General features: G+C 31.7%; 1 protein-coding gene across 1 annotated transcript; it reads left to right on the top strand.

Moving 5' to 3' along the window:
- Positions 1–10,461: 10,461 nt before the first annotated feature.
- On the top strand, positions 10,462–12,034 carry LOC129809081 (uncharacterized; the record flags this gene model as incomplete). Its single annotated transcript, XM_055858932.1, has 1 exon — positions 10,462–12,034. A coding segment is annotated over exon 1 (1,573 nt), but the record flags the coding sequence as incomplete, so codon positions are not given.
- Positions 12,035–144,179: the final 132,145 nt, after the last annotated feature.

Raw genomic sequence — 144,179 nt, 5'->3', positions numbered from 1 at the left:
CATGGATTCAATATGAACTTTGAAGTCCCTCGCCAACGATCTTTGATCCTTTTTGCATAATATTACCACTTTAATTTATTTTAAATAATTTCTCTGAATAAAATTGAAATTGTGATCTAGCAGATCCACCAACTTCTAATTAAATTAAATTTTCTGCAAAATTTCTTAAAGGCAAAAGGCATGAAGGGCTTTGCCATGGATTCAATATGAACTTTGAAGTCTCTCGCCAACGATCTTTGATCCTTTTTGCTTAATATTACGACTTTAATTTATTTTAAATAATTTCTCTGAAGGAAATTAAAATATTGATCTAGCAGATCCACCAACTTCTAATTAAATTACATTTTCTGCAAAATTTCTTAAAGGCAAAAGGCATGAAGGGCTTTGCCATGGATTCAATATGAACTTTGAAGTCTCTCGCCAACGATCTTTGATCCTTTTTGCTTAATATTACCACTTTAATTTATTTTAAATAATTTCTCTGAAGGAAATTGAAATTGTGATCTAGCAGATCCATCAACTTCTAATTAAATTACATTTTCTGCAAAATTTCTTAAAGGCAAAAGGCATGAAGGACTTTGCCATGGATTCAATATGAACTTTGAAGTCTCTCGCCAACGATCTTTGATCCTTTTTGCTTAATATTACCACTTTAATTTATTTTAAATAATTTCTCTGAAGGAAATTGAAATTGTGATCTAGCAGATCCATCAACTTCTAATTAAATTACATTTTCTGCAAAATTTCTTAAAGGCAAAAGGCATGAAGGGCTTTGCCATGGATTCAATATGAACTTTGAAGTCTCTCGCCAACGATCTTTGATCCTTTTTGCTTAATATTATGACTTTAATTTATTTTAAATAATTTCTCTGAAGGAAATTGAAATTGTGATTAAGCAGATCCACCAACTTCTAATTAAATTACATTTTCTGCAAAATTTCTTAAAGGCAAAAGGCACGAAGGGCTTTGCCATGGATTCAATATGAACATTGAAGTCTCTCGCCAACGATCTTTGATCCTTTTTGCTTAATATTACCACTTTAATTTATTTTAAATTATTTCTCTGAAGGAAATTGAAATATTGATCTAGCAGATCAACCAACTTCTAATTAAATTACATTTTCTGCAAAATTTCTTAAAGGCAAAAGGCATGAAGGGCTTTGCCATGGATTCAATATGAACTTTGAAGTCTCTCGCCAACGACCTTTGATCCTTTTTGCTTAATATTACCACTTTAATTTATTTTAAATAATTTTTCTGAAGGAAATTGAAATTGTGATCTAGCAGATCCACCAACTTCTAATTAAATTACATTTTCTGCAAAATTTCTTAAAGGCAAAAGGCATGAAGGGCTTTGCCATGGATTCAATATGAACTTTGAAGTCTCTCGCCAACGATCTTTGATCCTTTTTGCTTAATATTACCACTTTAATTTATTTCAATAAATTTGATTTCTCTGAAGGAAATTGAAATATTGATCTAGCAGACCAACCAACTTCTAATTAAATTACATTTTCTGCAAAATTTCTTAAAGGCAAAAGGCATGAAGGGCTTTGCCATGGATTCAATATGAACTTTGAAGTCTCTCGCCAACGATCTTTGATCCTTTTTGCATAATATTACCACTTTAATTTATTTTAAATAATTTCTCTGAAGGAAATTAAAATATTGATCTAGCAGATCCACCAACTTTTAATTAAATTACATTTTCTGCAAAATTTCTTAAAGGCAAAAGGCATGAAGGGCTTTGCCATGGATTCAATATGAACTTTGAAGTCTCTCGCCAACGATCTTTGATCCTTTTTGCATAATATTACCACTTTAATTTATTTTAAATAATTTCTCTGAAGGAAATTGAAATTGTGATCTAGCAGATCCACCAACTTCTAATTAAATTACATTTTCTGCAAAATTTCTTAAAGGCAAAAGGTGTGAAGGGCTTTGCCATGGATTCAATATGAACTTTGAAGTCCCTCGCCAACGATCTTTGATCCTTTTTGCATAATATTACCACTTTAATTTATTTTAAATAATTTCTCTGAAGGAAATTGAAATTGTGATCTAGCAGATCCACCAACTTCTAATTAAATTACATTTTCTGCAAAATTTCTTAAAGGCAAAAGGTGTGAAGGGCTTTGCCATGGATTCAATATGAACTTTGAAGTCCCTCGCCAACGATCTTTGATCCTTTTTGCATAATATTACCACTTTAATTTATTTTAAATAATTTCTCTGAAGGAAATTGAAATTGTGATCTAGCAGATCCATCAACTTCTAATTAAATTACATTTTCTGCAAAATTTCTTAAAGGCAAAAGGCATGAAGGGCTTTGCCATGGATTCAATATGAACTTTGAAGTCCCTCGCCAACGATCTTTGATCCTTTTTGCTTAATATTACGACTTTAATTTATTTTAAATAATTTCTCTGAAGGAAATTAAAATATTGATCTAGCAGATCCACCAACTTCTAATTAAATCACATTTTCTGCAAAATTTCTTAAAGGCAAAAGGTGTGAAGGGCTTTGCCATGGATTCAATATGAACTTTGAAGTCCCTCGCCAACGATCTTTGATCCTTTTTGCATAATATTACCACTTTAATTTATTTTAAATAATTTCTCTGAATAAAATTGAAATTGTGATCTAGCAGATCCACCAACTTCTAATTAAATTAAATTTTCTGCAAAATTTCTTAAAGGCAAAAGGCATGAAGGGCTTTGCCATGGATTCAATATGAACTTTGAAGTCTCTCGCCAACGATCTTTGATCCTTTTTGCTTAATATTACGACTTTAATTTATTTTAAATAATTTCTCTGAAGGAAATTAAAATATTGATCTAGCAGATCCACCAACTTCTAATTAAATTACATTTTCTGCAAAATTTCTTAAAGGCAAAAGGCATGAAGGGCTTTGCCATGGATTCAATATGAACTTTGAAGTCTCTCGCCAACGATCTTTGATCCTTTTTGCTTAATATTACCACTTTAATTTATTTTAAATAATTTCTCTGAAGGAAATTGAAATTGTGATCTAGCAGATCCACCAACTTCTAATTAAATTACATTTTCTGCAAAATTTCTTAAAGGCAAAAGGCATGAAGGGCTTTGCCATGGATTCAATATGAACTTTGAAGTCTCTCGCCAACGATCTTTGATCCTTTTTGCTTAATATTACCACTTTAATTTATTTTAAATAATTTCTCTGAAGGAAATTGAAATTGTGATCTAGCAGATCCACCAACTTCTAATTAAATTACATTTTCTGCAAAATTTCTTAAAGGCAAAAGGCATGAAGGGCTTTGCCATGGATTCAATATGAACTTTGAAGTCTCTCGCCAACGATCTTTGATCCTTTTTGCTTAATATTACCACTTTAATTTATTTTAAATAATTTCTCTGAAGGAAATTAAAATATTGATCTAGCAGATCCACCAACTTCTAATTAAATCACATTTTCTGCAAAATTTCTTAAAGGCAAAAGGTGTGAAGGGCTTTGCCATGGATTCAATATGAACTTTGAAGTCCCTCGCCAACGATCTTTGATCCTTTTTGCATAATATTACCACTTTAATTTATTTTAAATAATTTCTCTGAAGGAAATTGAAATTGTGATCTAGCAGATCCACCAACTTCTAATTAAATTAAATTTTCTGCAAAATTTCTTAAAGGCAAAAGGCATGAAGGGCTTTGCCATGGATTCAATATGAACTTTGAAGTCTCTCGCCAACGATCTTTGATCCTTTTTGCTTAATATTACCACTTTAATTTATTTTAAATAATTTCTCTGAAGGAAATTGAAATTGTGATCTAGCAGATCCATCAACTTCTAATTAAATTACATTTTCTGCAAAATTTCTTAAAGGCAAAAGGCATGAAGGGCTTTGCCATGGATTCAATATGAACTTTGAAGTCTCTCGCCAACGATCTTTGATCCTTTTTGCTTAATATTACGACTTTAATTTATTTTAAATAATTTCTCTGAAGGAAATTGAAATTGTGATCTAGCAGATCCACCAACTTCTAATTAAATTACATTTTCTGCAAAATTTCTTAAAGGCAAAAGGCATGAAGGGCTTTGCCATGGATTCAATATGAACTTTGAAGTCTCTCGCTAACGATCTTTGATCCTTTTTGCTTAATATTACGACTTTAATTTATTTTAAATAATTTCTCTGAAGGAAATTAAAATATTGATCTAGCAGATCCACCAACTTCTAATTAAATCACATTTTCTGCAAAATTTCTTAAAGGCAAAAGGTGTGAAGGGCTTTGCCATGGATTCAATATGAACTTTGAAGTCCCTCGCCAACGATCTTTGATCCTTTTTGCATAATATTACCACTTTAATTTATTTTAAATAATTTCTCTGAAGGAAATTGAAATTGTGATCTAGCAGATCCACCAACTTCTAATTAAATTAAATTTTCTGCAAAATTTCTTAAAGGCAAAAGGCATGAAGGGCTTTGCCATGGATTCAATATGAACTTTGAAGTCTCTCGCCAACGATCTTTGATCCTTTTTGCTTAATATTACGACTTTAATTTATTTTAAATAATTTCTCTGAAGGAAATTAAAATATTGATCTAGCAGATCCACCAACTTCTAATTAAATTACATTTTCTGCAAAATTTCTTAAAGGCAAAAGGCATGAAGGGCTTTGCCATGGATTCAATATGAACTTTGAAGTCTCTCGCCAACGATCTTTGATCCTTTTTGCTTAATATTACCACTTTAATTTATTTTAAATAATTTCTCTGAAGGAAATTGAAATTGTGATCTAGCAGATCCACCAACTTCTAATTAAATTAAATTTTCTGCAAAATTTCTTAAAGGCAAAAGGCATGAAGGGCTTTGCCATGGATTCAATATGAACTTTGAAGTCTCTCGCCAACGATCTTTGATCCTTTTTGCTTAATATTACGACTTTAATTTATTTTAAATAATTTCTCTGAAGGAAATTAAAATATTGATCTAGCAGATCCACCAACTTCTAATTAAATTACATTTTCTGCAAAATTTCTTAAAGGCAAAAGGCATGAAGGGCTTTGCCATGGATTCAATATGAACTTTGAAGTCTCTCGCCAACGATCTTTGATCTTTTTTGCTTAATATTACCACTTTAATTTATTTTAAATAATTTCTCTGAAGGAAATTAAAATATTGATCTAGCAGATCCACCAACTTCTAATTAAATTACATTTTCTGCAAAATTTCTTAAAGGCAAAAGGCATGAAGGGCTTTGCCATGGATTCAATATGAACTTTGAAGTCTCTCGCCAACGATCTTTGATCCTTTTTGCTTAATATTACCACTTTAATTTATTTTAAATAATTTCTCTGAAGGAAATTGAAATTGTGATCTAGCAGATCCATCAACTTCTAATTAAATTACATTTTCTGCAAAATTTCTTAAAGGCAAAAGGCATGAAGGGCTTTGCCATGGATTCAATATGAACTTTGAAGTCTCTCGCCAACGATCTTTGATCCTTTTTGCTTAATATTACCACTTTAATTTATTTTAAATAATTTCTCTGAAGGAAATTGAAATTGTGATCTAGCAGATCCACCAACTTCTAATTAAATTACATTTTCTGCAAAATTTCTTAAAGGCAAAAGGCATGAAGGGCTTTGCCATGGATTCAATATGAACTTTGAAGTCTCTCGCTAACGATCTTTGATCCTTTTTGCTTAATATTACCACTTTAATTTATTTTAAATAATTTCTCTGAAGGAAATTGAAATTGTGATCTAGCAGATCCACCAACTTCTAATTAAATTACATTTTCTGCAAAATTTCTTAAAGGCAAAAGGCATGAAGGGCTTTGCCATGGATTCAATATGAACTTTGAAGTCTCTCGCCAACGATCTTTGATCCTCTTTGCTTAATATTACCACTTTAATTTATTTTAAATAATTTCTCTGAAGGAAATTGAAATTGTGATCTAGCAGATCAACCAACTTCTAATTAAATTACATTTTCTGCAAAATTTCTTAAAGGCAAAAGGCATGAAGGGCTTTGCCATGGATTCAATATGAACTTTGAAGTCCCTCGCCAACGATCTTTTTGCTTAATATTACGACTTTAATTTATTTTAAATAATTTCTCTGAAGGAAATTGAAATATTGAACTAGCAGATCCACCAACTTCTAATTAAATTACATTTTCTGCAAAATTTCTTAAAGGCAAAAGGCATGAAGGGCTTTGCCATGGATTCAATATGAACTTTGAAGTCTCTCGCCAACGATCTTTGATCCTTTTTGCATAATATTACCACTTTAATTTATTTTAAATAATTTCTCTGAAGGAAATTGAAATTGTGATCTAGCAGATCCATCAACTTCTAATTAAATTACATTTTCTGCAAAATTTCTTAAAGGCAAAAGGCATGAAGGGCTTTGCCATGGATTCAATATGAACTTTGAAGTCTCTCGCCAACGATCTTTGATCCTTTTTGCTTAATATTACGACTTTAATTTATTTTAAATAATTTCTCTGAAGGAAATTGAAATTGTGATCTAGCAGATCCACCAACTTCTAATTAAATTACATTTTCTGCAAAATTTCTTAAAGGCAAAAGGCATGAAGGGCTTTGCCATGGATTCAATATGAACTTTGAAGTCCCTCGCTAACGATCTTTGATCCTTTTTGCTTAATATTACGACTTTAATTTATTTTAAATAATTTCTCTGAAGGAAATTAAAATATTGATCTAGCAGATCCACCAACTTCTAATTAAATCACATTTTCTGCAAAATTTCTTAAAGGCAAAAGGTGTGAAGGGCTTTGCCATGGATTCAATATGAACTTTGAAGTCCCTCGCCAACGATCTTTGATCCTTTTTGCATAATATTACCACTTTAATTTATTTTAAATAATTTCTCTGAAGGAAATTGAAATTGTGATCTAGCAGATCCACCAACTTCTAATTAAATTAAATTTTCTGCAAAATTTCTTAAAGGCAAAAGGCATGAAGGGCTTTGCCATGGATTCAATATGAACTTTGAAGTCTCTCGCCAACGATCTTTGATCCTTTTTGCTTAATATTACGACTTTAATTTATTTTAAATAATTTCTCTGAAGGAAATTAAAATATTGATCTAGCAGATCCACCAACTTCTAATTAAATTACATTTTCTGCAAAATTTCTTAAAGGCAAAAGGCATGAAGGGCTTTGCCATGGATTCAATATGAACTTTGAAGTCTCTCGCCAACGATCTTTGATCCTTTTTGCTTAATATTACCACTTTAATTTATTTTAAATAATTTCTCTGAAGGAAATTAAAATATTGATCTAGCAGATCCACCAACTTCTAATTAAATTACATTTTCTGCAAAATTTCTTAAAGGCAAAAGGCATGAAGGGCTTTGCCATGGATTCAATATGAACTTTGAAGTCTCTCGCCAACGATCTTTGATCCTTTTTGCTTAATATTACCACTTTAATTTATTTTAAATAATTTCTCTGAAGGAAATTGAAATTGTGATCTAGCAGATCCACCAACTTCTAATTAAATTAAATTTTCTGCAAAATTTCTTAAAGGCAAAAGGCATGAAGGGCTTTGCCATGGATTCAATATGAACTTTGAAGTCTCTCGCCAACGATCTTTGATCCTTTTTGCTTAATATTACGACTTTAATTTATTTTAAATAATTTCTCTGAAGGAAATTAAAATATTGATCTAGCAGATCCACCAACTTCTAATTAAATCACATTTTCTGCAAAATTTCTTAAAGGCAAAAGGTGTGAAGGGCTTTGCCATGGATTCAATATGAACTTTGAAGTCCCTCGCCAACGATCTTTGATCCTTTTTGCATAATATTACCACTTTAATTTATTTTAAATAATTTCTCTGAAGGAAATTGAAATTGTGATCTAGCAGATCCACCAACTTCTAATTAAATTACATTTTCTGCAAAATTTCTTAAAGGCAAAAGGTGTGAAGGGCTTTGCCATGGATTCAATATGAACTTTGAAGTCCCTCGCCAACGATCTTTGATCCTTTTTGCATAATATTACCACTTTAATTTATTTTAAATAATTTCTCTGAAGGAAATTGAAATTGTGATCTAGCAGATCCATCAACTTCTAATTAAATTACATTTTCTGCAAAATTTCTTAAAGGCAAAAGGCATGAAGGGCTTTGCCATGGATTCAATATGAACTTTGAAGTCTCTCGCCAACGATCTTTGATCCTTTTTGCTTAATATTACGACTTTAATTTATTTTAAATAATTTCTCTGAAGGAAATTGAAATTGTGATCTAGCAGATCCACCAACTTCTAATTAAATTACATTTTCTGCAAAATTTCTTAAAGGCAAAAGGCATGAAGGGCTTTGCCATGGATTCAATATGAACTTTGAAGTCTCTCGCTAACGATCTTTGATCCTTTTTGCTTAATATTACGACTTTAATTTATTTTAAATAATTTCTCTGAAGGAAATTAAAATATTGATCTAGCAGATCCACCAACTTCTAATTAAATCACATTTTCTGCAAAATTTCTTAAAGGCAAAAGGTGTGAAGGGCTTTGCCATGGATTCAATATGAACTTTGAAGTCCCTCGCCAACGATCTTTGATCCTTTTTGCATAATATTACCACTTTAATTTATTTTAAATAATTTCTCTGAAGGAAATTGAAATTGTGATCTAGCAGATCCACCAACTTCTAATTAAATTAAATTTTCTGCAAAATTTCTTAAAGGCAAAAGGCATGAAGGGCTTTGCCATGGATTCAATATGAACTTTGAAGTCTCTCGCCAACGATCTTTGATCCTTTTTGCTTAATATTACCACTTTAATTTATTTTAAATAATTTCTCTGAAGGAAATTAAAATATTGATCTAGCAGATCCACCAACTTCTAATTAAATTACATTTTCTGCAAAATTTCTTAAAGGCAAAAGGCATGAAGGGCTTTGCCATGGATTCAATATGAACTTTGAAGTCTCTCGCCAACGATCTTTGATCCTTTTTGCTTAATATTACCACTTTAATTTATTTTAAATAATTTCTCTGAAGGAAATTGAAATTGTGATCTAGCAGATCCACCAACTTCTAATTAAATTAAATTTTCTGCAAAATTTCTTAAAGGCAAAAGGCATGAAGGGCTTTGCCATGGATTCAATATGAACTTTGAAGTCTCTCGCCAACGATCTTTGATCCTTTTTGCTTAATATTACGACTTTAATTTATTTTAAATAATTTCTCTGAAGGAAATTAAAATATTGATCTAGCAGATCCACCAACTTCTAATTAAATTACATTTTCTGCAAAATTTCTTAAAGGCAAAAGGCATGAAGGGCTTTGCCATGGATTCAATATGAACTTTGAAGTCTCTCGCCAACGATCTTTGATCCTTTTTGCTTAATATTACCACTTTAATTTATTTTAAATAATTTCTCTGAAGGAAATTAAAATATTGATCTAGCAGATCCACCAACTTCTAATTAAATTACATTTTCTGCAAAATTTCTTAAAGGCAAAAGGCATGAAGGGCTTTGCCATGGATTCAATATGAACTTTGAAGTCTCTCGCCAACGATCTTTGATCCTTTTTGCTTAATATTACCACTTTAATTTATTTTAAATAATTTCTCTGAAGGAAATTGAAATTGTGATCTAGCAGATCCATCAACTTCTAATTAAATTACATTTTCTGCAAAATTTCTTAAAGGCAAAAGGCATGAAGGGCTTTGCCATGGATTCAATATGAACTTTGAAGTCTCTCGCCAACGATCTTTGATCCTTTTTGCTTAATATTACGACTTTAATTTATTTTAAATAATTTCTCTGAAGGAAATTGAAATTGTGATCTAGCAGATCCACCAACTTCTAATTAAATTACATTTTCTGCAAAATTTCTTAAAGGCAAAAGGCATGAAGGGCTTTGCCATGGATTCAATATGAACTTTGAAGTCTCTCGCTAACGATCTTTGATCCTTTTTGCTTAATATTACCACTTTAATTTATTTTAAATAATTTCTCTGAAGGAAATTGAAATTGTGATCTAGCAGATCCACCAACTTCTAATTAAATTACATTTTCTGCAAAATTTCTTAAAGGCAAAAGGCATGAAGGGCTTTGCCATGGATTCAATATGAACTTTGAAGTCTCTCGCCAACGATCTTTGATCCTCTTTGCTTAATATTACCACTTTAATTTATTTTAAATAATTTCTCTGAAGGAAATTGAAATTGCCCGTGTGGTTGGGGTACCCATCGGGCGCGTCCCAGGTGGCGGATAGGGAATGGCTGTAGTTGGTTTTAGAACTGGCTATAGTTCGTTTGGAAATAGCTATAGGCACGTATCGGCATCTTTGCGTCTACGAGAAGTCCTTAGTGAATACTAAACCGCGGACCACCCCAAAACCCGTGTCTCCTGGGTAAGGAGGCCTGTGCATCAGGTTTGCACCCTGTTGTCACAGTAACCTGTCAGCAAAAAAACACAACAAAGAGCCTCGGATGTCGGACGGATTGCACCGGAAACGACCTACGCGAGACAATGGACAAGCTGTTGCTTCAACCGCTGGTCCCGGGGTCGGAGGGCACCAGAGTAACGGAAGAGGCTCTGGAGTGACATCAGGTTTGACAAGCCTACCACGACGACAACGGCACTTCAGAATGGCTACATGGAATATCTTCTCACTCACAGGGAAGCACCAGGAGCTTAAGAGCGAAGCAAAAAGATTCCAATTAGATATAATTGGTGTTTCGTCTACTAAGCAAAGAGGTAGTGGAACTGTGGATCTTGAGGAAGGGTGGCAACTTTTCCTGTCCGGAGTGGCACCGGAAATGTCTGCACAGGCGGGTGTGGGGATACTCACAAGCCCTCGGCTGTCAGACAGGGTTTGTGATGTCTGGACACACAGTGGGAGAGTGATGGGTATCAAGATCAAACTTGAGAGATCTTCCCTGGCGGTGTTGCAGGTGTACGCACCGAACGCATCGTCAGAGTACCCAGCTTTCCTAGATGAAGTGGAGGAAGTCCTGAATAAGGCATCTTCTGAAGCGGATTCAGTTGTGTTGTTTGGGGATTTCAATGCCCATGTTGGTGTTGACTCTGAGACATGGAGGGGTGTGATTGGGAAGAACGGGGATAAGAGTGAGAACCCGAACGGTAAAATGTTGCTGGATTTCTGCGCAATCAAAGGTTATTCGATCATGAATACCTTTTTCCAGCACAAGGAGATTCATAAATACACCTGGGAAGACACAAAACGAGGACTTAAGTCAATAATTGACTTTGTCCTGGTTCCCGGTGTTGATAGAAGAATTGTCCAAGACGTTCGAGTTTTTAACAGTGCTGAACTGTCAACTGATCACCACCTGCTCTTTGCAAAAATTAACCTCAACGAAGATCCTCCCGCTCTACCTAAGGGTAAGAGCAAAGTGCTTAAATGCATTAGGTGGGAGAGTCTCAAGAAGAAAGACGTTGAGGAAAAATTTGTGAAGGGCATACAGGAAAGGTTTGAACAAATTCCACAGTCTCCTTCTGACATAGAGGCTGAATGGGCCTGCTTCCAAACAGCCATTTTGGCCTCGGCTACAGAAGCTTGTGGCGTTAAGCGCATTAATGTGACGAACAACGTGAAACGGTCATCTTGGTGGGGAACACCGGGAGTAAAAGAAGCCGTTGGAGAGAAAAAGAAGGCTTACAAGTTGTACATACAACGTAAGGATTCTGATTCTCGTGATCGTTATGTTGAGGCGCGAAAGGCTGCAAAGCTCGCAGTTAAAGCCGCTAGAGAGGAGGCGTGGAAAAAGTTCGGTGAAAAGCTGGAGCTTGACTATAGGTCGGCAAACAAAACTTTCTGGCAAACAGTCCGAAGACTCCGAGGGAAGAACAGCAATTCCATCCAAGGAGTAACATCCAAGGAAGGGAATCTTCTGACCAAAGAGGAAGAGGTTTTAAATCGCTGGAAAGAGTACTTCTCAGAATTGCTCAATCCTCGGCAAGGCACTGATGATGACGTACCCACGAGTAAAGGCAGGGAGGAAAGTAGTCCTTCAGAGAGTGAAGTCCTGTATGCGATTAGTAAATTGAAGGATGGAAAAGCTGCAGGAATTGACGAAATACGTCCCGAAATGCTAAAACTCATGGGTATAGCGGGTGTCAATTGGCTCACGCGTGTCATTAAGGTGGCTTGGCAAAGTGGGAGAGCACCAAAGGACTGGCAAGTTGGGGTCATTGTACCCATATTCAAGAAGGGAAACAAGAAAGATTGCTCCAATTATAGGGGAATTTCCCTTCTGAGTTTGCCCGGCAAAGTGTATGCCAAAATCCTTGAGAGAAGATGCCGAGAAATAGTCGAACCCAGACTGGGTGAGGAACAATGCGGTTTCAGACCTGGTAGAAGCACCACGGATCAGCTTTTTACCCTGAGGATGATTGTCGAAAAGGCTTGGGAGTATGCAATTCCACTCTATGCTTGTTTCATAGATTTGGAAAAAGCATATGACCGAGTACCGAGAGAACAACTTTGGGATGTACTGCACGAGTACGGACTGGATGAAGAATTGGTAGGAGCCATTCAGTCATTGTACAGAGACTGTAGTAGCTGTGTTCGTGTAAACGGATCCAAATCGGAAGGTTTTCAAGTGGGTGTTGGACTGCGTCAAGGGTGTGTTCTATCACCATTGTTGTTCATAATATACATGGACAAGATTATGGAACGCAGTCGGGGGCGGAATGCGATTCGTATCGGGGATTTCAGGGTGAGCCATCTCCTCTATGCTGATGATTTGGTTCTTTTTGGATCTTCCGAAGAAGAGCTTCAGCGCACACTTGACCGATTTGTAAATGTTTGTGCCGAAACAGGTATGAAGGTGAACGTGGGTAAGTCGGAAGTAATGGTGATTTCCCGAGAATCTGTGGGATGCACTCTACATGTTAGTGGAGCCTCATTGACACAGGTGAAGAAGTTCAAGTATCTCGGGGTGTTATTCACGAGTGATGGTAGGATGGAGGCAGAACTCTCGTCGCGAATCGGTCAGGCTTCTGCAGTAATGAGGGAGCTTGGCAGAAGCGTGTTGAGGAAGGTCGAGCTTAGTCGATCGGCTAAATTATCGGTTTTCAAAGCTGTGTTCATTCCTATTCTCACCTATGGTCATGAGATTTGGGTAATGACCGAAAGGGTAAGATCGCGAGTACAAGCTGCCGAGATGAGGTACCTTCGAGCGGTAAAGGGAATCACTCGTAGAGATCGAGTGAGGAATGTGGCCGTTCGTGAGGAACTAAGAGTCGAGGAGCTGCTTCTTCGGGTTGAGAGATCACAACTTCGATGGTATGGACATGTTCAACGCATGAATGAAGAAAGATTCCCCAGAAAAGCTATGCAAGCCATTGTGAGGAGACCTCGGCCTCGAGGCAGACCTAGGACAAGGTGGCTGAATCAAATTCAGAATCTTGCCTTGGAACGCCTCGGGATCGAACTCGAACATCTTCCTGAAGTGGCGGAGGACCGACAGGCGTGGGCTGCTAGATTGGATGTCATGGGCCCGCGACCCCAATAGGGATAAGCGGTTGAAAATGAATGAATGAATGAATGGAAATTGAAATTGTGATCTAGCAGATCAACCAACTTCTAATTAAATTACATTTTCTGCAAAATTTCTTAAAGGCAAAAGGCATGAAGGGCTTTGCCATGGATTCAATATGAACTTTGAAGTCCCTCGCCAACGATCTTTTTGCTTAATATTACGACTTTAATTTATTTTAAATAATTTCTCTGAAGGAAATTGAAATATTGAACTAGCAGATCCACCAACTTCTAATTAAATTACATTTTCTGCAAAATTTCTTAAAGGCAAAAGGCATGAAGGGCTTTGCCATGGATTCAATATGAACTTTGAAGTCTCTCGCCAACGATCTTTGATCCTTTTTGCATAATATTACCACTTTAATTTATTTTAAATAATTTCTCTGAAGGAAATTGAAATTGTGATCTAGCAGATCCATCAACTTCTAATTAAATTACATTTTCTGCAAAATTTCTTAAAGGCAAAAGGCATGAAGGGCTTTGCCATGGATTCAATATGAACTTTGAAGTCTCTCGCCAACGATCTTTGATCCTTTTTGCTTAATATTACGACTTTAATTTATTTTAAATAATTTCTCTGAAGGAAATTGAAATTGTGATCTAGCAGATCCACCAACTTCTAATTAAATTACATTTTCTGCAAAATTTCTTAAAGGCAAAAGGCATGAAGGGCTTTGCCATGGATTCAATATGAACTTTGAAGTCTCTCGCTAACGATCTTTGATCCTTTTTGCTTAATATTACGACTTTAATTTATTTTAAATAATTTCTCTGAAGGAAATTAAAATATTGATCTAGCAGATCCACCAACTTCTAATTAAATCACATTTTCTGCAAAATTTCTTAAAGGCAAAAGGCATGAAGGGCTTTGCCATGGATTCAATATGAACTTTGAAGTCTCTCGCCAACGATCTTTGATCCTTTTTGCATAATATTACCACTTTAATTTATTTTAAATAATTTCTCTGAAGGAAATTAAAATATTGATCTAGCAGATCAACCAACTTCTAATTAAATTACATTTTCTGCAAAATTTCTTAAAGGCAAAAGGCATGAAGGGCTTTGCCATGGATTCAATATGAACTTTGAAGTCTCTCGCCAACGACCTTTGATCCTTTTTGCTTAATATTACCACTTTAATTTATTTTAAATAATTTTTCTGAAGGAAATTGAAATTGTGATCTAGCAGATCCACCAACTTCTAATTAAATTACATTTTCTGCAAAATTTCTTAAAGGCAAAAGGCATGAAGGGCTTTGCCATGGATTCAATATGAACTTTGAAGTCTCTCGCCAACGATCTTTGATCCTTTTTGCTTAATATTACCACTTTAATTTATTTTAAATTATTTCTCTGAAGGAAATTGAAATATTGATCTAGCAGACCAACCAACTTCTAATTAAATTACATTTTCTGCAAAATTTCTTAAAGGCAAAAGGCATGAAGGGCTTTGCCATGGATTCAATATGAACTTTGAAGTCTCTCGCCAACGATCTTTGATCCTTTTTGCATAATATTACCACTTTAATTTATTTTAAATAATTTCTCTGAAGGAAATTAAAATATTGATCTAGCAGATCCACCAACTTTTAATTAAATTACATTTTCTGCAAAATTTCTTAAAGGCAAAAGGCATGAAGGGCTTTGCCATGGATTCAATATGAACTTTGAAGTCTCTCGCCAACGATCTTTGATCCTCTTTGCATAATATTACCACTTTAATTTATTTTAAATAATTTCTCTGAAGGAAATTGAAATTGTGATCTAGCAGATCCACCAACTTCTAATTAAATTACATTTTCTGCAAAATTTCTTAAAGGCAAAAGGTGTGAAGGGCTTTGCCATGGATTCAATATGAACTTTGAAGTCCCTCGCCAACGATCTTTGATCCTTTTTGCATAATATTACCACTTTAATTTATTTTAAATAATTTCTCTGAAGGAAATTGAAATTGTGATCTAGCAGATCCACCAACTTCTAATTAAATTACATTTTCTGCAAAATTTCTTAAAGGCAAAAGGTGTGAAGGGCTTTGCCATGGATTCAATATGAACTTTGAAGTCCCTCGCCAACGATCTTTGATCCTTTTTGCATAATATTACCACTTTAATTTATTTTAAATAATTTCTCTGAAGGAAATTGAAATTGTGATCTAGCAGATCCATCAACTTCTAATTAAATTACATTTTCTGCAAAATTTCTTAAAGGCAAAAGGCATGAAGGGCTTTGCCATGGATTCAATATGAACTTTGAAGTCCCTCGCCAACGATCTTTGATCCTTTTTGCTTAATATTACGACTTTAATTTATTTTAAATAATTTCTCTGAAAGAAATTAAAATATTGATCTAGCAGATCCACCAACTTCTAATTAAATCACATTTTCTGCAAAATTTCTTAAAGGCAAAAGGTGTGAAGGGCTTTGCCATGGATTCAATATGAACTTTGAAGTCCCTCGCCAACGATCTTTGATCCTTTTTGCATAATATTACCACTTTAATTTATTTTAAATAATTTCTCTGAATAAAATTGAAATTCTGATCTAGCAGATCCACCAACTTCTAATTAAATTAAATTTTCTGCAAAATTTCTTAAAGGCAAAAGGCATGAAGGGCTTTGCCATGGATTCAATATGAACTTTGAAGTCTCTCGCCAACGATCTTTGATCCTTTTTGCTTAATATTACGACTTTAATTTATTTTAAATAATTTCTCTGAAGGAAATTAAAATATTGATCTAGCAGATCCACCAACTTCTAATTAAATTACATTTTCTGCAAAATTTCTTAAAGGCAAAAGGCATGAAGGGCTTTGCCATGGATTCAATATGAACTTTGAAGTCTCTCGCCAACGATCTTTGATCCTTTTTGCTTAATATTACCACTTTAATTTATTTTAAATAATTTCTCTGAAGGAAATTGAAATTGTGATCTAGCAGATCCACCAACTTCTAATTAAATTACATTTTCTGCAAAATTTCTTAAAGGCAAAAGGCATGAAGGGCTTTGCCATGGATTCAATATGAACTTTGAAGTCTCTCGCCAACGATCTTTGATCCTTTTTGCTTAATATTACCACTTTAATTTATTTTAAATAATTTCTCTGAAGGAAATTGAAATTGTGATCTAGCAGATCCACCAACTTCTAATTAAATTACATTTTCTGCAAAATTTCTTAAAGGCAAAAGGCATGAAGGGCTTTGCCATGGATTCAATATGAACTTTGAAGTCTCTCGCCAACGATCTTTGATCCTTTTTGCTTAATATTACTCTCTGAAGGAAATTAAAATATTGATCTAGCAGATCCACCAACTTCTAATTAAATCACATTTTCTGCAAAATTTCTTAAAGGCAAAAGGTGTGAAGGGCTTTGCCATGGATTCAATATGAACTTTGAAGTCCCTCGCCAACGATCTTTGATCCTTTTTGCATAATATTACCACTTTAATTTATTTTAAATAATTTCTCTGAAGGAAATTGAAATTGTGATCTAGCAGATCCACCAACTTCTAATTAAATTAAATTTTCTGCAAAATTTCTTAAAGGCAAAAGGCATGAAGGGCTTTGCCATGGATTCAATATGAACTTTGAAGTCTCTCGCCAACGATCTTTGATCCTTTTTGCTTAATATTACCACTTTAATTTATTTTAAATAATTTCTCTGAAGGAAATTGAAATTGTGATCTAGCAGATCCATCAACTTCTAATTAAATTACATTTTCTGCAAAATTTCTTAAAGGCAAAAGGCATGAAGGGCTTTGCCATGGATTCAATATGAACTTTGAAGTCTCTCGCCAACGATCTTTGATCCTTTTTGCTTAATATTACGACTTTAATTTATTTTAAATAATTTCTCTGAAGGAAATTGAAATTGTGATCTAGCAGATCCACCAACTTCTAATTAAATTACATTTTCTGCAAAATTTCTTAAAGGCAAAAGGCATGAAGGGCTTTGCCATGGATTCAATATGAACTTTGAAGTCTCTCGCTAACGATCTTTGATCCTTTTTGCTTAATATTACGACTTTAATTTATTTTAAATAATTTCTCTGAAGGAAATTAAAATATTGATCTAGCAGATCCACCAACTTCTAATTAAATCACATTTTCTGCAAAATTTCTTAAAGGCAAAAGGTGTGAAGGGCTTTGCCATGGATTCAATATGAACTTTGAAGTCCCTTATTTTAAATAATTTCTCTGAAGGAAATTAAAATATTGATCTAGCAGATCCACCAACTTCTAATTAAATCACATTTTCTGCAAAATTTCTTAAAGGCAAAAGGTGTGATCCTTTTTGCATAATATTACCACTTTAATTTATTTTAAATAATTTCTCTGAAGGAAATTGAAATTGTGATCTAGCAGATCCACCAACTTCTAATTAAATTAAATTTTCTGCAAAATTTCTTAAAGGCAAAAGGCATGAAGGGCTTTGCCATGGATTCAATATGAACTTTGAAGTCTCTCGCCAACGATCTTTGATCCTTTTTGCTTAATATTACGACTTTAATTTATTTTAAATAATTTCTCTGAAGGAAATTAAAATATTGATCTAGCAGATCCACCAACTTCTAATTAAATTACATTTTCTGCAAAATTTCTTAAAGGCAAAAGGCATGAAGGGCTTTGCCATGGATTCAATATGAACTTTGAAGTCTCTCGCCAACGATCTTTGATCCTTTTTGCTTAATATTACCACTTTAATTTATTTTAAATAATTTCTCTGAAGGAAATTGAAATTGTGATCTAGCAGATCCACCAACTTCTAATTAAATTAAATTTTCTGCAAAATTTCTTAAAGGCAAAAGGCATGAAGGGCTTTGCCATGGATTCAATATGAACTTTGAAGTCTCTCGCCAACGATCTTTGATCCTTTTTGCTTAATATTACGACTTTAATTTATTTTAAATAATTTCTCTGAAGGAAATTAAAATATTGATCTAGCAGATCCACCAACTTCTAATTAAATTACATTTTCTGCAAAATTTCTTAAAGGCAAAAGGCATGAAGGGCTTTGCCATGGATTCAATATGAACTTTGAAGTCTCTCGCCAACGATCTTTGATCCTTTTTGCTTAATATTACCACTTTAATTTATTTTAAATAATTTCTCTGAAGGAAATTAAAATATTGATCTAGCAGATCCACCAACTTCTAATTAAATTACATTTTCTGCAAAATTTCTTAAAGGCAAAAGGCATAAAGGGCTTTGCCATGGATTCAATATGAACTTTGAAGTCTCTCGCCAACGATCTTTGATCCTTTTTGCTTAATATTACCACTTTAATTTATTTTAAATAATTTCTCTGAAGGAAATTGAAATTGTGATCTAGCAGATCCATCAACTTCTAATTAAATTACATCCATCTTTTCTGCAAAATTTCTTAAAGGCAAAAGGCATGAAGGGCTTTGCCATGGATTCAATATGAACTTTGAAGTCTCTCGCCAACGATCTTTGATCCTTTTTGCTTAATATTACGACTTTAATTTATTTTAAATAATTTCTCTGAAGGAAATTGAAATTGTGATCTAGCAGATCCACCAACTTCTAATTAAATTACATTTTCTGCAAAATTTCTTAAAGGCAAAAGGCATGAAGGGCTTTGCCATGGATTCAATATGAACTTTGAAGTCTCTCGCTAACGATCTTTGATCCTTTTTGCTTAATATTACCACTTTAATTTATTTTAAATAATTTCTCTGAAGGAAATTGAAATTGTGATCTAGCAGATCCACCAACTTCTAATTAAATTACATTTTCTGCAAAATTTCTTAAAGGCAAAAGGCATGAAGGGCTTTGCCATGGATTCAATATGAACTTTGAAGTCTCTCGCCAACGATCTTTGATCCTCTTTGCTTAATATTACTTTAATTTATTTTAAATAATTTCTCTGAAGGAAATTGAAATTGTGATCTAGCAGATCAACCAACTTCTAATTAAATTACATTTTCTGCAAAATTTCTTAAAGGCAAAAGGCATGAAGGGCTTTGCCATGGATTCAATATGAACTTTGAAGTCCCTCGCCAACGATCTTTTTGCTTAATATTACGACTTTAATTTATTTTAAATAATTTCTCTGAAGGAAATTGAAATATTGAACTAGCAGATCCACCAACTTCTAATTAAATTACATTTTCTGCAAAATTTCTTAAAGGCAAAAGGCATGAAGGGCTTTGCCATGGATTCAATATGAACTTTGAAGTCTCTCGCCAACGATCTTTGATCCTTTTTGCATAATATTACCACTTTAATTTATTTTAAATAATTTCTCTGAAGGAAATTGAAATTGTGATCTAGCAGATCCATCAACTTCTAATTAAATTACATTTTCTGCAAAATTTCTTAAAGGCAAAAGGCATGAAGGGCTTTGCCATGGATTCAATATGAACTTTGAAGTCTCTCGCCAACGATCTTTGATCCTTTTTGCTTAATATTACGACTTTAATTTATTTTAAATAATTTCTCTGAAGGAAATTGAAATTGTGATCTAGCAGATCCACCAACTTCTAATTAAATTACATTTTCTGCAAAATTTCTTAAAGGCAAAAGGCATGAAGGGCTTTGCCATGGATTCAATATGAACTTTGAAGTCTCTCGCTAACGATCTTTGATCCTTTTTGCTTAATATTACGACTTTAATTTATTTTAAATAATTTCTCTGAAGGAAATTAAAATATTGATCTAGCAGATCCACCAACTTCTAATTAAATCACATTTTCTGCAAAATTTCTTAAAGGCAAAAGGTGTGAAGGGCTTTGCCATGGATTCAATATGAACTTTGAAGTCCCTCGCCAACGATCTTTGATCCTTTTTGCATAATATTACCACTTTAATTTATTTTAAATAATTTCTCTGAAGGAAATTGAAATTGTGATCTAGCAGATCCACCAACTTCTAATTAAATTAAATTTTCTGCAAAATTTCTTAAAGGCAAAAGGCATGAAGGGCTTTGCCATGGATTCAATATGAACTTTGAAGTCTCTCGCCAACGATCTTTGATCCTTTTTGCTTAATATTACGACTTTAATTTATTTTAAATAATTTCTCTGAAGGAAATTAAAATATTGATCTAGCAGATCCACCAACTTCTAATTAAATTACATTTTCTGCAAAATTTCTTAAAGGCAAAAGGCATGAAGGGCTTTGCCATGGATTCAATATGAACTTTGAAGTCTCTCGCCAACGATCTTTGATCCTTTTTGCTTAATATTACCACTTTAATTTATTTTAAATAATTTCTCTGAAGGAAATTAAAATATTGATCTAGCAGATCCACCAACTTCTAATTAAATTACATTTTCTGCAAAATTTCTTAAAGGCAAAAGGCATGAAGGGCTTTGCCATGGATTCAATATGAACTTTGAAGTCTCTCGCCAACGATCTTTGATCCTTTTTGCTTAATATTACCACTTTAATTTATTTTAAATAATTTCTCTGAAGGAAATTGAAATTGTGATCTAGCAGATCCACCAACTTCTAATTAAATTAAATTTTCTGCAAAATTTCTTAAAGGCAAAAGGCATGAAGGGCTTTGCCATGGATTCAATATGAACTTTGAAGTCTCTCGCCAACGATCTTTGATCCTTTTTGCTTAATATTACGACTTTAATTTATTTTAAATAATTTCTCTGAAGGAAATTAAAATATTGATCTAGCAGATCCACCAACTTCTAATTAAATCACATTTTCTGCAAAATTTCTTAAAGGCAAAAGGTGTGAAGGGCTTTGCCATGGATTCAATATGAACTTTGAAGTCCCTCGCCAACGATCTTTGATCCTTTTTGCATAATATTACCACTTTAATTTATTTTAAATAATTTCTCTGAAGGAAATTGAAATTGTGATCTAGCAGATCCACCAACTTCTAATTAAATTACATTTTCTGCAAAATTTCTTAAAGGCAAAAGGTGTGAAGGGCTTTGCCATGGATTCAATATGAACTTTGAAGTCCCTCGCCAACGATCTTTGATCCTTTTTGCATAATATTACCACTTTAATTTATTTTAAATAATTTCTCTGAAGGAAATTGAAATTGTGATCTAGCAGATCCATCAACTTCTAATTAAATTACATTTTCTGCAAAATTTCTTAAAGGCAAAAGGCATGAAGGGCTTTGCCATGGATTCAATATGAACTTTGAAGTCTCTCGCCAACGATCTTTGATCCTTTTTGCTTAATATTACGACTTTAATTTATTTTAAATAATTTCTCTGAAGGAAATTGAAATTGTGATCTAGCAGATCCACCAACTTCTAATTAAATTACATTTTCTGCAAAATTTCTTAAAGGCAAAAGGCATGAAGGGCTTTGCCATGGATTCAATATGAACTTTGAAGTCTCTCGCTAACGATCTTTGATCCTTTTTGCTTAATATTACGACTTTAATTTATTTTAAATAATTTCTCTGAAGGAAATTAAAATATTGATCTAGCAGATCCACCAACTTCTAATTAAATCACATTTTCTGCAAAATTTCTTAAAGGCAAAAGGTGTGAAGGGCTTTGCCATGGATTCAATATGAACTTTGAAGTCCCTCGCCAACGATCTTTGATCCTTTTTGCATAATATTACCACTTTAATTTATTTTAAATAATTTCTCTGAAGGAAATTGAAATTGTGATCTAGCAGATCCACCAACTTCTAATTAAATTAAATTTTCTGCAAAATTTCTTAAAGGCAAAAGGCATGAAGGGCTTTGCCATGGATTCAATATGAACTTTGAAGTCTCTCGCCAACGATCTTTGATCCTTTTTGCTTAATATTACCACTTTAATTTATTTTAAATAATTTCTCTGAAGGAAATTAAAATATTGATCTAGCAGATCCACCAACTTCTAATTAAATTACATTTTCTGCAAAATTTCTTAAAGGCAAAAGGCATGAAGGGCTTTGCCATGGATTCAATATGAACTTTGAAGTCTCTCGCCAACGATCTTTGATCCTTTTTGCTTAATATTACCACTTTAATTTATTTTAAATAATTTCTCTGAAGGAAATTGAAATTTGATCTAGCAGATCCACCAACTTCTAATTAAATTAAATTTTCTGCAAAATTTCTTAAAGGCAAAAGGCATGAAGGGCTTTGCCATGGATTCAATATGAACTTTGAAGTCTCTCGCCAACGATCTTTGATCCTTTTTGCTTAATATTACGACTTTAATTTATTTTAAATAATTTCTCTGAAGGAAATTAAAATATTGATCTAGCAGATCCACCAACTTCTAATTAAATTACATTTTCTGCAAAATTTCTTAAAGGCAAAAGGCATGAAGGGCTTTGCCATGGATTCAATATGAACTTTGAAGTCTCTCGCCAACGATCTTTGATCCTTTTTGCTTAATATTACCACTTTAATTTATTTTAAATAATTTCTCTGAAGGAAATTAAAATATTGATCTAGCAGATCCACCAACTTCTAATTAAATTACATTTTCTGCAAAATTTCTTAAAGGCAAAAGGCATGAAGGGCTTTGCCATGGATTCAATATGAACTTTGAAGTCTCTCGCCAACGATCTTTGATCCTTTTTGCTTAATATTACCACTTTAATTTATTTTAAATAATTTCTCTGAAGGAAATTGAAATTGTGATCTAGCAGATCCATCAACTTCTAATTAAATTACATTTTCTGCAAAATTTCTTAAAGGCAAAAGGCATGAAGGGCTTTGCCATGGATTCAATATGAACTTTGAAGTCTCTCGCCAACGATCTTTGATCCTTTTTGCTTAATATTACGACTTTAATTTATTTTAAATAATTTCTCTGAAGGAAATTGAAATTGTGATCTAGCAGATCCACCAACTTCTAATTAAATTACATTTTCTGCAAAATTTCTTAAAGGCAAAAGGCATGAAGGGCTTTGCCATGGATTCAATATGAACTTTGAAGTCTCTCGCTAACGATCTTTGATCCTTTTTGCTTAATATTACCACTTTAATTTATTTTAAATAATTTCTCTGAAGGAAATTGAAATTGTGATCTAGCAGATCCACCAACTTCTAATTAAATTACATTTTCTGCAAAATTTCTTAAAGGCAAAAGGCATGAAGGGCTTTGCCATGGATTCAATATGAACTTTGAAGTCTCTCGCCAACGATCTTTGATCCTCTTTGCTTAATATTACCACTTTAATTTATTTTAAATAATTTCTCTGAAGGAAATTGAAATTGTGATCTAGCAGATCAACCAACTTCTAATTAAATTACATTTTCTGCAAAATTTCTTAAAGGCAAAAGGCATGAAGGGCTTTGCCATGGATTCAATATGAACTTTGAAGTCCCTCGCCAACGATCTTTTTGCTTAATATTACGACTTTAATTTATTTTAAATAATTTCTCTGAAGGAAATTGAAATATTGAACTAGCAGATCCACCAACTTCTAATTAAATTACATTTTCTGCAAAATTTCTTAAAGGCAAAAGGCATGAAGGGCTTTGCCATGGATTCAATATGAACTTTGAAGTCTCTCGCCAACGATCTTTGATCCTTTTTGCATAATATTACCACTTTAATTTATTTTAAATAATTTCTCTGAAGGAAATTGAAATTGTGATCTAGCAGATCCATCAACTTCTAATTAAATTACATTTTCTGCAAAATTTCTTAAAGGCAAAAGGCATGAAGGGCTTTGCCATGGATTCAATATGAACTTTGAAGTCTCTCGCCAACGATCTTTGATCCTTTTTGCTTAATATTACGACTTTAATTTATTTTAAATAATTTCTCTGAAGGAAATTGAAATTGTGATCTAGCAGATCCACCAACTTCTAATTAAATTACATTTTCTGCAAAATTTCTTAAAGGCAAAAGGCATGAAGGGCTTTGCCATGGATTCAATATGAACTTTGAAGTCTCTCGCTAACGATCTTTGATCCTTTTTGCTTAATATTACGACTTTAATTTATTTTAAATAATTTCTCTGAAGGAAATTAAAACATTGATCTAGCAGATCCACCAACTTCTAATTAAATCACATTTTCTGCAAAATTTCTTAAAGGCAAAAGGTGTGAAGGGCTTTGCCATGGATTCAATATGAACTTTGAAGTCCCTCGCCAACGATCTTTGATCCTTTTTGCATAATATTACCACTTTAATTTATTTTAAATAATTTCTCTGAAGGAAATTGAAATTGTGATCTAGCAGATCCACCAACTTCTAATTAAATTAAATTTTCTGCAAAATTTCTTAAAGGCAAAAGGCATGAAGGGCTTTGCCATGGATTCAATATGAACTTTGAAGTCTCTCGCCAACGATCTTTGATCCTTTTTGCTTAATATTACGACTTTAATTTATTTTAAATAATTTCTCTGAAGGAAATTAAAATATTGATCTAGCAGATCCACCAACTTCTAATTAAATTAAATTTTCTGCAAAATTTCTTAAAGGCAAAAGGCATGAAGGGCTTTGCCATGGATTCAATATGAACTTTGAAGTCTCTCGCCAACGATCTTTGATCCTTTTTGCTTAATATTACGACTTTAATTTATTTTAAATAATTTCTCTGAAGGAAATTAAAATATTGATCTAGCAGATCCACCAACTTCTAATTAAATTACATTTTCTGCAAAATTTCTTAAAGGCAAAAGGCATGAAGGGCTTTGCCATGGATTCAATATGAACTTTGAAGTCTCTCGCCAACGATCTTTGATCCTTTTTGCTTAATATTACCACTTTAATTTATTTTAAATAATTTCTCTGAAGGAAATTAAAATATTGATCTAGCAGATCCACCAACTTCTAATTAAATTACATTTTCTGCAAAATTTCTTAAAGGCAAAAGGCATGAAGGGCTTTGCCATGGATTCAATATGAACTTTGAAGTCTCTCGCCAACGATCTTTGATCCTTTTTGCTTAATATTACCACTTTAATTTATTTTAAATAATTTCTCTGAAGGAAATTGAAATTGTGATCTAGCAGATCCACCAACTTCTAATTAAATTAAATTTTCTGCAAAATTTCTTAAAGGCAAAAGGCATGAAGGGCTTTGCCATGGATTCAATATGAACTTTGAAGTCTCTCGCCAACGATCTTTGATCCTTTTTGCTTAATATTACGACTTTAATTTATTTTAAATAATTTCTCTGAAGGAAATTAAAATATTGATCTAGCAGATCCACCAACTTCTAATTAAATCACATTTTCTGCAAAATTTCTTAAAGGCAAAAGGTGTGAAGGGCTTTGCCATGGATTCAATATGAACTTTGAAGTCCCTCGCCAACGATCTTTGATCCTTTTTGCATAATATTACCACTTTAATTTATTTTAAATAATTTCTCTGAAGGAAATTGAAATTGTGATCTAGCAGATCCACCAACTTCTAATTAAATTAAATTTTCTGCAAAATTTCTTAAAGGCAAAAGGCATGAAGGGCTTTGCCATGGATTCAATATGAACTTTGAAGTCTCTCGCCAACGATCTTTGATCCTTTTTGCTTAATATTACCACTTTAATTTATTTTAAATAATTTCTCTGAAGGAAATTGAAATTGTGATCTAGCAGATCCATCAACTTCTAATTAAATTACATTTTCTGCAAAATTTCTTAAAGGCAAAAGGCATGAAGGGCTTTGCCATGGATTCAATATGAACTTTGAAGTCTCTCGCCAACGATCTTTGATCCTTTTTGCTTAATATTACGACTTTAATTTATTTTAAATAATTTCTCTGAAGGAAATTGAAATTGTGATCTAGCAGATCCACCAACTTCTAATTAAATTACATTTTCTGCAAAATTTCTTAAAGGCAAAAGGCATGAAGGGCTTTGCCATGGATTCAATATGAACTTTGAAGTCTCTCGCTAACGATCTTTGATCCTTTTTGCTTAATATTACCACTTTAATTTATTTTAAATAATTTCTCTGAAGGAAATTGAAATTGTGATCTAGCAGATCCACCAACTTCTAATTAAATTACATTTTCTGCAAAATTTCTTAAAGGCAAAAGGCATGAAGGGCTTTGCCATGGATTCAATATGAACTTTGAAGTCTCTCGCCAACGATCTTTGATCCTCTTTGCTTAATATTACCACTTTAATTTATTTTAAATAATTTCTCTGAAGGAAATTGAAATTGTGATCTAGCAGATCAACCAACTTCTAATTAAATTACATTTTCTGCAAAATTTCTTAAAGGCAAAAGGCATGAAGGGCTTTGCCATGGATTCAATATGAACTTTGAAGTCCCTCGCCAACGATCTTTTTGCTTAATATTACGACTTTAATTTATTTTAAATAATTTCTCTGAAGGAAATTGAAATATTGAACTAGCAGATCCACCAACTTATAATTAAATTACATTTTCTGCAAAATTTCTTAAAGGCAAAAGGCATGAAGGGCTTTGCCATGGATTCAATATGAACTTTGAAGTCTCTCGCCAACGACCTTTGATCCTTTTTGCTTAATATTACCACTTTAATTTATTTTAAATAATTTCTCTGAAGGAAATTGAAATATTGAACTAGCAGATCCACCAACTTATAATTAAATTACATTTTCTGCAAAATTTCTTAAAGGCAAAAGGCATGAAGGGCTTTGCCATGGATTCAATATGAACTTTGAAGTCTCTCGCCAACGACCTTTGATCCTTTTTGCTTAATATTACCACTTTAATTTATTTTAAATAATTTCTCTGAAGGAAATTGAAATTGTGATCTAGCAGATCCATCAACTTCTAATTAAATTAAATTTTCTGCAAAATTTCTTAAAGGCAAAAGGCATGAAGGGCTTTGCCATGGATTCAATATGAACTTTGAAGTCCTTCGCCAACGATCTTTTTGCTTAATATTACGACTTTAATTTATTTTAAATAATTTCTCTGAAGGAAATTGAAATATTGAACTAGCAGATCCACCAACTTATAATTAAATTACATTTTCTGCAAAATTTCTTAAAGGCAAAAGGCATGAAGGGCTTTGCCATGGATTCAATATGAACTTTCAAGTCTCTCGCCAACGATCTTTGATCCTTTCTGCTTAATATTACCACTTTAATTTATTTTAAATAATTTCTCTGAAGGAAATTGAAATTGTGATCTAGCAGATCCATCAACTTCTAATTAAATTACATTTTCTGCAAAATTTCTTAAAGGCAAAAGGCATGAAGGGCTTTGCCATGGATTCAATATGAACTTTGAAGTCTCTCGCCAACGATCTTTGATCCTTTTTGCTTAATATTACGACTTTAATTTATTTTAAATAATTTCTCTGAAGGAAATTGAAATTGTGATCTAGCAGATCCACCAACTTCTAATTAAATTACATTTTCTGCAAAATTTCTTAAAGGCAAAAGGCATGAAGGGCTTTGCCATGGATTCAATATGAACTTTGAAGTCTCTCGCTAACGATCTTTGATCCTTTTTGCTTAATATTACCACTTTAATTTATTTTAAATAATTTCTCTGAAGGAAATTGAAATTGTGATCTAGCAGATCCACCAACTTCTAATTAAATTACATTTTCTGCAAAATTTCTTAAAGGCAAAAGGCATGAAGGGCTTTGCCATGGATTCAATATGAACTTTGAAGTCTCTCGCCAACGATCTTTGATCCTCTTTGCTTAATATTACCACTTTAATTTATTTTAAATAATTTCTCTGAAGGAAATTGAAATATTGAACTAGCAGATCCACCAACTTCTAATTAAATTACATTTTCTGCAAAATTTCTTAAAGGCAAAAGGCATGAAGGGCTTTGCCATGGATTCAATATGAACTTTGAAGTCTCTCGCCAACGATCTTTGATCCTTTTTGCTTAATATTACCACTTTAATTTATTTTAAATAATTTCTCTGAAGGAAATTGAAATATTGAACTAGCAGATCCACCAACTTCTAATTAAATTACATTTTCTGCAAAATTTCTTAAAGGCAAAAGGTATGAAGGGCTTTGCCATGGATTCAATATGAACTTTGAAGTCCCTCGCCAACGATCTTTGATCATTTTTGCATAATATTACCACTTTAATTTATTTTAAATAATTTCTCTGAAGGAAATTGAAATAGTGATCTAGCAGATCCACCAACTTCTAATTAAATTACATTTTCTGCAAAATTTCTTAAAGGCAAAAGGCATGAAGGGCTTTGCCATGGATTCAATATGAACTTTGAAGTCTCTCGCCAACGATCTTTGATCCTCTTTGCTTAATATTACCACTTTAATTTATTTTAAATAATTTCTCTGAAGGAAATTGAAATTGTGATCTAGCAGATCAACCAACTTCTAATTAAATTACATTTTCTGCAAAATTTCTTAAAGGCAAAAGGCATGAAGGGCTTTGCCATGGATTCAATATGAACTTTGAAGTCCCTCGCCAACGATCTTTTTGCTTAATATTACGACTTTAATTTATTTTAAATAATTTCTCTGAAGGAAATTGAAATATTGAACTAGCAGATCCACCAACTTCTAATTAAATTACATTTTCTGCAAAATTTCTTAAAGGCAAAAGGCATGAAGGGCTTTGCCATGGATTCAATATGAACTTTGAAGTCTCTCGCCAACGATCTTTGATCCTTTTTGCATAATATTACCACTTTAATTTATTTTAAATAATTTCTCTGAAGGAAATTGAAATTGTGATCTAGCAGATCCATCAACTTCTAATTAAATTACATTTTCTGCAAAATTTCTTAAAGGCAAAAGGCATGAAGGGCTTTGCCATGGATTCAATATGAACTTTGAAGTCTCTCGCCAACGATCTTTGATCCTTTTTGCTTAATATTACGACTTTAATTTATTTTAAATAATTTCTCTGAAGGAAATTGAAATTGTGATCTAGCAGATCCACCAACTTCTAATTAAATTACATTTTCTGCAAAATTTCTTAAAGGCAAAAGGCATGAAGGGCTTTGCCATGGATTCAATATGAACTTTGAAGTCTCTCGCTAACGATCTTTGATCCTTTTTGCTTAATATTACGACTTTAATTTATTTTAAATAATTTCTCTGAAGGAAATTAAAACATTGATCTAGCAGATCCACCAACTTCTAATTAAATCACATTTTCTGCAAAATTTCTTAAAGGCAAAAGGTGTGAAGGGCTTTGCCATGGATTCAATATGAACTTTGAAGTCCCTCGCCAACGATCTTTGATCCTTTTTGCATAATATTACCACTTTAATTTATTTTAAATAATTTCTCTGAAGGAAATTGAAATTGTGATCTAGCAGATCCACCAACTTCTAATTAAATTAAATTTTCTGCAAAATTTCTTAAAGGCAAAAGGCATGAAGGGCTTTGCCATGGATTCAATATGAACTTTGAAGTCTCTCGCCAACGATCTTTGATCCTTTTTGCTTAATATTACGACTTTAATTTATTTTAAATAATTTCTCTGAAGGAAATTAAAATATTGATCTAGCAGATCCACCAACTTCTAATTAAATTAAATTTTCTGCAAAATTTCTTAAAGGCAAAAGGCATGAAGGGCTTTGCCATGGATTCAATATGAACTTTGAAGTCTCTCGCCAACGATCTTTGATCCTTTTTGCTTAATATTACGACTTTAATTTATTTTAAATAATTTCTCTGAAGGAAATTAAAATATTGATCTTGCAGATCCACCAACTTCTAATTAAATTACATTTTCTGCAAAATTTCTTAAAGGCAAAAGGCATGAAGGGCTTTGCCATGGATTCAATATGAACTTTGAAGTCTCTCGCCAACGATCTTTGATCCTTTTTGCTTAATATTACCACTTTAATTTATTTTAAATAATTTCTCTGAAGGAAATTAAAATATTGATCTAGCAGATCCACCAACTTCTAATTAAATTACATTTTCTGCAAAATTTCTTAAAGGCAAAAGGCATGAAGGGCTTTGCCATGGATTCAATATGAACTTTGAAGTCTCTCGCCAACGATCTTTGATCCTTTTTGCTTAATATTACCACTTTAATTTATTTTAAATAATTTCTCTGAAGGAAATTGAAATTGTGATCTAGCAGATCCACCAACTTCTAATTAAATTAAATTTTCTGCAAAATTTCTTAAAGGCAAAAGGCATGAAGGGCTTTGCCATGGATTCAATATGAACTTTGAAGTCTCTCGCCAACGATCTTTGATCCTTTTTGCTTAATATTGCGACTTTAATTTATTTTAAATAATTTCTCTGAAGGAAATTAAAATATTGATCTAGCAGATCCACCAACTTCTAATTAAATCACATTTTCTGCAAAATTTCTTAAAGGCAAAAGGTGTGAAGGGCTTTGCCATGGATTCAATATGAACTTTGAAGTCCCTCGCCAACGATCTTTGATCCTTTTTGCATAATATTACCACTTTAATTTATTTTAAATAATTTCTCTGAAGGAAATTGAAATTGTGATCTAGCAGATCCACCAACTTCTAATTAAATTAAATTTTCTGCAAAATTTCTTAAAGGCAAAAGGCATGAAGGGCTTTGCCATGGATTCAATATGAACTTTGAAGTCTCTCGCCAACGATCTTTGATCCTTTTTGCTTAATATTACCACTTTAATTTATTTTAAATAATTTCTCTGAAGGAAATTGAAATTGTGATCTAGCAGATCCATCAACTTCTAATTAAATTACATTTTCTGCAAAATTTCTTAAAGGCAAAAGGCATGAAGGGCTTTGCCATGGATTCAATATGAACTTTGAAGTCTCTCGCCAACGATCTTTGATCCTTTTTGCTTAATATTACGACTTTAATTTATTTTAAATAATTTCTCTGAAGGAAATTGAAATTGTGATCTAGCAGATCCACCAACTTCTAATTAAATTACATTTTCTGCAAAATTTCTTAAAGGCAAAAGGCATGAAGGGCTTTGCCATGGATTCAATATGAACTTTGAAGTCTCTCGCTAACGATCTTTGATCCTTTTTGCTTAATATTACCACTTTAATTTATTTTAAATAATTTCTCTGAAGGAAATTGAAATTGTGATCTAGCAGATCCACCAACTTCTAATTAAATTACATTTTCTGCAAAATTTCTTAAAGGCAAAAGGCATGAAGGGCTTTGCCATGGATTCAATATGAACTTTGAAGTCTCTCGCCAACGATCTTTGATCCTCTTTGCTTAATATTACCACTTTAATTTATTTTAAATAATTTCTCTGAAGGAAATTGAAATTGTGATCTAGCAGATCAACCAACTTCTAATTAAATTACATTTTCTGCAAAATTTCTTAAAGGCAAAAGGCATGAAGGGCTTTGCCATGGATTCAATATGAACTTTGAAGTCCCTCGCCAACGATCTTTTTGCTTAATATTACGACTTTAATTTATTTTAAATAATTTCTCTGAAGGAAATTGAAATATTGAACTAGCAGATCCACCAACTTCTAATTAAATTACATTTTCTGCAAAATTTCTTAAAGGCAAAAGGCATGAAGGGCTTTGCCATGGATTCAATATGAACTTTGAAGTCTCTCGCCAACGATCTTTGATCCTTTTTGCTTAATATTACCACTTTAATTTATTTTAAATAATTTCTCTGAAGGAAATTGAAATATTGAACTAGCAGATCCACCAACTTCTAATTAAATTACATTTTCTGCAAAATTTCTTAAAGGCAAAAGGTATGAAGGGCTTTGCCATGGATTCAATATGAACTTTGAAGTCCCTCGCCAACGATCTTTGATCATTTTTGCTTAATATTACCACTTTAATTTATTTTAAATAATTTCTCTGAAGGAAATTGAAATAGTGATCTAGCAGATCCACCAACTTCTAATTAAATTACATTTTCTGCAAAATTTCTTAAAGGCAAAAGGCATGAAGGGCTTTGCCATGGATTCAATATGAACTTTGAAGTCTCTCGCCAACGATCTTTGATCCTTTTTGCTTAATATTACTACTTTAATTTATTTTAAATAATTTCTCTGAAGGAAATTGAAATTGTGATCTAGCAGATCCACCAACTTCTAATTAAATTACATTTTCTGCAAAATTTCTTAAAGGCAAAAGGCATGAAGGGCTTTGCCATGGATTCAATATGAACATTGAAGTCTCTCGCCAACGATCTTTGATCCTTTTTGCTTAATATTACCACTTTAATTTATTTTAAATAATTTCTCTGAAGGAAATTGAAATATTGATCTAGCAGATCAACCAACTTCTAATTAAATTACATTTTCTGCAAAATTTCTTAAAGGCAAAAGGCATGAAGGGCTTTGCCATGGATTCAATATGAACTTTGAAGTCCCTCGCCAACGATCTTTTTGCTTAATATTACGACTTTAATTTATTTTAAATAATTTCTCTGAAGGAAATTGAAATATTGAACTAGCAGATCCACCAACTTATAATTAAATTACATTTTCTGCAAAATTTCTTAAAGGCAAAAGGCATGAAGGGCTTTGCCATGGATTCAATATGAACTTTGAAGTCTCTCGCCAACGACCTTTGATCCTTTTTGCTTAATATTACCACTTTAATTTATTTTAAATAATTTCTCTGAAGGAAATTGAAATATTGAACTAGCAGATCCACCAACTTATAATTAAATTACATTTTCTGCAAAATTTCTTAAAGGCAAAAGGCATGAAGGGCTTTGCCATGGATTCAATATGAACTTTGAAGTCTCTCGCCAACGACCTTTGATCCTTTTTGCTTAATATTACCACTTTAATTTATTTTAAATAATTTCTCTGAAGGAAATTGAAATTGTGATCTAGCAGATCCATCAACTTCTAATTAAATTAAATTTTCTGCAAAATTTCTTAAAGGCAAAAGGCATGAAGGGCTTTGCCATGGATTCAATATGAACTTTGAAGTCCTTCGCCAACGATCTTTTTGCTTAATATTACGACTTTAATTTATTTTAAATAATTTCTCTGAAGGAAATTGAAATATTGAACTAGCAGATCCACCAACTTATAATTAAATTACATTTTCTGCAAAATTTCTTAAAGGCAAAAGGCATGAAGGGCTTTGCCATGGATTCAATATGAACTTTCAAGTCTCTCGCCAACGATCTTTGATCCTTTCTGCTTAATATTACCACTTTAATTTATTTTAAATAATTTCTCTGAAGGAAATTGAAATTGTGATCTAGCAGATCCATCAACTTCTAATTAAATTACATTTTCTGCAAAATTTCTTAAAGGCAAAAGGCATGAAGGGCTTTGCCATGGATTCAATATGAACTTTGAAGTCTCTCGCCAACGATCTTTGATCCTTTTTGCTTAATATTACGACTTTAATTTATTTTAAATAATTTCTCTGAAGGAAATTGAAATTGTGATCTAGCAGATCCACCAACTTCTAATTAAATTACATTTTCTGCAAAATTTCTTAAAGGCAAAAGGCATGAAGGGCTTTGCCATGGATTCAATATGAACTTTGAAGTCTCTCGCTAACGATCTTTGATCCTTTTTGCTTAATATTACCACTTTAATTTATTTTAAATAATTTCTCTGAAGGAAATTGAAATTGTGATCTAGCAGATCCACCAACTTCTAATTAAATTACATTTTCTGCAAAATTTCTTAAAGGCAAAAGGCATGAAGGGCTTTGCCATGGATTCAATATGAACTTTGAAGTCTCTCGCCAACGATCTTTGATCCTCTTTGCTTAATATTACCACTTTAATTTATTTTAAATAATTTCTCTGAAGGAAATTGAAATATTGAACTAGCAGATCCACCAACTTCTAATTAAATTACATTTTCTGCAAAATTTCTTAAAGGCAAAAGGCATGAAGGGCTTTGCCATGGATTCAATATGAACTTTGAAGTCTCTCGCCAACGATCTTTGATCCTTTTTGCTTAATATTACCACTTTAATTTATTTTAAATAATTTCTCTGAAGGAAATTGAAATATTGAACTAGCAGATCCACCAACTTCTAATTAAATTACATTTTCTGCAAAATTTCTTAAAGGCAAAAGGTATGAAGGGCTTTGCCATGGATTCAATATGAACTTTGAAGTCCCTCGCCAACGATCTTTGATCATTTTTGCATAATATTACCACTTTAATTTATTTTAAATAATTTCTCTGAAGGAAATTGAAATAGTGATCTAGCAGATCCACCAACTTCTAATTAAATTACATTTTCTGCAAAATTTCTTAAAGGCAAAAGGCATGAAGGGCTTTGCCATGGATTCAATATGAACTTTGAAGTCTCTCGCCAACGATCTTTGATCCCTTTTGCTTAATATTACTACTTTAATTTATTTTAAATAATTTCTCTGAAGGAAATTGAAATTGTGATCTAGCAGATCCACCAACTTCTAATTAAATTACATTTTCTGCAAAATTTCTTAAAGGCAAAAGGCATGAAGGGCTTTGCCATGGATTCAATATGAACATTGAAGTCTCTCGCCAACGATCTTTGATCCTTTTTGCTTAATATTACCACTTTAATTTATTTTAAATAATTTCTCTGAAGGAAATTGAAATATTGATCTAGCAGATCAACCAACATCTAATTAAATTACATTTTCTGCAAAATTTCTTAAAGGCAAAAGGCATGAAGGGCTTTGCCATGGATTCAATATGAACTTTGAAGTCCCTCGCCAACGATCTTTTTGCTTAATATTACGACTTTAATTTATTTTAAATAATTTCTCTGAAGGAAATTGAAATATTGAACTAGCAGATCCACCAACTTTTAATTAAATTACATTTTCTGCAAAATTTCTTAAAGGCAAAAGGCATGAAGGGCTTTGCCATGGATTCAATATGAACTTTGAAGTCTCTCGCCAACGACCTTTGATCCTTTTTGCTTAATATTACCACTTTAATTTATTTTAAATAATTTCTCTGAAGGAAATTGAAATATTGAACTAGCAGATCCACCAACTTATAATTAAATTACATTTTCTGCAAAATTTCTTAAAGGCAAAAGGCATGAAGGGCTTTGCCATGGATTCAATATGAACTTTGAAGTCTCTCGCCAACGACCTTTGATCCTTTTTGCTTAATATTACCACTTTAATTTATTTTAAATAATTTCTCTGAAGGAAATTGAAATTGTGATCTAGCAGATCCATCAACTTCTAATTAAATTAAATTTTCTGCAAAATTTCTTAAAGGCAAAAGGCATGAAGAGGGCTTTGCCATGGATTCAATATGAACTTTGAAGTCCTTCGCCAACGATCTTTTTGCTTAATATTACGACTTTAATTTATTTTAAATAATTTCTCTGAAGGAAATTGAAAAGGACAGATAATCCTAACCGGCTTATGTAGGTGAGATTCTTAACGTGAGCTAACTCGGAGTGCATGCAAATTCGATTTAGAGCTGAAGTTGGGAGACGCCATTCAGTTATCTTGAATCAAATTCGTGAAATTATTCAAATTTTGTATTTAAACCAAAATATCAAGGATTTGGATGAACTGACAGAAAAGTGATATATGGGTGAAATGTAGACCAGAATGTTCTCTATAATTTTCCCATAGAACATGATCTCATCGATTACTCAGAAGCCAAGATAAGCGAGGTTTTTTTGTTTCTTAACTCGTTTTTTCATCCAGAGTGCCCCAAGTAGTCATTTGTTGAACTTCAACTATATCAAAGAATTGTTGTATTTTGCGGGACTTTCCATTTAAACCCCTATTTTAAGTGTCTTGGTGGAGTAGAGGCAGTCAAATTGGCATCTGAGTGATTTCAAAGCGTTATTATTGGAAAAATCAATTTTTTCACACTTAAACGGCAAAATCGGAGTGATAGCGTAGTCTGAGCGGAAAATGATGTATGGACGAAATGTAGAGACAAATGTGCTCTACAATTATGTCGAAGTAATCATCAAAATCGGTTCAGCGACAGTCGAGATAATTGAGGTTATGTGATATTGAAATTCTTTTTTGACTGTGGCGCCCCTGGCGTTGGTCCCACGAAGTTCAAATATTCTAGAAAGTTGTAGAATTTGGTGAGATCTTTCGTTTAAGCCTTCATTCATCAAAATCGGTCACATAGAACCGGAGATATGATTTTTTGAATTTTGTGAACTTTGACCCCTCATATCTCCGGTTCTGTTTTAACCACAGCGCGCATACGCACCATTTTGGAAACGTCCTAGACTGGACTACAACATACTAAAATTTCATGAACTTGCACAATGCCGTTTTTGAGAAAAGTGACTTTGAATTTCGATGAATTTTGACGCTATCACAGCGCCACCTGTGGTGACTTTTTCAACTTCCATCTGAAAGTGCTCATCGAGACGAAACCAAAAAGGTAAAATTTATGACGATATGTTAATTAGAACCGGAGATAGAGGCCGGTCAATGTTCGAACTTTGACCCCTTATAGCTCGGGTCAGGGGTTATGGATCGACTTAAGGTTTTTTTTGTTTGATAGGTATAATCAACGGCTACAACATACTAAAATTTCAGCCCGATCGCATAAGGAATTTTTGAGTTATTTAACTTTTAAGATTTAAAAATTTTCTTTTTAATAATAGCGCCCCTAGCGGTGGTTTTATGAACTTGCGATGTTAGAAGAGGAAGTGGCATTTCACGAGAGCTTTCCAAAAAGCCCTCATTTTTTAAATTCTGACAATTAGAACCGGAGTTATGGCCATTTTAAGAAAATTTTTTTGGACCCTTATAGCTCGGGTCAGGGGGTCGGGGGACCTTAAGTTTGGTATTGATGGAAAGCCCTAAGGCCCAGCTATAACATACTAAAATTTGAGCCCGCTCGATGCCATAGGGCCGGAGCTATTGAGAAAACAAAAAAAGGGGGGTCTTCAAAATGGCGGAAGGAGGGGTGGGGGGTGGGGGGTCAATGCACCAAGTTGCAATTTTCATACGATATTTAACCTTTGCCGAAAACCGCAAGTCGATATCTCTTTTAGTTTAGGAGCTATTAAGCTCCAAAGAGCGGCCGGGAACGTAACTTAGCCCCCCATATATTCGTGATCAGGAAGTGGCGAAACACATTTTGGCCAAGTTTGAGCGCGATCGGAGGACATGAAATTTTGTTAGGATTATAGTAGGTGAGATTGTTAAGAATCTCACCTAATATTGAACTAGCAGATCCACCAACTTATAATTAAATTACATTTTCTGCAAAATTTCTTAAAGGCAAAAGGCATGAAGGGCTTTGCCATGGATTCAATATGAACTTTGAAGTCTCTCGCCAACGATCTTTGATCCTTTTTGCTTAATATTACCACTTTAATTTATTTTAAATAATTTCTCTGAAGGAAATTGAAATTGTGATCTAGCAGATCAACCAACTTCTAATTAAATTACATTTTCTGCAAAATTTCTTAAAGGCAAAAGGCATGAAGGGCTTTGCCATGGATTCAATATGAACTTTGAAGTCTCTCGCCAACGACCTTTGATCCTTTTTGCTTAATATTACCACTTTAATTTATTTTAAATAATTTCTCTGAAGGAAATTGAAATATTGAACTAGCAGATCTAGCAAAATTTCTTAAAGGCAAAAGGCATGAAGAGCTTTGCCATGGATTCAATATGAACTTTGAAGTCTCTCGCCAAAGATCTTTGATCCTTTTTGCTTAATATTACCACTTTAATTTATTTTAAATTATTTCTCTGAAGGAAATTGAAATTGTGATCTAGCAGATCCACCAACTTCTAATTAAATTACATTTTCTGCAAAATTTCTTAAAGGCAAAAGGTATGAAGGGCTTTGCCATGGATTCAATATGAACTTTGAAGTCTCTCGCCAACGATCTTTGATCCTTTTTGCTTAATATTACCACTTTAATTTATTTTAAATAATTTCTCTGAAGGAAATTGAAATTGTGATCTAGCAGATCCATCAACTTCTAATTAAATTAAATTTTCTGCAAAATTTCTTAAAGGCAAAAGGCATGAAGGGCTTTGCCATGGATTCAATATGAACTTTGAAGTCTCTCGCCAACGATCTTTGATCCTTTTTGCTTAATATTACCACTTTAATTTATTTTAAATAATTTCTCTGAAGGAAATTGAAATTGTGATCTAGCAGATCCATCAACTTCTAATTAAATTACATTTTCTGCAAAATTTATTAAAGGCAAAAGGCATGAAGGGCTTTGCCATGGATTCAATAAGAACCTTGAAGTCTCTCGCCAACGATCTTTGATCCTTTTTGCCTAATATTACCACTTTAATTTATTTTAAATTATTTCTCTGAAGGAAATTAAAATATTGATCTAGCAGAACCACCAACTTCTAAATAAATTACATTTTCTGCAAAATTTCTTAAAGGCAAAAGGCATGAAGGGCTTTGCCATGGATTCAATATGAACTTTGAAGTCTCTCGCCAACGATCTTTGATCCTTTTTGCTTAATATTACCACTTTAATTTATTTTAAATAATTTCTCTGAAGGAAATTGAAATTGTGATCTAGCAGATCCATCAACTTCTAATTAAATTACATTTTCTGCAAAATTTCTTAAAGGCAAAAGGCATGAAGGGCTTTGCCATGGATTCAATATGAACTTTGAAGTCTCTCGCCAACGATCTTTGATCCTTTTTGCTTAATATTACCACTTTAGTTTATTTTAAATAATTTCTCTAAAGGAAATTGAAATTGTGATCTAGCAGATCCACCAACTTCTAATTAAATTACATTTTCTGCAAAATTTCTTAAAGGCAAAAGGCATGAAGGGCTTTGCCATGGATTCAATATGAACTTTTAAGTCTCTCGCCAACGATCTTTGATCCTTTTTGCTTAATATTACCACTTTAATTTATTTTAAATTATTTCTCTGAAGGAAATTGAAATTGTGATCTAGCAGATCCACCAACTTCTAATTAAATTAAATTTTCTGCAAAATTTCTTAAAGGCAAAAGGCATGAAGGGCTTTGCCATGGATTCAATATGAACTTTGAAGTCTCTCGCCAAAGATCTTTGATCCTTTTTGCTTAATATTACCACTTTAATTTATTTTAAATAATTTCTCTGAAGGAAATTGAAATTGTGATCTAGCAGATCCACCAACTTCTAATTAAATTACATTTTCTGCAAAATTTCTTAAAGGCAAAAGGTATGAAGGGCTTTGCCATGGATTCAATATGAACTTTGAAGTCCCTCGCCAACGATCAATATTACCACTTTAATTTATTTTATATAATTTCTCTGAAGGAAATTGAAATTGTGATCTAGCAGATCCATCAACTTCTAATTAAATTACATTTTCTGCAAAATTTCTTAAAGGCAAAAGGCATGAAGGGCTTTGCCATGGATTCAATATGAACTTTGAAGTCTCTCGCCAACGATCTTTGATCCTTTTTGCTTAATATTACCACTTTAGTTTATTTTAAATAATTTCTCTAAAGGAAATTGAAATTGTGATCTAGCAGATCCACCAACTTCTAATTAAATTACATTTTCTGCAAAATTTCTTAAAGGCAAAAGGCATGAAGGGCTTTGCCATGGATTCAATATGAACTTTGAAGTCTCTCGCCAACGATCTTTGATCCTTTTTGCTTAATATTACCACTTTAATTTATTTTAAATTATTTCTCTGAAGGAAATTGAAATTGTGATCTAGCAGATCCACCAACTTCTAATTAAATTAAATTTTCTGCAAAATTTCTTAAAGGCAAAAGGCATGAAGGGCTTTGCCATGGATTCAATATGAACTTTGAAGTCTCTCGCCAAAGATCTTTGATCCTTTTTGCTTAATATTACCACTTTAATTTATTTTAAATAATTTCTCTGAAGGAAATTGAAATTGTGATCTAGCAGATCCATCAACTTCTAATTAAATTACATTTTCTGCAAAATTTCTTAAAGGCAAAAGGCATGAAGGGCTTTGCCATGGATTCAATATGAACTTTGAAGTCTCTCGCCAACGATCTTTGATCCTTTTTGCTTAATATTACCACTTTAGTTTATTTTAAATAATTTCTCTAAAGGAAATTGAAATTGTGATCTAGCAGATCCACCAACTTCTAATTGAATTACATTTTCTGCAAAATTTCTTAAAGGCAAAAGGCATGAAGGGCTTTGCCATGGATTCAATATGAACTTTGAAGTCTCTCGCCAACGATCTTTGATCCTTTTTGCTTAATATTACCACTTTAATTTATTTTAAATAATTTCTCTGAAGGAAATTGAAATTGTGATCTAGCAGATCCATCAACTTCTAATTAAATTACATTTTCTGCAAAATTTATTAAAGGCAAAAGGCATGAAGGGCTTTGCCATGGATTCAATATGAACTTTGAAGTCTCTCGCCAACGATCTTTGATCCTTTTTGCTTAATATTACCACTTTAATTTATTTTAAATAATTTCTCTGAAGGAAATTGAAATTGTGATCTAGCAGATCCATCAACTTCTAATTAAATTACATTTTCTGCAAAATTTCTTAAAGGCAAAAGGCATGAAGGGCTTTGCCATGGATTCAATATGAACTTTGAAGTCTCTCGCCAACGATCTTTGATCCTTTTTGCTTAATATTACCACTTTAATTTATTTTAAATAATTTCTCTGAAGGAAATTGAAATTGTGATCTAGCAGATCCATCAACTTCTAATTAAATTACATTTTCTGCAAAATTTCTTAAAGGCAAAAGGCATGAAGGGCTTTGCCATGGATTCAATATGAACTTTGAAGTCTCTCGCCAACGATCTTTGATCCTTTTTGCTTAATATTACCACTTTAGTTTATTTTAAATAATTTCTCTAAAGGAAATTGAAATTGTGATCTAGCAGATCCACCAACTTCTAATTGAATTACATTTTCTGCAAAATTTCTTAAAGGCAAAAGGCATGAAGGGCTTTGCCATGGATTCAATATGAACTTTGAAGTCTCTCGCCAACGATCTTTGATCCTTTTTGCTTAATATTACCACTTTAATTTATTTTAAATAATTTCTCTGAAGGAAATTGAAATTGTGATCTAGCAGATCCATCAACTTCTAATTAAATTACATTTTCTGCAAAATTTATTAAAGGAAAAAGGCATGAAGGGCTTTGCCATGGATTCAATATGAACTTTGAAGTCTCTCGCCAACGATCTTTGATCCTTTTTGCTTAATATTACCACTTTAATTTATTTTAAATAATTTCTCTGAAGGAAATTGAAATTGTGATCTAGCAGATCCATCAACTTCTAATTAAATTACATTTTCTGCAAAATTTATTAAAGGCAAAAGGCATGAAGGGCTTTGCCATGGATTCAATAAGAACCTTGAAGTCTCTCGCCAACGATCTTTGATCCTTTTTGCCTAATATTACCACTTTAATTTATTTTAAATAATTTCTCTGAAGGAAATTAAAATATTGATCTAGCAGAACCACCAACTTCTAATTAAATTACATTTTCTGCAAAATTTCTTAAAGGCAAAAGGCATGAAGGGCTTTGCCATGGATTCAATATGAACTTTGAAGTCTCTCGCCAACGATCTTTGATCCTTTTTGCTTCATATTACCACTTTAATTTATTTTAAATAATTTCTCTGAAGGAAATTGAAATTGTGATCTAGCAGATCCATCAACTGCTAATTAAATTACATTTTCTGCAAAATTTCTTAAAGGCAAAAGGCATGAAGGGCTTTGCCATGGATTCAATATGAACTTTGAAGTCTCTCGCCAACGATCTTTGATCCTTTTTGCTTAATATTACCACTTTAGTTTATTTTAAATAATTTCTCTAAAGGAAATTGAAATTGTGATCTAGCAGATCCACCAACTTCTAATTAAATTACATTTTCTGCAAAATTTCTTAAAGGCAAAAGGCATGAAGGGCTTTGCCATGGATTCAATATGAACTTTGAAGTCTCTCGCCAACGATCTTTGATCCTTTTTGCTTAATATTACCACTTTAATTTATTTTAAATTATTTCTCTGAAGGAAATTGAAATTGTGATCTAGCAGATCCACCAACTTCTAATTAAATTACATTTTCTGCAAAATTTCTTAAAGGCAAAAGGCATGAAGGGCTTTGCCATGGATTCAATATGAACTTTGAAGTCTCTCGCCAAAGATCTTTGATCCTTTTTGCTTAATATTACCACTTTAATTTATTTTAAATAATTTCTCTGAAGGAAATTGAAATTGTGATCTAGCAGATCCATCAACTTCTAATTAAATTACATTTTCTGCAAAATTTCTTAAAGGCAAAAGGCATGAAGGGCTTTGCCATGGATTCAATATGAACTTTGAAGTCTCTCGCCAACGATCTTTGATCCTTTTTGCTTAATATTACCACTTTAGTTTATTTTAAATAATTTCTCTAAAGGAAATTGAAATTGTGATCTAGCAGATCCACCAACTTCTAATTAAATTACATTTTCTGCAAAATTTCTTAAAGGCAAAAGGCATGAAGGGCTTTGCCATGGATTCAATATGAACTTTGAAGTCTCTCGCCAACGATCTTTGATCCTTTTTGCTTAATATTACCACTTTAATTTATTTTAAATAATTTCTCTGAAGGAAATTGAAATTGTGATCTAGCAGATCCACCAACTTCTAATTAAATTAAATTTTCTGCAAAATTTCTTAAAGGCAAAAGGCATGAAGGGCTTTGCCATGGATTCAATATGAACTTTGAAGTCTCTCGCCAAAGATCTTTGATCCTTTTTGCTTAATATTACCACTTTAATTTATTTTAAATAATTTCTCTGAAGGAAATTGAAATATTGAACTAGCAGATCCACCAACTTATAATTAAATTACATTTTCTGCAAAATTTCTTAAAGGCAAAAGGCATGAAGGGCTTTGCCATGGATTCAATATGAACTTTGAAGTCTCTCGCCAACGATCTTTGATCCTTTTTGCTTAATATTACCACTTTAGTTTATTTTAAATAATTTCTCTAAAGGAAATTGAAATTGTGATCTAGCAGATCCACCAACTTCTAATTAAATTACATTTTCTGCAAAATTTCTTAAAGGCAAAAGGCATGAAGGGCTTTGCCATGGATTCAATATGAACTTTGAAGTCTCTCGCCAACGATCTTTGATCCTTTTTGCTTAATATTACCACTTTAATTTATTTTAAATTATTTCTCTGAAGGAAATTGAAATTGTGATCTAGCAGATCCACCAACTTCTAATTAAATTAAATTTTCTGCAAAATTTCTTAAAGGCAAAAGGCATGAAGGGCTTTGCCATGGATTCAATATGAACTTTGAAGTCTCTCGCCAAAGATCTTTGATCCTTTTTGCTTAATATTACCACTTTAATTTATTTTAAATAATTTCTCTGAAGGAAATTGAAATATTGAACTAGCAGATCCACCAACTTATAATTAAATTACATTTTCTGCAAAATTTCTTAAAGGCAAAAGGCATGAAGGGCTTTGCCATGGATTCAATATGAACTTTGAAGTCTCTCGCCAAAGATCTTTGATCCTTTTTGCTTAATATTACGACTTTAATTTATTTTAAATAATTTCTCTGAAGGAAATTGAAATATTGAACTAGCAGATCCACCAACTTATAATTAAATTACATTTTCTGCAAAATTTCTTAAAGGCAAAAGGCATGAAGGGCTTTGCCATGGATTCAATATGAACTTTGAAGTCTCTCGCCAAAGGCAAAAGGCATGAAGGGCTTTGCCATGGATTCAATATGAACTTTGAAGTCTCTCGCCAACGACCTTTGATCCTTTTTGCTTAATATTACCACTTTAATTTATTTTAAATAATTTCTCTGAAGGAAATTGAAATTGTGATCTAGCAGATCCACCAACTTCTAATTAAATTACATTTTCTGCAAAATTTCTTAAAGGCAAAAGGCATGAAGGGCTTTGCCATGGATTCAATATGAACTTTGAAGTCTCTCGCCAAAGATCTTTGATCCTTTTTGCTTAATATTACCACTTTAATTTATTTTAAATAATTTCTCTGAAGGAAATTGAAATATTGAACTAGCAGATCCACCAACTTATAATTAAATTACATTTTCTGCAAAATTTCTTAAAGGCAAAAGGCATGAAGGGCTTTGCCATGGATTCAATATGAACTTTGAAGTCTCTCGCCAACGATCTTTGATCCTTTTTGCTTAATATTACCACTTTAGTTTATTTTAAATAATTTCTCTAAAGGAAATTGAAATTGTGATCTAGCAGATCCACCAACTTCTAATTAAATTACATTTTCTGCAAAATTTCTTAAAGGCAAAAGGCATGAAGGGCTTTGCCATGGATTCAATATGAACTTTGAAGTCTCTCGCCAACGATCTTTGATCCTTTTTGCTTAATATTACCACTTTAATTTATTTTAAATTATTTCTCTGAAGGAAATTGAAATTGTGATCTAGCAGATCCACCAACTTCTAATTAAATTAAATTTTCTGCAAAATTTCTTAAAGGCAAAAGGCATGAAGGGCTTTGCCATGGATTCAATATGAACTTTGAAGTCTCTCGCCAAAGATCTTTGATCCTTTTTGCTTAATATTACCACTTTAATTTATTTTAAATAATTTCTCTGAAGGAAATTGAAATATTGAACTAGCAGATCCACCAACTTATAATTAAATTACATTTTCTGCAAAATTTCTTAAAGGCAAAAGGCATGAAGGGCTTTGCCATGGATTCAATATGAACTTTGAAGTCTCTCGCCAAAGATCTTTGATCCTTTTTGCTTAATATTACGACTTTAATTTATTTTAAATAATTTCTCTGAAGGAAATTGAAATATTGAACTAGCAGATCCACCAACTTATAATTAAATTACATTTTCTGCAAAATTTCTTAAAGGCAAAAGGCATGAAGGGCTTTGCCATGGATTCAATATGAACTTTGAAGTCTCTCGCCAACGATCTTTGATCCTTTTTGCTTAATATTACCACTTTAATTTATTTTAAATAATTTCTCTGAAGGAAATTGAAATTGTGATCTAGCAGATCCACCAACTTCTAATTAAATTACATTTTCTGCAAAATTTCTTAAAGGCAAAAGGCATGAAGGGCTTTGCCATGGATTCAATATGAACTTTGAAGTCTCTCGCCAACGATCTTTGATCCTTTTTGCATAATATTACCACTTTAATTTATTTTAAATAATTTCTCTGAAGGAAATTAAAATATTGATCTAGCAGATCCACCAACTTTTAATTAAATTACATTTTCTGCAAAATTTCTTAAAGGCAAAAGGCATGAAGGGCTTTGCCATGGATTCAATATGAACTTTGAAGTCTCTCGCCAACGATCTTTGATCCTCTTTGCTTAATATTACCACTTTAATTTATTTTAAATAATTTCTCTGAAGGAAATTGAAATTGTGATCTAGCAGATCAACCAACTTCTAATTAAATTACATTTTCTGCAAAATTTCTTAAAGGCAAAAGGTGTGAAGGGCTTTGCCATGGATTCAATATGAACTTTGAAGTCTCTCGCCAACGATCTTTGATCCTTTTTGCATAATATTACCACTTTAATTTATTTTAAATAATTTCTCTGAAGGAAATTGAAATTGTGATCTAGCAGATCCATCAACTTCTAATTAAATTACATTTTCTGCAAAATTTCTTAAAGGCAAAAGGCATGAAGGGCTTTGCCATGGATTCAATAAGAACCTTGAAGTCTCTCGCCAACGATCTTTGATCCTTTTTGCTTAATATTACGACTTTAATTTATTTTAAATAATTTCTCTGAAGGAAATTAAAATATTGATCTAGCAGATCCACCAACTTCTAATTAAATTACATTTTCTGCAAAATTTCTTAAAGGCAAAAGGCATGAAGGGCTTTGCCATGGATTCAATATGAACTTTGAAGTCTCTCGCCAACGATCTTTGATCATTTTTGCATAATATTACCACTTTAATTTATTTTAAATAATTTCTCTGAAGGAAATTAAAATATTGATCTAGCAGATCCACCAACTTTTAATTAAATTACATTTTCTGCAAAATTTCTTAAAGGCAAAAGGCATGAAGGGCTTTGCCATGGATTCAATATGAACTTTGAAGTCTCTCGCCAACGATCTTTGATCCTTTTTGCCTAATATTACCACTTTAATTTATTTTAAATAATTTCTCTGAAGGAAATTAAAATATTGATCTAGCAGATCCACCAACTTCTAATTAAATTACATTTTCTGCAAAATTTCTTAAAGGCAAAAGGCATGAAGGGCTTTGCCATGGATTCAATATGAACTTTGAAGTCTCTCGCCAACGATCTTTGATCCTTTTTGCTTAATATTACCACTTTAATTTATTTTAAATAATTTCTCTGAAGGAAATTGAAATTGTGATCTAGCAGATCCATCAACTTCTAATTAAATTACATTTTCTGCAAAATTTCTTAAAGGCAAAAGGCATGAAGGGCTTTGCCATGGATTCAATATGAACTTTGAAGTCCCTCGCCAAAGATCTTTGATCCTTTTTGCTTAATATTACCACTTTAATTTATTTTAAATAATTTCTCTGAAGGAAATTGAAATATTGAACTAGCAGATCCACCAACTTATAATTAAATTACATTTTCTGCAAAATTTCTTAAAGGCAAAAGGCATGAAGGGCTTTGCCATGGATTCAATATGAACTTTGAAGTCTCTCGCCAACGATCTTTGATCCTTTTTGCTTAATATTACCACTTTAGTTTATTTTAAATAATTTCTCTAAAGGAAATTGAAATTGTGATCTAGCAGATCCACCAACTTCTAATTAAATTACATTTTCTGCAAAATTTCTTAAAGGCAAAAGGCATGAAGGGCTTTGCCATGGATTCAATATGAACTTTGAAGTCTCTCGCCAACGATCTTTGATCCTTTTTGCTTAATATTACCACTTTAATTTATTTTAAATAATTTCTCTGAAGGAAATTGAAATTGTGATCTAGCAGATCCACCAACTTCTAATTAAATTAAATTTTCTGCAAAATTTCTTAAAGGCAAAAGGCATGAAGGGCTTTGCCATGGATTCAATATGAACTTTGAAGTCTCTCGCCAAAGATCTTTGATCCTTTTTGCTTAATATTACCACTTTAATTTATTTTAAATAATTTCTCTGAAGGAAATTGAAATATTGAACTAGCAGATCCACCAACTTATAATTAAATTACATTTTCTGCAAAATTTCTTAAAGGCAAAAGGCATGAAGGGCTTTGCCATGGATTCAATATGAACTTTGAAGTCTCTCGCCAACGATCTTTGATCCTTTTTGCTTAATATTACCACTTTAGTTTATTTTAAATAATTTCTCTAAAGGAAATTGAAATTGTGATCTAGCAGATCCACCAACTTCTAATTAAATTACATTTTCTGCAAAATTTCTTAAAGGCAAAAGGCATGAAGGGCTTTGCCATGGATTCAATATGAACTTTGAAGTCTCTCGCCAACGATCTTTGATCCTTTTTGCTTAATATTACCACTTTAATTTATTTTAAATTATTTCTCTGAAGGAAATTGAAATTGTGATCTAGCAGATCCACCAACTTCTAATTAAATTAAATTTTCTGCAAAATTTCTTAAAGGCAAAAGGCATGAAGGGCTTTGCCATGGATTCAATATGAACTTTGAAGTCTCTCGCCAAAGATCTTTGATCCTTTTTGCTTAATATTACCACTTTAATTTATTTTAAATAATTTCTCTGAAGGAAATTGAAATATTGAACTAGCAGATCCACCAACTTATAATTAAATTACATTTTCTGCAAAATTTCTTAAAGGCAAAAGGCATGAAGGGCTTTGCCATGGATTCAATATGAACTTTGAAGTCTCTCGCCAAAGATCTTTGATCCTTTTTGCTTAATATTACGACTTTAATTTATTTTAAATAATTTCTCTGAAGGAAATTGAAATATTGAACTAGCAGATCCACCAACTTATAATTAAATTACATTTTCTGCAAAATTTCTTAAAGGCAAAAGGCATGAAGGGCTTTGCCATGGATTCAATATGAACTTTGAAGTCTCTCGCCAACGACCTTTGATCCTTTTTGCTTAATATTACCACTTTAATTTATTTTAAATAATTTCTCTGAAGGAAATTGAAATTGTGATCTAGCAGATCCACCAACTTCTAATTAAATTACATTTTCTGCAAAATTTCTTAAAGGCAAAAGGCATGAAGGGCTTTGCCATGGATTCAATATGAACTTTGAAGTCTCTCGCCAAAGATCTTTGATCCTTTTTGCTTAATATTACCACTTTAATTTATTTTAAATAATTTCTCTGAAGGAAATTGAAATATTGAACTAGCAGATCCACCAACTTATAATTAAATTACATTTTCTGCAAAATTTCTTAAAGGCAAAAGGCATGAAGGGCTTTGCCATGGATTCAATATGAACTTTGAAGTCTCTCGCCAACGATCTTTGATCCTTTTTGCTTAATATTACCACTTTAGTTTATTTTAAATAATTTCTCTGAAGGAAATTGAAATTGTGATCTAGCAGATCCACCAACTTCTAATTAAATTACATTTTCTGCAAAATTTCTTAAAGGCAAAAGGCATGAAGGGCTTTGCCATGGATTCAATATGAACTTTGAAGTCTCTCGCCAACGATCTTTGATCCTTTTTGCTTAATATTACCACTTTAATTTATTTTAAATTATTTCTCTGAAGGAAATTGAAATTGTGATCTAGCAGATCCACCAACTTCTAATTAAATTAAATTTTCTGCAAAATTTCTTAAAGGCAAAAGGCATGAAGGGCTTTGCCATGGATTCAATATGAACTTTGAAGTCTCTCGCCAAAGATCTTTGATCCTTTTTGCTTAATATTACCACTTTAATTTATTTTAAATAATTTCTCTGAAGGAAATTGAAATATTGAACTAGCAGATCCACCAACTTATAATTAAATTACATTTTCTGCAAAATTTCTTAAAGGCAAAAGGCATGAAGGGCTTTGCCATGGATTCAATATGAACTTTGAAGTCTCTCGCCAAAGATCTTTGATCCTTTTTGCTTAATATTACGACTTTAATTTATTTTAAATAATTTCTCTGAAGGAAATTGAAATATTGAACTAGCAGATCCACCAACTTATAATTAAATTACATTTTCTGCAAAATTTCTTAAAGGCAAAAGGCATGAAGGGCTTTGCCATGGATTCAATATGAACTTTGAAGTCTCTCGCCAACGATCTTTGATCCTTTTTGCTTAATATTACCACTTTAATTTATTTTAAATAATTTCTCTGAAGGAAATTGAAATTGTGATCTAGCAGATCCACCAACTTCTAATTAAATTACATTTTCTGCAAAATTTCTTAAAGGCAAAAGGCATGAAGGGCTTTGCCATGGATTCAATATGAACTTTGAAGTCTCTCGCCAACGATCTTTGATCCTTTTTGCATAATATTACCACTTTAATTTATTTTAAATAATTTCTCTGAAGGAAATTAAAATATTGATCTAGCAGATCCACCAACTTTTAATTAAATTACATTTTCTGCAAAATTTCTTAAAGGCAAAAGGCATGAAGGGCTTTGCCATGGATTCAATATGAACTTTGAAGTCTCTCGCCAACGATCTTTGATCCTCTTTGCTTAATATTACCACTTTAATTTATTTTAAATAATTTCTCTGAAGGAAATTGAAATTGTGATCTAGCAGATCAACCAACTTCTAATTAAATTACATTTTCTGCAAAATTTCTTAAAGGCAAAAGGTGTGAAGGGCTTTGCCATGGATTCAATATGAACTTTGAAGTCTCTCGCCAACGATCTTTGATCCTTTTTGCATAATATTACCACTTTAATTTATTTTAAATAATTTCTCTGAAGGAAATTGAAATTGTGATCTAGCAGATCCATCAACTTCTAATTAAATTACATTTTCTGCAAAATTTCTTAAAGGCAAAAGGCATGAAGGGCTTTGCCATGGATTCAATAAGAACCTTGAAGTCTCTCGCCAACGATCTTTGATCCTTTTTGCTTAATATTACGACTTTAATTTATTTTAAATAATTTCTCTGAAGGAAATTAAAATATTGATCTAGCAGATCCACCAACTTCTAATTAAATTACATTTTCTGCAAAATTTCTTAAAGGCAAAAGGCATGAAGGGCTTTGCCATGGATTCAATATGAACTTTGAAGTCTCTCGCCAACGATCTTTGATCATTTTTGCATAATATTACCACTTTAATTTATTTTAAATAATTTCTCTGAAGGAAATTAAAATATTGATCTAGCAGATCCACCAACTTTTAATTAAATTACATTTTCTGCAAAATTTCTTAAAGGCAAAAGGCATGAAGGGCTTTGCCATGGATTCAATATGAACTTTGAAGTCTCTCGCCAACGATCTTTGATCCTTTTTGCCTAATATTACCACTTTAATTTATTTTAAATAATTTCTCTGAAGGAAATTAAAATATTGATCTAGCAGATCCACCAACTTCTAATTAAATTACATTTTCTGCAAAATTTCTTAAAGGCAAAAGGCATGAAGGGCTTTGCCATGGATTCAATATGAACTTTGAAGTCTCTCGCCAACGATCTTTGATCCTTTTTGCTTAATATTACCACTTTAATTTATTTTAAATAATTTCTCTGAAGGAAATTGAAATTGTGATCTAGCAGATCCATCAACTTCTAATTAAATTACATTTTCTGCAAAATTTCTTAAAGGCAAAAGGCATGAAGGGCTTTGCCATGGATTCAATATGAACTTTGAAGTCCCTCGCCAACGATCTTTGATCCTTTTTGCTTAATATTACGACTTTAATTTATTTTAAATAATTTCTCTGAAGGAAATTAAAATATTGATCTAGCAGATCCACCAACTTCTAATTAAATCACATTTTCTGCAAAATTTCTTAAAGGCAAAAGGTGTGAAGGGCTTTACCATGGATTCAATATGAACTTTGAAGTCCCTCGCCAACGATCTTTGATCCTTTTTGCATAATATTACCACTTTAATTTATTTTAAATAATTTCTCTGAAGGAAATTGAAATTGTGATCTAGCAGATCCACCAACTTCTAATTAAATTAAATTTTCTGCAAAATTTCTTAAAGGCAAAAGGCATGAAGGGCTTTGCCATGGATTCAATATGAACTTTGAAGTCTCTCGCCAACGATCTTTGATCCTTTTTGCTTAATATTACCACTTTAATTTATTTTAAATAATTTCTCTGAAGGAAATTGAAATTGTGATCTAGCAGATCCATCAACTTCTAATTAAATTACATTTTCTGCAAAATTTCTTAAAGGCAAAAGGCATGAAGGGCTTTGCCATGGATTCAATATGAACTTTGAAGTCTCTCGCCAACGATCTTTGATCCTTTTTGCTTAATATTACGACTTTAATTTATTTTAAATAATTTCTCTGAAGGAAATTGAAATTGTGATCTAGCAGATCCACCAACTTCTAATTAAATTACATTTTCTGCAAAATTTCTTAAAGGCAAAAGGCATGAAGGGCTTTGCCATGGATTCAATATGAACTTTGAAGTCTCTCGCTAACGATCTTTGATCCTTTTTGCTTAATATTACCACTTTAATTTATTTTAAATAATTTCTCTGAAGGAAATTGAAATTGTGATCTAGCAGATCCACCAACTTCTAATTAAATTACATTTTCTGCAAAATTTCTTAAAGGCAAAAGGCATGAAGGGCTTTGCCATGGATTCAATATGAACTTTGAAGTCTCTCGCCAACGATCTTTGATCCTCTTTGCTTAATATTACCACTTTAATTTATTTTAAATAATTTCTCTGAAGGAAATTGAAATTGTGATCTAGCAGATCAACCAACTTCTAATTAAATTACATTTTCTGCAAAATTTCTTAAAGGCAAAAGGCATGAAGGGCTTTGCCATGGATTCAATATGAACTTTGAAGTCCCTCGCCAACGATCTTTTTGCTTAATATTACCACTTTAATTTATTTTAAATAATTTCTCTGAAGGAAATTGAAATATTGAACTAGCAGATCCACCAACTTCTAATTAAATTACATTTTCTGCAAAATTTCTTAAAGGCAAAAGGCATGAAGGGCTTTGCCATGGATTCAATATGAACTTTGAAGTCTCTCGCCAACGATCTTTGATCCTTTTTGCTTAATATTACCACTTTAATTTATTTTAAATAATTTCTCTGAAGGAAATTGAAATATTGATCTAGCAGATCCACCAACTTCTAATTAAATTACATTTTCTGCAAAATTTCTTAAAGGCAAAAGGTATGAAGGGCTTTGCCATGGATTCAATATGAACTTTGAAGTCCCTCGCCAACGATCTTTGATCATTTTTGCATAATATTACCACTTTAATTTATTTTAAATAATTTCTCTGAAGGAAATTGAAATAGTGATCTAGCAGATCCACCAACTTCTAATTAAATTACATTTTCTGCAAAATTTCTTAAAGGCAAAAGGCATGAAGGGCTTTGCCATGGATTCAATATGAACTTTGAAGTCTCTCGCCAACGATCTTTGATCCTTTTTGCTTAATATTACTACTTTAATTTATTTTAAATAATTTCTCTGAAGGAAATTGAAATTGTGATCTAGCAGATCCACCAACTTCTAATTAAATTACATTTTCTGCAAAATTTCTTAAAGGCAAAAGGCATGAAGGGCTTTGCCATGGATTCAATATGAACATTGAAGTCTCTCGCCAACGATCTTTGATCCTTTTTGCTTAATATTACCACTTTAATTTATTTTAAATAATTTCTCTGAAGGAAATTGAAATATTGATCTAGCAGATCAACCAACTTCTAATTAAATTACATTTTCTGCAAAATTTCTTAAAGGCAAAAGGCATGAAGGGCTTTGCCATGGATTCAATATGAACTTTGAAGTCCCTCGCCAACGATCTTTTTGCTTAATATTACGACTTTAATTTATTTTAAATAATTTCTCTGAAGGAAATTGAAATATTGAACTAGCAGATCCACCAACTTATAATTAAATTACATTTTCTGCAAAATTTCTTAAAGGCAAAAGGCATGAAGGGCTTTGCCATGGATTCAATATGAACTTTGAAGTCTCTCGCCAACGACCTTTGATCCTTTTTGCTTAATATTACCACTTTAATTTATTTTAAATAATTTCTCTGAAGGAAATTGAAATATTGAACTAGCAGATCCACCAACTTATAATTAAATTACATTTTCTGCAAAATTTCTTAAAGGCAAAAGGCATGAAGGGCTTTGCCATGGATTCAATATGAACTTTGAAGTCTCTCGCCAACGACCTTTGATCCTTTTTGCTTAATATTACCACTTTAATTTATTTTAAATAATTTCTCTGAAGGAAATTGAAATTGTGATCTAGCAGATCCATCAACTTCTAATTAAATGAAATTTTCTGCAAAATTTCTTAAAGGCAAAAGGCATGAAGGGCTTTGCCATGGATTCAATATGAACTTTGAAGTCCTTCGCCAACGATCTTTTTGCTTAATATTACGACTTTAATTTATTTTAAATAATTTCTCTGAAGGAAATTGAAATATTGAACTAGCAGATCCACCAACTTATAATTAAATTACATTTTCTGCAAAATTTCTTAAAGGCAAAAGGCATGAAGGGCTTTGCCATGGATTCAATATGAACTTTCAAGTCTCTCGCCAACGATCTTTGATCCTTTTTGCTTAATATTACCACTTTAATTTATTTTAAATAATTTCTCTGAAGGAAATTGAAATTGTGATCTAGCAGATCCATCAACTTCTAATTAAATTACATTTTCTGCAAAATTTCTTAAAGGCAAAAGGCATGAAGGGCTTTGCCATGGATTCAATATGAACTTTGAAGTCTCTCGCCAACGATCTTTGATCCTTTTTGCTTAATATTACCACTTTAATTTATTTTAAATAATTTCTCTGAAGGAAATTGAAATTGTGATCTAGCAGATCCACCAACTTCTAATTAAATTACATTTTCTGCAAAATTTCTTAAAGGCAAAAGGCATGAAGGGCTTTGCCATGGATTCAATATGAACTTTGAAGTCTCTCGCTAACGATCTTTGATCCTTTTTGCTTAATATTACCACTTTAATTTATTTTAAATAATTTCTCTGAAGGAAATTGAAATTGTGATCTAGCAGATCCACCAACTTCTAATTAAATTACATTTTCTGCAAAATTTCTTAAAGGCAAAAGGCATGAAGGGCTTTGCCATGGATTCAATATGAACTTTGAAGTCTCTCGCCAACGATCTTTGATCCTCTTTGCTTAATATTACCACTTTAATTTATTTTAAATAATTTCTCTGAAGGAAATTGAAATTGTGATCTAGCAGATCAACCAACTTCTAATTAAATTACATTTTCTGCAAAATTTCTTAAAGGCAAAAGGCATGAAGGGCTTTGCCATGGATTCAATATGAACTTTGAAGTCCCTCGCCAACGATCATTTTGCTTAATATTACGACTTTAATTTATTTTAAATAATTTCTCTGAAGGAAATTGAAATATTGAACTAGCAGATCCACCAACTTCTAATTAAATTACATTTTCTGCAAAATTTCTTAAAGGCAAAAGGCATGAAGGGCTTTGCCATGGATTCAATATGAACTTTGAAGTCTCTCGCCAACGATCTTTGATCCTTTTTGCTTAATATTACCACTTTAATTTATTTTAAATAATTTCTCTGAAGGAAATTGAAATATTGAACTAGCAGATCCACCAACTTCTAATTAAATTACATTTTCTGCAAAATTTCTTAAAGGCAAAAGGTATGAAGGGCTTTGCCATGGATTCAATATGAACTTTGAAGTCCCTCGCCAACGATCTTTGATCATTTTTGCATAATATTACCACTTTAATTTATTTTAAATAATTTCTCTGAAGGAAATTGAAATAGTGATCTAGCAGATCCACCAACTTCTAATTAAATTACATTTTCTGCAAAATTTCTTAAAGGCAAAAGGCATGAAGGGCTTTGCCATGGATTCAATATGAACTTTGAAGTCTCTCGCCAACGATCTTTGATCCTTTTTGCTTAATATTACTACTTTAATTTATTTTAAATAATTTCTCTGAAGGAAATTGAAATTGTGATCTAGCAGATCCACCAACTTCTAATTAAATTACATTTTCTGCAAAATTTCTTAAAGGCAAAAGGCATGAAGGGCTTTGCCATGGATTCAATATGAACATTGAAGTCTCTCGCCAACGATCTTTGATCCTTTTTGCTTAATATTACCACTTTAATTTATTTTAAATAATTTCTCTGAAGGAAATTGAAATATTGATCTAGCAGATCAACCAACATCTAATTAAATTACATTTTCTGCAAAATTTCTTAAAGGCAAAAGGCATGAAGGGCTTTGCCATGGATTCAATATGAACTTTGAAGTCCCTCGCCAACGATCTTTTTGCTTAATATTACGACTTTAATTTATTTTAAATAATTTCTCTGAAGGAAATTGAAATATTGAACTAGCAGATCCACCAACTTATAATTAAATTACATTTTCTGCAAAATTTCTTAAAGGCAAAAGGCATGAAGGGCTTTGCCATGGATTCAATATGAACTTTGAAGTCTCTCGCCAACGACCTTTGATCCTTTTTGCTTAATATTACCACTTTAATTTATTTTAAATAATTTCTCTGAAGGAAATTGAAATATTGAACTAGCAGATCCACCAACTTATAATTAAATTACATTTTCTGCAAAATTTCTTAAAGGCAAAAGGCATGAAGGGCTTTGCCATGGATTCAATATGAACTTTGAAGTCCCTCGCCAACGATCTTTTTGCTTAATATTACGACTTTAATTTATTTTAAATAATTTCTCTGAAGGAAATTGAAATATTGAACTAGCAGATCCACCAACTTATAATTAAATTACATTTTCTGCAAAATTTCTTAAAGGCAAAAGGCATGAAGGGCTTTGCCATGGATTCAATATGAACTTTGAAGTCCCTCGCCAACGATCTTTGATCATTTTTGCATAATATTACCACTTTAATTTATTTTAAATAATTTCTCTGAAGGAAATTGAAATAGTGATCTAGCAGATCCACCAACTTCTAATTAAATTACATTTTCTGCAAAATTTCTTAAAGGCAAAAGGCATGAAGGGCTTTGCCATGGATTCAATATGAACTTTGAAGTCCCTCGCCAACGATCTTTTTGCTTAATATTACGACTTTAATTTATTTTAAATAATTTCTCTGAAGGAAATTGAAATATTGAACTAGCAGATCCACCAACTTATAATTAAATTACATTTTCTGCAAAATTTCTTAAAGGCAAAAGGCATGAAGGGCTTTGCCATGGATTCAATATGAACTTTGAAGTCTCTCGCCAACGACCTTTGATCCTTTTTGCTTAATATTACCACTTTAATTTATTTTAAATAATTTCTCTGAAGGAAATTGAAATATTGAACTAGCAGATCCACCAACTTATAATTAAATTACATTTTCTGCAAAATTTCTTAAAGGCAAAAGGCATGAAGGGCTTTGCCATGGATTCAATATGAACTTTGAAGTCCCTCGCCAACGATCTTTTTGCTTAATATTACGACTTTAATTTATTTTAAATAATTTCTCTGAAGGAAATTGAAATATTGATCTAGCAGATCCACCAACTTCTAATTAAATTACATTTTCTGCAAAATTTCTTAAAGGCAAAAGGCATGAAGGGCTTTGCCATGGATTCAATATGAACATTGAAGTCTCTCGCCAACGATCTTTGATCCTTTTTGCTTAATATTACCACTTTAATTTATTTTAAATAATTTCTCTGAAGGAAATTGAAATATTGATCTAGCAGATCAACCAACTTCTAATTAAATTACATTTTCTGCAAAATTTCTTAAAGGCAAAAGGCATGAAGGGCTTTGCCATGGATTCAATATGAACTTTGAAGTCCCTCGCCAACGATCTTTGATCATTTTTGCATAATATTACCACTTTAATTTATTTTAAATAATTTCTCTGAAGGAAATTGAAATAGTGATCTAGCAGATCCACCAACTTCTAATTAAATTACATTTTCTGCAAAATTTCTTAAAGGCAAAAGGCATGAAGGGCTTTGCCATGGATTCAATATGAACTTTGAAGTCTCTCGCCAACGATCTTTGATCCTTTTTGCTTAATATTACTACTTTAATTTATTTTAAATAATTTCTCTGAAGGAAATTGAAATTGTGATCTAGCAGATCCACCAACTTCTAATTAAATTACATTTTCTGCAAAATTTCTTAAAGGCAAAAGGCATGAAGGGCTTTGCCATGGATTCAATATGAACATTGAAGTCTCTCGCCAACGATCTTTGATCCTTTTTGCTTAATATTACCACTTTAATTTATTTTAAATAATTTCTCTGAAGGAAATTGAAATATTGATCTAGCAGATCAACCAACATCTAATTAAATTACATTTTCTGCAAAATTTCTTAAAGGCAAAAGGCATGAAGGGCTTTGCCATGGATTCAATATGAACTTTGAAGTCCCTCGCCAACGATCTTTTTGCTTAATATTACGACTTTAATTTATTTTAAATAATTTCTCTGAAGGAAATTGAAATATTGAACTAGCAGATCCACCAACTTATAATTAAATTACATTTTCTGCAAAATTTCTTAAAGGCAAAAGGCATGAAGGGCTTTGCCATGGATTCAATATGAACATTGAAGTCTCTCGCCAACGATCTTTGATCCTTTTTGCTTAATATTACCACTTTAATTTATTTTAAATAATTTCTCTGAAGGAAATTGAAATATTGAACTAGCAGATCCACCAACTTCTAATTAAATTACATTTTCTGCAAAATTTCTTAAAGGCAAAAGGTATGAAGGGCTTTGCCATGGATTCAATATGAACTTTGAAGTCCCTCGCCAACGATCTTTGATCATTTTTGCATAATATTACCACTTTAATTTATTTTAAATAATTTCTCTGAAGGAAATTGAAATATTGAACTAGCAGATCCACCAACTTATAATTAAATTACATTTTCTGCAAAATTTCTTAAAGGCAAAAGGCATGAAGGGCTTTGCCATGGATTCAATATGAACTTTGAAGTCCCTCGCCAACGATCTTTTTGCTTAATATTACGACTTTAATTTATTTTAAATAATTTCTCTGAAGGAAATTGAAATATTGATCTAGCAGATCCACCAACTTCTAATTAAATTACATTTTCTGCAAAATTTCTTAAAGGCAAAAGGCATGAAGGGCTTTGCCATGGATTCAATATGAACATTGAAGTCTCTCGCCAACGATCTTTGATCCTTTTTGCTTAATATTACCACTTTAATTTATTTTAAATAATTTCTCTGAAGGAAATTGAAATATTGAACTAGCAGATCCACCAACTTCTAATTAAATTACATTTTCTGCAAAATTTCTTAAAGGCAAAAGGTATGAAGGGCTTTGCCATGGATTCAATATGAACTTTGAAGTCCCTCGCCAACGACCTTTGATCATTTTTGCATAATATTACCACTTTAATTTATTTTAAATAATTTCTCTGAAGGAAATTGAAATATTGAACTAGCAGATCCACCAACTTATAATTAAATTACATTTTCTGCAAAATTTCTTAAAGGCAAAAGGCATGAAGGGCTTTGCCATGGATTCAATATGAACTTTGAAGTCCCTCGCCAACGATCTTTTTGCTTAATATTACGACTTTAATTTATTTTAAATAATTTCTCTGAAGGAAATTGAAATATTGATCTAGCAGATCCACCAACTTCTAATTAAATTACATTTTCTGCAAAATTTCTTAAAGGCAAAAGGCATGAAGGGCTTTGCCATGGATTCAATATGAACATTGAAGTCTCTCGCCAACGATCTTTGATCCTTTTTGCTTAATATTACCACTTTAATTTATTTTAAATAATTTCTCTGAAGGAAATTGAAATATTGAACTAGCAGATCCACCAACTTCTAATTAAATTACATTTTCTGCAAAATTTCTTAAAGGCAAAAGGCATGAAGGGCTTTGCCATGGATTCAATATGAACATTGAAGTCTCTCGCCAACGATCTTTGATCCTTTTTGCTTAATATTACCACTTTAATTTATTTTAAATAATTTCTCTGAAGGAAATTGAAATATTGAACTAGCAGATCCACCAACTTATAATTAAATTACATTTTCTGCAAAATTTCTTAAAGGCAAAAGGCATGAAGGGCTTTGCCATGGATTCAATATGAACTTTGAAGTCCCTCGCCAACGATCTTTTTGCTTAATATTACGACTTTAATTTATTTTAAATAATTTCTCTGAAGGAAATTGAAATATTGATCTAGCAGATCCACCAACTTCTAATTAAATTACATTTTCTGCAAAATTTCTTAAAGGCAAAAGGCATGAAGGGCTTTGCCATGGATTCAATATGAACATTGAAGTCTCTCGCCAACGATCTTTGATCCTTTTTGCTTAATATTACCACTTTAATTTATTTTAAATAATTTCTCTGAAGGAAATTGAAATATTGAACTAGCAGATCCACCAACTTCTAATTAAATTACATTTTCTGCAAAATTTCTTAAAGGCAAAAGGTATGAAGGGCTTTGCCATGGATTCAATATGAACTTTGAAGTCCCTCGCCAACGATCTTTGATCATTTTTGCATAATATTACCACTTTAATTTATTTTAAATAATTTCTCTGAAGGAAATTGAAATAGTGATCTAGCAGATCCACCAACTTCTAATTAAATTACATTTTCTGCAAAATTTCTTAAAGGCAAAAGGCATGAAGGGCTTTGCCATGGATTCAATATGAACTTTGAAGTCTCTCGCCAACGATCTTTGATCCTTTTTGCTTAATATTACTACTTTAATTTATTTTAAATAATTTCTCTGAAGGAAATTGAAATTGTGATCTAGCAGATCCACCAACTTCTAATTAAATTACATTTTCTGCAAAATTTCTTAAAGGCAAAAGGCATGAAGGGCTTTGCCATGGATTCAATATGAACATTGAAGTCTCTCGCCAACGATCTTTGATCCTTTTTGCTTAATATTACCACTTTAATTTATTTTAAATAATTTCTCTGAAGGAAATTGAAATATTGATCTAGCAGATCAACCAACATCTAATTAAATTACATTTTCTGCAAAATTTCTTAAAGGCAAAAGGCATGAAGGGCTTTGCCATGGATTCAATATGAACTTTGAAGTCCCTCGCCAACGATCTTTTTGCTTAATATTACGACTTTAATTTATTTTAAATAATTTCTCTGAAGGAAATTGAAATATTGAACTAGCAGATCCACCAACTTATAATTAAATTACATTTTCTGGCATGAAGGGCTTTGCCATGGATTCAATATGAACATTGAAGTCTCTCGCCAACGATTTTGATCCTTTTTGCTTAATATTACCACTTTAATTTATTTTAAATAATTTCCTCAAAATTTATTACGACTTTAATTTATTTTAAATAATTTCTTAAAGGCAAAAGGCATGCAATATGAACAAGTCGCTTAATATTACATCTTTTTGCTTAATATTACGACTTTAATTTATTTTAAATAATTTCTCTGAAGGAAATTGAAATATTGAACTAGCAGATCCACCAACTTATAATTAAATTACATTTTCTGCAAAATTTCTTAAAGGCAAAAGGCATGAAGGGCTTTGCCATGGATTCAATATGAACTTTGAAGTCTCTCGCCAACGACCTTTGATCCTTTTTGCTTAATATTACCACTTTAATTTATTTTAAATAATTTCTCTGAAGGAAATTGAAATATTGAACTAGCAGATCCACCAACTTATAATTAAATTACATTTTCTGCAAAATTTCTTAAAGGCAAAAGGCATGAAGGGCTTTGCCATGGATTCAATATGAACATTGAAGTCTCTCGCCAACGATCTTTGATCCTTTTTGCTTAATATTACCACTTTAATTTATTTTAAATAATTTCTCTGAAGGAAATTGAAATATTGATCTAGCAGATCAACCAACATCTAATTAAATTACATTTTCTGCAAAATTTCTTAAAGGCAAAAGGCATGAAGGGCTTTGCCATGGATTCAATATGAACTTTGAAGTCCCTCGCCAACGATCTTTTTGCTTAATATTACGACTTTAATTTATTTTAAATAATTTCTCTGAAGGAAATTGAAATATTGAACTAGCAGATCCACCAACTTATAATTAAATTACATTTTCTGCAAAATTTCTTAAAGGCAAAAGGCATGAAGGGCTTTGCCATGGATTCAATATGAACTTTGAAGTCTCTCGCCAACGACCTTTGATCCTTTTTGCTTAATATTACCACTTTAATTTATTTTAAATAATTTCTCTGAAGGAAATTGAAATATTGAACTAGCAGATCCACCAACTTATAATTAAATTACATTTTCTGCAAAATTTCTTAAAGGCAAAAGGCATGAAGGGCTTTGCCATGGATTCAATATGAACTTTGAAGTCCCTCGCCAACGATCTTTTTGCTTAATATTACGACTTTAATTTATTTTAAATAATTTCTCTGAAGGAAATTGAAATATTGAACTAGCAGATCCACCAACTTATAATTAAATTACATTTTCTGCAAAATTTCTTAAAGGCAAAAGGCATGAAGGGCTTTGCCATGGATTCAATATGAACTTTGAAGTCCCTCGCCAACGATCTTTGATCATTTTTGCATAATATTACCACTTTAATTTATTTTAAATAATTTCTCTGAAGGAAATTGAAATATTGAACTAGCAGATCCACCAACTTATAATTAAATTACATTTTCTGCAAAATTTCTTAAAGGCAAAAGGCATGAAGGGCTTTGCCATGGATTCAATATGAACTTTGAAGTCCCTCGCCAACGATCTTTTTGCTTAATATTACGACTTTAATTTATTTTAAATAATTTCTCTGAAGGAAATTGAAATATTGAACTAGCAGATCCACCAACTTATAATTAAATTACATTTTCTGCAAAATTTCTTAAAGGCAAAAGGCATGAAGGGCTTTGCCATGGATTCAATATGAACTTTGAAGTCTCTCGCCAACGACCTTTTGAAATATTGAACTAGCTTTTTGCTTAATATTACCACTTTAATTTATTTTAAATAATTTCTCTGAAGGAAATTGAAATATTGAACTAGCAGATCCACCAACTTATAATTAAATTACATTTTCTGCAAAATTTCTTAAAGGCAAAAGGCATGAAGGGCTTTGCCATGGATTCAATATGAACTTTGAAGTCCCTCGCCAACGATCTTTTTGCTTAATATTACGACTTTAATTTATTTTAAATAATTTCTCTGAAGGAAATTGAAATATTGATCTAGCAGATCCACCAACTTCTAATTAAATTACATTTTCTGCAAAATTTCTTAAAGGCAAAAGGCATGAAGGGCTTTGCCATGGATTCAATATGAACATTGAAGTCTCTCGCCAACGATCTTTGATCCTTTTTGCTTAATATTACCACTTTAATTTATTTTAAATAATTTCTCTGAAGGAAATTGAAATATTGATCTAGCAGATCAACCAACTTCTAATTAAATTACATTTTCTGCAAAATTTCTTAAAGGCAAAAGGCATGAAGGGCTTTGCCATGGATTCAATATGAACTTTGAAGTCCCTCGCCAACGATCTTTGATCATTTTTGCATAATATTACCACTTTAATTTATTTTAAATAATTTCTCTGAAGGAAATTGAAATAGTGATCTAGCAGATCCACCAACTTCTAATTAAATTACATTTTCTGCAAAATTTCTTAAAGGCAAAAGGCATGAAGGGCTTTGCCATGGATTCAATATGAACTTTGAAGTCTCTCGCCAACGATCTTTGATCCTTTTTGCTTAATATTACTACTTTAATTTATTTTAAATAATTTCTCTGAAGGAAATTGAAATTGTGATCTAGCAGATCCACCAACTTCTAATTAAATTACATTTTCTGCAAAATTTCTTAAAGGCAAAAGGCATGAAGGGCTTTGCCATGGATTCAATATGAACATTGAAGTCTCTCGCCAACGATCTTTGATCCTTTTTGCTTAATATTACCACTTTAATTTATTTTAAATAATTTCTCTGAAGGAAATTGAAATATTGATCTAGCAGATCAACCAACATCTAATTAAATTACATTTTCTGCAAAATTTCTTAAAGGCAAAAGGCATGAAGGGCTTTGCCATGGATTCAATATGAACTTTGAAGTCCCTCGCCAACGATCTTTTTGCTTAATATTACGACTTTAATTTATTTTAAATAATTTCTCTGAAGGAAATTGAAATATTGAACTAGCAGATCCACCAACTTATAATTAAATTACATTTTCTGCAAAATTTCTTAAAGGCAAAAGGCATGAAGGGCTTTGCCATGGATTCAATATGAACATTGAAGTCTCTCGCCAACGATCTTTGATCCTTTTTGCTTAATATTACCACTTTAATTTATTTTAAATAATTTCTCTGAAGGAAATTGAAATATTGAACTAGCAGATCCACCAACTTCTAATTAAATTACATTTTCTGCAAAATTTCTTAAAGGCAAAAGGTATGAAGGGCTTTGCCATGGATTCAATATGAACTTTGAAGTCCCTCGCCAACGATCTTTGATCATTTTTGCATAATATTACCACTTTAATTTAATATTATAATTTCTCTGAAGGAAATTGAAATATTGAACTAGCAGATCCACCAACTTATAATTAAATTACATTTTCTGCAAAATTTCTTAAAGGCAAAAGGCATGAAGGGCTTTGCCATGGATTCAATATGAACTTTGAAGTCCCTCGCCAACGATCTTTTTGCTTAATATTACGACTTTAATTTATTTTAAATAATTTCTCTGAAGGAAATTGAAATATTGATCTAGCAGATCCACCAACTTCTAATTAAATTACATTTTCTGCAAAATTTCTTAAAGGCAAAAGGCATGAAGGGCTTTGCCATGGATTCAATATGAACATTGAAGTCTCTCGCCAACGATCTTTGATCCTTTTTGCTTAATATTACCACTTTAATTTATTTTAAATAATTTCTCTGAAGGAAATTGAAATATTGAACTAGCAGATCCACCAACTTCTAATTAAATTACATTTTCTGCAAAATTTCTTAAAGGCAAAAGGTATGAAGGGCTTTGCCATGGATTCAATATGAACTTTGAAGTCCCTCGCCAACGATCTTTGATCATTTTTGCATAATATTACCACTTTAATTTATTTTAAATAATTTCTCTGAAGGAAATTGAAATAGTGATCTAGCAGATCCACCAACTTCTAATTAAATTACATTTTCTGCAAAATTTCTTAAAGGCAAAAGGCATGAAGGGCTTTGCCATGGATTCAATATGAACATTGAAGTCTCTCGCCAACGATCTTTGATCCTTTTTGCTTAATATTACCACTTTAATTTATTTTAAATAATTTCTCTGAAGGAAATTGAAATATTGAACTAGCAGATCCACCAACTTATAATTAAATTACATTTTCTGCAAAATTTCTTAAAGGCAAAAGGCATGAAGGGCTTTGCCATGGATTCAATATGAACTTTGAAGTCCCTCGCCAACGATCTTTTTGCTTAATATTACGACTTTAATTTATTTTAAATAATTTCTCTGAAGGAAATTGAAATATTGATCTAGCAGATCCACCAACTTCTAATTAAATTACATTTTCTGCAAAATTTCTTAAAGGCAAAAGGCATGAAGGGCTTTGCCATGGATTCAATATGAACATTGAAGTCTCTCGCCAACGATCTTTGATCCTTTTTGCTTAATATTACCACTTTAATTTATTTTAAATAATTTCTCTGAAGGAAATTGAAATATTGAACTAGCAGATCCACCAACTTCTAATTAAATTACATTTTCTGCAAAATTTCTTAAAGGCAAAAGGTATGAAGGGCTTTGCCATGGATTCAATATGAACTTTGAAGTCCCTCGCCAACGATCTTTGATCATTTTTGCATAATATTACCACTTTAATTTATTTTAAATAATTTCTCTGAAGGAAATTGAAATAGTGATCTAGCAGATCCACCAACTTCTAATTAAATTACATTTTCTGCAAAATTTCTTAAAGGCAAAAGGCATGAAGGGCTTTGCCATGGATTCAATATGAACTTTGAAGTCTCTCGCCAACGATCTTTGATCCTTTTTGCTTAATATTACTACTTTAATTTATTTTAAATAATTTCTCTGAAGGAAATTGAAATTGTGATCTAGCAGATCCACCAACTTCTAATTAAATTACATTTTCTGCAAAATTTCTTAAAGGCAAAAGGCATGAAGGGCTTTGCCATGGATTCAATATGAACATTGAAGTCTCTCGCCAACGATCTTTGATCCTTTTTGCTTAATATTACCACTTTAATTTATTTTAAATAATTTCTCTGAAGGAAATTGAAATATTGATCTAGCAGATCAACCAACATCTAATTAAATTACATTTTCTGCAAAATTTCTTAAAGGCAAAAGGCATGAAGGGCTTTGCCATGGATTCAATATGAACTTTGAAGTCCCTCGCCAACGATCTTTTTGCTTAATATTACGACTTTAATTTATTTTAAATAATTTCTCTGAAGGAAATTGAAATATTGAACTAGCAGATCCACCAACTTATAATTAAATTACATTTTCTGCAAAATTTCTTAAAGGCAAAAGGCATGAAGGGCTTTGCCATGGATTCAATATGAACTTTGAAGTCTCTCGCCAACGACCTTTGATCCTTTTTGCTTAATATTACCACTTTAATTTATTTTAAATAATTTCTCTGAAGGAAATTGAAATATTGAACTAGCAGATCCACCAACTTCTAATTAAATTACATTTTCTGCAAAATTTCTTAAAGGCAAAAGGCATGAAGGGCTTTGCCATGGATTCAATATGAACTTTGAAGTCCCTCGCCAACGATCTTTTTGCTTAATATTACGACTTTAATTTATTTTAAATAATTTCTCTGAAGGAAATTGAAATATTGAACTAGCAGATCCACCAACTTATAATTAAATTACATTTTCTGCAAAATTTCTTAAAGGCAAAAGGCATGAAGGGCTTTGCCATGCAAATCTTTGATCATTTTTGCATAATATTACCACTTTAATTTATTTTAAATAATTTCTCTGGCAAAAGGCATGAAGGGCTTTGCCATGGATTCAATATGATTCAATATGAACTTTGAAGTCCCTCGCCAACGATCTTTGATCATTTTTGCATAATATTACCACTTTAATTTATTTTAAATAATTTCTCTGAAGGAAATTGAAATAGTGATCTAGCAGATCCACCAACTTCTAATTAAATTACATTTTCTGCAAAATTTCTTAAAGGCAAAAGGCATGAAGGGCTTTGCCATGGATTCAATATGAACTTTGAAGTCCCTCGCCAACGATCTTTTTGCTTAATATTACGACTTTAATTTATTTTAAATAATTTCTCTGAAGGAAATTGAAATATTGAACTAGCAGATCCACCAACTTATAATTAAATTACATTTTCTGCAAAATTTCTTAAAGGCAAAAGGCATGAAGGGCTTTGCCATGGATTCAATATGAACTTTGAAGTCTCTCGCCAACGACCTTTGATCCTTTTTGCTTAATATTACCACTTTAATTTATTTTAAATAATTTCTCTGAAGGAAATTGAAATATTGAACTAGCAGATCCACCAACTTATAATTAAATTACATTTTCTGCAAAATTTCTTAAAGGCAAAAGGCATGAAGGGCTTTGCCATGGATTCAATATGAACTTTGAAGTCCCTCGCCAACGATCTTTTTGCTTAATATTACGACTTTAATTTATTTTAAATAATTTCTCTGAAGGAAATTGAAATATTGATCTAGCAGATCCACCAACTTCTAATTAAATTACATTTTCTGCAAAATTTCTTAAAGGCAAAAGGCATGAAGGGCTTTGCCATGGATTCAATATGAACATTGAAGTCTCTCGCCAACGATCTTTGATCCTTTTTGCTTAATATTACCACTTTAATTTATTTTAAATAATTTCTCTGAAGGAAATTGAAATATTGATCTAGCAGATCAACCAACTTCTAATTAAATTACATTTTCTGCAAAATTTCTTAAAGGCAAAAGGCATGAAGGGCTTTGCCATGGATTCAATATGAACTTTGAAGTCCCTCGCCAACGATCTTTTTGCTTAATATTACGACTTTAATTTATTTTAAATAATTTCTCTGAAGGAAATTGAAATATTGAACTAGCAGATCCACCAACTTATAATTAAATTACATTTTCTGCAAAATTTCTTAAAGGCAAAAGGCATGAAGGGCTTTGCCATGGATTCAATATGAACTTTGAAGTCTCTCGCCAACGACCTTTGATCCTTTTTGCTTAATATTACCACTTTAATTTATTTTAAATAATTTCTCTGAAGGAAATTGAAATATTGAACTAGCAGATCCACCAACTTATAATTAAATTACATTTTCTGCAAAATTTCTTAAAGGCAAAAGGCATGAAGGGCTTTGCCATGGATTCAATATGAACTTTGAAGTCTCTCGCCAACGACCTTTGATCCTTTTTGCTTAATATTACCACTTTAATTTATTTTAAATAATTTCTCTGAAGGAAATTGAAATATTGAACTAGCAGATCCACCAACTTATAATTAAATTACATTTTCTGCAAAATTTCTTAAAGGCAAAAGGCATGAAGGGCTTTGCCATGGATTCAATATGAACTTTGAAGTCCCTCGCCAACGATCTTTTTGCTTAATATTACGACTTTAATTTATTTTAAATAATTTCTCTGAAGGAAATTGAAATATTGATCTAGCAGATCAACCAACTTCTAATTAAATTACATTTTCTGCAAAATTTCTTAAAGGCAAAAGGCATGAAGGGCTTTGCCATGGATTCAATATGAACTTTGAAGTCCCTCGCCAACGATCTTTTTGCTTAATATTACGACTTTAATTTATTTTAAATAATTTCTCTGAAGGAAATTGAAATATTGAACTAGCAGATCCACCAACTTATAATTAAATTACATTTTCTGCAAAATTTCTTAAAGGCAAAAGGCATGAAGGGCTTTGCCATGGATTCAATATGAACATTGAAGTCTCTCGCCAACGATCTTTGATCCTTTTTGCTTAATATTACCACTTTAATTTATTTTAAATAATTTCTCTGAAGGAAATTGAAATATTGATCTAGCAGATCAACCAACTTCTAATTAAATTACATTTTCTGCAAAATTTCTTAAAGGCAAAAGGCATGAAGGGCTTTGCCATGGATTCAATATGAACTTTGAAGTCCCTCGCCAACGATCTTTTTGCTTAATATTACGACTTTAATTTATTTTAAATAATTTCTCTGAAGGAAATTGAAATATTGAACTAGCAGATCCACCAACTTATAATTAAATTACATTTTCTGCAAAATTTCTTAAAGGCAAAAGGCATGAAGGGCTTTGCCATGGATTCAATATGAACTTTGAAGTCTCTCGCCAACGACCTTTGATCCTTTTTGCTTAATATTACCACTTTAATTTATTTTAAATAATTTCTCTGAAGGAAATTGAAATTGTGATCTAGCAGATCCATCAACTTCTAATTAAATTAAATTTTCTGCAAAATTTCTTAAAGGCAAAAGGCATGAAGGGCTTTGCCATGGATTCAATATGAACTTTGAAGTCCTTCGCCAACGATCTTTTTGCTTAATATTACGACTTTAATTTATTTTAAATAATTTCTCTGAAGGAAATTGAAATATTGAACTAGCAGATCCACCAACTTATAATTAAATTACATTTTCTGCAAAATTTCTTAAAGGCAAAAGGCATGAAGGGCTTTGCCATGGATTCAATATGAACTTTGAAGTCTCTCGCCAACGATCTTTGATCCTTTTTGCTTAATATTACCACTTTAATTTATTTTAAATAATTTCTCTGAAGGAAATTGAAATTGTGATCTAGCAGATCAACCAACTTCTAATTAAATTACATTTTCTGCAAAATTTCTTAAAGGCAAAAGGCATGAAGGGCTTTGCCATGGATTCAATATGAACTTTGAAGTCCCTCGCCAACGATCTTTTTGCTTAATATTACGACTTTAATTTATTTTAAATAATTTCTCTGAAGGAAATTGAAATATTGAACTAGCAGATCCACCAACTTATAATTAAATTACATTTTCTGCAAAATTTCTTAAAGGCAAAAGGCATGAAGGGCTTTGCCATGGATTCAATATGAACTTTGAAGTCTCTCGCCAACGACCTTTGATCCTTTTTGCTTAATATTACCACTTTAATTTATTTTAAATAATTTCTCTGAAGGAAATTGAAATATTGAACTAGCAGATCCACCAACTTCTAATTAAATTACATTTTCTGCAAAATTTCTTAAAGGCAAAAGGCATGAAGAGCTTTGCCATGGATTCAATATGAACTTTGAAGTCTCTCGCCAAAGATCTTTGATCCTTTTTGCTTAATATTACCACTTTAATTTATTTTAAATTATTTCTCTGAAGGAAATTGAAATTGTGATCTAGCAGATCCACCAACTTCTAATTAAATTACATTTTCTGCAAAATTTCTTAAAGGCAAAAGGTATGAAGGGCTTTGCCATGGATTCAATATGAACTTTGAAGTCCCTCGCCAACGATCTTTTTGCTTAATATTACGACTTTAATATTACGACTTTAATTTATTTTAAATAATTTCTCTGAAGGAAATTGAAATATTGAACTAGCAGATCCACCAACTTATAATTAAATTACATTTTCTGCAAAATTTCTTAAAGGCAAAAGGCATGAAGGGCTTTGCCATGGATTCAATATGAACTTTGAAGTCTCTCGCCAACGACCTTTGATCCTTTTTGCTTAATATTACCACTTTAATTTATTTTAAATAATTTCTCTGAAGGAAATTGAAATATTGAACTAGCAGATCCACCAACTTCTAATTAAATTACATTTTCTGCAAAATTTCTTAAAGGCAAAAGGCATGAAGGGCTTTGCCATGGATTCAATATGAACTTTGAAGTCTCTCGCCAACGATCTTTGATCCTTTTTGCTTAATATTACCACTTTAATTTATTTTAAATAATTTCTCTGAAGGAAATTGAAATTGTGATCTAGCAGATCCACCAACTTCTAATTAAATTAAATTTTCTGCAAAATTTCTTAAAGGCAAAAGGCATGAAGGGCTTTGCCATGGATTCAATATGAACTTTGAAGTCTCTCGCCAACGATCTTTGATCCTTTTTGCTTAATATTACCACTTTAATTTATTTTAAATAATTCTGAAGGAAATTGAAATTGTGATCTAGCAGATCCATCAACTTCTAATTAAATTACATTTTCTGCAAAATTTATTAAAGGCAAAAGGCATGAAGGGCTTTGCCATGGATTCAATAAGAACCTTGAAGTCTCTCGCCAACGATCTTTGATCCTTTTTGCCTAATATTACCACTTTAATTTATTTTAAATAATTTCTCTGAAGGAAATTGAAATATTGAACTAGCAGATCCACCAACTTCTAATTAAATTACATTTTCTGCAAAATTTCTTAAAGGCAAAAGGCATGAAGGGCTTTGCCATGGATTCAATATGAACTTTGAAGTCTCTCGCCAACGATCTTTGATCCTTTTTGCTTAATATTACCACTTTAATTTATTTTAAATAATTTCTCTGAAGGAAATTGAAATATTGAACTAGCAGATCCACCAACTTATAATTAAATTACATTTTCTGCAAAATTTCTTAAAGGCAAAAGGCATGAAGGGCTTTGCCATGGATTCAATATGAACTTTGAAGTCTCTCGCCAACGATCTTTGATCCTTTTTGCTTAATATTACCACTTTAGTTTATTTTAAATTATTTCTCTGAAGGAAATTGAAATTGTGATCTAGCAGATCCATCAACTTCTAATTAAATTACATTTTCTGCAAAATTTCTTAAAGGCAAAAGGCATGAAGGGCTTTGCCATGGATTCAATATGAACTTTGAAGTCCCTCGCCAACGATCTTTGATCCTTTTTGCTTAATATTATGACTTTAATTTATTTTAAATAATTTCTCTGAAGGAAATTGAAATTGTGATTAAGCAGATCCACCAACTTCTAATTAAATTACATTTTCTGCAAAATTTCTTAAAGGCAAAAGGCACGAAGGGCTTTGCCATGGATTCAATATGAACATTGAAGTCTCTCGCCAACGATCTTTGATCCTTTTTGCTTAATATTACGACTTTAATTTATTTTAAATAATTTCTCTGAAGGAAATTGAAATATTGAACTAGCAGATCCACCAACTTATAATTAAATTACATTTTCTGCAAAATTTCTTAAAGGCAAAAGGCATGAAGGGCTTTGCCATGGATTCAATATGAACTTTGAAGTCTCTCGCCAACGATCTTTGATCCTTTTTGCTTAATATTACCACTTTAGCTTATTTTAAATTATTTCTCTGAAGGAAATTGAAATTGTGATCTAGCAGATCCATCAACTTCTAATTAAATTACATTTTCTGCAAAATTTCTTAAAGGCAAAAGGCATGAAGGGCTTTGCCATGGATTCAATATGAACTTTGAAGTCTCTCGCCAACGACCTTTGATCCTTTTTGCTTAATATTACCACTTTAATTTATTTTAAATAATTTCTCTGAAGGAAATTGAAATTGTGATTAAGCAGATCCACCAACTTCTAATTAAATTACATTTTCTGCAAAATTTCTTAAAGGCAAAAGGCACGAAGGGCTTTGCCATGGATTCAATATGAACATTGAAGTCTCTCGCCAACGATCTTTGATCCTTTTTGCTTAATATTACCACTTTAATTTATTTTAAATAATTTCTCTGAAGGAAATTGAAATATTGATCTAGCAGACCAACCAACTTCTAATTAAATTACATTTTCTGCAAAATTTCTTAAAGGCAAAAGGCATGAAGGGCTTTGCCATGGATTCAATATGAACTTTGAAGTCCCTCGCCAACGATCTTTTTGCTTAATATTACGACTTTAATTTATTTTAAATAATTTCTCTGAAGGAAATTGAAATATTGAACTAGCAGATCCACCAATTTCTAATTAAATTACATTTTCTGCAAAATTTCTTAAAGGCAAAAGGCATGAAGGGCTTTGCCATGGATTCAATATGAACTTTGAAGTCTCTCGCCAACGATCTTTGATCCTTTTTGCTTAATATTATGACTTTAATTTATTTTAAATAATTTCTCTGAAGGAAATTGAAATTGTGATTAAGCAGATCCACCAACTTCTAATTAAATTACATTTTCTGCAAAATTTCTTAAAGGCAAAAGGCACGAAGGGCTTTGCCATGGATTCAATATGAACATTGAAGTCTCTCGCCAACGATCTTTGATCCTTTTTGCTTAATATTACCACTTTAATTTATTTTAAATTATTTCTCTGAAGGAAATTGAAATATTGATCTAGCAGACCAACCAACTTCTAATTAAATTACATTTTCTGCAAAATTTCTTAAAGGCAAAAGGCATGAAGGGCTTTGCCATGGATTCAATATGAATTTTGAAGTCCCTCGCCAACGATCTTTTTGCTTAATATTACGACTTTAATTTATTTTAAATAATTTCTCTGAAGGAAATTGAAATATTGAACTAGCAGATCCACCAATTTCTAATTAAATTACATTTTCTGCAAAATTTCTTAAAGGCAAAAGGCATGAAGGGCTTTGCCATGGATTCAATATGAACTTTGAAGTCCCTCGCCAACGATCTTTGATCCTTTTTGCTTAATATTACCACTTTAATTTATTTTAAATAATTTCTCTGAAGGAAATTGAAATTGTGATCTAGCAGATCCACCAACTTCTAATTAAATTAAATTTTCTGCAAAATTTCTTAAAGGCAAAAGGCATGAAGGGCTTTGCCATGGATTCAATATGAACTTTGAAGTCCCTCGCCAACGATCTTTGATCCTTTTTGCTTAATATTACCACTTTAATTTATTTTAAATAATTTCTCTGAAGGAAATTGAAATTGTGATCTAGCAGATCCACCAACTTTTAATTAAATTACATTTTCTGCAAAATTTCTTAAAGGCAAAAGGCATGAAGGGCTTTGCCATGGATTCAATATGAACTTTGAAGTCTCTCGCCAACGATCTTTGATCCTTTTTGCCTAATATTACCACTTTAATTTATTTTAAATAATTTCTCTGAAGGAAATTAAAATATTGATCTAGCAGATCCACCAACTTCTAATTAAATTACATTTTCTGCAAAATTTCTTAAAGGCAAAAGGCATGAAGGGCTTTGCCATGGATTCAATATGAACTTTGAAGTCTCTCGCCAACGATCTTTGATCCTTTTTGCTTAATATTACCACTTTAATTTATTTTAAATAATTTCTCTGAAGGAAATTGAAATTGTGATCTAGCAGATCCATCAACTTCTAATTAAATTACATTTTCTGCAAAATTTCTTAAAGGCAAAAGGCATGAAGGGCTTTGCCATGGATTAAATAAGAACCTTGAAGTCTCTCGCCAACGATCTTTGATCCTTTTTGCTTAATATTACGACTTTAATTTATTTTAAATAATTTCTCTGAAGGAAATTAAAATATTGATCTAGCAGATCCACCAACTTCTAATTAAATTACATTTTCTGCAAAATTTCTTAAAGGCAAAAGGCATGAAGGGCTTTGCCATGGATTCAATATGAACTTTGAAGTCTCTCGCCAACGATCTTTGATCCTTTTTGCCTAATATTACCACTTTAATTTATTTTAAATAATTTCTCTGAAGGAAATTAAAATATTGATCTAGCAGATCCACCAACTTCTAATTAAATTACATTTTCTGCAAAATTTCTTAAAGGCAAAAGGCATGAAGGGCTTTGCCATGGATTCAATATGAACTTTGAAGTCTCTCGCCAACGATCTTTGATCCTTTTTGCTTAATATTACCACTTTAATTTATTTTAAATAATTTCTCTGAAGGAAATTGAAATTGTGATCTAGCAGATCCATCAACTTCTAATTAAATTACATTTTCTGCAAAATTTCTTAAAGGCAAAAGGCATGAAGGGCTTTGCCATGGATTAAATAAGAACCTTGAAGTCTCTCGCCAACGATCTTTGATCCTTTTTGCTTAATATTACGACTTTAATTTATTTTAAATAATTTCTCTGAAGGAAATTAAAATATTGATCTAGCAGATCCACCAACTTCTAATTAAATTACATTTTCTGCAAAATTTCTTAAAGGCAAAAGGTGTGAAGGGCTTTGCCATGGATTCAATATGAACTTTGAAGTCCCTCGCCAACGATCTTTGATCCTTTTTGCATAATATTACCACTTTAATTTATTTTAAATAATTTCTCTGAAGGAAATTGAAATTGTGATCTAGCAGATCCACCAACTTCTAATTAAATTACATTTTCTGCAAAATTTCTTAAAGGCAAAAGGCATGAAGGGCTTTGCCATGGATTCAATATGAACTTTGAAGTCCCTCGCCAACGATCTTTGATCCTTTTTGCTTAATATTACCACTTTAATTTATTTTAAATAATTTCTCTGAAGGAAATTGAAATTGTGATCTAGCAGATCCACCAACTTCTAATTAAATTACATTTTCTGCAAAATTTCTTAAAGGCAAAAGGCATGAAGGGCTTTGCCATGGATTCAATATGAACTTTGAAGTCTCTCGCCAACGATCTTTGATCCTTTTTGCTTAATATTACCACTTTAATTTATTTTAAATAATTTCTCTGAAGGAAATTAAAATATTGATCTAGCAGATCCACCAACTTTTAATTAAATTACATTTTCTGCAAAATTTCTTAAAGGCAAAAGGCATGAAGGGCTTTGCCATGGATTCAATATGAACTTTGAAGTCTCTCGCCAACGATCTTTGATCCTTTTTGCCTAATATTACCACTTTAATTTATTTTAAATAATTTCTCTGAAGGAAATTAAAATATTGATCTAGCAGATCCACCAACTTCTAATTAAATTACATTTTCTGCAAAATTTCTTAAAGGCAAAAGGCATGAAGGGCTTTGCCATGGATTCAATATGAACTTTGAAGTCTCTCGCCAACGATCTTTGATCCTTTTTGCTTAATATTACCACTTTAATTTATTTTAAATAATTTCTCTGAAGGAAATTGAAATTGTGATCTAGCAGATCCATCAACTTCTAATTAAATTACATTTTCTGCAAAATTTCTTAAAGGCAAAAGGCATGAAGGGCTTTGCCATGGATTCAATAAGAACCTTGAAGTCTCTCGCCAACGATCTTTGATCCTTTTTGCTTAATATTACGACTTTAATTTATTTTAAATAATTTCTCTGAAGGAAATTAAAATATTGATCTAGCAGATCCACCAACTTCTAATTAAATTACATTTTCTGCAAAATTTCTTAAAGGCAAAAGGTGTGAAGGGCTTTGCCATGGATTCAATATGAACTTTGAAGTCCCTCGCCAACGATCTTTGATCCTTTTTGCATAATATTACCACTTTAATTTATTTTAAATAATTTCTCTGAAGGAAATTGAAATTGTGATCTAGCAGATCCATCAACTTCTAATTAAATTACATTTTCTGCAAAATTTCTTAAAGGCAAAAGGCATGAAGGGCTTTGCCATGGATTCAATAAGAACCTTGAAGTCTCTCGCCAACGATCTTTGATCCTTTTTGCTTAATATTACGACTTTAATTTATTTTAAATAATTTCTCTGAAGGAAATTAAAATATTGATCTAGCAGATCCACCAACTTCTAATTTTACATTTTCTGCAAAATTTCTTAAGCAAAAGGCATGAAGGGCTTTGCCATGGATTCAATATGAACTTTGAAGTCTCTCGCCAACGATCTTTGATCATTTTTGCATAATATTACCACTTTAATTTATTTTAAATAATTTCTCTGAAGGAAATTGAAATTGTGATCTAGCAGATCCACCAACTTTTAATTAAATTACATTTTCTGCAAAATTTCTTAAAGGCAAAAGGCATGAAGGGCTTTGCCATGGATTCAATATGAACTTTGAAGTCTCTCGCCAACGATCTTTGATCCTTTTTGCCTAATATTACCACTTTAATTTATTTTAAATAATTTCTCTGAAGGAAATTAAAATATTGATCTAGCAGATCCACCAACTTCTAATTAAATTACATTTTCTGCAAAATTTCTTAAAGGCAAAAGGCATGAAGGGCTTTGCCATGGATTCAATATGAACTTTGAAGTCTCTCGCCAACGATCTTTGATCCTTTTTTATTTTAAATAAGCTTAATATTACCACTTTAATTTATTTTAAATAATTTCTCTGAAGGAAATTGAAATTGTGATCTAGCAGATCCATCAACTTCTAATTAAATTACATTTTCTGCAAAATTTCTTAAAGGCAAAAGGCATGAAGGGCTTTGCCATGGATTCAATATGAACTTTGAAGTCTCTCGCCAACGATCTTTGATTCTTTTTGCTTAATATTACCACTTTAATTTATTTTAAATAATTTCTCTGAAGGAAATTGAAATTGTGATCTAGCAGATCCACCAACTTATAATTAAATTACATTTTCTGCAAAATTTCTTAAAGGCAAAAGGTGTGAAGGGCTTTGCCATGGATTCAATATGAACTTTGGAGTCCCTAGCCAACGAACTTTGATCCTTTTTGCATAATATTACCACTTTAATTTATTTTAAATAATTTCTCTGAAAGAAATTGAAATAGTGATCTAGCAGATCCACCAACTTCTAATTAAATTAAATTTTCTGCAAAATTTCTTAAAGGCAAAAGGCATGAAGGGCTTTGCCATGGATTCAATATGAACTTTGAAGTCTCTCGCCAACGATCTTTGATCCTTTTTGCTTAATATTACCACTTTAATTTATTTTAAATAATTTCTCTGAAGGAAATTGAAATTGTGATCTAGCAGATCCATCAACTTCTAATTAAATTACATTTTCTGCAAAATTTCTTAAAGGCAAAAGGCATGAAGGGCTTTGCCATGGATTCAATATGAACTTTGAAGTCTCTCGCCAACGATCTTTGATCCTTTTTGCTTAATATTACGACTTTAATTTATTTTAAATAATTTCTCTGAAGGAAATTGAAATTGTGATCTAGCAGATCCACCAACTTCTAATTAAATTAAATTTTCTGCAAAATTTCTTAAAGGTAAAAGGCATGAAGGGCTTTGCCATGGATTCAATATGAACTTTGAAGTCTCTCGCTAACGATCTTTGATCCTTTTTGCTTAATATTACCACTTTAATTTATTTTAAATAATTTCTCTGAAGGAAATTGAAATTGTGATCTAGCAGATCCACCAACTTCTAATTAAATTACATTTTCTGCAAAATTTCTTAAAGGCAAAAGGCATGAAGGGCTTTGCCATGGATTCAATATGAACTTTGAAGTCTCTCGCCAACGATCTTTGATCCTCTTTGCTTAATATTACCACTTTAATTTATTTTAAATAATTTCTCTGAAGGAAATTGAAATTGTGATCTAGCAGATCCACCAACTTCTAATTAAATTACATTTTCTGCAAAATTTCTTAAAGGCAAAAGGCATGAAGGGCTTTGCCATGGATTCAATATGAACTTTGAAGTCCCTCGCCAACGATCTTTTTGCTTAATATTACGACTTTAATTTATTTTAAATAATTTCTCTGAAGGAAATTGAAATATTGAACTAGCAGATCCACCAAATTCTAATTAAATTACATTTTCTGCAAAATTTCTTAAAGGCAAAAGGTATGAAGGGCTTTGCCATGGATTCAATATGAACTTTGAAGTCCCTCGCCAACGATCTTTGATCATTTTTGCATAATATTACCACTTTAATTTATTTTAAATAATTTCTCTGAAGGAAATTGAAATATTGAACTAGCAGATCCACCAACTTCTAATTAAATTACATTTTCTGCAAAATTTCTTAAAGGCAAAAGGTATGAAGGGCTTTGCCATGGATTCAATATGAACTTTGAAGTCCCTCGCCAACGATCTTTGATCATTTTTGCATAATATTACCACTTTAATTTATTTTAAATAATTTCTCTGAAGGAAATTGAAATATTGATCTAGCAGCAGATCAACCAACTTCTAATTAAATTACATTTTCTGCAAAATTTCTTAAAGGCAAAAGGCATGAAGGGCTTTGCCATGGATTCAATATGAACTTTGAAGTCTCTCGCCAACGATCTTTGATCCTCTTTGCTTAATATTACCACTTTAATTTATTTTAAATAATTTCTCTGAAGGAAATTGAAATTGTGATCTAGCAGATCAACCAACTTCTAATTAAATTACATTTTCTGCAAAATTTCTTAAAGGCAAAAGGCATGAAGGGCTTTGCCATGGATTCAATATGAACTTTGAAGTCCCTCGCCAACGATCTTTTTGCTTAATATTACGACTTTAATTTATTTTAAATAATTTCTCTGAAGGAAATTGAAATATTGAACTAGCAGATCCACCAACTTCTAATTAAATTACATTTTCTGCAAAATTTCTTAAAGGCAAAAGGCATGAAGGGCTTTGCCATGGATTCAATATGAACTTTGAAGTCTCTCGCCAACGATCTTTGATCCTTTTTGCTTAATATTACTACTTTAATTTATTTTAAATAATTTCTCTGAAGGAAATTGAAATTGTGATCTAGCAGATCCACCAACTTCTAATTAAATTACATTTTCTGCAAAATTTCTTAAAGGCAAAAGGCATGAAGGGCTTTGCCATGGATTCAATATGAACATTGAAGTCTCTCGCCAACGATCTTTGATCCTTTTTGCTTAATATTACCACTTTAATTTATTTTAAATAATTTCTCTGAAGGAAATTGAAATATTGATCTAGCAGATCAACCAACTTCTAATTAAATTACATTTTCTGCAAAATTTCTTAAAGGCAAAAGGCATGAAGGGCTTTGCCATGGATTCAATATGAACTTTGAAGTCCCTCGCCAACGATCTTTTTGCTTAATATTACGACTTTAATTTATTTTAAATAATTTCTCTGAAGGAAATTGAAATATTGAACTAGCAGATCCACCAACTTATAATTAAATTACATTTTCTGCAAAATTTCTTAAAGGCAAAAGGCATGAAGGGCTTTGCCATGGATTCAATATAAACTTTGAAGTCTCTCGCCAACGACCTTTGATCCTTTTTGCTTAATATTACCACTTTAATTTATTTTAAATAATTTCTCTGAAGGAAATTGAAATATTGAACTAGCAGATCCACCAACTTATAATTAAATTACATTTTCTGCAAAATTTCTTAAAGGCAAAAGGCATGAAGGGCTTTGCCATGGATTCAATATGAACTTTGAAGTCTCTCGCCAACGACCTTTGATCCTTTTCGCTTAATATTACCACTTTAATTTATTTTAAATAATTTCTCTGAAGGAAATTGAAATTGTGATCTAGCAGATCCATCAACTTCTAATTAAATTAAATTTTCTGCAAAATTTCTTAAAGGCAAAAGGCATGAAGGGCTTTGCCATGGATTCAATATGAACTTTGAAGTCCTTCGCCAACGATCTTTTTGCTTAATATTACGACTTTAATTTATTTTAAATAATTTCTCTGAAGGAAATTGAAATATTGAACTAGCAGATCCACCAACTTATAATTAAATTACATTTTCTGCAAAATTTCTTAAAGGCAAAAGGCATGAAGGGCTTTGCCATGGATTCAATATGAACTTTGAAGTCTCTCGCCAACGACCTTTGATCCTTTTTGCTTAATATTACCACTTTAATTTATTTTAAATAATTTCTCTGATCAAGTATCTCGGGGTGTTATTCACGAGTGATGGTAGGATGGAGGCAGAACTCTCGTCGCGAATCGGTCAAGCTTCTGCAGTAATGAGGGAGCTTGGCAGAAGCGTGTTGAGGAAGGTCGAGCTTAGTCGATCGGCTAAATTATCGGTTTTCAAAGCTGTGTTCATTCCTATTCTCACCTATGGTCATGAGATTTGGGTAATGACCGAAAGGGTAAGATCGCGAGTACAAGCTGCCGAGATGAGGTACCTTCGAGCGGTAAAGGGAATCACTCGTAGAGATCGAGTGAGGAATGTGGCCGTTCGTGAGGAACTAAGAATCGAGGAGCTGCTTCTTCGGGTTGAGAGATCACAACTTCGATGGTATGGACATGTTCAACGCATGAATGAAGAAAGATTCCCCAAAAAAGCTATGCAAGCCATTGTGAGGAGACCTCGGCCTCGAGGCAGACCTAGGACAAGGTGGCTGAATAAAATTCAGAATCTTGCCTTGGAACGCCTCGGGATCGAACCCGAACATCTTCCTGAAGTGGCGGAGGACCGACAGGCGTGGGCTGCTAGATTGGATGTCATGGGCCCGCGACCCCAATAGGGATAAGCGGTTGAAAATGAATGAATAATTTCTCTGAAGGAAATTGAAATATTGAACTAGCAGATCCACCAACTTCTAATTAAATTACATTTTCTGCAAAATTTCTTAAAGGCAAAAGGCATGAAGAGCTTTGCCATGGATTCAATATGAACTTTGAAGTCTCTCGCCAAAGATCTTTGATCCTTTTTGCTTAATATTACCACTTTAATTTATTTTAAATTATTTCTCTGAAGGAAATTGAAATTGTGATCTAGCAGATCCACCAACTTCTAATTAAATTACATTTTCTGCAAAATTTCTTAAAGGCAAAAGGTATGAAGGGCTTTGCCATGGATTCAATATGAACTTTGAAGTCCCTCGCCAACGATCTTTTTGCTTAATATTACGACTTTAATTTATTTTAAATAATTTCTCTGAAGGAAATTGAAATATTGAACTAGCAGATCCACCAACTTATAATTAAATTACATTTTCTGCAAAATTTCTTAAAGGCAAAAGGCATGAAGGGCTTTGCCATGGATTCAATATGAACTTTGAAGTCTCTCGCCAACGACCTTTGATCCTTTTTGCTTAATATTACCACTTTAATTTATTTTAAATAATTTCTCTGAAGGAAATTGAAATATTGAACTAGCAGATCCACCAACTTCTAATTAAATTACATTTTCTGCAAAATTTCTTAAAGGCAAAAGGCATGAAGGGCTTTGCCATGGATTCAATATGAACTTTGAAGTCTCTCGCCAACGATCTTTGATCCTTTTTGCTTAATATTACCACTTTAATTTATTTTAAATAATTTCTCTGAAGGAAATTGAAATTGTGATCTAGCAGATCCACCAACTTCTAATTAAATTAAATTTTCTGCAAAATTTCTTAAAGGCAAAAGGCATGAAGGGCTTTGCCATGGATTCAATATGAACTTTGAAGTCTCTCGCCAACGATCTTTGATCCTTTTTGCTTAATATTACCACTTTAATTTATTTTAAATAATTTCTCTGAAGGAAATTGAAATTGTGATCTAGCAGATCCATCAACTTCTAATTAAATTACATTTTCTGCAAAATTTATTAAAGGCAAAAGGCATGAAGGGCTTTGCCATGGATTCAATAAGAACCTTGAAGTCTCTCGCCAACGATCTTTGATCCTTTTTGCCTAATATTACCACTTTAATTTATTTTAAATAATTTCTCTGAAGGAAATTAAAATATTGATCTAGCAGAACCACCAACTTCTAATTAAATTACATTTTCTGCAAAATTTCTTAAAGGCAAAAGGCATGAAGGGCTTTGCCATGGATTCAATATGAACTTTGAAGTCTCTCGCCAACGATCTTTGATCCTTTTTGCTTAATATTACCACTTTAATTTATTTTAAATAATTTCTCTGAAGGAAATTGAAATTGTGATCTAGCAGATCCATCAACTTCTAATTAAATTACATTTTCTGCAAAATTTCTTAAAGGCAAAAGGCATGAAGGGCTTTGCCATGGATTCAATATGAACTTTGAAGTCTCTCGCCAACGATCTTTGATCCTTTTTGCTTAATATTACCACTTTAGTTTATTTTAAATAATTTCTCTGAAGGAAATTGAAATTGTGATCTAGCAGATCCACCAACTTCTAATTAAATTACATTTTCTGCAAAATTTCTTAAAGGCAAAAGGCATGAAGGGCTTTGCCATGGATTCAATATGAACTTTGAAGTCTCTCGCCAACGATCTTTGATCCTTTTTGCTTAATATTACCACTTTAATTTATTTTAAATAATTTCTCTGAAGGAAATTGAAATTGTGATCTAGCAGATCCACCAACTTCTAATTAAATTAAATTTTCTGCAAAATTTCTTAAAGGCAAAAGGCATGAAGGGCTTTGCCATGGATTCAATATGAACTTTGAAGTCTCTCGCCAACGATCTTTGATCCTTTTTGCTTAATATTACCACTTTAATTTATTTTAAATAATTTCTCTGAAGGAAATTGAAATTGTGATCTAGCAGATCCACCAACTTCTAATTAAATTACATTTTCTGCAAAATTTCTTAAAGGCAAAAGGCATGAAGGGCTTTGCCATGGATTCAATATGAACTTTGAAGTCTCTCGCCAACGATCTTTGATCCTCTTTGCTTAATATTACCACTTTAATTTATTTTAAATAATTTCTCTGAAGGAAATTGAAATTGTGATCTAGCAGATCCACCAACTTCTAATTAAATTACATTTTCTGCAAAATTTCTTAAAGGCAAAAGGCATGAAGGGCTTTGCCATGGATTCAATATGAACTTTGAAGTCTCTCGCCAACGATCTTTTTGCTTAATATTACGACTTTAATTTATTTTAAATAATTTCTCTGAAGGAAATTGAAATATTGAACTAGCAGATCCACCAACTTCTAATTAAATTACATTTTCTGCAAAATTTCTTAAAGGCAAAAGGCATGAAGGGCTTTGCCATGGATTCAATATGAACTTTGAAGTCCCTCGCCAACGATCTTTTTGCTTAATATTACGACTTTAATTTATTTTAAATAATTTCTCTGAAGGAAATTGAAATATTGAACTAGCAGATCCACCAACTTCTAATTAAATTACATTTTCTGCAAAATTTCTTAAAGGCAAAAGGCATGAAGGGCTTTGCCATGGATTCAATATGAACTTTGAAGTCTCTCGCCAACGACCTTTGATCCTTTTTGCTTAATATTACCACTTTAATTTATTTTAAATAATTTCTCTGAAGGAAATTGAAATATTGAACTAGCAGATCCACCAACTTATAATTAAATTACATTTTCTGCAAAATTTCTTAAAGGCAAAAGGCATGAAGGGCTTTGCCATGGATTCAATATGAACTTTGAAGTCTCTCGCCAACGACCTTTGATCCTTTTTGCTTAATATTACCACTTTAATTTATTTTAAATAATTTCTCTGAAGGAAATTGAAATTGTGATCTAGCAGATCCACCAACTTCTAATTAAATTACATTTTCTGCAAAATTTCTTAAAGGCAAAAGGCATGAAGGGCTTTGCCATGGATTCAATATGAACTTTGAAGTCTCTCGCCAACGATCTTTGATCCTCTTTGCTTAATATTACCACTTTAATTTATTTTAAATAATTTCTCTGAAGGAAATTGAAATTGTGATCTAGCAGATCCACCAACTTCTAATTAAATTACATTTTCTGCAAAATTTCTTAAAGGCAAAAGGCATGAAGGGCTTTGCCATGGATTCAATATGAACTTTGAAGTCTCTCGCCAACGATCTTTTTGCTTAATATTACGACTTTAATTTATTTTAAATAATTTCTCTGAAGGAAATTGAAATATTGAACTAGCAGATCCACCAACTTCTAATTAAATTACATTTTCTGCAAAATTTCTTAAAGGCAAAAGGCATGAAGGGCTTTGCCATGGATTCAATATGAACTTTGAAGTCCCTCGCCAACGATCTTTTTGCTTAATATTACGACTTTAATTTATTTTAAATAATTTCTCTGAAGGAAATTGAAATATTGAACTAGCAGATCCACCAACTTCTAATTAAATTACATTTTCTGCAAAATTTCTTAAAGGCAAAAGGCATGAAGGGCTTTGCCATGGATTCAATATGAACTTTGAAGTCCCTCGCCAACGATCTTTTTGCTTAATATTACGACTTTAATTTATTTTAAATAATTTCTCTGAAGGAAATTGAAATATTGAACTAGCAGATCCACCAACTTATAATTAAATTACATTTTCTGCAAAATTTCTTAAAGGCAAAAGGCATGAAGGGCTTTGCCATGGATTCAATATGAACTTTGAAGTCTCTCGCCAACGACCTTTGATCCTTTTTGCTTAATATTACCACTTTAATTTATTTTAAATAATTTCTCTGAAGGAAATTGAAATATTGAACTAGCAGATCCACCAACTTATAATTAAATTACATTTTCTGCAAAATTTCTTAAAGGCAAAAGGCATGAAGGGCTTTGCCATGGATTCAATATGAACTTTGAAGTCTCTCGCCAACGACCTTTGATCCTTTTTGCTTAATATTACCACTTTAATTTATTTTAAATAATTTCTCTGAAGGAAATTGAAATATTGAACTAGCAGATCCACCAACTTATAATTAAATTACATTTTCTGCAAAATTTCTTAAAGGCAAAAGGCATGAAGGGCTTTGCCATGGATTCAATATGAACTTTGAAGTCTCTCGCCAACGATCTTTGATCCTTTTTGCTTAATATTACCACTTTAATTTATTTTAAATAATTTCTCTGAAGGAAATTGAAATTGTGATCTAGCAGATCCACCAACTTCTAATTAAATTACATTTTCTGCAAAATTTCTTAAAGGCAAAAGGCATGAAGGGCTTTGCCATGGATTCAATATGAACTTTGAAGTCTCTCGCCAACGATCTTTGATCCTCTTTGCTTAATATTACCACTTTAATTTATTTTAAATAATTTCTCTGAAGGAAATTGAAATTGTGATCTAGCAGATCCACCAACTTCTAATTAAATTACATTTTCTGCAAAATTTCTTAAAGGCAAAAGGCATGAAGGGCTTTGCCATGGATTCAATATGAACTTTGAAGTCTCTCGCCAACGATCTTTTTGCTTAATATTACGACTTTAATTTATTTTAAATAATTTCTCTGAAGGAAATTGAAATATTGAACTAGCAGATCCACCAACTTCTAATTAAATTACATTTTCTGCAAAATTTCTTAAAGGCAAAAGGCATGAAGGGCTTTGCCATGGATTCAATATGAACTTTGAAGTCCCTCGCCAACGATCTTTTTGCTTAATATTACGACTTTAATTTATTTTAAATAATTTCTCTGAAGGAAATTGAAATATTGAACTAGCAGATCCACCAACTTATAATTAAATTACATTTTCTGCAAAATTTCTTAAAGGCATGAAGGGCTTTGCCATGGATTCAATATGAACTTTGAAGTCTCTCTTTTTGCTTAAGGCATGAAGGGCTTTGCCATGGATTCAATATGAACTTTGAAGTCTCTCGCCAACGACCTTTGATCCTTTTTGCTTAATATTACCACTTTAATTTATTTTAAATAATTTCTCTGAAGGAAATTGAAATATTGAACTAGCAGATCCACCAACTTATAATTAAATTACATTTTCTGCAAAATTTCTTAAAGGCAAAAGGCATGAAGGGCTTTGCCATGGATTCAATATGAACTTTGAAGTCTCTCGCCAACGACCTTTGATCCTTTTTGCTTAATATTACCACTTTAATTTATTTTAAATAATTTCTCTGAAGGAAATTGAAATATTGAACTAGCAGATCCACCAACTTCTAATTAAATTACATTTTCTGCAAAATTTCTTAAAGGCAAAAGGCATGAAGGGCTTTGCCATGGATTCAATATGAACTTTGAAGTCTCTCGCCAACGACCTTTGATCCTTTTTGCTTAATATTACCACTTTAATTTATTTTAAATAATTTCTCTGAAGGAAATTGAAATATTGAACCTTTGATCCTTTTTGCTTAATATTACCACTTTAATTTATTTTAAATAATTTCTCTGAAGGAAATTGAAATTGTGATCTAGCAGATCAACCAACTTCTAATTAAATTACATTTTCTGCAAAATTTCTTAAAGGCAAAAGGCATGAAGGGCTTTGCCATGGATTCAATATGAACTTTGAAGTCTCTCGCCAACGACCTTTGATCCTTTTTGCTTAATATTACCACTTTAATTTATTTTAAATAATTTCTCTGAAGGAAATTGAAATATTGAACTAGCAGATCCACCAACTTATAATTAAATTACATTTTCTGCAAAATTTCTTAAAGGCAAAAGGCATGAAGGGCTTTGCCATGGATTCAATATGAACTTTGAAGTCTCTCGCCAACGACCTTTGATCCTTTTTGCTTAATATTACCACTTTAATTTATTTTAAATAATTTCTCTGAAGGAAATTGAAATTGTGATCTAGCAGATCAACCAACTTCTAATTAAATTACATTTTCTGCAAAATTTCTTAAAGGCAAAAGGCATGAAGGGCTTTGCCATGGATTCAATATGAACTTTGAAGTCCCTCGCCAACGATCTTTTTGCTTAATATTACGACTTTAATTTATTTTAAATAATTTCTCTGAAGGAAATTGAAATATTGAACTAGCAGATCCACCAACTTATAATTAAATTACATTTTCTGCAAAATTTCTTAAAGGCAAAAGGCATGAAGGGCTTTGCCATGGATTCAATATGAACTTTGAAGTCTCTCGCCAACGACCTTTGATCCTTTTTGCTTAATATTACCACTTTAATTTATTTTAAATAATTTCTCTGAAGGAAATTGAAATATTGAACTAGCAGATCCACCAACTTATAATTAAATTACATTTTCTGCAAAATTTCTTAAAGGCAAAAGGCATGAAGGGCTTTGCCATGGATTCAATATGAACTTTGAAGTCTCTCGCCAACGACCTTTGATCCTTTTCGCTTAATATTACCACTTTAATTTATTTTAAATAATTTCTCTGAAGGAAATTGAAATTGTGATCTAGCAGATCCATCAACTTCTAATTAAATTAAATCTTCTGCAAAATTTCTTAAAGGCAAAAGGCATGAAGGGCTTTGCCATGGATTCAATATGAACTTTGAAGTCCTTCGCCAACGACCTTTGATCCTTTTTGCTTAATATTACCACTTTAATTTATTTTAAATAATTTCTCTGAAGGAAATTGAAATATTGAACTAGCAGATCCACCAACTTATAATTAAATTACATTTTCTGCAAAATTTCTTAAAGGCAAAAGGCATGAAGGGCTTTGCCATGGATTCAATATGAACTTTGAAGTCTCTCGCCAACGACCTTTGATCCTTTTTGCTTAATATTACCACTTTAATTTATTTTAAATAATTTCTCTGAAGGAAATTGAAATTGTGATCTAGCAGATCCATCAACTTCTAATTAAATTAAATTTTCTGCAAAATTTCTTAAAGGCAAAAGGCATGAAGGGCTTTGCCATGGATTCAATATGAACTTTGAAGTCCTTCGCCAACGATCTTTTTGCTTAATATTACGACTTTAATTTATTTTAAATAATTTCTCTGAAGGAAATTGAAATATTGAACTAGCAGATCCACCAACTTATAATTAAATTACATTTTCTGCAAAATTTCTTAAAGGCAAAAGGCATGAAGGGCTTTGCCATGGATTCAATATGAACTTTGAAGTCTCTCGCCAACGACCTTTGATCCTTTTTGCTTAATATTACCACTTTAATTTATTTTAAATAATTTCTCTGATCAAGTATCTCGGGGTGTTATTCACGAGTGATGGTAGGATGGAGGCAGAACTCTCGTCGCGAATCGGTCAAGCTTCTGCAGTAATGAGGGAGCTTGGCAGAAGCGTGTTGAGGAAGGTCGAGCTTAGTCGATCGGCTAAATTATCGGTTTTCAAAGCTGTGTTCATTCCTATTCTCACCTATGGTCATGAGATTTGGGTAATGACCGAAAGGGTAAGATCGCGAGTACAAGCTGCCGAGATGAGGTACCTTCGAGCGGTAAAGGGAATCACTCGTAGAGATCGAGTGAGGAATGTGGCCGTTCGTGAGGAACTAAGAATCGAGGAGCTGCTTCTTCGGGTTGAGAGATCACAACTTCGATGGTATGGACATGTTCAACGCATGAATGAAGAAAGATTCCCCAAAAAAGCTATGCAAGCCATTGTGAGGAGACCTCGGCCTCGAGGCAGACCTAGGACAAGGTGGCTGAATCAAATTCAGAATCTTGCCTTGGAGCGCCTCGGGATCGAACCCGAACATCTTCCTGAAGTGGCGGAGGACCGACAGGCGTGGGCTGCTAGATTGGATGTCATGGGCCCGCGACCCCAATAGGGATAAGCGGTTGAAAATGAATGAATAATTTCTCTGAAGGAAATTGAAATATTGAACTAGCAGATCCACCAACTTCTAATTAAATTACATTTTCTGCAAAATTTCTTAAAGGCAAAAGGCATGAAGAGCTTTGCCATGGATTCAATATGAACTTTGAAGTCTCTCGCCAAAGATCTTTGATTCTTTTTGCTTAATATTACCACTTTAATTTATTTTAAATTATTTCTCTGAAGGAAATTGAAATTGTGATCTAGCAGATCCACCAACTTCTAATTAAATTACATTTTCTGCAAAATTTCTTAAAGGCAAAAGTTATGAAGGGCTTTGCCATGGATTCAATATGAACTTTGAAGTCCCTCGCCAACGATCTTTTTGCTTAATATTACGACTTTAATTTATTTTAAATAATTTCTCTGAAGGAAATTGAAATATTGAACTAGCAGATCCACCAACTTATAATTAAATTACATTTTCTGCAAAATTTCTTAAAGGCAAAAGGCATGAAGGGCTTTGCCATGGATTCAATATGAACTTTGAAGTCTCTCGCCAACGACCTTTGATCCTTTTTGCTTAATATTACGACTTTAATTTATTTTAAATAATTTCTCTGAAGGAAATTGAAATATTGAACTAGCAGATCCACCAACTTCTAATTAAATTACATTTTCTGCAAAATTTCTTAAAGGCAAAAGGCATGAAGGGCTTTGCCATGGATTCAATATGAACTTTGAAGTCTCTCGCCAACGATCTTTGATCCTTTTTGCTTAATATTACCACTTTAATTTATTTTAAATAATTTCTCTGAAGGAAATTGAAATTGTGATCTAGCAGATCCACCAACTTCTAATTAAATTAAATTTTCTGCAAAATTTCTTAAAGGCAAAAGGCATGAAGGGCTTTGCCATGGATTCAATATGAACTTTGAAGTCTCTCGCCAACGATCTTTGATCCTTTTTGCTTAATATTACCACTTTAATTTATTTTAAATAATTTCTCTGAAGGAAATTGAAATTGTGATCTAGCAGATCCATCAACTTCTAATTAAATTACATTTTCTGCAAAATTTATTAAAGGCAAAAGGCATGAAGGGCTTTGCCATGGATTCAATAAGAACCTTGAAGTCTCTCGCCAACGATCTTTGATCCTTTTTGCCTAATATTACCACTTTAATTTATTTTAAATAATTTCTCTGAAGGAAATTAAAATATTGATCTAGCAGAACCACCAACTTCTAATTAAATTACATTTTCTGCAAAATTTCTTAAAGGCAAAAGGCATGAAGGGCTTTGCCATGGATTCAATATGAACTTTGAAGTCTCTCGCCAACGATCTTTGATCCTTTTTGCTTAATATTACCACTTTAATTTATTTTAAATAATTTCTCTGAAGGAAATTGAAATTGTGATCTAGCAGATCCATCAACTTCTAATTAAATTACATTTTCTGCAAAATTTCTTAAAGGCAAAAGGCATTAAGGGCTTTGCCATGGATTCAATATGAACTTTGAAGTCTCTCGCCAACGATCTTTGATCCTTTTTGCTTAATATTACCACTTTAGTTTATTTTAAATAATTTCTCTGAAGGAAATTGAAATTGTGATCTAGCAGATCCACCAACTTCTAATTAAATTACATTTTCTGCAAAATTTCTTAAAGGCAAAAGGCATGAAGGGCTTTGCCATGGATTCAATATGAACTTTGAAGTCTCTCGCCAACGATCTTTGATCCTTTTTGCTTAATATTACCACTTTAATTTATTTTAAATAATTTCTCTGAAGGAAATTGAAATTGTGATCTAGCAGATCAACCAACTTCTAATTAAATTACATTTTCTGCAAAATTTCTTAAAGGCAAAAGGCATGAAGGGCTTTGCCATGGATTCAATATGAACTTTGAAGTCTCTCGCCAACGATCTTTGATCCTTTTTGCTTAATATTACCACTTTAATTTATTTTAAATAATTTCTCTGAAGGAAATTAAAATATTGATCTAGCAGATCCACCAACTTTTAATTAAATTACATTTTCTGCAAAATTTCTTAAAGGCAAAAGGCATGAAGGGCTTTGCCATGGATTCAATATGAACTTTGAAGTCTCTCGCCAACGATCTTTGATCCTTTTTGCCTAATATTACCACTTTAATTTATTTTAAATAATTTCTCTGAAGGAAATTAAAATATTGATCTAGCAGATCCACCAACTTCTAATTAAATTACATTTTCTGCAAAATTTCTTAAAGGCAAAAGGCATGAAGGGCTTTGCCATGGATTCAATATGAACTTTGAAGTCTCTCGCCAACGATCTTTGATCCTTTTTGCTTAATATTACCACTTTAATTTATTTTAAATAATTTCTCTGAAGGAAATTGAAATTGTGATCTAGCAGATCCATCAACTTCTAATTAAATTACATTTTCTGCAAAATTTCTTAAAGGCAAAAGGCATGAAGGGCTTTGCCATGGATTCAATAAGAACCTTGAAGTCTCTCGCCAACGATCTTTGATCCTTTTTGCTTAATATTACGACTTTAATTTATTTTAAATAATTTCTCTGAAGGAAATTAAAATATTGATCTAGCAGATCCACCAACTTCTAATTAAATTACATTTTCTGCAAAATTTCTTAAAGGCAAAAGGTGTGAAGGGCTTTGCCATGGATTCAATATGAACTTTGAAGTCCCTCGCCAACGATCTTTGATCCTTTTTGCATAATATTACCACTTTAATTTATTTTAAATAATTTCTCTGAAGGAAATTGAAATTGTGATCTAGCAGATCAACCAACTTCTAATTAAATTACATTTTCTGCAAAATTTCTTAAAGGCAAAAGGCATGAAGGGCTTTGCCATGGATTCAATATGAACTTTGAAGTCTCTCGCCAACGATCTTTGATCCTTTTTGCTTAATATTACCACTTTAATTTATTTTAAATAATTTCTCTGAAGGAAATTGAAATTGTGATCTAGCAGATCAACCAACTTCTAATTAAATTACATTTTCTGCAAAATTTCTTAAAGGCAAAAGGCATGAAGGGCTTTGCCATGGATTCAATATGAACTTTGAAGTCTCTCGCCAACGATCTTTGATCCTTTTTGCTTAATATTACCACTTTAATTTATTTTAAATAATTTCTCTGAAGGAAATTAAAATATTGATCTAGCAGATCTACCAACTTTTAATTAAATTACATTTTCTGCAAAATTTCTTAAAGGCAAAAGGCATGAAGGGCTTTGCCATGGATTCAATATGAACTTTGAAGTCTCTCGCCAACGATCTTTGATCCTTTTTGCCTAATATTACCACTTTAATTTATTTTAAATAATTTCTCTGAAGGAAATTAAAATATTGATCTAGCAGATCCACCAACTTCTAATTAAATTACATTTTCTGCAAAATTTCTTAAAGGCAAAAGGCATGAAGGGCTTTGCCATGGATTCAATATGAACTTTGAAGTCTCTCGCCAACGATCTTTGATCCTTTTTGCATAATATTACCACTTTAATTTATTTTAAATAATTTCTCTGAAGGAAATTAAAATATTGATCTAGCAGATCCACCAACTTTTAATTAAATTACATTTTCTGCAAAATTTCTTAAAGGCAAAAGGCATGAAGGGCTTTGCCATGGATTCAATATGAACTTTGAAGTCTCTCGCCAACGATCTTTGATCCTTTTTGCTTAATATTACCACTTTAATTTATTTTAAATAATTTCTCTGAAGGAAATTAAAATATTGATCTAGCAGATCCACCAACTTTTAATTAAATTACATTTTCTGCAAAATTTCTTAAAGGCAAAAGGCATGAAGGGCTTTGCCATGGATTCAATATGAACTTTGAAGTCTCTCGCCAACGATCTTTGATCCTTTTTGCCTAATATTACCACTTTAATTTATTTTAAATAATTTCTCTGAAGGAAATTAAAATATTGATCTAGCAGATCCACCAACTTCTAATTAAATTACATTTTCTGCAAAATTTCTTAAAGGCAAAAGGCATGAAGGGCTTTGCCATGGATTCAATAAGAACCTTGAAGTCTCTCGCCAACGATCTTTGATCCTTTTTGCTTAATATTACGACTTTAATTTATTTTAAATAATTTCTCTGAAGGAAATTAAAATATTGATCTAGCAGATCCACCAACTTCTAATTAAATTACATTTTCTGCAAAATTTCTTAAAGGCAAAAGGTGTGAAGGGCTTTGCCATGGATTCAATATGAACTTTGAAGTCACTCGCCAACGATCTTTGATCCTTTTTGCATAATATTACCACTTTAATTTATTTTAAATAATTTCTCTGAAGGAAATTGAAATTGTGATCTAGCAGATCCATCAACTTCTAATTAAATTACATTTTCTGCAAAATTTCTTAAAGGAAATTGAAAATAAGAACCTTGAAGTCTAGCAGATCCAATTTATTTTAAATAATTTCTCAACTTCTAATTAAATTACATTTTCTGCAAAATTTCTTAAAGGCAAAAGGCATGAAGGGCTTTGCCATGGATTCAATAAGAACCTTGAAGTCTCTCGCCAACGATCTTTGATCCTTTTTGCTTAATATTACGACTTTAATTTATTTTAAATAATTTCTCTGAAGGAAATTAAAATATTGATCTAGCAGATCCACCAACTTCTAATTAAATTACATTTTCTGCAAAATTTCTTAAAGGCAAAAGGCATGAAGGGCTTTGCCATGGATTCAATATGAACTTTGAAGTCTCTCGCCAACGATCTTTGATCATTTTTGCATAATATTACCACTTTAATTTATTTTAAATAATTTCTCTGAAGGAAATTGAAATTGTGATCTAGCAGATCCACCAACTTTTAATTAAATTACATTTTCTGCAAAATTTCTTAAAGGCAAAAGGCATGAAGGGCTTTGCCATGGATTCAATATGAACTTTGAAGTCTCTCGCCAACGATCTTTGATCCTTTTTGCCTAATATTACCACTTTAATTTATTTTAAATAATTTCTCTGAAGGAAATTAAAATATTGATCTAGCAGATCCACCAACTTCTAATTAAATTACATTTTCTGCAAAATTTCTTAAAGGCAAAAGGCATGAAGGGCTTTGCCATGGATTCAATATGAACTTTGAAGTCCTTCGCCAACGATCTTTTTGCTTAATATTACGACTTTAATTTATTTTAAATAATTTCTCTGAAGGAAATTGAAATATTGAACTAGCAGATCCACCAACTTATAATTAAATTACATTTTCTGCAAAATTTCTTAAAGGCAAAAGGCATGAAGGGCTTTGCCATGGATTCAATATGAACTTTGAAGTCTCTCGCCAACGATCTTTGATCCTTTTTGCTTAATATTACGACTTTAATTTATTTTAAATAATTTCTCTGAAGGAAATTGAAATTGTGATCTAGCAGATCCATCAACTTCTAATTAAATTACATTTTCTGCAAAATTTCTTAAAGGCAAAAGGCATGAAGGGCTTTGCCATGGATTCAATATGAACTTTGAAGTCTCTCGCCAACGATCTTTTATCCTTTTTGCTTAATATTACGACTTTAATTTATTTTAAATAATTTCTCTGAAGGAAATTGAAATTGTGATCTAGCAGATCCACCAACTTCTAATTAAATTAAATTTTCTGCAAAATTTCTTAAAGGCAAAAGGCATGAAGGGCTTTGCCATGGATTCAATATGAACTTTGAAGTCTCTCGCTAACGATCTTTGATCCTTTTTGCTTAATATTACCACTTTAATTTATTTTAAATAATTTCTCTGAAGGAAATTGAAATTGTGATCTAGCAGATCCACCAACTTCTAATTAAATTACATTTTCTGCAAAATTTCTTAAAGGCAAAAGGCATGAAGGGCTTTGCCATGGATTCAATATGAACTTTGAAGTCTCTCGCTAACGATCTTTGATCCTTTTTGCTTAATATTACCACTTTAATTTATTTTAAATAATTTCTCTGAAGGAAATTGAAATTGTGATCTAGCAGATCCACCAACTTCTAATTAAATTAAATTTTCTGCAAAATTTCTTAAAGGCAAAAGGCATGAAGGGCTTTGCCATGGATTCAATATGAACTTTGAAGTCTCTCGCTAACGATCTTTTATCCTTTTTGCTTAATATTACGACTTTAATTTATTTTAAATAATTTCTCTGAAGGAAATTGAAATTGTGATCTAGCAGATCCATCAACTTCTAATTAAATTACATTTTCTGCAAAATTTCTTAAAGGCAAAAGGCATGAAGGGCTTTGCCATGGATTCAATATGAACTTTGAAGTCTCTCGCCAACGATCTTTTATCCTTTTTGCTTAATATTACGACTTTAATTTATTTTAAATAATTTCTCTGAAGGAAATTGAAATTGTGATCTAGCAGATCCACCAACTTCTAATTAAATTAAATTTTCTGCAAAATTTCTTAAAGGCAAAAGGCATGAAGGGCTTTGCCATGGATTCAATATGAACTTTGAAGTCTCTCGCTAACGATCTTTGATCCTTTTTGCTTAATATTACCACTTTAATTTATTTTAAATAATTTCTCTGAAGGAAATTGAAATTGTGATCTAGCAGATCCACCAACTTCTAATTAAATTAAATTTTCTGCAAAATTTCTTAAAGGCAAAAGGCATGAAGGGCTTTGCCATGGATTCAATATGAACTTTGAAGTCTCTCGCTAACGATCTTTTATCCTTTTTGCTTAATATTACGACTTTAATTTATTTTAAATAATTTCTCTGAAGGAAATTGAAATTGTGATCTAGCAGATCCACCAACTTCTAATTAAATTAAATTTTCTGCAAAATTTCTTAAAGGCAAAAGGCATGAAGGGCTTTGCCATGGATTCAATATGAACTTTGAAGTCTCTCGCTAACGATCTTTGATCCTTTTTGCTTAATATTACCACTTTAATTTATTTTAAATAATTTCTCTGAAGGAAATTGAAATTGTGATCTAGCAGATCCACCAACTTCTAATTAAATTACATTTTCTGCAAAATTTCTTAAAGGCAAAAGGCATGAAGGGCTTTGCCATGGATTCAATATGAACTTTGAAGTCCCTCGCCAACGATCTTTATGCTTAATATTACGACTTTAATTTATTTTAAATAATTTCTCTGAAGGAAATTGAAATATTGAACTAGCAGATCCACCAACTTCTAATTAAATTACATTTTCTGCAAAATTTCTTAAAGGCAAAAGGTATGAAGGGCTTTGCCATGGATTCAATATGAACTTTGAAGTCTCTCGCCAACGATCTTTGATCCTTTTTGCTTAATATTACCACTTTAATTTATTTTAAATAATTTCTCTGAAGGAAATTGAAATATTGAACTAGCAGATCCACCAACTTCTAATTAAATTACATTTTCTGCAAAATTTCTTAAAGGCAAAAGGTATGAAGGGCTTTGCCATGGATTCAATATGAACTTTGAAGTCCCTCGCCAACGATCTTTGATCATTTTTGCATAATATTACCACTTTAATTTATTTTAAATAATTTCTCTGAAGGAAATTGAAATTGTGATCTAGCAGATCAACCAACTTCTAATTAAATTACATTTTCTGCAAAATTTCTTAAAGGCAAAAGGCATGAAGGGCTTTGCCATGGATTCAATATGAACTTTGAAGTCCCTCGCCAACGATCTTTTTGCTTAATATTACGACTTTAATTTATTTTAGATAATTTCTCTGAAGGAAATTGAAATATTGAACTAGCAGATCCACCAACTTCTAATTAAATTACATTTTCTGCAAAATTTCTTAAAGGCAAAAGGCATGAAGGGCTTTGCCATGGATTCAATATGAACTTTGAAGTCTCTCGCCAACGATCTTTGATCCTCTTTGCTTAATATTACCACTTTAATTTATTTTAAATAATTTCTCTGAAGGAAATTGAAATTGTGATCTAGCAGATCAACCAACTTCTAATTAAATTACATTTTCTGCAAAATTTCTTAAAGGCAAAAGGCATGAAGGGCTTTGCCATGGATTCAATATGAACTTTGAAGTCCCTCGCCAACGATCTTTTTGCTTAATATTACGACTTTAATTTATTTTAAATAATTTCTCTGAAGGAAATTGAAATATTGAACTAGCAGATCCACCAACTTCTAATTAAATTACATTTTCTGCAAAATTTCTTAAAGGCAAAAGGCATGAAGGGCTTTGCCATGGATTCAATATGAACTTTGAAGTCTCTCGCCAACGATCTTTGATCCTTTTTGCTTAATATTACTACTTTAATTTATTTTAAATAATTTCTCTGAAGGAAATTGAAATTGTGATCTAGCAGATCCACCAACTTCTAATTAAATTACATTTTCTGCAAAATTTCTTAAAGGCAAAAGGCATGAAGGGCTTTGCCATGGATTCAATATGAACATTGAAGTCTCTCGCCAACGATCTTTGATCCTTTTTGCTTAATATTACCACTTTAATTTATTTTAAATAATTTCTCTGAAGGAAATTGAAATATTGATCTAGCAGATCAACCAACTTCTAATTAAATTACATTTTCTGCAAAATTTCTTAAAGGCAAAAGGCATGAAGGGCTTTGCCATGGATTCAATATGAACTTTGAAGTCCCTCGCCAACGATCTTTTTGCTTAATATTACGACTTTAATTTATTTTAAATAATTTCTCTGAAGGAAATTGAAATATTGAACTAGCAGATCCACCAACTTATAATTAAATTACATTTTCTGCAAAATTTCTTAAAGGCAAAAGGCATGAAGGGCTTTGCCATGGATTCAATATGAACTTTGAAGTCTCTCGCCAACGACCTTTGATCCTTTTTGCTTAATATTACCACTTTAATTTATTTTAAATAATTTCTCTGAAGGAAATTGAAATATTGAACTAGCAGATCCACCAACTTATAATTAAATTACATTTTCTGCAAAATTTCTTAAAGGCAAAAGGTATGAAGGGCTTTGCCATGGATTCAATATAAACTTTGAAGTCTCTCGCCAACGACCTTTGATCCTTTTTGCTTAATATTACCACTTTAATTTATTTTAAATAATTTCTCTGAAGGAAATTGAAATTGTGATCTAGCAGATCCATCAACTTCTAATTAAATTACATTTTCTGCAAAATTTCTTAAAGGCAAAAGGCATGAAGGGCTTTGCCATGGATTCAATATGAACTTTGAAGTCCTTCGCCAACGATCTTTTTGCTTAATATTACGACTTTAATTTATTTTAAATAATTTCTCTGAAGGAAATTGAAATATTGAACTAGCAGATCCACCAACTTATAATTAAATTACATTTTCTGCAAAATTTCTTAAAGGCAAAAGGCATGAAGGGCTTTGCCATGGATTCAATATGAACTTTGAAGTCTCTCGCCAACGATCTTTGATCCTTTTTGCTTAATATTACCACTTTAATTTATTTTAAATAATTTCTCTGAAGGAAATTGAAATTGTGATCTAGCAGATCAACCAACTTCTAATTAAATTACATTTTCTGCAAAATTTCTTAAAGGCAAAAGGCATGAAGGGCTTTGCCATGGATTCAATATGAACTTTGAAGTCCCTCGCCAACGATCTTTTTGCTTAATATTACGACTTTAATTTATTTTAAATAATTTCTCTGAAGGAAATTGAAATATTGAACTAGCAGATCCACCAACTTATAATTAAATTACATTTTCTGCAAAATTTCTTAAAGGCAAAAGGCATGAAGGGCTTTGCCATGGATTCAATATGAACTTTGAAGTCTCTCGCCAACGACCTTTGATCCTTTTTGCTTAATATTACCACTTTAATTTATTTTAAATAATTTCTCTGAAGGAAATTGAAATATTGAACTAGCAGATCCACCAACTTCTAATTAAATTACATTTTCTGCAAAATTTCTTAAAGGCAAAAGGCATGAAGAGCTTTGCCATGGATTCAATATGAACTTTGAAGTCTCTCGCCAAAGATCTTTGATCCTTTTTGCTTAATATTACCACTTTAATTTATTTTAAATTATTTCTCTGAAGGAAATTGAAATTGTGATCTAGCAGATCCATCAACTTCTAATTAAATTACATTTTCTGCAAAATTTCTTAAAGGCAAAAGGTATGAAGGGCTTTGCCATGGATTCAATATGAACTTTGAAGTCCCTCGCCAACGATCTTTTTGCTTAATATTACGACTTTAATTTATTTTAAATAATTTCTCTGAAGGAAATTGAAATATTGAACTAGCAGATCCACCAACTTATAATTAAATTACATTTTCTGCAAAATTTCTTAAAGGCAAAAGGCATGAAGGGCTTTGCCATGGATTCAATATGAACTTTGAAGTCTCTCGCCAACGACCTTTGATCCTTTTTGCCTAATATTACCACTTTAATTTATTTTAAATAATTTCTCTGAAGGAAATTGAAATATTGAACTAGCAGATCCACCAACTTCTAATTAAATTACATTTTCTGCAAAATTTCTTAAAGGCAAAAGGCATGAAGGGCTTTGCCATGGATTCAATATGAACTTTGAAGTCTCTCGCCAACGATCTTTGATCCTTTTTGCTTAATATTACCACTTTAATTTATTTTAAATAATTTCTCTGAAGGAAATTGAAATTGTGATCTAGCAGATCCACCAACTTCTAATTAAATTAAATTTTCTGCAGAATTTCTTAAAGGCAAAAGGCATGAAGGGCTTTGCCATGGATTCAATATGAACTTTGAAGTCTCTCGCCAACGATCTTTGATCCTTTTTGCTTAATATTACCACTTTAATTTATTTTAAATAATTTCTCTGAAGGAAATTGAAATTGTGATCTAGCAGATCCATCAACTTCTAATTAAATTACATTTTCTGCAAAATTTATTAAAGGCAAAAGGCATGAAGGGCTTTGCCATGGATTCAATAAGAACCTTGAAGTCTCTCGCCAACGATCTTTGATCCTTTTTGCCTAATATTACCACTTTAATTTATTTTAAATAATTTCTCTGAAGGAAATTAAAATATTGATCTAGCAGAACCACCAACTTCTAATTAAATTACATTTTCTGCAAAATTTCTTAAAGGCAAAAGGCATGAAGGGCTTTGCCATGGATTCAATATGAACTTTGAAGTCTCTCGCCAACGATCTTTGATCCTTTTTGCTTAATATTACCACTTTAATTTATTTTAAATAATTTCTCTGAAGGAAATTGAAATTGTGATCTAGCAGATCCATCAACTTCTAATTAAATTACATTTTCTGCAAAATTTCTTAAAGGCAAAAGGCATGAAGGGCTTTGCCATGGATTCAATATGAACTTTGAAGTCTCTCGCCAACGATCTTTGATCCTTTTTGCTTAATATTACCACTTTAGTTTATTTTAAATAATTTCTCTGAAGGAAATTGAAATTGTGATCTAGCAGATCCACCAACTTCTAATTAAATTACATTTTCTGCAAAATTTCTTAAAGGCAAAAGGCATGAAGGGCTTTGCCATGGATTCAATATGAACTTTGAAGTCTCTCGCCAACGATCTTTGATCCTTTTTGCTTAATATTACCACTTTAATTTATTTTAAATTATTTCTCTGAAGGAAATTGAAATTGTGATCTAGCAGATCCACCAACTTCTAATTAAATTAAATTTTCTGCAAAATTTCTTAAAGGCAAAAGGCATGAAGGGCTTTGCCATGGATTCAATATGAACTTTGAAGTCTCTCGCCAACGATCTTTGATCCTTTTTGCTTAATATTACCACTTTAATTTATTTTAAATAATTTCTCTGAAGGAAATTGAAATTGTGATCTAGCAGATCCACCAACTTCTAATTAAATTACATTTTCTGCAAAATTTCTTAAAGGCAAAAGGCATGAAGGGCTTTGCCATGGATTCAATATGAACTTTGAAGTCCCTCGCCAACGATCTTTTTGCTTAATATTACGACTTTAATTTATTTTAAATAATTTCTCTGAAGGAAATTGAAATATTGAACTAGCAGATCCACCAACTTCTAATTAAATTACATTTTCTGCAAAATTTCTTAAAGGCAAAAGGCATGAAGGGCTTTGCCATGGATTCAATATGAACTTTGAAGTCTCTCGCCAACGATCTTTGATCCTCTTTGCTTAATATTACCACTTTAATTTATTTTAAATAATTTCTCTGAAGGAAATTGAAATTGTGATCTAGCAGATCCACCAACTTCTAATTAAATTACATTTTCTGCAAAATTTCTTAAAGGCAAAAGGCATGAAGGGCTTTGCCATGGATTCAATATGAACTTTGAAGTCCCTCGCCAACGATCTTTTTGCTTAATATTACGACTTTAATTTATTTTAAATAATTTCTCTGAAGGAAATTGAAATTGTGATCTAGCAGATCCACCAACTTATAATTAAATTACATTTTCTGCAAAATTTCTTAAAGGCAAAAGGCATGAAGGGCTTTGCCATGGATTCAATATGAACTTTGAAGTCTCTCGCCAACGACCTTTGATCCTTTTTGCTTAATATTACCACTTTAATTTATTTTAAATAATTTCTCTGAAGGAAATTGAAATATTGAACTAGCAGATCCACCAACTTCTAATTAAATTACATTTTCTGCAAAATTTCTTAAAGGCAAAAGGCATGAAGGGCTTTGCCATGGATTCAATATGAACTTTGAAGTCTCTCGCCAACGATCTTTGATCCTTTTTGCTTAATATTACCACTTTAATTTATTTTAAATAATTTCTCTGAAGGAAATTGAAATTGTGATCTAGCAGATCCACCAACTTCTAATTAAATTAAATTTTCTGCAAAATTTCTTAAAGGCAAAAGGCATGAAGGGCTTTGCCATGGATTCAATATGAACTTTGAAGTCTCTCGCCAACGATCTTTGATCCTTTTTGCTTAATATTACCACTTTAATTTATTTTAAATAATTTCTCTGAAGGAAATTGAAATTGTGATCTAGCAGATCCATCAACTTCTAATTAAATTACATTTTCTGCAAAAATTTATTAAAGGCAAAAGGCATGAAGGGCTTTGCCATGGATTCAATAAGAACCTTGAAGTCTCTCGCCAACGATCTTTGATCCTTTTTGCCTAATATTACCACTTTAATTTATTTTAAATAATTTCTCTGAAGGAAATTAAAATATTGATCTAGCAGAACCACCAACTTCTAATTAAATTACATTTTCTGCAAAATTTCTTAAAGGCAAAAGGCATGAAGGGCTTTGCCATGGATTCAATATGAACTGATCTAGCAGAACCACCAACTTCTAATTAAATTACATTTTCTGCAAAATTTCTTAAAGGCAAAAGGCATGAAGGGCTTTGCCATGGATTCAATATGAACTTTGAAGTCTCTCGCCAACGATCTTTGATCCTTTTTGCTTAATATTACGACTTTAATTTATTTTAAATAATTTCTCTGAAGGAAATTGAAATTGTGATCTAGCAGATCCACCAACTTCTAATTAAATTAAATTTTCTGCAGAATTTCTTAAAGGCAAAAGGCATGAAGGGCTTTGCCATGGATTCAATATGAACTTTGAAGTCTCTCGCCAACGATCTTTGATCCTTTTTGCTTAATATTACCACTTTAGTTTATTTTAAATAATTTCTCTGAAGGAAATTGAAATTGTGATCTAGCAGATCCACCAACTTCTAATTAAATTACATTTTCTGCAAAATTTCTTAAAGGCAAAAGGCATGAAGGGCTTTGCCATGGATTCAATATGAACTTTGAAGTCTCTCGCCAACGATCTTTGATCCTTTTTGCTTAATATTACCACTTTAATTTATTTTAAATAATTTCTCTGAAGGAAATTGAAATTGTGATCTAGCAGATCCACCAACTTCTAATTAAATTAAATTTTCTGCAAAATTTCTTAAAGGCAAAAGGCATGAAGGGCTTTGCCATGGATTCAATATGAACTTTGAAGTCTCTCGCCAACGATCTTTGATCCTTTTTGCTTAATATTACCACTTTAATTTATTTTAAATAATTTCTCTGAAGGAAATTGAAATTGTGATCTAGCAGATCCACCAACTTCTAATTAAATTACATTTTCTGCAAAATTTCTTAAAGGCAAAAGGCATGAAGGGCTTTGCCATGGATTCAATATGAACTTTGAAGTCTCTCGCCAACGATCTTTGATCCTCTTTGCTTAATATTACCACTTTAATTTATTTTAAATAATTTCTCTGAAGGAAATTGAAATTGTGATCTAGCAGATCCACCAACTTCTAATTAAATTACATTTTCTGCAAAATTTCTTAAAGGCAAAAGGCATGAAGGGCTTTGCCATGGATTCAATATGAACTTTGAAGTCCCTCGCCAACGATTTTTTTGCTTAATATTACGACTTTAATTTATTTTAAATAATTTCTCTGAAGGAAATTGAAATATTGAACTAGCAGATCCACCAACTTCTAATTAAATTACATTTTCTGCAAAATTTCTTAAAGGCAAAAGGCATGAAGGGCTTTGCCATGGATTCAATATGAACTTTGAAGTCTCTCGCCAACGACCTTTGATCCTTTTTGCTTAATATTATCACTTTAATTTATTTTAAATAATTTCTCTGAAGGAAATTGAAATATTGAACTAGCAGATCCACCAACTTCTAATTAAATTACATTTTCTGCAAAATTTCTTAAAGGCAAAAGGCATGAAGGGTTTTGCCATGGATTCAATATGAACTTTGAAGTCTCTCGCCAATGATCTTTGATCCTTTTTGCTTAATATTACCACTTTAATTTATTTTAAATAATTTCTCTGAAGGAAATTGAAATTGTGATCTAGCAGATCCACCAACTTCTAATTAAATTACATTTTCTGCAAAATTTCTTAAAGGCAAAAGGTATGAAGGGCTTTGCCATGGATTCAATATGAACTTTGAAGTCCCTCGCCAACGATCTTTGATCCTTTTTGCATAACTTTAATTTATTTTAAATAATTTCTCTGAAGGAAATTGAAATAGTGATCTAGCAGATCCACCAACTTCTAATTAAATTACATTTTCTGCAAAATTTCTTAAAGGCAAAAGGCATGAAGGGCTTTGCCATGGATTCAATATGAACTTTGAAGTCTCTCGCCAACGATCTTTGATCCTTCTTGCTTAATATTACCACTTTAATTTGTTTTAAATTATTTCTCTGAAGGAAATTGAAATATTGATCTAGCAGATCAACCAACTTCTAATTAAATTACATTTTCTGCAAAATTTCTTAAAGGCAAAAGGCATGAAGGGCTTTGCCATGGATTCAATATGAACTTTGAAGTCTCTCGCCAACGACCTTTGATCCTTTTTGCTTAATATTACCACTTTAATTTATTTTAAATAATTTCTCTGAAGGAAATTGAAATTGTGATCTAGCAGATCCACCAACTTCTAATTAAATTACATTTTCTGCAAAATTTCTTAAAGGCAAAAGGCATGAAGGGCTTTGCCATGGATTCAATATGAACTTTGAAGTCTCTCGCCAACGATCTTTGATCCTCTTTGCTTAATATTACCACTTTAATTTATTTTAAATAATTTCTCTGAAGGAAATTGAAATTGTGATCTAGCAGATCCACCAACTTCTAATTAAATTACATTTTCTGCAAAATTTCTTAAAGGCAAAAGGCATGAAGGGCTTTGCCATGGATTCAATATGAACTTTGAAGTCCCTCGCCAACGATCTTTTTGCTTAATATTACGACTTTAATTTATTTTAAATAATTTCTCTGAAGGAAATTGAAATTGTGATCTAGCAGATCCACCAACTTATAATTAAATTACATTTTCTGCAAAATTTCTTAAAGGCAAAAGGCATGAAGGGCTTTGCCATGGATTCAATATGAACTTTGAAGTCTCTCGCCAACGACCTTTGATCCTTTTTGCTTAATATTACCACTTTAATTTATTTTAAATAATTTCTCTGAAGGAAATTGAAATATTGAACTAGCAGATCCACCAACTTCTAATTAAATTACATTTTCTGCAAAATTTCTTAAAGGCAAAAGGCATGAAGAGCTTTGCCATGGATTCAATATGAACTTTGAAGTCTCTCGCCAAAGATCTTTGATCCTTTTTGCTTAATATTACCACTTTAATTTATTTTAAATAATTTCTCTGAAGGAAATTGAAATTGTGATCTAGCAGATCCATCAACTTCTAATTAAATTACATTTTCTGCAAAATTTATTAAAGGCAAAAGGCATGAAGGGCTTTGCCATGGATTCAATAAGAACCTTGAAGTCTCTCGCCAACGATCTTTGATCCTTTTTGCCTAATATTACCACTTTAATTTATTTTAAATAATTTCTCTGAAGGAAATTAAAATATTGATCTAGCAGAACCACCAACTTCTAATTAAATTACATTTTCTGCAAAATTTCTTAAAGGCAAAAGGCATGAAGGGCTTTGCCATGGATTCAATATGAACTTTGAAGTCCCTCGCCAACGATCTTTTTGCTTAATATTACGACTTTAATTTATTTTAAATAATTTCTCTGAAGGAAATTGAAATATTGAACTAGCAGATCCACCAACTTATAATTAAATTACATTTTCTGCAAAATTTCTTAAAGGCAAAAGGCATGAAGGGCTTTGCCATGGATTCAATATGAACTTTGAAGTCTCTCGCCAACGACCTTTGATCCTTTTTGCTTAATATTACCACTTTAATTTATTTTAAATAATTTCTCTGAAGGAAATTGAAATATTGAACTAGCAGATCCACCAACTTCTAATTAAATTACATTTTCTGCAAAATTTCTTAAAGGCAAAAGGCATGAAGGGCTTTGCCATGGATTCAATATGAACTTTGAAGTCTCTCGCCAACGATCTTTGATCCTTTTTGCTTAATATTACCACTTTAATTTATTTTAAATAATTTCTCTGAAGGAAATTGAAATTGTGATCTAGCAGATCCACCAACTTCTAATTAAATTAAATTTTCTGCAAAATTTCTTAAAGGCAAAAGGCATGAAGGGCTTTGCCATGGATTCAATATGAACTTTGAAGTCTCTCGCCAACGATCTTTGATCCTTTTTGCTTAATATTACCACTTTAATTTATTTTAAATAATTTCTCTGAAGGAAATTGAAATTGTGATCTAGCAGATCCATCAACTTCTAATTAAATTACATTTTCTGCAAAAATTTATTAAAGGCAAAAGGCATGAAGGGCTTTGCCATGGATTCAATAAGAACCTTGAAGTCTCTCGCCAACGATCTTTGATCCTTTTTGCCTAATATTACCACTTTAATTTATTTTAAATAATTTCTCTGAAGGAAATTAAAATATTGATCTAGCAGAACCACCAACTTCTAATTAAATTACATTTTCTGCAAAATTTCTTAAAGGCAAAAGGCATGAAGGGCTTTGCCATGGATTCAATATGAACTTTGAAGTCTCTCGCCAACGATCTTTGATCCTTTTTGCTTAATATTACCACTTTAATTTATTTTAAATAATTTCTCTGAAGGAAATTGAAATTGTGATCTAGCAGATCCATCAACTTCTAATTAAATTACATTTTCTGCAAAATTTCTTAAAGGCAAAAGGCATGAAGGGCTTTGCCATGGATTCAATATGAACTTTGAAGTCTCTCGCCAACGATCTTTGATCCTTTTTGCTTAATATTACCACTTTAGTTTATTTTAAATAATTTCTCTGAAGGAAATTGAAATTGTGATCTAGCAGATCCACCAACTTCTAATTAAATTACATTTTCTGCAAAATTTCTTAAAGGCAAAAGGCATGAAGGGCTTTGCCATGGATTCAATATGAACTTTGAAGTCTCTCGCCAACGATCTTTGATCCTTTTTGCTTAATATTACCACTTTAATTTATTTTAAATAATTTCTCTGAAGGAAATTGAAATTGTGATCTAGCAGATCCACCAACTTCTAATTAAATTAAATTTTCTGCAAAATTTCTTAAAGGAAAAGGCATGAAGGGCTTTGCCATGGATTCAATATGAACTTTGAAGTCTCTCGCCAACGATCTTTGATCCTTTTTGCTTAATATTACCACTTTAATTTATTTTAAATAATTTCTCTGAAGGAAATTGAAATTGTGATCTAGCAGATCCACCAACTTCTAATTAAATTACATTTTCTGCAAAATTTCTTAAAGGCAAAAGGCATGAAGGGCTTTGCCATGGATTCAATATGAACTTTGAAGTCTCTCGCCAACGATCTTTGATCCTCTTTGCTTAATATTACCACTTTAATTTATTTTAAATAATTTCTCTGAAGGAAATTGAAATTGTGATCTAGCAGATCCACCAACTTCTAATTAAATTACATTTTCTGCAAAATTTCTTAAAGGCAAAAGGCATGAAGGGCTTTGCCATGGATTCAATATGAACTTTGAAGTCCCTCGCCAACGATTTTTTTGCTTAATATTACGACTTTAATTTATTTTAAATAATTTCTCTGAAGGAAATTGAAATATTGAACTAGCAGATCCACCAACTTCTAATTAAATTACATTTTCTGCAAAATTTCTTAAAGGCAAAAGGCATGAAGGGCTTTGCCATGGATTCAATATGAACTTTGAAGTCTCTCGCCAACGACCTTTGATCCTTTTTGCTTAATATTATCACTTTAATTTATTTTAAATAATTTCTCTGAAGGAAATTGAAATATTGAACTAGCAGATCCACCAACTTCTAATTAAATTACATTTTCTGCAAAATTTCTTAAAGGCAAAAGGCATGAAGGGTTTTGCCATGGATTCAATATGAACTTTGAAGTCTCTCGCCAACGACCTTTGATCCTTTTTGCTTAATATTACCACTTTAATTTATTTTAAATAATTTCTCTGAAGGAAATTGAAATTGTGATCTAGCAGATCCACCAACTTCTAATTAAATTACATTTTCTGCAAAATTTCTTAAAGGCAAAAGGTATGAAGGGCTTTGCCATGGATTCAATATGAACTTTGAAGTCCCTCGCCAACGATCTTTGATCCTTTTTGCATAATATTACCACTTTAATTTATTTTAAATAATTTCTCTGAAGGAAATTGAAATAGTGATCTAGCAGATCCACCAACTTCTAATTAAATTACATTTTCTGCAAAATTTCTTAAAGGCAAAAGGCATGAAGGGCTTTGCCATGGATTCAATATGAACTTTGAAGTCTCTCGCCAACGATCTTTGATCCTTTTTGCTTAATATTACCACTTTAATTTGTTTTAAATTATTTCAACTTCTAATTAAATTACATTTTCTGCAAAATTTCTTAAAGGCAAAAGGCATGAAGGGCTTTGCCATGGATTCAATATGAACTTTGAAGTCTCTCGCCAACGATCTTTGATCCTTTTTGCTTAATATTACCACTTTAATTTGTTTTAAATTATTTCTCTGAAGGAAATTGAAATATTGATCTAGCAGATCAACCAACTTCTAATTAAATTACATTTTCTGCAAAATTTCTTAAAGGCAAAAGGCATGAAGGGCTTTGCCATGGATTCAATATGAACTTTGAAGTCTCTCGCCAACGACCTTTGATCCTTTTTGCTTAATATTACCACTTTAATTTATTTTAAATAATTTCTCTGAAGGAAATTGAAATTGTGATCTAGCAGATCCACCAACTTCTAATTAAATTACATTTTCTGCAAAATTTCTTAAAGGCAAAAGGCATGAAGGGCTTTGCCATGGATTCAATATGAACTTTGAAGTCTCTCGCCAACGATCTTTGATCCTCTTTGCTTAATATTACCACTTTAATTTATTTTAAATAATTTCTCTGAAGGAAATTGAAATTGTGATCTAGCAGATCCACCAACTTCTAATTAAATTACATTTTCTGCAAAATTTCTTAAAGGCAAAAGGCATGAAGGGCTTTGCCATGGATTCAATATGAACTTTGAAGTCCCTCGCCAACGATCTTTTTGCTTAATATTACGACTTTAATTTATTTTAAATAATTTCTCTGAAGGAAATTGAAATTGTGATCTAGCAGATCCACCAACTTATAATTAAATTACATTTTCTGCAAAATTTCTTAAAGGCAAAAGGCATGAAGGGCTTTGCCATGGATTCAATATGAACTTTGAAGTCTCTCGCCAACGACCTTTGATCCTTTTTGCTTAATATTACCACTTTAATTTATTTTAAATAATTTCTCTGAAGGAAATTGAAATATTGAACTAGCAGATCCACCAACTTCTAATTAAATTACATTTTCTGCAAAATTTCTTAAAGGCAAAAGGCATGAAGGGCTTTGCCATGGATTCAATATGAACTTTGAAGTCTCTCGCCAACGATCTTTGATCCTTTTTGCTTAATATTACCACTTTAATTTATTTTAAATAATTTCTCTGAAGGAAATTGAAATTGTGATCTAGCAGATCCACCAACTTCTAATTAAATTACATTTTCTGCAAAATTTCTTAAAGGCAAAAGGTATGAAGGGCTTTGCCATGGATTCAATATGAACTTTGAAGTCCCTCGCCAACGATCTTTGATCCTTTTTGCTTAATATTACGACTTTAATTTATTTTAAATAATTTCTCTGAAGGAAATTGAAATAGTGATCTAGCAGATCCACCAACTTCTAATTAAATTACATTTTCTGCAAAATTTCTTTAAGGCAAAAGGCATGAAGGGCTTTGCCATGGATTCAATATGAACTTTGAAGTCTCTCGCCAACGACCTTTGATCCTTTTTGCTTAATATTACCACTTTAATTTATTTTAAATAATTTCTCTGAAGGAAATTGAAATATTGAACTAGCAGATCCACCAACTTATAATTAAATTACATTTTCTGCAAAATTTCTTAAAGGCAAAAGGCATGAAGGGCTTTGCCATGGATTCAATATGAACTTTGAAGACCCTCGCCAACGATCTTTTTGCTTAATATTACCACTTTAATTTATTTTAAATAATTTCTCTGAAGGAAATTGAAATTGTGATCTAGCAGATCCACCAACTTCTAATTAAATTACATTTTCTGCAAAATTTCTTAAAGGCAAAAGGTATGAAGGGCTTTGCCATGGATTCAATATGAACTTTGAAGTCCCTCGCCAACGATCTTTGATCCTTTTTGCATAATATTACCACTTTAATTTATTTTAAATAATTTCTCTGAAGGAAATTGAAATAGTGATCTAGCAGATCCACCAACTTCTAATTAAATTACATTTTCTGCAAAATTTCTTTAAGGCAAAAGGCATGAAGGGCTTTGCCATGGATTCAATATGAACTTTGAAGTCTCTCGCCAACGACCTTTGATCCTTTTTGCTTAATATTACCACTTTAATTTATTTTAAATAATTTCTCTGAAGGAAATTGAAATATTGAACTAGCAGATCCACCAACTTATAATTAAATTACATTTTCTGCAAAATTTCTTAAAGGCAAAAGGCATGAAGGGCTTTGCCATGGATTCAATATGAACTTTGAAGTCCCTCGCCAACGATCTTTTTGCTTAATATTACGACTTTAATTTATTTTAAATAATTTCTCTGAAGGAAATTGAAATATTGAACTAGCAGATCCACCAACTTATAATTAAATTACATTTTCTGCAAAATTTCTTAAAGGCAAAAGGCATGAAGGGCTTTGCCATGGATTCAATATGAACTTTGAAGTCTCTCGCCCACGATCTTTGATCCTTTTTGCTTAATATTACCACTTTAATTTATTTTAAATTATTTCTCTGAAGGAAATTGAAATTGTAATCTAGCAGATCCATCAACTTCTAATTAAATTACATTTTCTGCAAAATTTCTTAAAGGCAAAAGGCATGAAGGGCTTTGCCATGGATTCAATATGAACTTTGAAGTCTCTCGCCAACGATCTTTGATCCTCTTTGCTTAATATTACCACTTTAATTTATTTTAAATAATTTCTCTGAAGGAAATTGAAATTGTGATCTAGCAGATCAACCAACTTCTAATTAAATTACATTTTCTGCAAAATTTCTTAAAGGCAAAAGGCATGAAGGGCTTTGCCATGGATTCAATATGAACTTTGAAGTCCCTCGCCAACGATCTTTTTGCTTAATATTACGACTTTAATTTATTTTAAATAATTTCTCTGAAGGAAATTTTCTCTGAAAAATTGAAATTGAACTAGCAGATCCACCAACTTATAATTAAATTACATTTTCTGCAAAATTTCTTAAAGGCAAAAGGCATGAAGGGCTTTGCCATGGATTCAATATGAACTTTGAAGTCTCTCGCCAACGACCTTTGATCCTTTTTGCTTAATATTACCACTTTAATTTATTTTAAATAATTTCTCTGAAGGAAATTGAAATATTGAACTAGCAGATCCACCAACTTCTAATTAAATTACATTTTCTGCAAAATTTCTTAAAGGCAAAAGGCATGAAGGGCTTTGCCATGGATTCAATATGAACTTTGAAGTCTCTCGCCAAAGATCTTTGATCCTTTTTGCTTAATATTACCACTTTAATTTATTTTAAATAATTTCTCTGAAGGAAATTGAAATTGTGATCTAGCAGATCCACCAACTTCTAATTAAATTACATTTTCTGCAAAATTTCTTAAAGGCAAAAGGTATGAAGGGCTTTGCCATGGATTCAATATGAACTTTGAAGTCCCTCGCCAACGATCTTTGATCCTTTTTGCATAATATTACCACTTTAATTTATTTTAAATAATTTCTCTGAAGGAAATTGAAATAGTGATCTAGCAGATCCACCAACTTCTAATTAAATTACATTTTCTGCAAAATTTCTTAAAGGCAAAAGGCATGAAGGGCTTTGCCATGGATTCAATATGAACTTTGAAGTCTCTCGCCAACGATCTTTGATCCTTTTTGCTTAATATTACCACTTTAATTTATTTTAAATAATTTCTCTGAAGGAAATTGAAATTGTGATCTAGCAGATCCACCAACTTCTAATTAAATTACATTTTCTGCAAAATTTCTTAAAGGCAAAAGGCATGAAGGGCTTTGCCATGGATTCAATATGAACTTTGAAGTCTCTCGCCAACGATCTTTGATCCTTTTTGCATAATATTACCACTTTAATTTATTTTAAATAATTTCTCTGAAGGAAATTGAAATTGTGATCTAGCAGATCCACCAACTTCTAATTAAATTACATTTTCTGCAAAATTTCTTAAAGGCAAAAGGCATGAAGGGCTTTGCCATGGATTCAATAAGAACCTTGAAGTCTCTCGCCAACGATCTTTGATCCTTTTTGCCTAATATTACCACTTTAATTTATTTTAAATAATTTCTCTGAAGGAAATTAAAATATTGATCTAGCAGATCCACCAACTTCTAATTAAATTACATTTTCTGCAAAATTTCTTAAAGGCAAAAGGCATGAAGGGCTTTACCATGGATTCAATATGAACTTTGAAGTCTCTCGCCAACGATCTTTGATCCTTTTTGCTTAATATTACCACTTTAATTTATTTTAAATAATTTCTCTGAAGGAAATTGAAATTGTGATCTAGCAGATCCACCAACTTCTAATTAAATTACATTTTCTGCAAAATTTCTTAAAGGCAAAAGGCATGAAGGGCTTTGCCATGGATTCAATATGAACTTTGAAGTCTCTCGCCAACGATCTTTGATCCTTTTTGCATAATATTACCACTTTAATTTATTTTAAATAATTTCTCTGAAGGAAATTGAAATTGTGATCTAGCAGATCCACCAACTTCTAATTAAATTACATTTTCTGCAAAATTTCTTAAAGGCAAAAGGCATGAAGGGCTTTGCCATGGATTCAATAAGAACCTTGAAGTCTCTCGCCAACGATCTTTGATCCTTTTTGCCTAATATTACCACTTTAATTTATTTTAAATAATTTCTCTGAAGGAAATTGAAATATTGAACTAGCAGATCCACCAACTTCTAATTAAATTACATTTTCTGCAAAATTTCTTAAAGGCAAAAGGCATGAAGGGCTTTGCCATGGATTCAATATGAACTTTGAAGTCTCTCGCCAAAGATCTTTGATCCTTTTTGCTTAATATTACCACTTTAATTTATTTTAAATAATTTCTCTGAAGGAAATTGAAATTGTGATCTAGCAGATCCACCAACTTCTAATTAAATTACATTTTCTGCAAAATTTCTTAAAGGCAAAAGGTATGAAGGGCTTTGCCATGGATTCAATATGAACTTTGAAGTCCCTCGCCAACGATCTTTGATCCTTTTTGCATAATATTACCACTTTAATTTATTTTAAATAATTTCTCTGAAGGAAATTGAAATAGTGATCTAGCAGATCCACCAACTTCTAATTAAATTACATTTTCTGCAAAATTTCTTAAAGGCAAAAGGCATGAAGGGCTTTACCATGGATTCAATATGAACTTTGAAGTCTCTCGCCAACGATCTTTGATCCTTTTTGCTTAATATTACCACTTTAATTTATTGTAAATAATTTCTCTGAAGGAAATTGAAATTGTGATCTAGCAGATCCACCAACTTATAATTAAATTACATTTTCTGCAAAATTTCTTAAAGGCAAAAGGCATGAAGGGCTTTGCCATGGATTCAATATGAACTTTGAAGTCTCTCGCCAACGATCTTTGATCCTTTTTGCATAATATTACCACTTTAATTTATTTTAAATTATTTCTCTGAAGGAAATTGAAATTGTGATCTAGCAGATCCATCAACTTCTAATTAAATTACATTTTCTGCAAAATTTCTTAAAGGCAAAAGGCATGAAGGGCTTTACCATGGATTCAATATGAACTTTGAAGTCTCTCGCCAACGATCTTTGATCCTTTTTGCATAATATTACCACTTTAATTTATTTTAAATAATTTCTCTGAAGGAAATTGAAATAGTGATCTAGCAGATCCAACAACTTCTAATTAAATTACATTTTCTGTAAAATTTCTTAAAGGCAAAAGGCATGAAGGGCTTTGCCATGGATTCAATATAAACTTTGAAGTCTCTCGCCAACGATCTTTGATCCTTTTTGCTTAATATTACCACTTTAATTTATTTTAAATAATTTCTCTGAAGGAAATTGAAATTGTGATCTAGCAGATCCATCAACTTCTAATTAAATTACATTTTCTGCAAAATTTCTTAAAGGCAAAAGGCATGAAGGGCTTTGCCATGGATTCAATATGAACTTTGAAGTCTCTCGCCAACGATCTTTGATCCTTTTTGCTTAATATTACCACTTTAATTTATTTTAAATAATTTCTCTGAAGGAAATTGAAATTATGATCTAGCAGATCAACCAACTTCTAATTAAATTACATTTTCTGTAAAATTTCTTAAAGGCAAAAGGCATGAAGGGCTTTGCCATGGATTCAATATGAACTTTGAAGTCCCTCGCCAACAATCTTTTTGCTTAATATTACGACTTTAATTTATTTTAAATAATTTCTCTGAAGGAAATTGAAATATTGAACTAGCAGATCCACCAACTTATTATTAAATTACATTTTCTGCAAAATTTCTTTAAGGCAAAAGGCATGAAGGGCTTTGCCATGGATTCAATATGAACTTTGAAGTCTCTCGCCAACGATCTTTGATCCTTTTTGCATAATATTACCACTTTAATTTATTTTAAATAATTTCTCTGAAGGAAATTGAAATTGTGATCTAGCAGATCCACCAACTTCTAATTAAATTACATTTTCTGCAAAATTTCTTAAAGGCAAAAGGCATGAAGGGCTTTGCCATGGATTCAATAAGAACCTTGAAGTCTCTCGCCAACGATCTTTGATCCTTTTTGCCTAATATTACCACTTTAATTTATTTTAAATAATTTCTCTGAAGGAAATTGAAATTGTGATCTAGCAGATCAACCAACTTCTAATTAAATTACATTTTCTGCAAAATTTCTTAAAGGCAAAAGGCATGAAGGGCTTTGCCATGGATTCAATATGAACTTTGAAGTCTCTCGCCAACGATCTTTGATCCTTTTTGCTTAATATTACCACTTTAATTTATTTTAAATAATTTCTCTGAAGGAAATTGAAATATTGAACTAGCAGATCCACCAACTTATAATTAAATTACATTTTCTGCAAAATTTCTTAAAGGCAAAATTGTGATCTAGCAGATCAACCAACTTCTAATTAAATTACATTTTCTGCAAAATTTCTTAAAGGCAAAAGGCATGAAGGGCTTTGCCATGGATTCAATATGAACTTTGAAGTCTCTCGCCAACGATCTTTGATCCTTTTTGCTTAATATTACCACTTTAATTTATTTTAAATAATTTCTCTGAAGGAAATTGAAATATTGAACTAGCAGATCCACCAACTTATAATTAAATTACATTTTCTGCAAAATTTCTTAAAGGCAAAAGGCATGAAGGGCTTTGCCATGGATTCAATATGAACTTTGAAGTCTCTCGCCAACGATCTTTGATCCTTTTTGCTTAATATTACCACTTTAATTTATTTTAAATAATTTCTCTGAAGGAAATTGAAATTGTGATCTAGCAGATCCACCAACTTTTAATTAAATTACATTTTCTGCAAAATTTCTTAAAGGCAAAAGGCATGAAGGGCTTTACCATGGATTCAATATGAACTTTGAAGTCTCTCGCCAACGACCTTTGATCCTTTTTGCTTAATATTACCACTTTAATTTATTTTAAATAATTTCTCTGAAGGAAATTGAAATATTGATCTAGCAGATCCACCAACTTCTAATTAAATTACATTTTCTGCAAAATTTCTTAAAGGTAAAAGGCATGAAGGGCTTTGCCATGGATTCAATATGAACTTTGAAGTCTCTCGCCAACGATCTTTGATCCTTTTTGCTTAATATTACCACTTTAATTTATTTTAAATAATTTCTCTGAAGGAAATTGAAATTGTGATCTAGCAGATCCACCAACTTCTAATTAAATTACATTTTCTGCAAAATTTCTTAAACGCAAAAGGCATGAAGGGCTTTGTCATGGATTCAATATGAACTTTGAAGTCTCTCGCCAACGATCTTTGATCCTTTTTGCTTAATATTACCACTTTAATTTATTTTAAATAATTTCTCTGAAGGAAATTGAAATTGTGATCTAGCAGATCCACCAACTTCTAATTAAATTACATTTTCTGCAAAATTTCTTAAAGGCAAAAGGCATGAAGGGCTTTGCCATGGATTCAATAAGAACTTTGAAGTCTCTCGCCAACGATCTTTGATCCTTTTTGCCTAATATTACCACTTTAAATTATTTTAAATAATTTCTCTGAAGGAAATTAAAATATTGATCTAGCAGATCCACCAACTTCTAATTAAATTACATTTTCTGCAAAATTTCTTAAAGGCAAAAGGCATGAAGGGCTTTGCCATGGATTCAATATGAACTTTGAAGTCTCTCGCCAACTACCTTTGATCCTTTTTGCTTAATATTACCACTTTAATTTATTTTAAATTATTTCTCTGAAGGAAATTGAAATTGATCTAGCAGATCCATCAACTTCTAATTAAATTACATTTTCTGCAAAATTTCTTAAAGGCAAAAGGCATGAAGGGCTTTGCCATGGATTCAATATGAACTTTGAAGTCTCTCGCCAACGATCTTTGATCCTTTTTGCTTAATATTACCACTTTAATTTATTTTAAATAATTTCTCTGAAGGAAATTGAAATTGTGATCTAGCAGATCAACCAACTTCTAATTAAATTACATTTTCTGTAAAATTTCTTAAAGGCAAAAGGCATGAAGGGCTTTGCCATGGATTCAATATGAACTTTGAAGTCCCTCGCCAACAATCTTTTTGCTTAATATTACCACTTTAATTTATTTTAAATTATTTCTCTGAAGGAAATTGAAATTGTGATCTAGCAGATCCACCAACTTCTAATTAAATTACATTTTCTGCAAAATTTCTTAAAGGCAAAAGGCATGAAGGGCTTTGCCATGGATTCAATATGAACTTTGAAGTCTCTCGCCAACGATCTTTGATCCTTTTTGCTTAATATTACCACTTTAATTTATTTTAAATAATTTCTCTGAAGGAAATTGAAATATTGAACTAGCAGATCCACCAACTTCTAATTAAATTACATTTTCTGCAAAATTTCTTAAAGGCAAAAGGCATGAAGGGCTTTGCCATGGATTCAATATGAACTTTGAAGTCTCTCGCCAACGATCTTTGATCCTTTTTGCTTAATATTACCACTTTAATTTATTTTAAATAATTTCTCTGAAGGAAATTGAAATTGTGATCTAGCAGATCCACCAACTTCTAATTAAATTACATTTTCTGCAAAATTTCTTAAAGGCAAAAGGCATGAAGGGCTTTACCATGGATTCAATATGAACTTTGAAGTCTCTCGCCAACGACCTTTGATCCTTTTTGCTTAATATTACCACTTTAATTTATTTTAAATAATTTCTCTGAAGGAAATTGAAATAGTGATCTAGCAGATCCACCAACTTCTAATTAAATTACATTTTCTGCAAAATTTCTTAAAGGTAAAAGGCATGAAGGGCTTTGCCATGGATTCAATATGAACTTTGAAGTCTCTCGCCAACGATCTTTGATCCTTTTTGCTTAATATTACCACTTTAATTTATTTTAAATAATTTCTCTGAAGGAAATTGAAATTGTGATCTAGCAGATCCACCAACTTCTAATTAAATTACATTTTCTGCAAAATTTCTTAAAGGCAAAAGGCATGAAGGGCTTTACCATGGATTCAATATGAACTTTGAAGTCTCTCGCCAACTACCTTTGATCCTTTTTGCTTAATATTACCACTTTAATTTATTTTAAATTATTTCTCTGAAGGAAATTGAAATTGTGATCTAGCAGATCCATCAACTTCTAATTAAATTACATTTTCTGCAAAATTTCTTAAAGGCAAAAGGCATGAAGGGCTTTGTCATGGATTCAATATGAACTTTGAAGTCTCTCGCCAACGATCTTTGATCCTTTTTGCTTAATATTACCACTTTAATTTATTTTAAATAATTTCTCTGAAGGAAATTGAAATTGTGATCTAGCAGATCCACCAACTTCTAATTAAATTACATTTTCTGCAAAATTTCTTAAAGGCAAAAGGCATGAAGGGCTTTGCCATGGATTCAATAAGAACCTTGAAGTCTCTCGCCAACGATCTTTGATCCTTTTTGCCTAATATTACCACTTTAATTTATTTTAAATAATTTCTCTGAAGGAAATTAAAATATTGATCTAGCAGATCCACCAACTTCTAATTAAATTACATTTTCTGCAAAATTTCTTAAAGGCAAAAGGCATGAAGGGCTTTGCCATGGATTCAATATGAACTTTGAAGTCTCTCGCCAACTACCTTTGATCCTTTTTGCTTAATATTACCACTTTAATTTATTTTAAATAATTTCTCTGAAGGAAATTGAAATTGTGATCTAGCAGATCCATCAACTTCTAATTAAATTACATTTTCTGCAAAATTTCTTAAAGGCAAAAGGCATGAAGGGCTTTGCCATGGATTCAATATGAACTTTGAAGTCCCTCGCCAACGATCTTTGATCCTTTTTGCTTAATATTACGACTTTAATTTATTTTAAATAATTTCTCTGAAGGAAATTGAAATAGTGATCTAGCAGATCCACCAACTTCTAATTAAATTACATTTTCTGCAAAATTTCTTAAAGGCAAAAGGCATGAAGGGCTTTACCATGGATTCAATATGAACTTTGAAGTCTCTCGCCAACGATCTTTGATCCTTTTTGCATAATATTACGACTTTAATTTATTTTAAATAATTTCTCTGAAGGAAATTGAAATATGGAACTAGCAGATCCACCAACTTCTAATTAAATTACATTTTCTGCAAAATTTCTTAAAGGCAAAAGGCATGAAGGGCTTTGCCATGGATTCAATATGAACTTTGAAGTCTCTCGCCAACTACCTTTGATCCTTTTTGCTTAATATTACCACTTTAATTTATTTTAAATAATTTCTCTGAAGGAAATTGAAATTGTGATCTAGCAGATCCATCAACTTCTAATTAAATTACATTTTCTGCAAAATTTCTTAAAGGCAAAAGGCATGAAGGGCTTTGCCATGGATTCAATAAGAACCTTGAAGTCTCTCGCCAACGATCTTTGATCCTTTTTGCCTAATATTACCACTTTAATTTATTTTAAATAATTTCTCTGAAGGAAATTAAAATATTGATCTAGCAGATCCACCAACTTCTAATTAAATTACATTTTCTGCAAAATTTCTTAAAGGCAAAAGGCATGAAGGGCTTTGCCATGGATTCAATATGAACTTTGAAGTCTCTCGCCAACTACCTTTGATCCTTTTTGCTTAATATTACCACTTTAATTTATTTTAAATAATTTCTCTGAAGGAAATTGAAATTGTGATCTAGCAGATCCATCAACTTTTAATTAAATTACATTTTCTGCAAAATTTCTTAAAGGCAAAAGGCATGAAGCGCTTTGCCATGGATTCAATATGAACTTTGAAGTCTCTCGCCAACGATCTTTGATCCTTTTTGCTTAATATTACCACTTTAATTTATTTTAAATAATTTCTCTGAAGGAAATTGAAATTGTGATCTAGCAGATCCACCAACTTCTAATTAAATTACATTTTCTGCAAAATTTCTTAAAGGCAAAAGGCATGAAGGGCTTTGCCATGGATTCAATATGAACTTTGAAGTCTCTCGCCAACGACCTTTGATCCTTTCTGCTTAATATTACCACTTTAATTTATTTTAAATAATTTCTCTGAAGGAAATTGAAATATTGATCTAGCAGATCAACCAACTTCTAATTAAATTACATTTTCTGCAAAATTTCTTAAAGGCAAAAGGCATGAAGGGCTTTGCCATGGATTCAATATGAACTTTGAAGTCCCTCGCCAACGATCTTTGATCCTTTTTGCTTAATATTACCACTTTAATTTATTTTAAATAATTTCTCTGAAGGAAATTAAAATATTGATCTAGCAGATCCAATTTATTTTAAATAATTTCTCTGAAGGAAATTAAAATATTGATCTAGCAGATCCACCAACTTCTAATTAAATTACATTTTCTGCAAAATTTCTTAAAGGCAAAAGGCATGAAGGGCTTTACCATGGATTCAATATGAACTTTGAAGTCTCTCGCCAACGATCTTTGATCCTTTTTGCATAATATTACGACTTTAATTTATTTTAAATAATTTCTCTGAAGGAAATTGAAATATGGAACTAGCAGATCCACCAACTTCTAATTAAATTACATTTTCTGCAAAATTTCTTAAAGGCAAAAGGCATGAAGGGCTTTGCCATGGATTCAATATGAACTTTGAAGTCTCTCGCCAACGATCTTTGATCCTTTTTGCTTAATATTACCACTTTAATTTATTTTAAATTATTTCTCTGAAGGAAATTGAAATAGTGATCTAGCAGATCCACCAACTTCTAATTAAATTACATTTTCTGCAAAATTTCTTAAAGGCAAAAGGCATGAAGGGCTTTACCATGGATTCAATATGAACTTTGAAGTCTCTCGCCAACGATCTTTGATCCTTTTTGCATAATATTACGACTTTAATTTATTTTAAATAATTTCTCTGAAGGAAATTGAAATATGGAACTAGCAGATCCACCAACTTCTAATTAAATTACATTTTCTGCAAAATTTCTTAAAGGCAAAAGGCATGAAGGGCTTTGCCATGGATTCAATATGAACTTTGAAGTCTCTCGCCAACTACCTTTGATCCTTTTTGCTTAATATTACCACTTTAATTTATTTTAAATTATTTCTCTGAAGGAAATTGAAATTGTGATCTAGCAGATCCATCAACTTCTAATTAAATTACATTTTCTGCAAAATATCTTAAAGGCAAAAGGCATGAAGGACTTTGCCATGGATTCAATATGAACTTTGAAGTCCCTCGCCAACGATCTTTGATCCTTTTTGCTTAATATTACGACTTTAATTTATTTTAAATAATTTCTCTGAAGGAAATTGAAATAGTGATCTAGCAGATCCACCAACTTCTAATTAAATTACATTTTCTGCAAAATTTCTTAAAGGCAAAAGGCATGAAGGGCTTTGCCATGGATTCAATATGAACTTTGAAGTCTCTCGCCAACGATCTTTGATCCTTTTTGCTTAGTATTACGACTTTAATTTATTTTAAATAATTTCTCTGAAGGAAATTGAAATTGTGATCTAGCAGATCCACCAATTTCTAATTAAATTACATTTTCTGCAAAATTTCTTAAAGGCAAAAGGCATGAAGGGCTTTGCCATGGATTCAATATGAACTTTGAAGTCTCTCGCCAACGATCTTTGATCCTTTTTGCATAATATTACCACTTTAATTTATTTTAAATAATTTCTCTGAAGGAAATTGAAATTGTGATCTAGCAGATCCACCAACTTCTAATTAAATTACATTTTCTGCAAAATTTCTTAAAGGCAAAAGGCATGAAGGGCTTTTCCATGGATTCAATATGAACATTGAAGTCTCTCGCCAACGATCTTTGATCCTTTTTGCATAATATTACCACTTTAATTTATTTTAAATAATTTCTCTGAAGGAAATTGAAATTGTGATCTAGCAGATCCACCAACTTCTAATTAAATTACATTTTCTGCAAAATTTCTTAAACGCAAAAGGCATGAAGGGCTTTGCCATGGATTCAATATGAACTTTGAAGTCTCTCGCCAACGATCTTTGATCCTTTTTGCATAATATTACCACTTTAATTTATTTTAAATAATTTCTCTGAAGGAAATTGAAATTGTGATCTAGCAGATCCACCAACTTCTAATTAAATTACATTTTCTGCAAAATTTCTTAAAGGCAAAAGGCATGAAGGGCTTTGCCATGGATTCAATATGAACTTTGAAGTCCCTCGCCAACGATCTTTTTGCTTAATATTACGACTTTAATTTATTTTAAATAATTTCTCTGAAGGAAATTGAAATATTGAACTAGCAGATACACCAACTTATAATTAAATTACATTTTCTGCAAAATTTCTTAAAGGCAAAAGGCATGAAGGGCTTTGCCATGGATTCAATATGAACTTTGAAGTCTCTCGCCAACGATCTTTGATCCTTTTTGCTTAATATTACCACTTTAATTTATTTTAAATAATTTCTCTGAAGGAAATTGAAATTGTGATCTAGCAGATCCATCAACTTCTAATTAAATTACATTTTCTGCAAAATTTCTTAAAGGCAAAAGGCATGAAGGGCTTTGCCATGGATTCAATATGAACATTGAAGTCTCTCGCCAACGATCTTTGATCCTTTTTGCTTAATATTACCACTTTAATTTATTTTAAATAATTTCTCTGAAGGAAATTGAAATTGTGATCTAGCAGATCCACCAACTTCTAATTAAATTAAATTTTCTGCAAAATTTCTTAAAGGCAAAAGGCATGAAGGGCTTTGCCATGGATTCAATATGAACTTTGAAGTCTCTCGCCAACGATCTTTGATCCTTTTTGCTTAATATTACCACTTTAATTTATTTTAAATTATTTCTCTGAAGGAAATTGAAATTGTGATCTAGCAGATCCACCAACTTCTAATTAAATTACATTTTCTGCAAAATTTCTTAAAGGCAAAAGGTATGAAGGGCTTTGCCATGGATTCAATATGAACTTCGAAGTCTCTCGCCAACGATCTTTGATCCTTTTTGCTTAATATTACCACTTTAATTTATTTTAAATAATATCTCTGAAGGAAATTGAAATTGTAAACTAGCAGATCCACCAACTTCTAATTAAATTACATTTTCTGCAAAATTTCTTAAAGGCAAAAGGCATGAAGGGCTTTGCCATGGATTCAATATGAACATTGAAGTCTCTCGCCAACGATCTTTGATCCTTTTTGCTTAATATTACCACTTTCATTTATTTTAAATAATTTCTCTGAAGGAAATTGAAATTGTGATCTAGCAGATCCATCAACTTCTAATTAAATTACATTTTCTGCAAAATTTCTTAAAGACAAAAGGCATGAAGGGCTTTGCCATGGATTCAATATGAACTTTGAAGTCTCTCGCCAACGATCTTTGATCCTTTTTGCTTAATATTACCACTTTAATTTATTTTAAATAATATCTCTGAAGGAAATTGAAATTGTAAACTAGCAGATCCACCAACTTCTAATTAAATTACATTTTCTGCAAAATTTCTTAAACGCAAAAGGCATGAAGGGCTTTGCCATGGATTCAATATGAACTTTGAAGTCTCTCGCCAACGATCTTTGATCCTTTTTGCTTAATATTACCACTTTAATTTATTTTAAATAATTTCTCTGAAGGAAATTGAAATTGTGATCTAGCAGATCAACCAACTTCTAATTAAATTACATTTTCTGCAAAATTTCTTAAAGGCAAAAGGTATGAAGGGCTTTGCCATGGATTCAATATGAACTTTGAAGTCCCTCGCCAACGATCTTTGATCCTTTTTGCATAATATTACCACTTTAATTTATTTTAAATAATTTCTCTGAAGGAAATTGAAATATTGATCTAGCAGATCCACCAACTTCTAATTAAATTACATTTTCTGCAAAATTTCTTAAAGGCAAAAGGCATGAAGGGCTTTGCCATGGATTCAATATGAACTTTGAAGTCTCTCGCCAACGATCTTTGATCCTTTTTGCTTAATATTACCACTTTAATTTATTTTAAATAATTTCTCTGAAGGAAATTGAAATATTAATCTAGCAGATCAACCAACTTCTAATTAAATTACATTTTCTGCAAAATTTCTTAAAGGCAAAAGGCATGAAGGGCTTTGCCATGGATTCAATATGAACTTTGAAGTCTCTCGCCAACGATCTTTGATCCTTTTTGCTTAATATTACCACTTTAATTTATTTTAAATAATTTCTCTGAAGGAAATTGAAATTGTGATCTAGCAGATCCACCAACTTCTAATTAAATTACATTTTCTGCAAAATTTCTTAAAGGCAAAAGGCATGAAGGGCTTTGCCATGGATTCAATATGAACTTTGAAGTCTCTCGCCAACGATCTTTGATCCTTTTTGCTTAATATTACCACTTTAATTTATTTTAAATAATTTCTCTGAAGGAAATTGAAATTGTGATCTAGCAGATCCACCAACTTCTAATTAAATTAAATTTTCTGCAAAATTTCTTAAAGGCAAAAGGCATGAAGGGCTTTGCCATGGATTCAATATGAACTTTGAAGTCTCTCGCCAACGATCTTTGATCCTTTTTGCTTAATATTACCACTTTAATTTATTTTAAATTATTTCTCTGAAGGAAATTGAAATTGTGATCTAGCAGATCCACCAACTTCTAATTAAATTACATTTTCTGCAAAATTTCTTAAAGGCAAAAGGCATGAAGGGCTTTTCCGTGGATTCAATATGAACATTGAAGTCTCTCGCCAACGATCTTTGATCCTTTTTGCATAATATTACCACTTTAATTTATTTTAAATAATTTCTCTGAAGGAAATTGAAATTGTGATCTAGCAGATCCACCAACTTCTAATTAAATTACATTTTCTGCAAAATTTCTTAAACGCAAAAGGCATGAAGGGCTTTGCCATGGATTCAATATGAACTTTGAAGTCTCTCGCCAACGATCTTTGATCCTTTTTGCATAATATTACCACTTTAATTTATTTTAAATAATTTCTCTGAAGGAAATTGAAATTGTGATCTAGCAGATCCACCAACTTCTAATTAAATTACATTTTCTGCAAAATTTCTTAAAGGCAAAAGGCATGAAGGGCTTTGCCATGGATTCAATATGAACTTTGAAGTCCCTCGCCAACGATCTTTTTGCTTAATATTACGACTTTAATTTATTTTAAATAATTTCTCTGAAGGAAATTGAAATATTGAACTAGCAGATACACCAACTTATAATTAAATTACATTTTCTGCAAAATTTCTTAAAGGCAAAAGGCATGAAGGGCTTTGCCATGGATTCAATATGAACTTTGAAGTCTCTCGCCAACGATCTTTGATCCTTTTTGCTTAATATTACCACTTTAATTTATTTTAAATTATTTCTCTGAATTATTTCAAGGAAATTGAAATTGTGATCTAGCAGATCCATCAACTTCTAATTAAATTACATTTTCTGCAAAATTTCTTAAAGGCAAAAGGCATGAAGGGCTTTGCCATGGATTCAATATGAACATTGAAGTCTCTCGCCAACGATCTTTGATCCTTTTTGCTTAATATTACCACTTTAATTTATTTTAAATAATTTCTCTGAAGGAAATTGAAATTGTGATCTAGCAGATCCACCAACTTCTAATTAAATTAAATTTTCTGCAAAATTTCTTAAAGGCAAAGGGCATGAAGGGCTTTGCCATGGATTCAATATGAACTTTGAAGTCTCTCGCCAACGATCTTTGATCCTTTTTGCTTAATATTACCACTTTAATTTATTTTAAATTATTTCTCTGAAGGAAATTGAAATTGTGATCTAGCAGATCCACCAACTTCTAATTAAATTACATTTTCTGCAAAATTTCTTAAAGGCAAAAGGCATGAAGGGCTTTGCCATGGATTCAATATGAACATTGAAGTCTCTCGCCAACGATCTTTGATCCTTTTTGCTTAATATTACCACTTTAATTTATTTTAAATAATTTCTCTGAAGGAAATTGAAATTGTGATCTAGCAGATCAACCAACTTCTAATTAAATTACATTTTCTGCAAAATTTCTTAAAGGCAAAAGGTATGAAGGGCTTTGCCATGGATTCAATATGAACTTTGAAGTCCCTCGCCAACGATCTTTGATCCTTTTTGCATAATATTACCACTTTAATTTATTTTAAATAATTTCTCTGAAGGAAATTGAAATATTGATCTAGCAGATCCACCAACTTCTAATTAAATTACATTTTCTGCAAAATTTCTTAAAGGCAAAAGGCATGAAGGGCTTTGCCATGGATTCAATATGAACTTTGAAGTCTCTCGCCAACGATCTTTGATCCTTTTTGCTTAATATTACCACTTTAATTTATTTTAAATAATTTCTCTGAAGGAGATTGAAATATTAATCTAGCAGATCAACCAACTTCTAATTAAATTACATTTTCTGCAAAATTTCTTAAAGGCAAAAGGCATGAAGGGCTTTGCCATGGATTCAATATGAACTTTGAAGTCTCTCGCCAACGATCTTTGATCCTTTTTGCTTAATATTACCACTTTAATTTATTTTAAATAATTTCTCTGAAGGAAATTGAAATTGTGATCTAGCAGATCCACCAACTTCTAATTAAATTACATTTTCTGCAAAATTTCTTAAAGGCAAAAGGCATGAAGGGCTTTGCCATGGATTCAATATGAACTTTGAAGTCTCTCGCCAACGATCTTTGATCCTTTTTGCTTAATATTACCACTTTAATTTATTTTAAATAATTTCTCTGAAGGAAATTGAAATTGTGATCTAGCAGATCCACCAACTTCTAATTAAATTACATTTTCTGCAAAATTTCTTAAAGGCAAAAGGCATGAAGGGCTTTGCCATGGATTCAATATGAACTTTGAAGTGGATTCAATATGAACTTTGAAGTCTCTCGCCAACGACCTTTGATCCTTTTTTGCTTAATATTACCACTTTAATTTATTTTAAATAATTTCTCTGAAGGAAATTGAAATTGTGATCTAGCAGATCCACCAACTTCTAATTAAATTACATTTTCTGCAAAATTTCTTAAAGGCAAAAGGCATGAAGGGCTTTGCCATGGATTCAATATGAACTTTGAAGTCTCTCGCCAACGATCTTTGATCCTTTTTGCTTAATATTACCACTTTAATTTATTTTAAATAATTTCTCTGAAGGAAATTGAAATTGTGATCTAGCAGATCAACCAACTTCTAATTAAATTACATTTTCTGCAAAATTTCTTAAAGGCAAAAGGCATGAAGGGCTTTGCCATGGATTCAATATGAACTTTGAAGTCTCTCGCCAACGATCTTTGATCCTTTTTGCTTAATATTACCACTTTAATTTATTTTAAATAATTTCTCTGAAGGAAATTGAAATTGTGGACTAGCAGATCCACCAACTTCTAATTAAATTACATTATCTGCAAAATTTCTTAAAGGCAAAAGGCATGAAGGGCTTTGCCATGGATTCAATATGAACTTTGAAGTCCCTCGCCAACGATCTTTGATCCTTTTTGCTTAATATTACGACTTTAATTTATTTTAAATAATTTCTCTGAAGGAAATTGAAATATTGATCTAGCAGATCCACCAACTTCTAATTAAATTACAGTTTCTGCAAAATTTCTTAAAGGCAAAAGGCATGAAGGGCTTTGCCATGGATTCAATATGAACTTTGAAGTCTCTCGCCAACGATCTTTGATCCTTTTTGCTTAGTATTACGACTTTAATTTATTTTAAATAATTTCTCTGAAGGAAATTGAAATTGTGATCTAGCAGATCCACCAACTTCTAATTAAATTACATTTTCTGCAAAATTTCTTAAAGGCAAAAGGCATGAAGGGCTTTGCCATGGATTCAATATGAACTTTGAAGTCTCTCGCCAACGATCTTTGATCCTTTTTGCTTAATATTACGACTTTAATTTATTTTAAATAATTTCTCTGAAGGAAATTGAAATTGTGATCTAGCAGATCCATCAACCTCTAATTAAATTACATTTTCTGCAAAATTTCTTAAAGGCAAAAGGCATGAAGGGCTTTGCCATGGATTCAATATGAACTTTGAAGTCTCTCGCCAACGATCTTTGATCCTTTTTGCTTAATATTACCACTTTAATTTATTTTAAATAATTTCTCTGAAGGAAATTGAAATATTGAACTAGCAGATCAACCAACTTCTAATTAAATTACATTTTCTGCAAAATTTCTTAAAGGCAAAAGGCATGAAGGGCTTTGCCATGGATTCAATATGAACTTTGAAGTCCCTCGCCAACGATCTTTTTGCTTAATATTACGACTTTAATTTATTTTAAATAATTTCTCTGAAGGAAATTGAAATATTGAACTAGCAGATCCACCAACTTATAATTAAATTACATTTTCTGCAAAATTTCTTAAAGGCAAAAGGCATGAAGGGCTTTGCCATGGATTCAATATGAACTTTGAAGTCTCTCGCCAACGATCTTTGATCCTTTTTGCATAATATTACCACTTTAATTTATTTTAAATAATTTCTCTGAAGGAAATTGAAATTGTGATCTAGCAGATCCACCAACTTCTAATTAAATTACATTTTCTGCAAAATTTCTTAAAGGCCAAAGGAATGAAGGGCTTTGCCATGGATTCAATATGAACATTGAAGTCTCTCGCCAACGATCTTTGATCCTTTTTGCATAATATTACCACTTTAATTTATTTTAAATAATTTCTCTGAAGGAAATTGAAATTGTGATCTAGCAGATCCACCAACTTCTAATTAAATTACATTTTCTGCAAAATTTCTTAAAGGCAAAAGGCATGAAGGGCTTTGCCATGGATTCAATATGAACTTTGAAGTCTCTCGCCAACGATCTTTGATCCTTTTTGCATAATATTACCACTTTAATTTATTTTAAATAATTTCTCTGAAGGAAATTGAAATGTGATCTAGCAGATCCACCAACTTCTAATTAAATTACATTTTCTGCAAAATTTCTTAAAGGCAAAAGGCATGAAGGGCTTTGCCATGGATTCAATATGAACTTTGAAGTCTCTCGCCAACGATCTTTGATCCTTTTTGCTTAGTATTACGACTTTAATTTATTTTAAATAATTTCTCTGAAGGAAATTGAAATTGTGATCTAGCAGATCCACCAACTTCTAATTAAATTACATTTTCTGCAAAATTTCTTAAAGGCAAAAGGCATGAAGGGCTTTGCCATGGATTCAATATGAACTTTGAAGTCTCTCGCCAAATTGAAATTGTGATCTAGCAGATCCACCAACTTCTAATTAAATTACATTTTCTGCAAAATTTCTTAAAGGCAAAAGGCATGAAGGGCTTTGCCATGGATTCAATATGAACTTTGAAGTCTCTCGCCAACGATCTTTGATCCTTTTTGCTTAATATTACCACTTTAATTTATTTTAAATTATTTCTCTGAAGGAAATTGAAATTGTGATCTAGCAGATCCATCAACTTCTAATTAAATTACATTTTCTGCAAAATTTCTTAAAGGCAAAAGGCATGAAGGGCTTTGCCATGGATTCAATATGAACTTTGAAGTCTCTCGCTAACGATCTTTGATCCTTTTTGCTTAATATTACCACTTTAATTTATTTTAAATAATTTCTCTGAAGGAAATTGAAATTGTGATCTAGCAGATCCACCAACTTCTAATTAAATTACATTTTCTGCAAAATTTCTTAAAGGCAAAAGGCATGAAGGGCTTTGCCATGGATTCAATATGAACATTGAAGTCTCTCGCCAACGATCTTTGATCCTTTTTGCTTAATATTACCACTTTAATTTATTTTAAATAATTTCTCTGAAGGAAATTGAAATTGTGATCTAGCAGATCCACCAACTTCTAATTAAATTACATTTTCTGCAAAATTTCTTAAAGGCAAAAGGTATGAAGGGCTTTGCCATGGATTCAATATGAACTTTGAAGTCCCTCGCCAACGATCTTTGATCCTTTTTGCATAATATTACCACTTTAATTTATTTTAAATAATTTCTCTGAAGGAAATTGGAATAGTGATCTGGCAGATCCACCAACTTCTAATTAAATTAAATTTTCTGCAAAATTTCTTAAAGGCAAAAGGCATGAAGGGCTTTGCCATGGATTCAATATGAACTTTGAAGTCTCTCGCCAACGATCTTTGATCCTTTTTGCTTAATATTACCACTTTAATTTATTTTAAATAATTTCTCTGAAGGAAATTGAAATTGTGATCTAGCAGATCCACCAACTTCTAATTAAATTACATTTTCTGCAAAATTTCTTAAAGGCAAAAGGCATGAAGGGCTTTGCCATGAAGGGCTTTGCCATGGATTCAATATGAACTTTGAAGTCTCTCGCCAACGATCTTTGATCCTTTTTGCATAATATTACCACTTTAATTTATTTTAAATAATTTCTCTGAAGGAAATTGAAATTGTGATCTAGCAGATCCACCAACTTCTAATTAAATTACATTTTCTGCAAAATTTCTTAAAGGCAAAAGGCATGAAGGGCTTTGCCATGGATTCAATATGAACTTTGAAGTCTCTCGCCAACGATCTTTGATCCTTTTTGCATAATATTACCACTTTAATTTATTTTAAATAATTTCTCTGAAGGAAATTGAAATTGTGATCTAGCAGATCCACCAACTTCTAATTAAATTACATTTTCTGCAAAATTTCTTAAAGGCAAAAGGCATGAAGGGCTTTGCCATGGATTCAATATGAACTTTGAAGTCTCTCGCCAACGATCTTTGATCCTTTTTGCTTAGTATTACGACTTTAATTTATTTTAAATAATTTCTCTGAAGGAAATTGAAATTGTGATCTAGCAGATCCACCAACTTCTAATTAAATTACATTTTCTGCAAAATTTCTTAAAGGCAAAAGGCATGAAGGGCTTTGCCATGGATTCAATATGAACTTTGAAGTCTCTCGCCAACGATCTTTGATCCTTTTTGCTTAATATTACCACTTTAATTTATTTTAAATTATTTCTCTGAAGGAAATTGAAATTGTGATCTAGCAGATCCATCAACTTCTAATTAAATTACATTTTCTGCAAAATTTCTTAAAGGCAAAAGGCATGAAGGGCTTTGCCATGGATTCAATATGAACTTTGAAGTCTCTCGCTAACGATCTTTGATCCTTTTTGCTTAATATTACCACTTTAATTTATTTTAAATAATTTCTCTGAAGGAAATTGAAATTGTGATCTAGCAGATCCACCAACTTCTAATTAAATTACATTTTCTGCAAAATTTCTTAAAGGCAAAAGGCATGAAGGGCTTTGCCATGGATTCAATATGAACATTGAAGTCTCTCGCCAACGATCTTTGATCCTTTTTGCTTAATATTACCACTTTAATTTATTTTAAATAATTTCTCTGAAGGAAATTGAAATTGTGATCTAGCAGATCCACCAACTTCTAATTAAATTACATTTTCTGCAAAATTTCTTAAAGGCAAAAGGTATGAAGGGCTTTGCCATGGATTCAATATGAACTTTGAAGTCCCTCGCCAACGATCTTTGATCCTTTTTGCATAATATTACCACTTTAATTTATTTTAAATAATTTCTCTGAAGGAAATTGGAATAGTGATCTGGCAGATCCACCAACTTCTAATTAAATTAAATTTTCTGCAAAATTTCTTAAAGGCAAAAGGCATGAAGGGCTTTGCCATGGATTCAATATGAACTTTGAAGTCTCTCGCCAACGATCTTTGATCCTTTTTGCTTAATATTACCACTTTAATTTATTTTAAATAATTTCTCTGAAGGAAATTGAAATTGTGATCTAGCAGATCCATCAACTTCTAATTAAATTACATTTTCTGCAAAATTTCTTAAAGGCAAAAGGCATGAAGGGCTTTGCCATGGATTCAATATGAACTTTGAAGTCTCTCGCCAACGATCTTTGATCCTTTTTGCTTAATATTACCACTTTAATTTATTTTAAATTATTTCTCTGAAGGAAATTGAAATTGTGATCTAGCAGATCCACCAACTTCTAATTAAATTACATTTTCTGCAAAATTTCTTAAAGGCAAAAGGTATGAAGGGCTTTGCCATGGATTCAATATGAACTTTGAAGTCCCTCGCCAACGATCTTTGATCCTTTTTGCATAATATTACCACTTTAATTTATTTTAAATAATTTCTCTGAAGGAAATTGAAATATTGATCTAGCAGATCCACCAACTTCTAATTAAATTACATTTTCTGCAAAATTTCTTAAAGGCAAAAGGCATGAAGGGCTTTGCCATGGATTCAATATGAACTTTGAAGTCCCTCGCCAACGATCTTTGATCCTTTTTGCTTAATATTACGACTTTAATTTATTTTAAATAATTTCTCTGAAGGAAATTGAAATATTGATCTAGCAGATCCACCAACTTCTAATTAAATTACAGTTTCTGCAAAATTTCATAAAGGCAAAAGGCATGAAGGGCTTTGCCATGGATTCAATATGAACTTTGAAGTCTCTCGCCAACGATCTTTGATCCTTTTTGCTTAGTATTACGACTTTAATTTATTTTAAATAATTTCTCTGAAGGAAATTGAAATTGTGATCTAGCAGATCCACCAACTTCTAATTAAATTACATTTTCTGCAAAATTTCTTAAAGGCAAAAGGCATGAAGGGCTTTGCCATGGATTCAATATGAACTTTGAAGTCTCTCGCCAACGATCTTTGATCCTTTTTGCTTAGTATTACGACTTTAATTTATTTTAAATAATTTCTCTGAAGGAAATTGAAATTGTGATCTAGCAGATCCACCAACTTCTAATTAAATTACATTTTCTGCAAAATTTCTTAAAGGCAAAAGGCATGAAGGGCTTTGCCATGGATTCAATATGAACTTTGAAGTCTCTCGCCAACGATCTTTGATCCTTTTTGCTTAATATTACCACTTTAATTTATTTTAAATAATTTCTCTGAAGGAAATTGAAATATTGAACTAGCAGATCAACCAACTTCTAATTAAATTACATTTTCTGCAAAATTTCTTAAAGGCAAAAGGCATGAAGGGCTTTGCCATGGATTCAATATGAACTTTGAAGTCCCTCGCCAACGATCTTTTTGCTTAATATTACGACTTTAATTTATCTTAAATAATTTCTCTGAAGGAAATTGAAATATTGATCTAGCAGATCCACCAACTTCTAATTAAATTACAGTTTCTGCAAAATTTCTTAAAGGCAAAAGGCATGAAGGGCTTTGCCATGGATTCAATATGAACTTTGAAGTCTCTCGCCAACGATCTTTGATCCTTTTTGCTTAGTATTACGACTTTAATTTATTTTAAATAATTTCTCTGAAGGAAATTGAAATTGTGATCTAGCAGATCCACCAACTTCTAATTAAATTACATTTTCTGCAAAATTTCTTAAAGGCAAAAGGCATGAAGGGCTTTGCCATGGATTCAATATGAACTTTGAAGTCTCTCGCCAACGATCTTTGATCCTTTTTGCTTAATATTACGACTTTAATTTATTTTAAATAATTTCTCTGAAGGAAATTGAAATTGTGATCTAGCAGATCCATCAACCTCTAATTAAATTACATTTTCTGCAAAATTTCTTAAAGGCAAAAGGCATGAAGGGCTTTGCCATGGATTCAATATGAACTTTGAAGTCTCTCGCCAACGATCTTTGATCCTTTTTGCTTAATATTACCACTTTAATTTATTTTAAATAATTTCTCTGAAGGAAATTGAAATTGTGATCTAGCAGATCCACCAACTTCTAATTAAATTACATTTTCTGCAAAATTTCTTAAAGGCAAAAGGCATGAAGGGCTTTGCCATGGATTCAATATGAACTTTGAAGTCTCTCGCCAACGACCTTTGATCCTTTTTGCTTAATATTACCACTTTAATTTATTTTAAATAATTTCTCTGAAGGAAATTGAAATTGTGATCTAGCAGATCCACCAACTTCTAATTAAATTACATTTTCTGCAAAATTTCTTAAAGGCAAAAGGCATGAAGGGCTTTGCCATGGATTCAATATGAACTTTGAAGTCCCTCGCCAACGATCTTTGATCCTTTTTGCTTAATATTACCACTTTAATTTATTTTAAATAATTTCTCTGAAGGAAATTGAAAAATTGAACTAGCAGATCCACCAACTTCTAATTAAATTACATTTTCTGCAAAATTTCTTAAAGGCAAAAGGCATGAAGGGCTTTGCCATGGATTCAATATGAACTTTGAAGTCTCTCGCCAACGATCTTTGATCCTTTTTGCTTAATATTACCACTTTAATTTATTTTAAATAATTTCTCTGAAGGAAATTGAAATTGTGATCTAGCAGATCCACCAACTTCTAATTAAATTACATTTTCTGCAAAATTTCTTAAAGGCAAAAGGCATGAAGGGCTTTGCCATGGATTCAATATGAACTTTGAAGTCTCTCGCCAACGATCTTTGATCCTTTTTGCATAATATTACCACTTTAATTTATTTTAAATAATTTCTCTGAAGGAAATTGAAATTGTGGACTAGCAGATCCACCAACTTCTAATTAAATTACATTATCTGCAAAATTTCTTAAAGGCAAAAGGCATGAAGGGCTTTGCCATGGATTCAATATGAACTTTGAAGTCCCTCGCCAACGATCTTTGATCCTTTTTGCTTAATATTACGACTTTAATTTATTTTAAATAATTTCTCTGAAGGAAATTGAAATATTGATCTAGCAGATCCACCAACTTCTAATTAAATTACAGTTTCTGCAAAATTTCTTAAAGGCAAAAGGCATGAAGGGCTTTGCCATGGATTCAATATGAACTTTGAAGTCTCTCGCCAACGATCTTTGATCCTTTTTGCTTAGTATTACGACTTTAATTTATTTTAAATAATTTCTCTGAAGGAAATTGAAATTGTGATCTAGCAGATCCACCAACTTCTAATTAAATTACATTTTCTGCAAAATTTCTTAAAGGCAAAAGGCATGAAGGGCTTTGCCATGGATTCAATATGAACTTTGAAGTCTCTCGCCAACGATCTTTGATCCTTTTTGCTTAATATTACGACTTTAATTTATTTTAAATAATTTCTCTGAAGGAAATTGAAATATTGATCTAGCAGATCCACCAACTTCTAATTAAATTACAGTTTCTGCAAAATTTCTTAAAGGCAAAAGGCATGAAGGGCTTTGCCATGGATTCAATATGAACTTTGAAGTCTCTCGCCAACGATCTTTGATCCTTTTTGCTTAATATTACCACTTTAATTTATTTTAAATAATTTCTCTGAAGGAAATTGAAATTGTGATCTAGCAGATCCACCAACTTCTAATTAAATTACATTTACTGCAAAATTTCTTAAAGGCAAAAGGCATGAAGGGCTTTGCCATGGATTCAATATGAACTTTGAAGTCTCTCGCCAACGATCTTTGATCCTTTTTGCATAATATTACCACTTTAATTTATTTTAAATAATTTCTCTGAAGGAAATTGAAATATTGAACTAGCAGATCAACCAACTTCTAATTAAATTACATTTTCTGCAAAATTTCTTAAAGGCAAAAGGCATGAAGGGCTTTGCCATGGATTCAATATGAACTTTGAAGTCCCTCGCCAACGATCTTTTCGCTTAATATTACGACTTTAATTTATTTTAAATAATTTCTCTGAAGGAAATTGAAATATTGAACTAGCAGATCCACCAACTTATAATTAAATTACATTTTCTGCAAAATTTCTTAAAGGCAAAAGGCATGAAGGGCTTTGCCATGGATTCAATATGAACTTTGAAGTCTCTCGCCAACGATCTTTGATCCTTTTTGCATAATATTACCACTTTAATTTATTTTAAATAATTTCTCTGAAGGAAATTGAAATTGTGATCTAGCAGATCCACCAACTTCTAATTAAATTACATTTTCTGCAAAATTTCTTAAAGGCCAAAGGAATGAAGGGCTTTGCCATGGATTCAATATGAACATTGAAGTCTCTCGCCAACGATCTTTGATCCTTTTTGCATAATATTACCACTTTAATTTATTTTAAATAATTTCTCTGAAGGAAATTGAAATTGTGATCTAGCAGATCCACCAACTTCTAATTAAATTACATTTTCTGCAAAATTTCTTAAAGGCAAAAGGCATGAAGGGCTTTGCCATGGATTCAATATGAACTTTGAAGTCTCTCGCCAACGATCTTTGATCCTTTTTGCATAATATTACCACTTTAATTTATTTTAAATAATTTCTCTGAAGGAAATTGAAATTGTGATCTAGCAGATCCACCAACTTCTAATTAAATTACATTTTCTGCAAAATTTCTTAAAGGCAAAAGGCATGAAGGGCTTTGCCATGGATTCAATATGAACTTTGAAGTCTCTCGCCAACGATCTTTGATCCTTTTTGCTTAGTATTACGACTTTAATTTATTTTAAATAATTTCTCTGAAGGAAATTGAAATTGTGATCTAGCAGATCCACCAACTTCTAATTAAATTACATTTTCTGCAAAATTTCTTAAAGGCAAAAGGCATGAAGGGCTTTGCCATGGATTCAATATGAACTTTGAAGTCTCTCGCCAACGATCTTTGATCCTTTTTGCTTAATATTACCACTTTAATTTATTTTAAATTATTTCTCTGAAGGAAATTGAAATTGTGATCTATTTCTCTGAAGGCAAATTGAAATATGAACATGATCTAGCAGATCCATCAACTTCTAATTAAATTACATTTTCTGCAAAATTTCTTAAAGGCAAAAGGCATGAAGGGCTTTGCCATGGATTCAATATGAACATTGAAGTCTCTCGCCAACGATCTTTGATCCTTTTTGCTTAATATTACCACTTTAATTTATTTTAAATAATTTCTCTGAAGGAAATTGAAATATTGATCTAGCAGATCCACCAACTTCTAATTAAATTACATTTTCTGCAAAATTTCTTAAAGGCAAAAGGTATGAAGGGCTTTGCCATGGATTCAATATGAACTTTGAAGTCCCTCGCCAACGATCTTTGATCCTTTTTGCATAATATTACCACTTTAATTTATTTTAAATAATTTCTCTGAAGGAAATTGGAATAGTGATCTGGCAGATCCACCAACTTCTAATTAAATTAAATTTTCTGCAAAATTTCTTAAAGGCAAAAGGCATGAAGGGCTTTGCCATGGATTCAATATGAACTTTGAAGTCTCTCGCCAACGATCTTTGATCCTTTTTGCTTAATATTACCACTTTAATTTATTTTAAATAATTTCTCTGAAGGAAATTGAAATTGTGATCTAGCAGATCCATCAACTTCTAATTAAATTACATTTTCTGCAAAATTTCTTAAAGGCAAAAGGCATGAAGGGCTTTGCCATGGATTCAATATGAACTTTGAAGTCTCTCGCCAACGATCTTTGATCCTTTTTGCTTAATATTACCACTTTCTCTGAAAAATTGGCTAGCAATCCACCAACTTCTAATTAAATTACATTTTCTGCAAAATTTCTTAAACGCATGAAGGGCTTTGCCATGGATTCAATATGAACTTTGAAGTCTCTCGCCAACGATCTTTGATCCTTTTTGCTTAATATTACCACTTTAATTTATTTTAAATAATTTCTCTGAAGGAAATTGAAATTGTAAACTAGCAGATCCACCAACTTCTAATTAAATTACATTTTCTGCAAAATTTCTTAAACGCAAAAGGCATGAAGGGCTTTGCCATGGATTCAATATGAACTTTGAAGTCTCTCGCCAACGATCTTTGATCCTTTTTGCTTAATATTACCACTTTAATTTATTTTAAATAATTTCTCTGAAGGAAATTGAAATTGTGATCTAGCAGATCCACCAACTTCTAATTAAATTACATTTTCTGCAAAATTTCTTAAAGGCAAAAGGTATGAAGGGCTTTGCCATGGATTCAATATGAACTTTGAAGTCCCTCGCCAACGATCTTTGATCCTTTTTGCATAATATTACCACTTTAATTTATTTTAAATAATTTCTCTGAAGGAAATTGAAATATTGATCTAGCAGATCCACCAACTTCTAATTAAATTACATTTTCTGCAAAATTTCTTAAAGGCAAAAGGCATGAAGGGCTTTGCCATGGATTCAATATGAACTTTGAAGTCTCTCGCCAACGATCTTTGATCCTTTTTGCTTAATATTACCACTTTAATTTATTTTAAATAATTTCTCTGAAGGAAATTGAAATATTAATCTAGCAGATCAACCAACTTCTAATTAAATTACATTTTCTGCAAAATTTCTTAAAGGCAAAAGGCATGAAGGGCTTTGCCATGGATTCAATATGAACTTTGAAGTCTCTCGCCAACGATCTTTGATCCTTTTTGCTTAATATTACCACTTTAATTTATTTTAAATAATTTCTCTGAAGGAAATTGAAATTGTGATCTAGCAGATCCACCAACTTCTAATTAAATTACATTTTCTGCAAAATTTCTTAAAGGCAAAAGGCATGAAGGGCTTTGCCATGGATTCAATATGAACTTTGAAGTCTCTCGCCAACGATCTTTGATCCTTTTTGCTTAATATTACCACTTTAATTTATTTTAAATAATTTCTCTGAAGGAAATTGAAATTGTGATCTAGCAGATCCACCAACTTCTAATTAAATTACATTTTCTGCAAAATTTCTTAAAGGCAAAAGGCATGAAGGGCTTTGCCATGGATTCAATATGAACTTTGAAGTCTCTCGCCAACGATCTTTGATCCTTTTTGCTTAATATTACCACTTTAATTTATTTTAAATAATTTCTCTGAAGGAAATTGAAATTGTGATCTAGCAGATCCACCAACTTCTAATTAAATTACATTTTCTGCAAAATTTCTTAAAGGCAAAAGGCATGAAGGGCTTTGCCATGGATTCAATATGAACTTTGAAGTCTCTCGCCAACGATCTTTGATCCTTTTTGCTTAATATTACCACTTTAATTTATTTTAAATAATTTCTCTGAAGGAAATTGAAATTGTGATCTAGCAGATCAACCAACTTCTAATTAAATTACATTTTCTGCAAAATTTCTTAAAGGCAAAAGGCATGAAGGGCTTTGCCATGGATTCAATATGAACTTTGAAGTCCCTCGCCAACGATCTTTGATCCTTTTTGCTTAATATTACCACTTTAATTTATTTTAAATAATTTCTCTGAAGGAAATTGAAAAATTGAACTAGCAGATCCACCAACTTCTAATTAAATTACATTTTCTGCAAAATTTCTTAAAGGCAAAAGGCATGAAGGGCTTTGCCATGGATTCAATATGAACTTTGAAGTCTCTCGCCAACGATCTTTGATCCTTTTTGCTTAATATTACCACTTTAATTTATTTTAAATAATTTCTCTGAAGGAAATTGAAATTGTGATCTAGCAGATCCACCAACTTCTAATTAAATTACATTTTCTGCAAAATTTCTTAAAGGCAAAAGGCATGAAGGGCTTTGCCATGGATTCAATATGAACTTTGAAGTCTCTCGCCAACGATCTTTGATCCTTTTTGCATAATATTACCACTTTAATTTATTTTAAATAATTTCTCTGAAGGAAATTGAAATTGTGGACTAGCAGATCCACCAACTTCTAATTAAATTACATTATCTGCAAAATTTCTTAAAGGCAAAAGGCATGAAGGGCTTTGCCATGGATTCAATATGAACTTTGAAGTCCCTCGCCAACGATCTTTGATCCTTTTTGCTTAATATTACGACTTTAATTTATTTTAAATAATTTCTCTGAAGGAAATTGAAATATTGATCTAGCAGATCCACCAACTTCTAATTAAATTACAGTTTCTGCAAAATTTCTTAAAGGCAAAAGGCATGAAGGGCTTTGCCATGGATTCAATATGAACTTTGAAGTCTCTCGCCAACGATCTTTGATCCTTTTTGCTTAGTATTACGACTTTAATTTATTTTAAATAATTTCTCTGAAGGAAATTGAAATTGTGATCTAGCAGATCCACCAACTTCTAATTAAATTACATTTTCTGCAAAATTTCTTAAAGGCAAAAGGCATGAAGGGCTTTGCCATGGATTCAATATGAACTTTGAAGTCTCTCGCCAACGATCTTTGATCCTTTTTGCTTAATATTACGACTTTAATTTATTTTAAATAATTTCTCTGAAGGAAATTGAAATTGTGATCTAGCAGATCCATCAACCTCTAATTAAATTACATTTTCTGCAAAATTTCTTAAAGGCAAAAGGCATGAAGGGCTTTGCCATGGATTCAATATGAACTTTGAAGTCTCTCGCCAACGATCTTTGATCCTTTTTGCTTAATATTACCACTTTAATTTATTTTAAATAATTTCTCTGAAGGAAATTGAAATATTGAACTAGCAGATCAACCAACTTCTAATTAAATTACATTTTCTGCAAAATTTCTTAAAGGCAAAAGGCATGAAGGGCTTTGCCATGGATTCAATATGAACTTTGAAGTCCCTCGCCAACGATCTTTTTGGTTAATATTACGACTTTAATTTATTTTAAATAATTTCTCTGAAGGAAATTGAAATATTGAACTAGCAGATCCACCAACTTATAATTAAATTACATTTTCTGCAAAATTTCTTAAAGGCAAAAGGCATGAAGGGCTTTGCCATGGATTCAATATGAACTTTGAAGTCTCTCGCCAACGATCTTTGATCCTTTTTGCATAATATTACCACTTTAATTTATTTTAAATAATTTCTCTGAAGGAAATTGAAATTGTGATCTAGCAGATCCACCAACTTCTAATTAAATTACATTTTCTGCAAAATTTCTTAAAGGCCAAAGGAATGAAGGGCTTTGCCATGGATTCAATATGAACATTGAAGTCTCTCGCCAACGATCTTTGATCCTTTTTGCATAATATTACCACTTTAATTTATTTTAAATAATTTCTCTGAAGGAAATTGAAATTGTGATCTAGCAGATCCACCAACTTCTAATTAAATTATATTTTCTGCAAAATTTCTTAAAGGCAAAAGGCATGAAGGGCTTTGCCATGGATTCAATATGAACTTTGAAGTCTCTCGCCAACGATCTTTGATCCTTTTTGCATAATATTACCACTTTAATTTATTTTAAATAATTTCTCTGAAGGAAATTGAAATTGTGATCTAGCAGATCCACCAACTTCTAATTAAATTACATTTTCTGCAAAATTTCTTAAAGGCAAAAGGCATGAAGGGCTTTGCCATGGATTCAATATGAACTTTGAAGTCCCTCGCCAACGATCTTTGATCCTTTTTGCATAATATTACCACTTTAATTTATTTTAAATAATTTCTCTGAAGGAAATTGGAATAGTGATCTGGCAGATCCACCAACGTCTAATTAAATTACATTTTCTGCAAAATTTCTTAAAGGCAAAAGGCATGAAGGGCTTTGCCATGGATTCAATATGAACTTTGAAGTCTCTCGCCAACGATCTTTGATCCTTTTTGCTTAATATTACCACTTTAATTTATTTTAAATTATTTCTCTGAAGGAAATTGAAATTGTGATCTAGCATATCCATCAACTTCTAATTAAATTACATTTTCTGCAAAATTTCTTAAAGGCAAAAGGCATGAAGGGCTTTGCCATGGATTCAATATGAACTTTGAAGTCTCTCGCCAACGATCTTTGATCCTTTTTGCTTAATATTACGACTTTAATTTATTTTAAATAATTTCTCTGAAGGAAATTGAAATTGTGATCTAGCAGATCCACCAACTTCTAATTAAATTACATTTTCTGCAAAATTTCTTAAACGCAAAAGGCATGAAGGGCTTTGCCATGGATTCAATATGAACTTTGAAGTCTCTCGCCAACGATCTTTGATCCTTTTTGCTTAATATTACCACTTTAATTTATTTTAAATAATTTCTCTGAAGGAAATTGAAATTGTGATCTAGCAGATCCACCAACTTCTAATTAAATTACATTTTCTGCAAAATTTCTTAAAGGCAAAAGGTATGAAGGGCTTTGCCATGGATTCAATATGAACTTTGAAGTCCCTCGCCAACGATCTTTGATCCTTTTTGCATAATATTACCACTTTAATTTATTTTAAATAATTTCTCTGAAGGAAATTGAAATATTGATCTAGCAGATCCACCAACTTCTAATTAAATTACATTTTCTGCAAAATTTCTTAAAGGCAAAAGGCATGAAGGGCTTTGCCATGGATTCAATATGAACTTTGAAGTCTCTCGCCAACGATCTTTGATCCTTTTTGCTTAATATTACCACTTTAATTTATTTTAAATAATTTCTCTGAAGGAAATTGAAATATTGATCTAGCAGATCAACCAACTTCTAATTAAATTACATTTTCTGCAAAATTTCTTAAAGGCAAAAGGCATGAAGGGCTTTGCCATGGATTCAATATGAACTTTGAAGTCTCTCGCCAACGATCTTTGATCCTTTTTGCTTAATATTACGACTTTAATTTATTTTAAATAATTTCTCTGAAGGAAATTGAAATTGTGATCTAGCAGATCCACCAACTTCTAATTAAATTACATTTTCTGCAAAATTTCTTAAAGGCAAAAGGCATGAAGGGCTTTGCCATGGATTCAATATGAACTTTGAAGTCTCTCGCCAACGATCTTTGATCCTTTTTGCTTAATATTACGACTTTAATTTGTTTTAAATAATTTCTCTGAAGGAAATTGAAATTGTGATCTAGCAGATCCACCAACTTCTAATTAAATTACATTTTCTGCAAAATTTCTTAAAGGCAAAAGGCATGAAGGGCTTTGCCATGGATTCAATATGAACTTTGAAGTCTCTCGCCAACGATCTTTGATCCTTTTTGCTTAATATTACCACTTTAATTTATTTTAAATAATTTCTCTGAAGGAAATTGAAATTGTGATCTAGCAGATCCACCAACTTCTAATTAAATTACATTTTCTGCAAAATTTCTTAAAGGCAAAAGGCATGAAGGGCTTTGCCATGGATTCAATATGAACTTTGAAGTCTCTCGCCAACGACCTTTGATCCTTTTTGCTTAATATTACCACTTTAATTTATTTTAAATAATTTCTCTGAAGGAAATTGAAATTGTGATCTAGCAGATCCACCAACTTCTAATTAAATTACATTTTCTGCAAAATTTCTTAAAGGCAAAAGGCATGAAGGGCTTTGCCATGGATTCAATATGAACATTGAAGTCTCTCGCCAACGACCTTTGATCCTTTTTGCTTAATATTACCACTTTAATTTATTTTAAATAATTTCTCTGAAGGAAATTGAAATTGTGATCTAGCAGATCCACCAACTTCTAATTAAATTACATTTTCTGCAAAATTTCTTAAAGGCAAAAGGCATGAAGGGCTTTGCCATGGATTCAATATGAACTTTGAAGTCTCTCGCCAACGATCTTTGATCCTTCTTGCTTAATATTACCACTTTAATTTATTTTAAATAATTTCTCTGAAGGAAATTGAAATTGTGATCTAGCAGATCCACCAACTTCTAATTAAATTACATTTTCTGCAAAATTTCTTAAAGGCAAAAGGCATGAAGGGCTTTGCCATGGATTCAATATGAACTTTGAAGTCTCTCGCCAACGATCTTTGATCCTTTTTGCATAATATTACCACTTTAATTTATTGTAAATAATTTCTCTGAAGGAAATTGAAATTGTGGACTAGCAGATCCACCAACTTCTAATTAAATTACATTTTCTGCAAAATTTCTTAAAGGCAAAAGGCATGAAGGGCTTTGCCATGGATTCAATATGAACTTTGAAGTCTTTCGCCAACGATCTTTGATCCTTTTTGCATAATATTACCACTTTAATTTATTTTAAATAATTTCTCTGAAGGAACTTGAAATATTGAACTAGCAGATCCACCAACTTCTAATTAAATTACATTTTCTGCAAAATTTCTTAAAGGCAAAAGGCATGAAGGGCTTTGCCATGGATTCAATATGAACTTTGAAGTCCCTCGCCAACGATCTTTGATCCTTTTTGCATAATATTACCACTTTAATTTATTTTAAATAATTTCTCTGAAGGAAATTGAAATATTGAACTAGCAGAACCACCAACTTCTAATTAAATTACATTTTCTGCAAAATTTCTTAAAGGCAAAAGGCATGAAGGGCTTTGCCATGGATTCAATATGAACTTTGAAGTCTCTCGCCAACGATCTTTGATCCTTTTTGCTTAATATTACCACTTTAATTTATTTTAAATAATTTCTCTGAAGGAAATTGAAATTGTAGCAGATCCACCAACTTCTAATTAAATTACATTTTCTGCAAAATTTCTTAAAGGCAAAAGGCATGAAGGGCTTTGCCACCAACTTCTAATTAAATTACATTTTCTGCAAAAACTTTCTTAAAGGCAAAAGGCATGAAGGGCTTTGCCATGGATTCAATATGAACTTTGAAGTCTCTCGCCAACGATCTTTGATCCTTTTTGCATAATATTACCACTTTAATTTATTTTAAATAATTTCTCTGAAGGAAATTGAAATTGTGATCTGGCAGATCCACCAACTTCTAATTAAATTAAATTTTCTGCAAAATTTCTTAAAGGCAAAAGGCATGAAGGGCTTTGCCATGGATTCAATATGAACATTGAAGTCTCTCGCCAACGATCTTTGATCCTTTTTGCTTAATATTACGACTTTAATTTATTTTAAATAATTTCTCTGAAGGAAATTGAAATTGTGATCTAGCAGAACCACCAACTTCTAATTAAATTACATTTTCTGCAAAATTTCTTAAAGGCAAAAGGCATGAAGAGCTTTGCCATGGATTCAATGTGAACTTTGAAGTCTCTCGCCAACGATCTTTGATCCTTTTTGCTTAATATTACCACTTTAATTTATTTTAAATTGTTTCTCTGAAGGAAATTGAAATTGTGATCTAGCAGATCCATCAACTTCTAATTAAATTACATTTTCTGCAAAATTTCTTAAAGGCAAAAGGCATGAAGGGCTTTGCCATGGATTCAATATGAACTTTGAAGTCTCTCGCCAACGATCTTTGATCCTTTTTGCTTAATATTACCACTTTAATTTATTTTAAATAATTTCTCTGAAGGAAATTGAAATATTGACCTAGCAGATCAACCAACTTCTAATTAAATTACATTTTCTGCAAAATTTCTTAAAGGCAAAAGGCATGAAGGGCTTTGCCATGGATTCAATATGAACTTTGAAGTCTCTCGCCAACGATCTTTGATCCTTTTTGCTTAATATTACGACTCTAATTTATTTTAAATAATTTCTCTGAAGGAAATTGAAATTGTGATCTAGCAGATCCACCAACTTCTAATTAAATTACATTTTCTGCAAAATTTCTTAAAGGCAAAAGGCATGAAGGGCTTTGCCATGGATTCAATATGAACTTTGAAGTCTCTCGCCAACGATCTTTGATCCTTTTTGCTTAATATTACGACTTTAATTTATTTTAAATAATTTCTCTGAAGGAAATT

Source organism: Phlebotomus papatasi, unplaced genomic scaffold, assembly GCF_024763615.1.
Source record: "Phlebotomus papatasi isolate M1 unplaced genomic scaffold, Ppap_2.1 HiC_scaffold_31, whole genome shotgun sequence".
NCBI lineage: Eukaryota > Metazoa > Arthropoda > Insecta > Diptera > Psychodidae > Phlebotomus > Phlebotomus papatasi.
Note: the sequence above shows the minus strand (reverse complement) of the source record. Positions and strands in the feature narration are given on the sequence as shown.